This window comes from Rattus norvegicus, chromosome 15 (assembly GCF_036323735.1).
Source record: "Rattus norvegicus strain BN/NHsdMcwi chromosome 15, GRCr8, whole genome shotgun sequence".
Taxonomy (NCBI): domain Eukaryota; kingdom Metazoa; phylum Chordata; class Mammalia; order Rodentia; family Muridae; genus Rattus; species Rattus norvegicus.
In genome coordinates, this window is record NC_086033.1 from 101,550,718 (window position 1) to 101,662,876 (window position 112,159).

Here is a 112,159-nt window from a genome sequence, read left to right on the forward strand (position 1 = left end):
GCACATGGAACGCCCCTCGGGCTGTGGCACCTTAGAATGGCTGAATTACACAGGTTACGCAGCGCAAAGCATAGCAAGGATCTTAGGGAGCTGGCTGTGTCCAGTGCCTGCGCTGCAGAGACCACACAGCTACGGGGTCAGCTTTATCCCTTAAGACGGGTGTCCCCACTCTCATCTATGTGGAAGCAGGCCAGTTTCTCCTCAGTCAGGATGTCTTTTTTTTATACAAGTAGGTCAGAGTGTGGAGCAGAGCCCAGGTCAACTACCGGTTGTTTTGTGACTCCTTTAGTGGAGAACGAGATGACTGGATAAGACACTGATCTATGAGCGTAGTAAAACATCACTAGGTGTCACTTTATTTTACCTTTTCTGGCTAGTCATGTTTGGTTTTACCATAGATCATTGGGCTATCTTGGTTGGCCTAGCAGTAGCGGATAGGGGTTCCTTCGCGTACACTGAGTCTTGTGCCAAATCAGATGTTAAGTGGCCACTCCCACGAATTCTATGCCTCCATTGTCCTAGCAAATTCTACAGACAGGACAGATTGTAGGTCAAAGGTTTTGTTTCTGGGTTGGTGTCCACATTTCTCTTTTGGTAGCCTGCAGATTACTTTCCTGCACCAGAGACTAGAGCAGATGGGCGAGGGCGCATGCAGGCACCAGCTTGACTTCTCTGTGACCAAAGAGTTGTGTAGGTGCTGTCCTCAGCCATGGGGCCCTTCTGTCAGTTTGCAGAGAGTAACCTTTTGTCTTAGCATCAGCCTGTTTGGGGATTTCCATGGGACACTCCCCACCCTCACTTCATACCTGCCCTGGCCAGCAGTTCAACTGCAGGCAATTCAGACCTTCCATTGGAAACCTTGCCTGACCGCAAGACGTAGCCAGTTGTTACTCCATATTCCCAATTACTAAGAGTCCACCTTTGGATCACCTTCATAGATTCTGAGGAAGTTTCCACTGCACTAGGCTTCCATATGACCACCCTTTTTATTAATCATTTTGTTCGTTTACATTTCAAATGATATCCCTCTTCCCAGTTACCCCTCCACAAACCTCCCCATCCCATCCCTCCACTCCCTCCTCCCCTTTGCCTCTATGAGGGTACTCCTTCACCCACTCACCCATGCCTGCCTCACCTCTCTAGCATCCCCCTATTCTGGAGCATCAAACCTCCCTCCCCTCCCATTGATGTCCCACAAGGCCATCCTCTGCTACATATGTATCCAGAGTCCTGTTCCCTCCATGTAGACTCTTTGGTTGGTAGTTTAGTCCCTGGGAGATCTGGGTGGTCCAGTTAGTTGATATCGTTCTTCTTATGGGGTAACAATCCCCTTCAGGTCCTTCAGTCCTTCCCCTAGCTCTTCCATAGGGGCCTCCTGGCTCAGTCCGATGGTTGGCTGTGAGTATCTGCATCTGTATTGGTCAGGTGCTGGTAGAACCTCTCAGGAAACAGCTATACCAGGCTCCTGTCAATAAACACTTCTTGACATCAAGAATAGTGTCTGGGTTTGATGTCTGCTGATGGGATGGATCCCTAGGTGGGGAGGTCTCTGGATGGCCTTTCCTTCAGTCTCTGTCTTTCCTTTGGACAGGAACATTTCTGGAATAAAAATTTTGAGATGCATGGGTGGCCCCATCCCCCAACTTGGGACTGAAAGTGGTCTCTACAGGTTCTCCCTCCCTTTTGTTATAACCCCCTTAATTCCCCCGACTTCCAGTTCTCTCTCCACCCATCCCATCTCCCCCCAATGAACTTTCCTGATCCTGTCCCCATATGTCCCCAGTCCACCCACAAAATCTATTTCATCTTCCCAGGAAGATCGACCTTCCCTTCTAAATCCCTCCTGATTACCTAACATCTCTAGGTCTACAGATTGTAGCTTGGTTATCATTAACTTAATGGCTAATATCCACTTACAATGAATATATACCATATTTGTCCTGGATCTGGGTTGCCTCTCTAAAGATAATTTTTTTCTAGTTCCATCCATTTGCCTGTGAGTTTCATGATGTCATTTTTTTAACAGCTGAGTAATACTTCAGTGTGTAAATGAACCACACTTTCTTTATCCATTCTCCTGTTGAAGGGCATCCAGATCACTTCCAGTTTCTGGCTATAATAAATAAAACTGCAGTGAACATAGCTGAGTGTCCTTGTGGTAGAATGGAAGTCCTTTGAGCATATGTCCAAGCGTGCTATAGCTGGGTCTTGAGGTAGAACTATTCCCCATTTCTGATGAACCGCCCTATTGGTTTCTAGAGTGGTTGTACAGGTTTGCACTCCCACCAGCAATGGAGGAGCGTTCCCCTGCTCCATCTCCTTGCCAGCATGAGCTATCACTTGTGTTATTGATCTAAGCCATTCTGACTGGTTTAAGACAGACTCTTGAAAGTCGTTTTGATTTGCATTTGCCTGATGGCTAGGGATGTTGAACATTTATTTAAATGTTTCTCAGTCATTTGAGATTCCTCTGTTGAGAATTCAGAAAGAGAATATTGTAAGCCCACACTTGTGCCCCTCCCTCCTATTGGCTGTCAGGTTATTAAAACAATGGTTCCCAAGATAGGAAATCTCACGCTGAATGAAGCCTGGTGGAAGCCAGAGGCAGAATTTGTTTCCTCAGAAAGGCATTTCACAGTCTGACAGTTCATCAGACCATCTTGCAGGACAGACAAGAACTGAGACAACAGAGGGTCGGTGACAGACAGGACCACACAATGACTGGGGCCGCTTAGATACACATTCCTCTACTTAAACATAAGCCTCAAGTCAGAACCCAAAAGATAAACTTGGGCGGTGCGTGTGAAAGAGTGTGTGTGTGAGAATGTGTGTGTGAGAGTGTGAGAGAGTGTGTGTGTGTGTGAGAGAGAGAGAGAAAGAGTGTGTGTGTGAGAATGTGTGTGTGAGAGTGTGAGAGAGTGTGTGTGTGTGTGAAAGAGAGAGAGACTGTGTGTGAAAGAGAGAGTGCGTGTGTGTGAGAGAGAGAGTGTGTGTGTGTGTGAGAGAGAGAGAGAAAGAGAAAGTGTGTGTGTGTGTGTGTGTGTGTGTGTGTGTGTGTGTGTGTCTGTCCCTCTCTCCAATGTGAGCACAACTGCTTTTCAACATTATTCATTTGCTTAATTGGCTTACTGAGGATAGATGGCTGAACTCAGTTTGTTAGGGGGATATGAGGGCTTGGTCTCTGGCCCGGGTCCCTGTGACAACAGGAACAGTGTAATAGCAGGACTGACAGGGCCAACCCTAAGCATGCCATATGACAGAGGTCAGGATGTGAGGGCACAGCAATGGCAGGAAGCCAAATATGAGATTGTTCCAGGAGCTGTCGGGACCTGTGATGGCCAACAGCTGCTCTTCAAAGGGGACTCCCCACCCCAGCACACCTGCAGCAGGGCACCACCTGTGCCAATGAATACCGCACAGGAATAACTGAGTTATAATAATTGAGGAATTAGATACAATGTTGCCATGTAGCCGTGTTTCTATTTGTGTTGGACTGATTGGTTTCTAATTCCATGAACCCAAAACTTTTATTTAGTTCTTTATCTCTGTTACAACTGAAAGCTTTTCTAAACCCCGTTTATCTAGAAAGTTCTTTGAACTTTACATTTAAAAATAGCAATCAAAACATAGTAAGTAGCTTGCAAGATGGAGATAATTCTCCTGTTGCTAGGATATTTATCATCATGTCATGTGTAGCTACTAGGATATTTATTGACTAGACACCATGTCATGTGTAGCTACTATGCTGGTTCACAGGTCCAGGTTCATGATTTAAATTAACCTGGGTCAGTGTCCTGACAGGTCAAGATCCCCCAAATGCCACTCCTTGTCTGTTAGACCAAGACAAGCACATGACTGCTACTGTTGTTTCTCAGCACTAGTACAGAGGTTGCCATGACTTTTTGCCTCCACCTATATTGAATAAAATACAGAACAAGGGAGCTGGAAAGATGGCTCAGTGGTTAAGAGCACTTGACTGCTCTTCCAGTGGTCCTGAGTTCAATTCTCAGCAACCACATGGTAGCTCACAACCATCTGTAATGAGTGAGATCCTATGCCCTCTTCTGGTGTCTAAAGACAGCATGTACTCACATACATAAAATAAATAAATCTTTAAAAAAATACAGAACAGTATTTCCTCCTCTCTTTTTTATTATTCAATGGAAAAAGTAATGCAGATATAAACAAAAAGGAAAATGCTAAAGATCTTTCATGACATTAAACATAAAAGCAGCTTTGTTGTAAAAGTAACTTCTGTTCTGCTGATGTAATTGTTGTCTTGGAGGCTTACTGGTAAATTAGCTCACTGTTTCTAGTTCTTCTGAACTCTGGCTGGCTGGTTCAACTCAGCTGCTCTGGTCCAAAGTCCTCTCCAAGCTGATTGATTCAAACTGACTTCTCTCAGCTTCTCACTGAATTGCCCTGATTGACCTTAAACTAACTCTGGCAATCTGTTCTAATCTGAGGCTCATTCTCATTCTCTGGGTCACCTATACTTAAGTTTGTTCTCTCTGCCACCTGTTTGTAAAACTGTCCCTATAAAAACTGCCTCTGCTCCCTTGCCAGAGTACCTATGTTGCTGGATTAAAAGTCCTCTACACCAGTTCTGAAAAGACCCGCTTATCAACAGACATCAACATGCAACCCTTGATAGTGTGTTTGTGATACAAAGCTAGGTGACATAGACATGGGAATGGCTGCAACCCTCAACTTAGATTCTGAGAAAATTTCATTCTCTTCTTGGGTATACAATAAATAAACACAACCACAGCACAATAAAATAACCACAGCAAAGGAATGGCACCCTGAGATGAGCCACTATTTGAGCATGCTGTTCTCATGACTAATGGAAAGTTACTGGGCCTGAACAAAGACAGCAGCAGGTGAGAATATGAACCCTTCCTCCGATCTGGGCTGACTAATCCCTCTCTGTTACCATGCAGTCTCCTGGGTTAACACCTCCCCTATCTTCTTGAGAAATAGCCTCCTTTAAAGCATTTGCCTGGGTGTCCTTTTCTCTGACCCGGTTTTTAATTCTCTCATTACTGGAAGTTCCCACGTATCACCAACCTTAGAAAGACTAGTTTAAACACAAAATATAAGCAAACAGAAATCACTGAAATAAACAAAAACAAAATGGAACACAAAGGCATCTACACACATGAGGGAAATTTACCAAGTCACGGTCTGCCTCGTAATGAGAAAATGGTAAAACACTGACCACATTAAATATGGATGTGGATGTGTTTGTTTGGCTTACAGGTTCATCCTGGAGGGAAGCTAGTGCAGGAACTTAAGGCAGGAACCTGGAGGTGGGAACTGAAGCAAAGACCACACGTAGGAACACCGGCTATCTGTTAGTTGATCTGCCAATGGATGGCACTGCCCACGATAGGCTGGGCTTTTCCACATCGATCAGCAAGCAAATGCCCTATAGACATAATCGCACACCAGGGTGATAGAGGCAATTGCCCCAGTATCAATGGTCACCTATCTTCAGATATCAACAATGAACATAGATAAATTGTCTGGCTTCCTCTATTATAGAGAATAACCACACGGAGTGGCCCCATGGAGAGTCCTTTTAATTAACTCAGGATACAATATGTGCCTGTATGCATGTGTTTGGTTTTTTTGTACACTACTGGAGTATAATTGTGTTGCCCACAATAACCCATCTTAATGGCAGCATGCAGTAAAAGATGCTTGGAAGTGCTCCATCGTGCATGGCTTAACATCAGGGACAGATTCTGAGAAATATAGATGATTTCATCGCTGTGAAAACATCAGAGAATGTGCAAGCTAGCTCGACATCCCTAAGTGATACAATGTTGTAGGACCACTAGCTCAACATCCCTAAGTGATACAATGTTATAGGACCACTAGTGCAGGACCAGCCATGTCCAGCTGCAATGCCAGATAGCTATGTCTGTTGTCTTTTGTCATCGTGACACAAACTAAAGTGGAAGGAGGGAATCCCTGTTGAGGAATTGCCTCTATCAACCTGGTGCATGAAAATGTCTAGAGGACATTTGTTTGATGACGGATGTGGAAAAGCCCAACCTATTGTGGGCAGTGCCATCCATTGGCAGATCAACTAACAGATAGCCGGTATTCCTACGTGTGGTCTTTGCTTCGGTTCCCACCTCCAGGTTCCTGCCTTAAGTTCCTGCACTGGCTTCCCTCCAGGATGAACCTGTAAGCCAAACAAACACATCCACCTCCGTGTTTAATGTGGTCAGTGTTTTACCAAATTAGGACAGAGGCACATGGTGGTAGTTAGCATTAAGATGCACCAAGATAACAAGAGTCATCTCAGCTAGCTCATACTATTTCTGTCTCCACAGTCTTTATATATCCTGCTACCCCAGCCCAGAACCATCAGCACCAATTGTAACAGAGCCCCAAAACCTTGGCACAACGGCCTCCATGGTGGAAGTACTATTCAGGCTGTAAAATTCAGCATGTAGACAGCATTGTACCAGGAAGCATTCATGAGCCTCAAAAGACCAACCAGGAGCAGACTCTGATGTAATCACATTAGGGTCTCTTTATTTCCAAGCTGGAGATTGGACTAACTCACCACCCACCCACAGGATGGTTTGGTGAAGCAGCCCTGAACTCTCATCCTGTCAAGGTTTTATAGGAAATGGTAAGCAGGAAGTGGAGTGTCTAGCCTGGAAAACATCTAATTGGAGGGCTATTGTGGCCTTTAACATAATTGCCTGGTGCTAGGTGTCAAACCATAAACATAGCTTCTTCTTTTCTCCCAATTGATGGTTGTTAGGAAGTGTCAGGGGCAGGCTTGAAACCCTAAAGGTGTAGATTTGTTGGGGAATAACCTAGAAACTGGTGCTGGATGCAGGTTTTGTTGGGGTAGGGGAGGTCTGAACTGAGAAGATCTGGTCTCTTAACAGCACCACCCAACACAAGTAAAACTAAAACTCATCCATCTGAAACCGTAGATCTGGAAAAGTCCCTAGATGCAGGAACCTTGCTGTTTGGCTTCTACAGTTCTGCTTCTAGCTAACCGTTCCTGTTAACTAAAGTGTAATCTGTAAGTTAAGTGCCTCTGGCCAAGCCTGCCAACATTCCTGAATGGAGTGGGGGAGGGGCTTATGAGCTGCCACCCCAGCTGAGGAGCTACCAACAGCTGATGGCAGGTAAGGGAGAGAGAGTCCATTGTCTCCATGGATGTGGTCTCTGGAAGGTCACCCATGCTCCAGTGCCTATTTGATTGCTGTGAAAAGACACCATGACCATGGCAACTCTGATAAAAGAAAGCATTTAAGTGGAGGTTTGCTTCAGAGGTCAGGTGTCAAACATGACACTGGAGTAGCTGAGAGCTACATCCTGATCCAAAAGCAGAAGGGGAAGGGGGTGCTGCAGGGGCTTTTGAAACTAGAAAGCCCACCCTATGCCACACCTCCTCCAAGGCCACGCCTCCTCCAACAAGGCCACACCTCCTCATCCTTCTAATCCTTGTCAAGACAATCCCTTATGACTAAGTATTCAAGTATATGAGCCTGTGGGGGCCATTCTTATTCAAACCACCACATAGGGTGAATGTGTTGTTTGTCTATATGAAATTCCTCAAGAATAAAAAGAATTTTTTTTAAATTCTCTATGGAGAGGAGAGAGGGAAGGTTGAGAATCACATTAATACAGTCCTTATGTATGAAATTCTTGAAATTTTTAAATTAAAAGATATTCTCTCTATAGAGCTGTGGTGCATGAAAAAAAAAAAAAAAGCACTGTTTGACTCTTATACCTCAGGCTTCACTTAACTATGTCTCAGGATTGTGTTGGCTTTTCCCAGAAGCAGGCATGCGTAATAAGCATTTACTTATGTCTATTGTAATATGCATTTGTTCATGTATAGTCACCTGTGTTTCCAGCTTTGAAGGACTGTTGACAAGCACAATGGGATTGTTAACAAAGAGTGCTTAGCAGCAGGCTTGGTGACTAGAGAGGCCCCTATAACTGGTGACTGCGGTTTTCCTGGGAGCTACGTCCCTGGGGTCTGTCAGGGATTCCCTGCTCACGGTGCTATGGCACGTGGATCTGGCCTGTGTGCCGTGCTTAGCCTACTCACATGAACAATGAAATACATGGCACTGATTTGAATGTGTCCCCAGACCTTACTGAGATGTCGATGGGTCACCAACAAACCCCTTAAAAGCCTTCAGTGACAGCTCCGAAAAAAAAAAAGCCTTCAGTGAGGAACTCGCAACAAGGTAATCAATCCACCATCACACCGTGCACTAAGGATGGGAAATCCACATATTCTTAGAATTTGAGGCAAACTCAGGCAATTGTATTTCTGGTCAAGTTTTCAACAGCCAACAAGTTGAGATATGATGATTTTTACAGCATGATCCAGTGGAAAGGGTGACAGTATAATGGAAGCTAATAAAAGGGGTTGGACGCGTGTGCGTACTCATTACGCGAAGGTCCTGATTAAATGCACAATGCTCATCTTGTTTTACTGTGTGTAATGGTTATAATAGCGTCTGTGTGTCATAGTTCTGGCCTCAAGCGGGTAGCATATACACAACGATTAGGAAGGAAACGTTTACTCCGGGGTTTATTTATTTATACGTCTCCTTGGGCCTTTATGAGGAACTGGAATAGTAGGCACAGTCTCGCCGCTGTTGACAAAAGGACTGGACTGGGCACTTCTTCTCGTGAATATTTAATGAATGCGGTGTGCATCCCTCTGAAAGCGTGTCCTTTCTAAAGTAAGGGCCACCTTGGACCGCCTTCCCTTTACACCCTCTATGGCCTCCTTAGTTAGAGAACGCTGGGTAGAGCTACCTGGAGTCAGCAGGACAGCTCAGGAAATACCGGACTCCTAAGAACTGGTAATGTGTGGCATCTGAGAGAAGCTGGCACTCAGGAGAAGGCAATAAAAGTTAATCAGGTTACAGTTATAGACTTCAGTTTTTAGGGTAAAAAAAAAAAAAACATACGGAGAAACTAAAAATAAGAGGTCGGCGATGTGCAGGTCAGATATAACAACAGAACTCCGAAGAGAGTGTCCCGACCAGTAGAGCTCAAATTTGAGTTGCGGAGAGACCCACCCGGGAGGGAGGGTGTTTGTTCACCTTGTCCGGGGCTGCATTCAGTAGCCTGGTGTGGGCCATTTCGGACTAGCTCCAAAACGATGCTGACAGCCAGGCTCTGGTCCACAGACCACACTGAGAAACACGTGTCTAAACTAACTACCCTCGCTTACTTAAACGTTAGGAGCTGTAAAGCTACTACTACTCCTTTAGCATTAAGCAAGTGACCCTGCCTGGGAACACCCCATGCCGCCCTTTTGCATCTCTAGCAAAATCCTGAAGCAAGCACCTGAGCGCGCAGGAGGATCGGCATTAAAAATTGGGAGCCGAAGGACATTTGTACGCGATCTTCTCGCCTCCAGGGAAGACCCGGCCTGTTCCACAACAAGATAGGACCCTCCTTTCTCACGCCGGAGACTCCCGACGGCCGGCGCGTACCCCGAATCCTGCAGGGGCGCGCGCAGCGGACCGCCTTCCCTGCCAAGGCGGCCTGGAAGCATTGCGCACGCGCAGCAGCGCCTCCGACGACACCCGGAAGTGCCAGTGCCTGTTGCCTGCCGCCACCGGTGGTCGAGAAAAGCTGCTTGTGTTTCTTCGACCCCAGGTCAGCGACTTTGAGGTGAATTCAAGAGAGGTTGTTGGATGGAAGGAATTAAGGAAGGAACTTAGAAGGACCCCTGTTCAGGGTTAAAATTAAAAACCAGCTGCCGAAACCCGGGATCGAACCAGGGACCTTTAGATCTTCAGTCTAACGCTCTCCCAACTGAGCTATTTCGGCGCTGCGCCTCTCCCCTTCTACAATGTGCTATCTCTGAGTACTTCAGGTCCAGTCGTCCTGCGGTGTTTTATTAATAATTAATCTGTTCTGTATTTTTGTTTGTTCTGTTTGAATCATGTTTCTTCGGTCTCACTTCTCGTAACCAGAAATTCACGGTCCTGGTCCCTTCCCGAGACCAGCTCGGGGTTTCCTAGGCGAACATGTCACACTTTTGGACTGTACGGGAATGTCCCAGATCTGGCTGGCTGGCAGTGTTTGCCCAGAGCTGTTGGTTGACTGAGTGGTTGGGTCCCTGGAGGCCAGAGTCCTCTGGCCAGTCCCAGACGCGGCATTCGTAGTCTCTCAGACCCGCGTCCTGCAAAGGGCGCAGCTCGGTTACAAGCTCTGAGGGGAACCTGTTTGGCAAACACTTGGGCAGTTCATGAAAGAAGACTTAATGTCAGCGCTCCTTCACGTCACGCGGGTTCCTGGAGCACCCACTACCTGCCCCCTGGATCTTACTGAAGTTCTGTTTTCTTCTCCTCTCCGATTAAATAGTACTAATCTCAATAGCACTTTCTCTCGACGCCCTTTCAGCCCAGGTACGAGACTTTTCTTTACCTAGAAGCGTCGCTATCAATTTGGGTTGATGGGAGGATGTGAAAGGAAAAGAGAAAAAGAAAGAGTGCTTGCGACCTTCACTGGGTCCCCTTCATTCAGTCTGCATTCTACAAACGGGTCTCTGGGCGCCCGGTTTGAACCAATAACAGAGTCAACCAAATCCACATAACAAAAGAGCTCGAAAATTAAGAGGTCGGTGGATAAGGAGAGTGTCCTCTTCTGTCACTGCCTGCCTGGACTCAAGTGTGCCGTGAGTCAATCTCAGGCTCTTGGGGTCTTTCCATCTCTTCCTGGAGACTGGGAGGTGTGGTGGTCTGACTGAGAAATGTCCCCTACAGTCTTGAACATTTGAACAGCAGTTTAGGGGGGGTTAGAAAGTGCAGACTTTTGGAGGAAGTATGTCATCGGTCCTTAGAAGGTCACAAGTGCACTTTAGGTCCCCCCAGCCTCCCGGGATAAAAATTCACATTCCCGATTCTGAGTCTCGTTTCATGGACTGAACTCTGCTATCTTCAACTTGAGGTTCTATGAACAAAGTAAGCTGATCCCAAGGACACATTGTCTCTGGGTTTGAGAGAAAACTTCTGCTTCATCTGCAAGACTGCAGAGGAGAGGAGCCATCACAGCAACCATGGAGGGCAGGCTCAGAATAAGGATAAGGATGTGGGAGGAGATCCTAACCCAAACAGAAACTTTTTGTAGGCCACACTCCAGTTTTCCCAGTTAACCCAAGGATGCTTGCTAACCCCGATGCAACCGCTTATGATATCTATGAAAACTGAACTAGCCAGCAGAAGGAAGACATCAAAATTAAAAAAAAAAAAAGAAAGCTTGTTGTATATATGTCTGAAATTCTTTTTGAACTGTTGTCAATTGATTATCTGTTCTTAACGTTGTTCCTGGAACCCCTACAGCACAGACAAAACCCTGACGACCACTTTACTTTCCTCTCATTTTAGTATTCGTCCTAGGGAAGTTTAAGAAAAATTGACGGGAATATATAAAAAGGATATAGGAGCAGTTTGAAAGGGCTGCTCTTGGCCCAAACTGGGACAGCATAAACATCACGGATGCGTAAAACACAAAGTCATGACTACAGTACCTAAAAGCCTTGTGGCGGGCAGTGAAGACTGGCACGGAACTGAAGGAATTGTGCCGTGGGTTAAATGCAGAAGAAGTGGTGGCCCTGAAAATTGCCGTTTTCTAAGCATCGTAGTGAAGAGTCGTTCTGTGAGGAATTATCAGTGGCTGCTAATGTAGCTCAGTTAAGAGTGCTTGCCTGCCACGCACAAAACCCTGTTTCTGAGCCTCAGGCTTTCTAAGGCCATGTGTGGTGCAACGAGCTTATAACCCCAATACTCAGGCGTCAGAGGCAGGAGGTCAGGAGTTCAAGATTATCCCAAGTGAAATTTCAAGTTCAAGACCAGCCTGGGACAGGAGAAACTCTGCTTCAGAAAAAGAAAGGAGGAAGAAAAGGATGGTGACAGGAAGCGGGGAAGTCCCCTGAGATGGCAAGTCTAGGTGGGTAATGCTATGCAAGGCCAATATAAGGCTTCGAAGGTTCCCACTATATTTAATAGTTACCACGGGGGGAAATAAATCGGCAGCCAAGAACATTTGGGCGTCGTGTTCCCTGAGACACCACACACTTTGCATAGAATCCAGTCAGCCATAAATAGGTTGGAATTTAGCCTGAAGCAGCGTCATTTCTTAAGCAAAAGCCATCCTAAAAGCTGGAAACACACACACACATTTGCACACACGTGTTCAATGCACTGCCACCATCATGTAAGGATGTTAAAGAAAGATGACATCCCAATGTAACTTGGCATCAAGAACTAGCCCTCACACTGGAGGAAAAGAAAGTTTCGGGGACATTTGATGACACCGAGGCTGTTGTTTTTTCCCCCAAGCTCAGCAGCCAAAGTTATGTGACAAATCACCCTTGTTTTTAGATAAAACAAATAAAAAATAATACTGTAAATTCACAATATTTTATATGTGAACATACATGTGTAGTTATGAAGAATTTCGAAACAGCTAAGAGTTGTTGAATCTGGGGATAGTGTATACAGTTTCTTTGTGCTGATTTGCAATTTTCCTGAGAACTTGAAACTCAGATTACATTTTTCTTTGGGTTATTTTCTTTAGGACAATAGTTTCAGTTAGAGTCATTAATGCTAGAATTGAAAGACAACTTGAGTTTATTTTATCCCAATCCATAAATTGTGTGTTCCCTCAAGATGCGCTGGAATCGCTGTGCATACAACGTGCTCAACCTCTCTGTATCAGTCTGCTTGAGCAGTCACAATGAAACACCAAAGATTGTGTAGTTTACACAGGTTTGGCTGCCTTGCCCTCCCAACACATACACATACACACACGCACACACATGCACACACATTGCTCAATGCACGTGCATACAGAAAGTTACCTGCTCAGAAAAGGTCACACATACTGTGGGTTATGACCCCATGCTTAGAACATCTTTCAGCTTTACACAACCACAGTAAGGGCTAGCCTTGGGTATAAGAACTGAGAAAAGCCTGTAATTCAGTCCACACTAGACAGACAGTTTGGTACAAACCGACAGCTCATCCACAAAGCAGGTTCTGCACCCTGCATCAAACACTTGTAATTTGTAAGGTTTGAATCCAGGCCAAAAGTGTGCTAGGTGAGTGTCCTGCTGTTGAGATGTAACCCCACTCCTTGTTTTTTGTTTGTTTTTTTTTTGTTTTGTTTTGTTTTGTTTTTTTGAGACAGATTCTTGCAAGTTAGCTCATGCAGGCCTTGAGCATGCCTTGCGGTCTGGTTTGTCCTTACCCCACGCCCATGCCTCAGCTTTTCGTGTGTTGACGTTATACACAGATACATGCCGCCACACCCAGATACTTTCAATCTTCAAAAAGACCCTCTTTTCACTAAAAAATTGATATCAGATTCTAAGTTCAAAACCAGAATCCAGGACTAGGCCTGACGCTTGCTGTTGGGCATTTTTTGTGAGTGCGTGACTATGCACCTGATGTTTTTCTGTGTGTAGAACATTACACCCTCACTTGACGGATGCAAAATGATTCTTCCAAATCAGCTGAAGTTGCAACCGAGGGGAGAAGCGTTAAAAAGTTAATACATTGCAAATATCATCAGTGTGCTGAATCGATCCGAAAGAACTTAATTTATTTAAAGCCATTAAACCTCGGGTCGATGAAGACCTTATTGTGTTTTTTGTTTTTGTTCAATCGCATACATCAATATAAAGCCCCTGGGTGTACTCACCAGGCCAGAAACAATTAAATAAATGGTACTCGAGAACTACCTACCAAGCTGTTTGTATGTTCTAACCCAACCCTCCCACACCCAGCCAACAAGAGTCTAACTCACCTTTGTGGATTTTGCACGATGCCCTACAGGTCAGAAAACTTGGACTCCAGAAGTTGAATGTTGTAGGCTTGGGCACTCTTAAGTCCTTCTTATCTTAATTGCTTGTGGCTTGCAATTAATGGCGCCGTGGACCAGCCCTCCAGCTGTTTTCATTTCCCCATCTGCATGCCTCTGCCTCCTACCAGGTAAGGATAAAGCCTAATTATTTCCTAAATCCCTTGTTAATAAAAATAGGGGTGGGGGAGGGACCAGGGCTGGAGAGATGGCTCAGTGGTTAAGAGCTATACTAGAGTACTCTTGCAGAAGACAGGAGTTCTGTCCCCAGCGACCACAAGTATCTGTTTCCTTTTCAACTTTTTAGGGGCTTCAGGTGGCTGGGATTCCAGGCTGTGACACCGGGCTTAGAAATCAGCATTTCTTGAGATCCTCCTACCTGACTAGAGATAGGGACTTCTAAGGAAAGACTGCCTGAGTCTCCTCCAGCAAGAAGACAGTTGGTACCTAGACAAGGCACTGCACAGACATGATCCCAAACTGTCACACCTCCCAGCTGCTCTCTAATGTAATTCCTCTCACTCCCTGTCCGTCCCTCAAGTCAGCCTGTCATTCTTCGTCCCTAGCCGTGCAGGCCACCCCCATCTTAGAATGACCCCGAGTGCATGGGAGTTAAAATAGTTCCCGGTACCCACCGGCCACGGGCTGAGTCTGAAAGCACATTCGCCCGGTTTGCAGGACTGTCCATGTAAGTGAGGAGAAAGCAACATTTCACTCTGAGAATGATTGATATCCGCTTGTTCGCCTCAGGACTGCAATGGTCTTTAAGATATACTCACTGATCAGTTCCCGGGGCCACTGGGGAATTGCAATTGCCCACACTCCAATAAACGATCCTGTATGCACGTTCATGCAAGCAACCCAATTAAACCTAGTAGGGCTTGGTGAGGCATGCACGCACAGAGACAGAGACAAAGAGATAGGGACACAGAGACAGAGAGACAGACATGGAAATAGAGACAGAGGTAGAGACAGAGACCAAAGAGAGAGACAGAGACACAGAGACAGAGAAAGATAGAAACCTGGAGATAGAGACACAGAGACAAACACAGAGACAGAGAGACAGACATGGAAATAGAGACAGAGGTAGAGACAGAGACCAAAGAGAGAGACAGAGACACAGAGACAGAGAAAGATAGAAACCTGGAGATAGAGACACAGAGACAAACACAGAGACAGAGGAGACAGGCAGGGAACTAGAGGCAGAGATAGAAACAGAGACACAGAGACAGAGACAGAGATAGAAACAGATAGAGAGACAGAGACAGAGAAAGATAGAGACATGGAGACAGAGACACAGAAACAGAAAGATAAAAACAGGTGAGTCACCTGAGAGAGCGTTTGGGGTTCAACCTGACTGAAAGGGAAATGAGAAAGGGTAATAAGGGGAAACACAACCCCAAAATTTTATATATGGTGCCGTTTTTGCTTTGCTTTGCTTTGTTTTGTCAACAGGACACAAGCTAGGGTCATCTGGCGTGAGGGAGCTTCCGTTGAGGAATGGCCTCCATCAGACAGGCCTGTTGGTGAGTCTGCGAAGCATTCTCTTGACTAAAGATTGACGTGGGAGGACCCAGCCCACAGTAGGCAGTGCCATCACTGAGCAAATGGTCCTGGGGTAAGCAAGCCGTGGGAGAGCAACTCAACAAACACGATTGTTCCATGGGCTCTCCTCACTTCCTGCTCTGGCTTCCCTTCACGAAGGACTACAGCCGTGAGCTGGAATGTAGACCCCTCCTCCCTCGGTTTCTTTGGTCATCGCGGCGGAGAACTAACTACGGCGCGCATGTTATGGAACTGTCAGACATGAAATAATAAATACACGCTCACCTTCGATCCTGTCGGTGTGCGACACTGACAAGCTTTAAGGCACTGTAGGGGACCCGGGGCAAGGCCTTGCTATCACATGTGGGTCCGTGAAAGCCCAAACCAGCTACTGAGTCCCAGTGACACACATTCGGTGACAGAAGTAGGACTAGAATTTGGTTTTAGGTCCCCCAGTCAGAGCTGTCACACTGCATCATGCTTGTCCCTAAATTAGATTGGCTCTCTGGACAAACAAGCATGCTATAACTTATGATCATAAACTTTTAGAGATCAGCTCTGCATCAGAGGGTTCTGTAGCCATGGATTGAAAATATTTCAAAAAACAAAAAACAAAATCCTAACTCGTATCCCTACTGGACATGGCTAAGCTGTTTTGTCATTATTCCCTGGACAATACAGTTTAATACAGAATTTACAGTATAAATTTCTTTTCTATCATATAGGTGTGATGTTTACATATGCTTGGCCCAGGGAGTGGCACTATTAGAAGGTGTGGCCTCATTAGAGGAAGTGTGTCACTGTGGGGGTAGCTGCCTAAGGATGCTCAGTGTGTTCCGGGCTTCCTTTTGGTGAAGATGTAGAACTGAGCTCCTCCTGCACCATGACTGCCTGGATGCTGCCATGCTCCCACCTTGATGATAATGGATTGAACCTCTGAACCTGTAAGCCAGCCCCAATCAAATCCTGTCCTTTATAAAACTTGCATTGATCATGGTGTCTGTACACAGAAATAAAACCTTAACTAAGACAATAAGGTATCCTCAAGTAAGCTGGGGAAGCCCTAAAGTATAGGAAGGGATAGATATAGGTTACATGTAAAAACTTTGTAACTTTATAACATGGATTCAGGCATTCTCAATATGTAACATGGTAGCTTTTAGGAGACCAGTGCTGAAATATTTATAATAATAAATAATTGTCAAATTATTTATCTTTTCTTTTGACACAGGGTCTGATTTTGCAGCTCAGGCTGACTGACAGGAGATATATATATCTCTTACCTCAGACTTACAGATCTGCCTCTGCCTCTCTGCCTCTGCCTCTGCCTCTGCCTCTGCCTCTGCCTCTGCCTCTCTGCCTCTGCCTCTGCCTCTGCCTCTGCCTCTGCCTCTGCCTCTGCCTCTGCCTCTGCCTCTGCCTCTGCCTCTGCCTCTGCCTCTGCCTCTGCCTCTGCCTCTGCCTCTGCCTCTGCCTCTGCCTCTGCTGGAATTAAAGGCATGCATTAAAGGCTTCAGTAAATATCTCAAACACGTAATACACAGAGATAGAGCAAAATGTTAACATTGTTGAACACAGATGGAGAAATGTGTCTTAAATGTTGTTTGCTTTTAATTTTGCATAATAAAAACTTGAGAGAGAATAAATACCAGTGTCACTTTACTGGTGTAGAAATCTCTGTGTTAGAGACCTGTGTTCTACTGACTGCTGAAGAACTCTGCTCACTGTTGGTCTCCACAGCCAGTGAGCAAAAGCTATGTCTTGCCATGCATAAGCCGGCATCATATTTCTGGCATCCTCAAATCAGAAATGTATGGTTTGACAGAGAATCTTTATCCTGCTCCTTTTTTTCCATTGAGCTCCCAAACCAAAGTGTCTAACCTATTTTTTTAAACAAAATAAAAAGAAAAGTCTAACTGAATTTTTATTTTATAAGGAATCATGTTTATTGAAAAAAAAATGACACACCTAAGTGAAATTTCCCTGTTTCAAAAATTCAAAAGTCAGGCCCAATGTAATACACAGCGAAGCCTTTCCTTAACTTCGCAAGGTCAACCCGAGATTCTATCATGACACAGGATGGGGATAGAAATGTCTTCTTTGCTTTTTATTCTTAAATTTTAATTTCCTTTTGGAATCAAGCTTTCTGTTTTGACCTTCCCGTCCTAGGGAAACCCGACTGTGGAGGTTAGGACACTGCAGCAGCCCAGGCCCTTTGATGAGAGCCTTGGCTTAAGCAACCACAATCGCAGCTCCTGAGAATTCAAAACTAATTTAATTTCAGTATGTGGTGCATTATCCTTTTCTATGATAACCGGAATATTTGCAGAGCAAGTCAGAGGTTGTGTAAGTATTTAGAATTCGAGGAGGGTGAAAGAAACATCTAGAAACGGCAGATCTATTTAAGAGGAGTATGCATTTTTTTTAAAAAAAAATACTAAAAGCTTAGACCTTCCACTTAGTAGGTAATACTCAAATAGCTGAAATGGGCATTTTTCTTCTGTAAGATTTTTTTATTGGTTTTTGGCAGAGAAAAAATGCTTTATATATTCAAGTCTGTTTATTTGGTTCTTCTGTATGTCTGTCTTAGTCAGGGTTTCTATTCCTGCACAAAAAGTCATGACCAAGAAGCAAGTTGGGGAGGAAAGGGTTTATTCAGCTCACACTTCCACATGGCTGTTCATCACCAAAGGAAGTCAGGACTGGAACTGAAGCAGGTCAGGAGGCAGGAGCTGATGCAGAGGCCATGGAGGGATGTTACTTACTGGCTTGCTTCCCCTGGCTTGCTCAGCTTGCTCTCTTATAGAACCCAAGACCACCAGCCCAGGGACAGCACCACCCACAATGGGCTGGGTCCTCTCACCCTTGATCACTAGTTGAGAAAATGCCTTACAGCTGGGTCTCATGAAGGCATTTCCTCAACTGAGACTCCTTTCCCTGTGATAACTCCAGCCTGTGTCAAGTTGACACACAAAACCAGCCAGTACAGTGTCCTTCTGGGGATCAGTTGATTGATGACCCTTCATAACTGCAGTCCTGATCATCTGTTCCATTTCAGCATCAGGGTTTTTGCACTCTGTCAGTGCAATGAATGATCTGCCCTTCTTCAGCTGGTTTGAGCTGTCCTCATGCCGTGGGAATCAGCTTTCTGGGCCATCTGTGTTGCTGTCTTTCTGGACCTCTTCCTCCTTGAATCGGGCCTTTCATGTGGAAGCTTCTCTTACTCGGATCAGCTCTTTCGCAATCTTGATGGAACCCCTAATCTTTCATCACCTGTGGAAGTACAGACAAAACCTCTTCCCTAACGAAATGCATTCCCCGACTTGCATTCTGATGTTAAAGCATTGTTAGAGCATCCGGGTTAATCTAACTCTGCAAGGTTTTTTTTTTTTCTACAATAAAGTGTCTTTGAGCTAATCTTACTCCCCCTTTCTCTACCAAGGTACAATTAGGTTTTGATGAATCCACACATAAACCTCACACGTAGGCATTCTCATCCCATGCCCAGCTTTACACAAATGAGCTGGGCTTCCCACCCATTTCCACACACAAACAATCAAGCCATACTGCATAAGATGTCAATATACAGCGTCTCTAATACCTAGTTAGTTTTCTCTTGCTCTGTGGATTGCTTACAGAAAATGGCTGGCTCATGTTCCCAAGGAACAAGTTAACCCCCTGAGTGAGTTTCTGGTCAGTAAGAGATTACCTCACATGTCTCTCGATGGTCTGCACTCATTAGTCCAAAGCCAACCCTTCCTGCACCCCAGAAAGTTGACATATCCCAGAAGGCTGAGGTCTTCTAGAGAAGTCTCTAGGAACATCTTGTCTACAATCCCTTTTCAAATGACCTCACTCCCCAAAATGAAAACAATGTCTATTTTGACACATATGTCATTGCTTGTCCAATTACATAGTCATCAACAGAAGTTCTAATCCACTCATCTATGGGTGCTGATCAAACTTTTATAGATCCAGGGGCTGGAGAGATGGCTCAGTAGTTAAGAGCACTGACCGCTCTTCCAGAGGTCCTTGATTCCCAGCAACCACATGGTGGCTCACAACCATCTGTAATGGGATCTGATGCCCTCTTCTGGTGTGTCTGAAGACAGGTACAGTGGACTTATATATAATACATAAACAAATCTTTAAAAATTAAAAGTCTAAGGACATGTTTATACTATGTATTTGCGTTGTCAAAAGCTAAAGTTTCAGCTAGTACATGTTTTGCATCTGGAACTGATATTGCCCTGCTGCTTACAGACAATGTTAACCAATGTAATAAGTAAAAGCCTCTCTGGGGCTTTGCATAATCTTTGTGAACAAAAGACCTTCTTCCTTGTTCCTCAACCTTATCTAGGCTCTCAAAGCTACTAAAGTACATTAGGTAATAATAGGGTCATCAAATTTCATCTGCATACTTCCAGTTTCTGCCTGCACCTAGAGCTGAACTGCTCCCACAGCTCTCTCTACCCAAATCGAGAGAGAGAGAGAGACAGAGAGAGACAGAGAGACAGAGACAGAGAGACAGAGAGAGAGAGAGAGAGAGAGAGAGAGAGAGAGAGAGAGAACTGGACTCTCAGGAGTCCAATGGCTTATGCTCTAAGTTCAAGAATTGAAAAATGGGACCTCATAAAACTGCAAAGCTTCTATAAGGCAAGGACACTGACACTGTCATTAGGAAAAAACAGCAACCAACATATTGGGAAAAGATCTTTACCAATCCTACATCTGATAGAGTGCTAATATCCAATATATATACAAAGAACTCAAGAAGTTAGACTCCAAAGAGCCATATAACCCTATTAAAAATGGGGGTACAGAGCTAAACAAAGAATTCTCAGCTGAGGAATACTGAATGGCTGAGAAGCACCTAAAGAAATGTTCGACATTTTTAGTCAACAGGGAAATGCAAACCAAAACAACCCTGAGATTCTCACGCCAGTCAGAATGGCTAAGATCAAAAACTCATGTGACAACAAATGCTGGTGAGGATGTGGAGAGAGAGGAACACTCCTCCATTGTTGGTGAGATTGCAAGCTGGTACAGCCACTCCAGAAATCAGTCTTGAGGTTCCTCAGAAAATTGGACATTCCACTACCTGAGGATCAGCTATTCCACTCCTGGGCATATACCCAAAAGATGCTCCAACATATAACAAAGACACATGCTCCACTATGTTCATAGCAGCCTTATTTATAATAGCCAGAAGCTGGAAAGAACCCAGATGCCCCTCAACAGAGGAATGGATGCAGAAAATGTGGTACATCTACACAATGGAGTACTACTCAGCTATCAAAAACAATGACTTTATGAAATTCTTAGGCAAATGGATGGAACTAGAAAATAGCATCCTGAGTCAGGTAACCCAAACACAAAAAAACACACAGGGTATGTATTCACTGATAAGTGGATATTAGCCCAAAAGCTTGAATTACCCAAGATACAATCCACAGATCACATGAAGCTCAAGAAGGACGACCAAACTGCAGATGCTTCACTCCTTCTTAAAAGGGTGAACAAAAATATTCATAGGAGGAGATATGGAGACAAAGTTTGGAGCAGAGACTGAAGGAATGGCCATTCAGGGCCTGCCCCACCTGGGGATCCAGCACAAATATATACAGCCACCAAAACTAGACAATGTTGATGAAGCCAAGAAGTGCATGCTGACAGGAGCATCACATCGCTGTCTCCTGAGAGGCTCAGCCAGAGCGTGACAAATTCAGAGGCAAATGCTCGCAGCAAATCATTGAACTAAGAATGTGGTCCCTGTTGGAGGAGTAAGAAAAAGGATTAAAGGAGCTGAAGGGTTGCAACCCCATAAGAACAACAATATCTCCCAGGGACTAAACCACTACCCAAAGAGTGCACATGGACAGACCCATGGCTCCAGCTGCATATGTAGCAGAGGATGGCCTTGTTGGGCACCAACGGGAGAAGAGGTCCTTGGTCCTGCTAAGGCTGGACTCCCTAGTTTAAGGGAATGTCAGGCTGGGGAGGTGAGAAGGGGGATGGTAGGGGAGGGGGGAACACTCTTATAGAATAAGGGGGAGGGGGATGGGATAGGGGGGTTTATGGACAGGAAATCAGGAAAGGGAATAATAACATTTGAAATGTAAATAAAAATATCCAATAAAAATTTTAAAAGAAAAACTTCATCTGCACATCTGCTGTCTTAAATCAGCAGATTGACCTTCACTTAACAATCGGTTTTTCGAAACGTTAACACCTTTAAACCTGTTACACACTTCCACAATTGTATCTTCTTGTTGCCATTGGGCACTGTAATTGAGGACCAGCTTCCAGAGCAGATGCTGCTAAATCTTTCCATCCCATTTTGGGTAGCCCAGGTCTTTAACATCTGTCTCATTCACAGTGAGTGCATTTCATGCTACTACTGGTTCTATATGGATACTACAGGTTCACAATTAAGCACTTCCTGATCCCTTCCTTCCTCTGTCTTTTGTCCCTCACGTCTCTGTAGTATCATAGCTGATTTTTTTTTCTTGGCAAACAGCTATTATTTCAACCTTTTATGAGAGGAAATATATAAGGGCTGCAATGGAGAGTAGGGAGGGGGCTGCTCCAGTGGTCACAGTTACAATAAATATTGCTAATTCCCACAACTCCTACCCTTGCTCTCAATGAATCTGAAATGGAGTTTTCTATTTTCTTTCTTTCTTTTTTTTTCTTCCGGAGCTGGGGACCGAACCCAGGGTCTTGTGCTTGCTAGGCAAGCACTCTACCACTGAGCTAAATCCCCAACCCCTTTTCTTTTTAAACATTTATTTATTTATTATGTATACATCATACAACTTTCTGCCTTCATGTATGCACCTGCAGGCCAGAAGAGGGAACCAGACCTGATTATAGATGGTTGTGAGCCACCATGTGGTTTCTGGGAATTGAACTCAGGACCTCTGGAAGAGCAGACAGTGCTCTTAACCTCTGAGCCATCTTTCCAGCCCCAAGTTTTTTCCATTTTCTAATGCAAGGAAATTTGGCCTATATAACGACAACTGTCTTTTGGAGTGGCTGTCTATGATTCATTGCCTCAGAGGCTCCTGCATCGATGCTTGCTCTGAGCTTGAGGCTCCAGCTACTCCGGAGTCTCCTGAGTCTCTCTGTTGTCCAACCAAACTTGAAGAACTAATGCTTCTTCTGGAGATGTTCCCAGGCCAATTTCTCCTCTGCGACATTTCTATCAGATGTCCACCTTTCTCTCAGACGCCCTCTGTTTTCTGCAAAGTTGGTGGGCTTCCTTCTTCTCTAATCACATTGAGCATTAGGTGTAAATATAACCTCTGCTGCCTGAAGGTCAAGATGTAGACGTCTCAGCTGCTCCTGCACTGCATGTGCCTGTCTGCTGCCAGGCTTCCCGCCATGATGATGATGGACTAAATCTCTGAACCTGTAAGCCAGCCCCAATGAAACGCTGTCCTTTGTAAGATTCGTCTTAATCATGGTGTCTCTTCACAACCATGGAAGCCCTAAGACATAAGTTAGTATCGGGGACTGAGAAATTGTTGTAATAGGCCTGACCATGCTTTTGTTTGAAGAAATGTAGATTTGAGGACTTCGGATTAGAAACAGCAGTGGGATGCTTTAAGTGGGGCTCAGTGGGCCATACAGGTAGGAACATGAAAGACCGTGTTTCTGAAGATGATTTGAACTTTGGGGGCCTGTTATCGAAAGGTTTCAGAGGAGAAGAATTTTAGTTTGCTGCCTGGAGATCACTCTTGTGATATCTTTGTGAAGAATTTAGTTGCTTCTTGCCCTTTACTAAAGTGTCTGTCTGAGACTAAGGGGAAGAGATTTACATTAATTGCATTAACAAAGGAAATCTGAAAGCAGCCTAGCATAGACTCTATCCTGTGGTTCGCTCTTATGAAGAACATTCTGATCGAATATAGCAAGCCTATAAAGGAAAACTACAAATGTATGGTTCAAGGATTTTAGGGGCTAGAGAGATGACTCGGTGGTTAAGAGTATTGGCTGCTCTTCCAGAGGACTGGGGTTCAATTCCCAGCACACACACACATGGCATCTCACAACTGTCTGTAATTCTAGTTCCAGGGGATTAAAGATGTGTAGTGTGTCTGCATTCCCGCTGGATCACACAGACCTAGGTCTTTGGATGTGATCCCTTGCCAGAGCAGCCATGATGCTAGATTATAATTCCCCTACATTATCTCTTGGAAGGCAGGAGTTGAAGGGACTCTGGCCAGCCTGGCAAATGTGTCTCTGGCAGGCTTTGGCCCTCTTTTCCATTGCTTTTGCCTTGCTAAAAACAGTGGGATTACATCCCTACAGCTAGACACCCCAGCCTACTCCTTATTTGGACACTTCTTCCTCCTGAGGTGGGCTACTAAGGTGTTTAGTCCACCTAAGTAACATGTCCAGTAAAAATATACCACCACGACCTAACCTATTCTAACACAGACCTCTCCCTTTTTTAATCCTTAGAAAATTGCACCTGCAAAGTTATTTGCTTCTGTTTTGCTGCCCGAGTCAGAAGGCAGCCACTGTAACTTTTCTTCCAAATTAATAAAGGATCTCTCTGTAACAACAGGTGTTTGGGTGTGGCTTGTGTCTAATCCGGGGTCGAGAAGGGCACCCCCCAACTGTGTGGTGGTCTCCTTTAGGAATGATTTTCAGGGAAAGATACTGTGACATACAGGTCGAGAAATGCAGACATGATTCTGCTTCCAGAAGCTACAAGTCTAGCAGAAAAAGCAAACTCATTAAGCGCATAAATTTGTTGGTATGTAAAAAGATAGAACTTCCATATATGCAAATAAGGCCATTTTAGTCTCTTTTGTCATTATAACATAGAATATCGGCGTCTGGGTAGCGTAAATAAAGATCGAAGAGTCCAACAGTGGACAACCTCATCATTTGGGCCTTTGGTGAGACTCTCATGAGAGATGTCATCAAAATAGAAGGATGGAGCTGGTAAAGTAGTTCAGCAGGTGACAGACCTTGCCACCAAGCCTGAGTCCCTGGAAATCACCAAGTAGAAGGAGAGAACTGATACCACACACATGATGTGGCCAGCACACACACACATACACCCATGCACACACATGCACATGGGCACATGGGCGCACACACACAATCTGAAAAGGAATGGTCAAGAGTGTGTGCAACAGGTCTCATAGGGCAGACGGGGATACTTAGAAGAGCTCAGGGGGGTTGTTGTTATTTTGTAACAATTCACTCTCCTGGAAAGTTTCATTAAGTCCACCAAAGGTCATATCAATTGATCTGATTACCTCCTACTGGTCTCCGCTCTTTTTTTTTTTTTTTTTTTTTTTTTTGTTCTTTTTTTCGGAGCTGGGGACCGAACCCAGGGCCTTGCGCTTCCTAGGCAAGCGCTCTACCACTGAGCTAAATCCCCAACCCCGACTGGTCTCCGCTCTTAAAGGTCCCATCACCACCAGGTCTCTTTCTCAGGTACATATTTAGCCCCAAATGTGTGTCTCTAGATCTTGAGCTCACTAACCTGATCTTCAGATTTATGTATGTGACTGTTTCTGAGTTAAAGACCCAGCTCCTAAATGTATCATTCCGGTCCCACATTCAAAGTCTTCAAATACCACCCAAGTCAAGCGACAGCACTTCCCCAAATCATCAGTCAGTGTGTTATTTAATCTAAAAGTTCTCCAGTCTGTCATCGGCTCTGCCCACATTTGCAGGTGTGTGCTTCAGGCCTCGGCATCAGCAGCCTGATTTACTGCAGTCACTTCCTAAACTGGATGCCTTCAGGAGTTCAATCTTGCCATCCTTAAACCTATCTTCCATACCGTTTCTGGAATAAGCTATCAGAAACATAATTCTATAGTCAATAAAGACGGTAAAAGATCCCTCACCATGTAAAAGTGTCCATGATATATTGTCAGTGGAAAAAAGCCATCTCTATAAAGAGTAAATTCATGATAACCCCATACTTGGTTTTAAAAAAAAATTAAGCGTATGTACAGCAAAAAAGAGCATACACCAGAATATTAATGTCATCTTTCAATGGTAGGATGACTTTCTGGTTTTTACTTAAGTGTTCGACTTCTGCAACACATGCATGTGACCTTTGAAATAAAAAAAAATAATAAAACCAATCTACAAATCTGGTTAAGATTTGTTTAAAGCTGTATAAAAATTTTTCTTGGCAGGGTGAGGTGCTAGCATCTGGCTATGGCAAAGAAAGCCCTTCAGGAGCCTGCACACATATTTGCTGAGGCCAGAAAATATCGGCTGTCTTCCTCTGTTGTTTTCTTAAGAAAAACTCTAAAAGGAGATTTGAGCAGATATAAGAAGGCAGGGACCATGGAGGGACACAGAGAAGACAGGAGTCCACAAACCTAAGGAGAGAGGCCTCCTATACTAACTTTGACCTTAGGTTTCCTGCCTCGAAATTGTGAGGAAATAAATTTGTTGTAGAAGATGCCGCAGCGGTGTGTGGGATAGAAGCCCCTGACCACCAATGTGCCCGTTCACGTTGTCAGGGGCAGTCTACCAAGGCAGGGTGGAAATGGAACATCCGAAGGGGAGCCTGGGTACCATCAGGCTTAAGTAGGCTGCAAAGGGAGGTCAGCCGGACTCCCAGTCACTATCAGTTATCCAGTGCACACACCTTGCAGCCAGATAGACAAATGGAAGGGGAGGGGAAAGTCCATCTTGGTTTATCAATGGGTGTCTTAGGGTTTTAGTGCTGTGAACAGACACCATGACCAAGGCAAGTCTTATAAAGGACATTTAATTGGGTTTGATTACAGATTCAGAAATTCAGTCCATTATTATCAAGGCTGGAACATGGCAGCATCCAGGCAGGCATGGTGCAGGAGGAGCTGAGAGTTCTACATCTTCATCTGAAGGCTGCTAGCAGAATAGTGACTTCCAAGCAGCTAGGATGAGGGTCTTATAGCCCACACCCATAGTACCATGCCTATCCCAACAGGGCCACACCTTCTGACAGTGCCACTCCCTGGGCAGAGCATATACAAAGCATCACAGTGGGTAAGTTACACACAGGGCAAGTGAGAAGTAGACAGTAGTTGTATTTAAGCCATGCCAAAGTGGCCTTAAAGCAAACATGAAAACCTGGGCGGGTGAGAGGGATCACCAGGTTGAGGTTCTTCCCACTAAACCTGACATCCATACTGCATTCAGTCCCGGGACCCACATGGCAGGAAGAATGGATTCCCTGAAGCTGTCTTCCGGCATTCACACATGCACCCTGGCATAGGATTCCCTAATCCACAAGATGAAGACGTGTAATTAAAAATATACAAAGGGAAATCAAAGGACAGTGGTTTAAGCAGTGTGTCTTGCCTGGCATCTAGAAGTGGCCTGCATTGGAATAACATACTCAGTTATGGACAGAAAGCTACTGTGGCCTAGAAAGAGAAGCTATGGGAGTAGAGGTAAGAAAGACAGGGTTGGAGTGGATGGATGGATGGATGGATGGATGGATGGATGGATGGGAGAGGGTGGAAGAGTACAGGCCTGTGTATCTACAGAAGAGGTGCTGAACCCAGAAAACAAAAGGACATGCTTTTAACTTTGCCCAACTTTGCCACCAGTGACCATGGCATAACCACACTGGGTATCTGCATGTAACAGGTATAAATTAGAGAAGGAACCTACTCCTGGGACCCACAACACACACTTTTACTTCCCATGTAGTTAACTCACCTGTGAACATCCAGTCTTTAGGCATCAGAGGCAAATGGTGAACTCCCAGTATGACACTATTCAAGCAGATCTTTTACTTGGTGACATGCCAGTGGCTTATCCTGGCACCCATTTCACCAAGGAAGGCAGCAAAAGAGTATGAAGTCAGTGGTTGCAGCCAAAGGCTTTACCTTTAGCAATTATGTCGGTGTTTGGCAATTTCTACCTTCTTTAACTCAGCTATTCCGTGGCCAAAGGCCACTGGCTTCTGGCAATTTGACTCCTACTGATACCAGCAGAGGATTAAGAAAAAAGGCTTAGTTACCAGCCCTCTCTGGCTCAAAGGCCCCTTGCTGGCCAGAAAATTCTTCCTGAACAATAGAGAAAAGAAAAGGAAGAAAGGGAGAAAGTCTAGCACATACACAGACAGACACATTCTCTCTCTCTCTCTCTCACACACACACACACACACACACACACACACACTCCTTGGCCTGGCTCTACTACCTGTCTCATCAATTCCACAAGTATTCATGCACACACACACACACACACACACACACACACACACACACACACACACATATATATACATACATACATATACCTACTCATGTATGTATACACACACACACACACACACATTTGGTGGATCAGGCTGAGCCCCAACAGCCACACTTTATTTCTTCTCTCTGGCCTTCTTACACCTTCTTAGACAAAAAGTTCTTTATAAAATTACCTCTTAGATAAAATGTTACACAAAAGGTGAATTACAGACAGATGTTGATAGTTAAGTTTAAAGCAGTGTTTCATTCTGTAAGCTCATTATAAGTTCAAGTCAACAATTTCACATGGTCTTGCTTTATCATAGAGCACACCAATGGTGTTGGACCTGATGTAGAATGAGTGTTTTCTCCTTTATCACAAATCTGTCCCAAGCTTGTTTCTCTACTCAGTGCAATTTATGAAAGCTCACTGTAGTCCTTATCATCTAGTCTTTACTTACTATTTTATGAGGAGAGAGAGCACATTCTATTCTTGATTCTAACTTATTACATCAGGGATGTAATAAACTTATTATTCAGGGATAACAATTAAAACCATCTCCTTGCACTTTCTTCCCAACATTATTTGAAACAGATCAGGAATTCTATAAAGTCATTAATTCATCTAAACACCATTAACTCACGAAAGTTCATCTTCATGTTGATCTTCAGGGAATTTGCTCATTAGGCTAGGTAATAGTGGCAGAAAAGACATATCAGCAGTGAGAAGCGATCCTGGGATGAACTCTGGGGCTTGGCCTCTCCAGAGTGCACCCATCACAGCCATGCAAAATGGTGGGCCATCTCTAGGAAACTCACTTGCTGACCAGAGCCTTTCTTAGATGGCTGAGCCACACAGTGGGTGTTTTTCCCTCAGTGATGCTTTCCTGCCTACGGAGCCTGAGCCAGTGTGACTATCTGCCCACTTTCACATCCCCCGTCATCTGCATTGGCATTGCTCTAGCCCACATCTGCCTCCCTCAGGACTTGAGCTCCCTTTGCAGACAGGTCCAACATAGGAGCTGAAGGGAAGAGACATACATGGGAACCTCCTGGCTTGGGTGTCTACTGCATGTATTAATACTTAATTGGCAGTCCAATAAACCATGTGTTTGTTATAGTTTTATTACAAAGCAAGTCTCACTACATTGTCCAAGCTGCCTCAAACTCATGATCCTCCTGCCTCAGTTCTTAAGGCGTGGGATAGTAGGTGTGAACCCCAGACTCTTTCTTTTGCCTACATAGTTTTGGGGCTGGTGTGTGTAGGCTATGGTGCACTTTTGGAGTCAGAAGACAGCTCATGAGAATCAGATTGTCAGGTGAAGTGGCCCAGTGGCTTTAGGCTGAGCCATCTCTGATCCCTCTCCCAGTGTGGTGGCTTGAATATGTATGGCCATTGTGATGGCTGTGTGTTGTCAACTTGACTGTATCTGGAATGAACTACAACCAGAACTCATAAAGATCTCAAGAAAATAAACTAAAGAAAAGCTTAGGTCCAGGTAGAGTTCAAGGTCAGTCTGTAGAGTAGGCAGTGAAAAGAAGTTATCCAAAACAGAAAACTAGTGAAGAGATCATTGAAAGAGGGGACCACGTTCCACCCTGGCAAGTGGAGCTCAGCAGCTTAGACCACACGTCTCTACCACAGGTCAAGAATAGAAGGGGACCGTTACTAGGACAACTGACGATTGTTAGCTGGAACTAAGAGATTAGCAGTGATTAAGAAGAGAGCAGCATCACTGAGGTGACATCTTCCGGGAAGTGTTTTTTGAGAGCACAAAAAAAAAAAAAAAAAAAAAAAAGCTATGTTCTAGAAATAACCAAGGTTGTGCCTTGTGCTGGCAGCTGGTGTTGGCCATTTGTAAGAATCACCCAGCTGGTATGGGTTTTGAAGGCAAGAAGGGGTTGAGATCTATTGAGGCTGGACACTGTGAGAGGCTAGGGAAGGCCATTGGTGAAGGTGCAACTTCAGCAGCAGTTGAAGGCCCAGGACTGAAGAGGTCACGCAAAGACGTTGAGGTTTGGCACCATGAAGAGAGCCTATGAGAGGCTATTGGTGAAGCCTAGATGTAGAAGACTCCAGTGTATTGGAGATGTCACTCAAATGGGATGATGACCAAGAACAGCATCAGCAGTGGAGTCAACTAGAGCCTAGAGTGCTACAGAGGGCAGAGCTGGAAAAGTTACCCAAACCCTTTGGAGGAGCCCAGAAGATCATGTGTGGATCCCAGACATTGGAACAAGAAGTGGTAGAGTTGAAGTTGCCTTGCAGACCCCAAGTGTTAGAGATACCAGAGCCATGGGATACCTGCTAAGGAAAGCTACTAACAGGGAGTGGAAACAGATAAAAAAAAAAAATGTGTTGTAGTCAACAAAGCTGGAAGGAGCTGGACATCAGACATGGAGATGCAGAGTGTGGAGTTGGCCCAGCTGGTTTGGGTCTTGCTTTGGTTCAGCATTTCCTCACTGTTTTGGAATGGCAATGTATACCTTGTAACGTCTGAAGTGTCTGCCTGAGGCTAAAGTGAAGAGATTTAGATTAATTGCATTGACAAAGGAAGTCTCAAAAAAAGTCTAGCATAGACTTTGTCTTGTAGTTCACTCTTATGAAGGGCATTTCAATCAGGTGAAACAAGTTGAGAAAGGAAAAGTACAAAATTTATGGTTTAAGGATTGAAGTGGCACTGGGAAGTGGAATAGACCTAAATTCTGTGTTTAAGGATATTACATGGAATTAAGGAAGTGGTGACCCTGGGGCAAGATCCCACCCAGTTAAGTTTATTGTTTATGCATTTGCAGTTGTAAAAAGAATAGTTATATCATGTTGGGTGTTATGATGTCCTGGTTAGTGTTTTCATTTAGACATAAGGAGATATGATTGTGTATCAAATCAACAAGGGATGGATATCACCAGTCTCCATGGATTCATGTGTTTGTATGACTGACCCATAGAGAGTGGCACAATTAGGAGGCATGGCCTTCTTGGAGTAGGTGTGGGCTTATAAAGGAAGTGTGTCACTGTGGAGGAGGGCTTTGAGATCTATGCTCAAGCTACGCCTAGTATGAGTCTCCTGGCTGGCTTTGGATCAAGATGTAGAAGTCTTGGGTCCTCTAGCACCATGTCTGCCTGCACACCACACAATGATAATGGACTGAACCTCTGACACTAAGTCAGCCACAATGAAATGTTTTCCTTTCTAAGAGGTGCTGTGGCCATGGCGTCTCCTTACAGCAATGGAAACCCTAAGCCGGGTTCTCACCAAGTTGGTGGGTATGAAATCAACTTTCACAACAGAGCAGCCTTTACTTTTGTCCACCCAGTATCAATCGGCTCAGTTACTTTTCAAAGTTGCACTGAAGTCTTTAGGGCAAAGAGACTGTAAATGTATGATAAACAAAATAAAAATACTTCACTAAAAAAGCCACAATCAGCATTTAATATATTAAAATATATTGACACTTTTATAAATAAAACTATTGTAAATAGTAAATACATGATAAAATCTCTGATACAGGTTATATAAAATCAACTACTGATTTAAAAAATGTAAGAAATTAACATCTTACCTTTAAAATCTATTTAACTTAATTTTACAAAATTATCAAAAGTCTAAAAGTGCTAGTCTTCCATTTTGCTCAGTTTTCACATCATCGGACCTTAGAAAATACAGTCAAGACAGAAAATCCTGGTATTGCAGAAGGCTGGGAGCCAGCAGATGTCTAAAGCCAGGTTGCCATGCACGGTACCACTTCCTGCCTTTGCTCAGAGCCAGGGCCCCGCCCTGCTCGTGTCTAAGCTTCTGCTGAGCAGAACGTTCTGCTGGACCAGTGCCTGGGTCCCTGGAGAAGTCTGCCGAGAGCATCTCCACAGTGAGCTCTCGACCAATGGTGAATGCTGATGCCCATGCCGATGACTGCACGCGATCTATGCTGAGGGCATCGCCCAGCCCAGGAAAGAAGACTTCATTCAGGCACTTGACTGTGTCACTGGCTGAGGTGCGCTGGTGTCCTCTTCTCTGCAACTGGCAGTTATATAAATGGTGGCTGGACTGGAAAGGGTTCTAATGCCTTTTCTGCATTCTTCCAGTTGTGAAAATTCTCTCGGTACCACTCAACTGGCAAGAAAATCAAGACAATGAAAATTTTAAAAATAGACATCAATTAGCCAGCATTTCCTGGCTATGTCAGCAAAGTCCCTTCTTCAAGCTGAGGTGAAGATCAGCAGGTGACGCATCTCAGGGAGTCTGGAAAGCAGTAATGGGTGTGTGTACCGGCCAGGGTAATGTGGAGGACACTTGGACGTTAGTAATTTCCAGTGAAAGTCCTAAGTCATTTATTCTGGCTTTAAGGTTATTGTATATAAAAAATACCCTTGCTCATCCAACGTGATGACAGGGGATCAGGAAACATGAGACAACAGCTCTCCACCAACAGGTGAAGTCAATGCATGCTGTGCACTGTTGGGTGACACAGGGTTACAGTGTGCAGCCATTAGGCGACGTCAGCTTACAGTGTGCACTGCTAGCCTCTCCAGTGAGTACTCCACATTTAGTTACAAATGGAAGCTGCTCTGCCTTTGCTTTTCAGTACCTGACCCACGTATTCTGTGTTAAAGTTTTGAATCAAGACTTTTTTTGTACATTTGGGTGGATCCTTCCCTACAAATACAAGTCCAAATTATTTTTTTCTTCTGTTTTGTTCTTTTGTCTTCTGAGACAGGATTTCACTAGTGCAGCTCCAGTGTTTTTTATATATATATATATAAAACTCAGAGATCCTCCTCCCTCCACCTCCTGAAGGCTGGGACTAAAGGCATATCAGGGTCCAAAGAGTGGGCATCTGTCGTCTGTCTGTCTGTCTGTCTCTCACCTTACGAGGCTTTCTTGTACATATTGAATTTACAGAGATTTTCTTCAAACCTAAGACCCCACTGACCTTATCATGGACCATTATTTTATACATTATCAAGGGAGAAGCAAGCTGCATGAGGTGACCTGGGGCCAGGAAGCAAACGCAGAGCCAAGCACCCAGCCAGGAAAGCAGTCTCTGACGTCACGAGACCCAGAGCAGGGGAAGCAGCCTCTGCCGTCACGAGACTCGGGAGGAGCATGAGCGTAAGCCCAGGGAACTCTGCCCAGAGACAGCTGTTAGACTGGAGCAGAGCAGCTGGAGTGCACAGTCCCTCAGCGCGCTGCTCATCTCCAGGGCTCTGACGCCAGCGCCCTTCCCCCACTGCTCCCCGGAGGCCGTTACTACACACCTGTCTTCTTGATTCCTTCTTCCCACGGCACTTTGGGCTTCCATCCTAAGCTGTGAATCTTTTCAGACTTCATTGGGTATCTCATGTCATTATGAGGTCTTGGAAAGCAAGATTTAAGATGACACTGTGAATACACGTGCGCACATCTGAGACACAGAACGCACACTCACATGTCTTCATTGTGAATACACGTGTGCACAACTTAGACACACTTAAGAATGCACTTTCACACACCTTCTTAGTTCACATTAGAACAAAGTCACCCTGGTGACATGCTTATTGTAGAAACATTTTATAAACATGTAAACCCCATAATTACCAATGCCTGACATTCTTTAGAGCCTATCCTTTCTATAATTTATTTAAGCCCTAACTTAGGTGCAAATGCAGTGCCTAACATATAGAAGAAAAACAAGAAGTGTCTGATGAGTGAAAAAAGGAATCACACAATGAAAGTACTCCAGATTCTTGAGAGCCAAGCTGAGAGCAAGACACTTTGTCTATATTTAACTATAGTTCAGAACAGTTTTCTAAGGACATAGTCTCTGGACTGCACAAGGGACAAAACCCCAGACTGAGAAAGAGTCCCTAAAACTTGAAGCCCACAGGCAATAACAGTGCTATCCTTAACCTCTATAACACTTATACTAAGAAGAAAAATCACAGGTTAAACTGGTGTTTTGGCCAGTTCATATAGTTTATCAATGTATAAGCACCTATGACTGTACCATCTTCTCTGTATGTTCCAACTTGACATTCATGTAGTCCACTTGCCTGTCACTCATAGAGTCCACCCACCTGTCACCACATAATTCACCCACCTGACACTCAGAGTCCACTCACCTGTCACTCACAGGGTCCACCCACCTGTCATTCACAGAGTCCACCAACCTGTCACTCATAGAGTCCACCCACCTGTCATTCACATAGTACACCCACATGTCACTCACATGGCCCACCTACCTGTCACTCACATAGTCTACCCATCTGTCACTCACATAGTCCACTCGCCTGTCACTCACAGAGTCTGCCCACATGTCACTCACATGACCCACCCACCTGTCACAAAGTCCACTCATCTGTCACTCATGTAGTCCACTTACCTGTCACTTACGTAGTCCACCCACCTCTCTGTTTCAGAGTCTGAATTGGTCTCTTTGATCTGTCAAATAAAGCAGACTTTGAGTTACAATATGAGAGCACAGAGCAACAACTGTACTTAACAGCTGACAGAAGCAGAGAAAATAGACAACTGCCTCCCAGCTTGAGGGAGGAGGAGGAGAGCAATGGTTCTTTCTATCCTTAGAGCCTGCACTCACTCCACAGACCCCATAAAGAACAGGGACTACATAAGCATGGAAGCCAGGCAAAAGCCTAGGATGAGAATCCATGCTGTAGCCTCACAGTTGTCTATGTGTCCCTCACTGGCCTGTGACTGACATTAGTGTTTCCCATTTCTGAAGCCGAGGTACAAACACCTTAGAGCTAGAGGACGTAGGAGTACTCTTCCCCAAGAACTCGTGCCGTTTCACAGAACGGGCATGTACACATAATATGAACTATTTTCCCATCAGCTCATTGTTAGTAACGTGAATGGTATACTAGTGATTCAGTTGTAGTTTGCATGAAAAATGTCCCCTCTTCACTCGTGTATTTGAATCCTTGGTCCCCCACTGGTGGTACTGCTTGGTTATAGATGTTACATTTCTGTAGCAGTGAGGTTCTGCCTACCAGAGTTAAGTATATCACTGGGAGCAGGCTTGCAGGTTTCACAGTCTCACCCTACTTCCTACTCCGTCTTCTTCTGCTTCCTGTTTGTGGATGAAAATGTATCTATCTAGCCAGCTTCCTACTCTTGCCTTCAAGACATGCCACCCCCGCTACACACACACACATCATTATCCCCCGCCTCCCGACACACACACACACACACACACACAGCCCGTTAAGGATTCTAGCTAGACCTGGAGAATTCTAAGCCAGGATCAAGTCTTCTTCCTTAAGTTGCTAACTTGAGAAGATACTAACTAAATTCTTCACCCCTGCCGTGACCTGCAGGGCGGCACCCTGCAAACACCCTCTCATGGCAGACATACCAGCTGTATCAACTCTTTCGCAAGCTGGACCACTGACATCTCAAAGTTGGTCCCGATGTTGTAGATTTCGCCTGGCTCTCCCTTTGTGAGGACAGTGAGAAAGGCCTCCACCACATCGGCGGCGTAAAGGAAGTTCCTTCTCTGAAGCCCTGACCCGTGAATACAGCTAAATGGATTAAAGAAGGCAGAATTATAAAGTGCAGAAAGGAAGCTCGCAAGCAGGAGTGAGCCACGGCCAGCTCCACTCTGAGGAAGCCATTCCCAGAGGCCCTGGAAGTCTCTGAATGAACAAATCAACTCCCTTAACATTTCTTCCCCATCCCTTATATGATACCCAAACTCTAGAAGGATTCTTAGTTTAAAACGTGGAAAACATGGATCCTAAGAAACGTTTGTTAATTTCATACCATAGATTCGTTTTGAGGGAACACCTAAGCTGGACGGGGTTACGGGACAGTAACTCCAGCCACTGGGGACTGAGGCGAGGGTTCCATGCTCAAGGCCAGCCTAAGCGAGTTCAAAGTTAAAACGGAAAGCACAGGCCTGGGAAAGGAGCTGGAGAGGGAGCGAGGGCTACAGCTTGTCAGCAGAGTGCTTGCCTAGGACATACACGCCTGCTGCTTTCAAGCTCCAGAACCTAGAAATAATGGGTAAAGGGAAAATCTTTTATATTAATCATTTTATATTAATCATTTGGAAATAGGAAATTATACACAGATAGGAAAATTTTATTTTGAAACTCAAAATTCTACAGCAGATAACTTCAGAATTTACCTTAGTAACTTCTGAGACATAGTTTAGTTACTGAAAACACCATATGAAGTGGAGAAAGCACTCCTGAGCTGGCAGAACGCTGAGCCCATGGCATTACTATTACTACTGAGCACTACTGGCAGAGCGACTGACAGTGCATGGACGCAAAGGGAAAGCAACGTACCATTTCCTGTCGTGCTGTAGCAAAGATATGAATTTTGGAATAACCTAGAAGAACATTTGAATGACGTTTCAGACTTTGAAAATGACATTAATATGAATTTAAACTCATAAGATTAATACATTCCAATTCTTTTAACCTAAATTCATGAAAAAAATATAATGTTTGCTGAGTAAAGTGTTATAACCAAATGACAGGTGTCACAGGGGTCAGAGGAAGTCTTCTGGACGGTTTGCAGCCAGCATTCATCACCACTCTGGGGACTTCTCACATAAGGCAGTCATCAGACCTCATCTCACCCCTGACGTCTAAGCAACGTATAATCACCCAAACCGTGAGTCCAAGCTCTCCACACCACTGCCAACTAGCTTTTGACTTCTGTTTGCCCTGACACAACTGCAGACAGTGCAGGCATGGCTGCAGGGTGCTTTAGAGTCCAGTGAAGACAACAGGTCCACACACATCCTCACACCGGACCCCTAAAGTCCTGGGTTTCATTACTCCCCACTTTAAAGACAGCAGCCTAAGGACCTAAAGGCACGGCAGCTGCAGTGTGCCAAGCCGATGCTGTCTGCAGACGAGATGCACATGCAGCCTACAGTCACGCAACTGTGCAGTCACAAGACCAGTCCCTGCAGAGGAACAACTACTCAGATTATTTTCAGTAATGCATAACCAGTAAGCACCACTAAGAATTTAGAAATAATTTTACCTTTTCTGGATACTGATGTGGTCCATACACGTTGCTGCTTCTAGTGATGACAACTGGGAACTTAGAGTAAATATTCAATATCAGTGCAAGGAAGGGTCCACAAGCAGGGTTGTTTTAAAATATACAGAGTTTCAAAACACTGGTGCCTAAATGACACATTATCAGCACATAGTGAAGGGCCTGTCTGAGGTAGGTAGGTAAGTAGGGGTGTGTGTGTGTGTGTGTGTGTGTGTGTGTGTGTGAGTGATATAGTATATAAAAAGTTTATTTGTTGTAACATATTATCTTACATAATGTTTCTATTGATCATTTGGGACTTTCACGACATGAGTCCCAATAACTTCCCAGTCCTCCCAGAACCCCTCCCCCCAAATCCCCCAGAGAAAAGGAAGAAGAAAAGGATCCATACTCCGGCTGACTGTAAGGGTAAGAAGGCTACTTTTGCGGTTGCATTGATGGCTGCAGACCTACAGTAGAGAAGAGGCTCATAGAAGCTTCCATGACAACCTCCACCCCTACTCTTCAACAAAGTAAGTCTCACGAAGAAGGCTCACACTTGTACTCCTGACACTCATGAACTAAGGCATGGGGATTCCTAGTTACAGCCAGCCTGAGCTATGTAATGAGACCCCATTTTTGTCTTTTAAAAGTCAGGCCTGGGGCTGGAGAGATGGCTCAGTGGTTAAGAGCACCGACTGCTCTTCCCAAGGTCCTGAGTTCAAATCCCAGCAACCACATGGTGGCTCACAACCATCTGAAACGAGTCTGATGCCCTCTTCTGGTGTGTCTGAAGATAGCGACAGTGTAATCATAATATATAATAAATAAATAAAATATTTAAAAAAAAAAAAAAAGTCAGGCCTGGTGGTGCATGCTTTTAATACTAGGATTCAAGAGACAGAGACTGGTGGGTCTCTGAGGTGGAGGCCAGCATGTTCTACACACTAAATTTCAGGCCAGCCAGGGCCACATAAAAAGATCACAGTTTAAAAAAAAGAGACAGGAGAGCATGGGCTCAGATACAGGCAGAGGGTCTAACAGGAAGAACAGACGAGAGGAAGATAGATAGAGATGGAGGCACAGAGAGGCAGGTTAAACTCCAAGGCCTTCCTTCCACATGATCATTCCCAAAATGGCTTCCAGCAGTTACATTTAGTTACACAGCAGATACCTAGTTGGCTCTCTCCACTGAATCAACTCTCACAAGTAAGAAGGCCCATCACACAGAGCAAGGGAACATGAGGAACCTCTTGCTTGTCTTTCTGAATCAACCCCTAACAACCAACAATGGCTGGTGGCTGGTGGGGAGGCGACTGTATGGCACTGGGGCTGCTCACACTTGTTTTGCTGCAAACCCAGTATGGCACTGTCAGAGCCACTAAGATAAGTCTACACGTCTCCTCCATACAGAGCCAAGACTTCTGAGTCCTACAGAGAAAAGCAAGTGCAGGAAGGAATCTTCGCCCTCGCCTTGTAGGATTTCCACGAGGCTTCTCACTAGACCTGTAATGTTCTATCACTGAAGCAGGGTGAAGTATGTTCCAGGTCAGTGCTTTCCTGAGGAACTGAACAAGACCTTGTCCAGGCCATGTAAGATTTCGATACTCTGAGCCCTTGCTACCTACACTCAAGCCAGGCCTTCATGCCAAAGCCAGCTTAGACCTTAACACTTATACCCACAGTGAATGGTTTAAGGGCTTCAGAATGCAGGCCTGGTGAGCTGCTCAAAGTGCTTGCTGCCAAGCCCGATGACCTGAATGCAGGGTACATGGAAAGAACTGGCTTCCATCCTTCCTTACGCTGCCCTCTGACTTCCACATTCACACTACAGAACACACGTGCACACATTTACTCACACGACAGATGAGAGATGGAGAGATAGACAGATGAGACATAGATAGGTGATCCATAGATAAATAGATGATCTATAGATGGATGACGGATGGATGGATGGGTGGGTGGGTGGATGGATGGATAGATATAGATGAATAGCACCTTTAATCCCAGCACTCAGGAGGCAAAGGCAAGTGGCTCTCTGAGTTTGAGGCCAGCCTGGTCTATAACTAAATCCCAGGACAGCCAGGGACACACGCTGAGACCTTCTCTTGAAAAGCAAAAGAAGTTTCGGGACCAGCTTTTACCTTGTATCGTTCCCAGTAGGACTGCACAAAGCACTCAGCGGCTGCTTTGGATGAGGCATAGGGGTTTGTAGGTTGTTTGGGTGACGACTCGTCAAACTCCTAGGTTTAAAAGGAGACACTGGGTCACACATACTGCCTACGTGTGTGGCTCAACAGCAGTTGGGTCACATTTAAGAGAACCTGGGTTCAACCTGAACACACAAAACAAAATGGAAAACCAACCATGGCACTAGTGTGAAACGTCAATCACTGTGTCTAAAAAGCCATTTCCTGCTCTGCTGGTCACATCCGTAATCCCAGCACGTAGGAGGTGGAGGAATGAAGCCCAGAGTTGAAACCCTACCCCAAAAGGCAAACGAAACCCAAACCAGCACGGGGATATCTTGAATCCTAATCATGAAAGAACAAGTGCAGAGATCCTAAAGGCTCGTGTGTGGAAAAAGAAATGGAAAAGGAAGTTACTGGGTGGAGGCCATTTAAATCAAACCTATATTTCAACCATTTAAAAATAGTTACTTATTACTAATACATGTGTGTGTGTGTGCATGAGTTTATGTGCACTACATATACCCAGGGACCCACGGAACCCACACAAGGCATTTGCTCTCCTGAAACGGGAGTTACAGTGATTGTAAGCAACCACATGGGTATCAGGAGCCAAGCCAGGGCCTTCTGTAGGAGAAGAAGGTGCTCTTAATAAGTGAGCCACTGTTCCAGTCTTTTATTTATTATTTTGGAGACAGAGTGTTACCAAGTAACACTGGCTAGCTTTTAACTTGGGATCCTCCTGCTTCAGCCTCCTAAACTCAGATCATTGACCTGGTCCCCAGGTCGGTCTATGCCTCCAAGCCTGGCTACAACGTCAGCATAGCCTCTGCGATATGGCTGAGCTATAGTGCTGTACCAGGCACAATGAGAGCGGGGAGAAAGCTTCTACATCAGCCCTTTGTTTTGTGCAAACAATAAATAACTCAACTTTCCTGAAGGGAAGGGCAGCTGCACAGACTTGGGACTGGAACATTAGGACCGTCTCTAAGTTCCTGATATTACTGAATGCTTCCTATCCGAGACAAGTCTGGAGATCTTCCAGAGAGTGGAAACCAACTGCTGGCCAATACCAAGCCAAATATCCACAAATTAGAAATATTTAGGAGGGGTTGGAGAGATGGCTCAGCGGTTAAGAACACTGACTGCTCTTCCAGAGGTCCTGAGTTAAATTCCTAGTACCCACATGGTGGCTCACAACCATCTGTAATGGGATCTGATGCCCTCTTTCAGTGTGTCTGAAGACAGCGCAGGTGTACTCATATACACAAAATAAATAAATAAATCTTTTAAAAAAGAAATGTTTGGGAGCCCTTTTAAAAGTAACATACATCAATATATGTTTTAATTATACAAAAATATACCTATATAAGGAAATCCGCAGTTTTACTGGGTTACAGTTGGGTGCTAATCACGGTAGTGATTTGAAGATTAAAACTTCAGAAATCTCGAGGAACCATACTCTTTTTTACCTAATTAAACTTGTGACTGCCATTACTCCTTTCAATCTGTACAAGATCACATGACTACAGTAAGGTGCTAACTGCATAGATCTTAACCTTTGAACATTTACAAGTAAACACACGAGAACTGCTGCCTGCACACAGATGCTTAGGGTGAAACCAGGGCATCACACACACTGACCAAGGACTCAACACTGTTAGACCCTAGCCTGCTTCTGACTTCCCAACAGAGCACATGTTTAGCAGAAAGGACTAGTGGTGCTGTTATCTCCGTCTAAAACAGACAATGATCAGGAATGACTTCCTATGAACAGACCCAGGCATGGAGGTACATATACACCCTTTAATCAGCACTCAGGAGTCAGGCAGGAAATCAGGTTAAGACCAGAGTGAGCAACACAGGGGATCTCAGGCAAGCCTGGGCTACTCAGTGAGAGTCTGTCTCCAAAACAACAATGAAGGAATGGATTCCAGCTTCAACAACTTTCTCATCCTCCATGTTCTAGTGTTTCCTGCCCAGAGGAGACGATGAGCAGGGGCAGGCTACAGCCCAGGAGATGACATCATTGCGTTTTAAGACTGGGATGTACGTGAGGTCTCCTGCTGTGCTGCAGAGCAGTCAGACCATGAGGAAGTCTGCACTGGTGCTAACGTTCTTCGGGTGACCCTCCTCACTTGAGAAGAACAAAGCGACATTTTGGAGGGCAACACAATGCATGCAATGAGAGCACAGGAAAAGCCCAGTGAACTTTAGCCACACAGACATCCATGCTGGCACCCAGTAAGCAGAACAGACTTTCTCAGCTTACCTGATCAAGACTGCCTCCATATACTTCATCTGTGCTGACGTAAATGAATTTCTCCACTCTGGCTTCATAAGCAGTATTTACCAGAACATGAGTACCATAAACATTGACATACGTAAACTCAAAGGCACGGACGAATGAAAGATCTAAAAGGGACGAGAGAAAAGGTACCATAATTCTGCTCATGGGGAAAAACAAACGCCAACCAACTGACTTCAGAGCACTCCCTATCGCTCACCACAGCCACAGTGGGTTAGGAAACAGCACAAGAAAGGGCGGTCCCGAACCTGGTGCCTTACTTAATTGTGGTCATGAGTCCACTCTTGCTTTAATACTGCATTTGGCATGAGCAACCTAAATCCCACCAAACCCCTCCTGCATTGGGCTACACGGCTTCTGACTATTATGTACACCCCTCTCTGATCAATAGTACAAGTTTCTCTACCCTTAAAAATAACCACATTTAGATAGTTTCTTCTCAAATACATTCCTGATATATCTGGCTACACGACTTAGAAGGCCACCTAGCATGGACTGGGGTGTGTGTGCAGGAAGGCCAACAGTGTCCACTCTTACAGTCAATTGCCCACTCACTGTCTTATACCTCTGCATAACGGCCACCTATGACTGAAGTCACATGCATCACGGGGAGAGACATGGAAATGAGAAATGATGATCTGACCTGATGGATCAATCAGGACATTGTCTGTCTACCAAGACTATGCTATGCACCTCTGTAACCAGCTCCTTTCTTTACACTCGGTCAGAACGCACCATAACCGGGCCCTGGAGCACCCTTGCTCACACGGCCCCTGCCATGTGTCACACAGGCATGTGGGCACAGGGGATAATCGGTGGTGCAAGAGCACCCACGAGCACATGTGATGCTAGTCCCCAGTGCACACGAGCACATGTGATGCTAGTCCCCAGTGCAACCAGGACAGGGATGGGAAGAGCCTGAGAACAAAACAAAAGCCTAAAGTAGAACAAAATAAAAAATACACGACACAGTAAATAAAAAATATTTGAACTTACTGGGGATAAACAGGCCATATCAACAAGCTACAAATAATTTATAAAAACAAGAATAGCCCCACAGAACATGGCTACAAGACACAAACACTCTAAACAGATACATGGTCCTGGAGCTAACAATGCTCAACTTCACTTACAAAAGGGAAACTGCAATGTAAACCTCTTATTTATCAGAGCAGTGAAGAACAAATACCTGAAGAGAGGCTCCGTGGAAGACCCAGGTTCAATTCCTAGCACCCACATGGTACAGGCTAATGACCACCTGTAACCCTGTTCTAGGGAATAGAATGCCTGTTCTGACTGCCAGACTCCTGCATGCATGCAGTGCACATGCATACACTCAGGAACATACACAAAATAAAACAGTACTCAAAAATAAGAAAAGGTATTTTGTAGGTGGGGCTAAGCATGGTGGAAGAACACACTTCTGCATACTGGGCTGCATACTGGGCTCTCCACCTTCCCAATGCTGTGACCCTTCAATACAGTTCCTCCTGTTTGGGATGACCCCAGCCTCAAAATTATTTCACTGCTACCTCATAACTCTAACTTTGCTACTGTTATGAATCATAATGCAAGTGTCTGATATGCACACTATCTGATATGTGACCACTATGAAAGAGCCATTCTCAGAGGAACGCAATCTGGTGATATGTAGCCAAAGTGATACACATTTACCCCTTAATCCAAACCTATGAACTAAACTTCTTCCCCAAAAAGTCATGCTGGTGCCCACTCCCATAGCACATCAGGATGTGAATGTGCCTGGTTTTCCAGAGGTGATTCAGTCAAAATGAACACCTTAATCCAGACGTGTGTCCTTACGCGAGTAAAATTTGGACCCAAATCTGATGCTGGGGGACATACCAGAAGAAAAGTGGAAGTAGGAATGTCTGGTCTCTTTGGGAAGTCAATGATGTCACACAGGTGAGAGGACAATGCCACAGCAGACACGTGAAAGCACGCGTGACGTTTAGGAGGGATAGGCATGACCACGGACAGTGGAGCTCCAGCATTGGGCCACCTTGCTCTGCCTCACGAGTCTTCGCTGACGGACGGCACCATGTACTGCAGTTGAGCTCCACTTGTGGTGATGTCAGAGAGAGAACCGCACCACAGAACTTCTCTCGAGGTTTCTGTGGCTTCCGGCAGTTTCTGAAGTAGACTTGGGCCAGTTGGTGAGCCTCTCGGTTTCTTCTGGATTGGACTGCCCTTGCTGCCCTGGGTGGACTGTCAAGTGGACTGGATTGCTGACTTGTATTTGGTTTGTTACTGGGCTGAACTGCTGATATCCTGACAATGAAAATCGCCCCCAAAGAACTATCTGTAAACAGGTCTACTTCACCCGGTGTCCTAATAACTTTTCTTTTCCATTATCTCTGGTGGGTGGTGGATTAGAGGAGAGGTTGAGAAAAATTTATACCTACAAAAAATCATGCTAGGACATGGAAAAGGCAGAGCACGCTGGGAAACCATGACGATAAGCACAGAACATCCTGCTTCACCAGAGATTAGGACGTTGTCAAAGCTACTGAGGTTACACCAGAGAGGACGCAAAAGGCGACCAGAAGCTAACCGAAGGAGTGAGTGCTGATAACACAACACCACAACTGACTAAAGCAAGCAAGAAATGAAAGTGGCACACGCCTTTAATTCCAGCACTCGGGAGGCAGAGGCTAGTGGATCTCTGTGAGTTTGAGGCTAGCCTGTAATAAACAAAAAACAAACAAACAAATAAAAGAAAAGAAAAAGAAAAGTTTCCCGTGTGTTAAAACCTATGAATTCCTAATGATATTTTAAAGAAAGAGAAGAGACCAAGTAAGAACAACAGACCCCAGCCCACAGGTTTGTTACCTAGCACCCAGGTGACTGCCAGCATCAACTGAAGCTCAAGGCACCCTAAGAACTGATAAGAAGAACCTGCTTAAAATTCTGACTAAACATATGACTGGAATAAAATACAACAAGAAAATCATCATTTCCAAAGCTCGAATACACACGAGTACTGACAACACAAAATAGCTCTGTAGAAGACACTAAAACTGACTTACAGTGGAACTGGAAACAAAACAAAACCAGCACAGCAGATTTAAAACCTTAGCTCAAAGCAAGGCTAAGCATAGACAAAGCCGAGGTGCATGACCGGGGAAGAGGCCAAAGGTTTCCAGTTTACACTGAAAGGCTGACTGCACTGGGTAAGGTGCCTGCAGACACTGCCTTCCAAAGCAGCAGTGGGGAGAAGGAAACAGACCAGCTCCTAGCTACATCTCTGAAGGATACAGGGGTAAACACCGTGGATGAGCACACAGAGAGCACATGTAGAGTCAATTCTAAGGACTTCAAGGCCACGTCATCAAGAACGATCCAAGCTGGGGAGGTGGTTCAGTGGGTATGAGGGCTCTTGCGAGCAAGAGAAGGAGGACCTGAGTTCAAGTGCCAGCACCACAAGCTCCACATGTTTGGAATCCCAGCACGGGGAGTGGAGACAGGCAGATCTCAGGAGCTCTTTGGCTACCAAGCCTAGACCAGATTGTGAGTTTCAGGTCCAGTAAGAGACTCTGTCTCAAAGGTGCAAGGCAGAGCACAAGAGTAAGACATGTGACGTCCTCCTCTGACTCCTGCATGTGCCAGCACAGGAACATGTGCCTATGCAAATATATATACACACAAATTCCTTCTTTCTCTCTCTTTCTCCCTCTCTCTCTCTCTCCTTTCTCTCAAATTCTCACGCACTCACACACTCACAGTCACTCGCACACACACATACACAAACATGTATGCATAGTGCATATATACACAATAAATATGATATCATAAAGATAAAGGCTCAGGAAGCTAGGAATACACAAGACTTCTCAGTTTGCTTACTAAAATATCTCTCATTAAGATATTTCAATATGAAAAATGTAAACAGGATTTTTAAAAAACTAGACAAATAATTTCAACAGAATTTTATAAAGGAAATGTAAATGATCAAAAAATATAAAAACAACACAATCTCACTACAAATTTGGGAAATTGTAAATTAAACATAATGAGAGTTGGCCCCACAGAAACGATCTGATAAGAGCTGCAAGTCAGCATGGCTTCTTTGCAAAACAGTTTGCAACATCCTCACTATTGAAGAAAGCAAGCCTGGTGGCCCTGGACAGACGTCACACAGAAGGTGTGCTGACGGACACGATCCAGGATGAGAGGGTTCACAGCAATGCTGTTTAAAGGTGCACAGAAGAGCAGCCCAACACCTAACAAACGTCAAACACAACCATGGGCCAGCGCAGAGGATGCACGATCTACACCCACAACCAACTACCAACTACCTATGCGTACAGAAAAGTCAAGAATGTAAGCCCCTGTGCGCATGTGTACCAGGGAGTGTGCGCACGCACACTTACAGCCCAGACAGGAACATACCAATCTGGACAGGATGCTAGACAGCGGGTCCACAGAGAGGAGCGGAGGAAAGCCCAGGATTGAGTGTGTAGGAGCAGGAGCAGCTCCCGCCAGCTGCCTCTGCAGCCCGGTTGCCTGTGCTTGGGTGAGGCAACACTGCAACCATGTTGCCCTGACTTCTCTAACCAACATCTCCAAATCTATGTCAGAATTCCCAGGGGAAAGGCTAGCTGAGTTATTAAAACAACATCAAATGCACACAGTGGCTCAGATAATGTCCCTCGGGATACCTGCCACCCAAGAGGAGTGACATAAAACTGTAATTAAAGGCTCATCCCATTCCTTCCTTTCAGAATTAACCATTAGTCTGAATTTGAGTCAACTCAAAGTTTTTAAAGCTCCTTCCATGTTCCAGCTCAGCACACAGGGATAAAACAGGACCTAGAGGAAGTGCCAGCTATCAGGGCTCAGGAGGTGGCCCAGTCAACAACCCGAGTGCCAGGCAACTCGAGCGTGAGAAGCTAAGTTTGATTCCCAGAACCCACTTAAAAAAACAAACGAAAACAAAGCGGGATTCTTTCTGGTCAGCGTGTGCAATGTGGGGCTGTTTTTCCTGGCCACAGGTGTGTCCCTTTCAAAGACTCTGAAGTTCCTGCTTAGTCGACCTATTACTGGACTTGGAATTTATTCACTAGAGAAGAAAACTGTCAGCCACATCTACAGTGTAAAACAGGGCTTACCTACATGAGTCTGTGCAGCAAAGTGTAGGACTATGTCTATTTTCTCCGATTCAAACAGCCGCTTCACAAAGTGAGAATCACAGATGTCACCCTGCACAGAAGGCAGAGAAAGGTGGGGGTTCCTGAGCGGTCAACTTTTGTAGAAACCAGTTTACTCAGCACCCTCCAGTTCTCACCCTAAATTCAACAGAGAATGTCTCCACTCATGCACGCAGCCATGCAAGTGTAACATCGATATACTTCTTCAGGATCTTAGAACATAAGGATTTAATTCAAAATATTCTGAAAACATGTTTCAAGTAATATTCTATTGTGCTGGCTTCTAATCACATATTTGTAAAGGTAAAACCACTAGGAAATCTTTTAGCATTAAGAAAAATAAACCTTTTAGAAAGCAATACTAAAATAAATTTAAAACAAACACAAAAGCTGGAGTGATCTTGGGAAGTGTGCTCATCACCACTAACTAACTAGCCCTAGGAAGTGTGCTCATCACCACTAACTAACCAACCCTAGGAAGTGTGCTCATCACCACTAACTAACCAACCCTAGGAAGTGCGCTCATCACCACTAACTAACCAACCCTAGGAAGTGCGCTCATCACCACTAACTAACCAACCCTAGGAAGTGCGCTCATCACCACTAACTAACCAACCCTAGGAAGTGCGCTCATCACCACTAACTAACCAACCCTAGGAAGTGCGCTCATCACCACTAACTAACTAACCCTAGGAAGTGTGCTCATCACCACTAACTAACTAGCCCTAGGAAGTGTGCTCATCACCATTAACTAACTAACCTGGGAAGTGCGCTCATCACCACTAACTAACCGGGGAATGTGCTCATCACCACTAACTAACCCTGCAGCACCCATGCTTACATGCATGTGTAAGTCATGCTATCTGTCAGCCACCCATAGGTCTGCTGAGGTCTCCAAACGCCAGCTGTCTTTCCCTCTACAAGGGGAACTCTACATCTGAACTACTTCTGGAAATTACCTGATCTTTAACATGTTTGTAACACAAAGATATTATGATTTCTGCATGACTAAGAGGCACTGTCAAATAACTGTAGCAAAACGTCCATACCTGTATGAACTTGTAGTTTTGCTTGTTAGAAACAGGCTCCAGATTCTTCAAGCTTGCACAGTAATCCAGCTTAAAGAGAGAGAATACAGGTGAGGAAACAGGACAAAACAAGTCAGCTCTTTCTACAATGTGTCAGTTTAGTTTCAAAGGTCATAAATGTTCAACATTATGACACAAAGACAAGTCTTCCTAGGAGGTTTCCTGCAGTTCTACACCTTCAAAGTTCCTGATATCCTAGAAGTAAAAGCAGGTCATTGTTACTTTTCAGAAGAGCAAACTCCAAGAGAAACACTGTTAAAGTTTCTCTTTAAAAATGTTCCAGCTCGGGGTTGGGGATTTAGCTCAGTGGTAGAGCATTTGCCTAGCAAGCGCATGGCCCTGGGTTCGGTCCCCAGCTCTGAAAAAAAGAAAAGAAAAAAAAAAAAATGTTCCAGCTCTAACTGTCCTCTGAGAGGCTAACCTAACAGCAGACAGAAACACATGCAGAGACCCACAGACAGGAACTCGGGGAATCCTGTGGAGGAGTCAGGGGAAGGACTGAGGGACTGGAAGAGGACAGGGACTCCACAGGAAGAACAAGAGTCAACTAACCTGGACCCTTGGGGGCCCAGAGACTGAGTCACCAACCGGAGAACACCCATGGGCTAGACCGAGGGGCCACCACGCTCACGTACCAGAGTGTAGCCTGATCTTCATGTGGCTCCCCGACAACTGGAGAGGTGGCTGTCCCTGAATCTGCTGCCCGCCTCTGGATCCTATTCCCCAACAAGGCTGCCTTGTCTGGTCTCAGTGAGAGAGGATGTGCCTACTCCTGCAGTGACTGATGTGCAGAGGGGTAAGGGAAACCCCCTTCTCAGAGAAGGAGAGGAGGAATGGGGTGAATGGGAGGAGGAGAGCTGTGACAGGAGAGGACTAGGAGGAGGGGGCTGATATTGGGGTGTTCCGTGAATAAATAGATTAATTTTGTTTTTAAAAAGTTCCTGCTTAAGCTCCCCTTCAGCAGATGGTAGCTAGAGAAGTTTAGTTCTTAACAGAAAAGGAACAAGCAATTGAAGACAAACACACCTGCTTTATACTTATTATAACTTATAATAGTAAAGCTAAGGAAATACACATATCTTCTTTAGCTACCATGGTAAATAGTGAGTGCGTTTTAAAAAGAGCTGGTTGAGGCTGGAGAGATGACTTGGAGGTTACAAGCACTGGCTGCTTGCTAGTCCAGAGGACCAAGCACTCGTGCTATTCGAGAACACCTGAGTTTGGGTCACAACCACCTGTGACCGCACTTCTGGAGTTCCAGATTCACGGCCTCTGGCTTTCCAGGGCAACTGCACTCGTAAGCACACAACCCACATGCAGAACACGCACACCTACCCATAACTTATTATGTTTTTATTTTTATTTATATATTTTGAGACAGGGTTTCAGTGTGTACCGTTGGCTGCTGTGGAATTCCCCATGGAGAGCAGGCTGGCCTTGAACCCACATGGATCCGCCTGCCTCTGCTGGTTGTGGCCTTGCACACTATAAGGATTTGCTAGGAGGCAGATATGCAGGAATCAGAAGTATGGGGGCAGCCTGAGCAGCACCTTTAGAGCAGGCCAGTGACTCAGTGGGTAAAGGTACTTCCCAAGCCTGAACCTAGGAGTCATATAGGGAAGGAAAGAACTAATACCACAAATGGTCTCCCTACATGCAAGCTACAGCTCAGGGATGCCTCTACCCCCAAAGAAATAAATGATATGAAAAAAAGTTCTGTTCACCTCTTTCTGACATTAAGACAGGGAAAAAAAAGTACTGAAAGTTAATGGTTATTCCTTGTCTGTACAGGTTTACCATTGTGTTTCATAAAAATAAGAAAACCATTTGCATCTTCTGTTTAAGCTAAAGAATCATATTCTTCAGGGAGACTTCAACCATGACTAAGACTGCCAAGAATAAGTTAATTTTGCTGTGTTTGTTTGTTTGTTTGTAGACAGGATCTCGTGTGTTCCCAGGCTGGCCCTGAACTTGCTATATAGTTCAAGGATGACCCTAAAGTTCTGATCCTCCTGCCTCTACCTCCCTAGTGCTCAGATTATAGGCAAGTGCCACTGCAACTGGTTTTAATTATGTTCCGCTGCTATAAAGAACTACGCATATGGATGTTTCTGGGCAGTAGCAATTATAAAGTCAAAGTTAATTTTAAAAAGTCAACACCCTCTAAAAATAGTAATCACAAAAGTATAGTATATATGGAATTTTCAAAAGGTAAAAAAGCTTTTCTTCGGCTAAAAATACTGCACTTGAAATCACTGAGTTCATAGTCTAGCAAAATAAAAGTTTCAAAGGCTTTGGCCTGAGATTAAATACAGCAAGAACACATGACCGTGCATATCCTGGGAGGCTGGGGTGACTACGGAGGAAGCAGGGCAAGAACATCTTGCCAAGTGCCACTCTTCAGTTCTCTGGCGCGGCTGCTTAAAGCTTCCTGGCTAGGAGGTAAGTGGAGGTCAGATTTTAGTACACGAAGCTCGCTTCATACTTACCTTGTCTAGGTTTATGATCATATAGTTGGGATAATCTTCTACTAAGGAGACAATCACATGGGATGCACTACAGGGAGACAAGATCTCTGTGAGTGACAAACATTAAGCTCCCTCGATTCTTAACATTCCCTAAGCTGCGGAATGGTAGGGAGACAGTCAGAAGTTAACTACACTTTTCCACAATAGAAATGATGTCACACACCATACACGTGCACTTTTAATCCTACAACAAACTCTCATATCTTCCTTGTACCACATAAAACTGGCTGACCCTGAGAATGAAGAACCAAAGGATGGTTTCCACACGTGCCGTGAGTGTGAGCGTGAGAAATGTAAAATCTGATCAGAGCCACTGCACAAGTCCAGTATACCTCTGCAAGGACTGTGAGGGCGTTAGACAGATATCACTACAGCATACTATGCTTGCATTGACTTCTGCAATTGCTCTCTTTGTACTAGAAGTTGGCTTGAGTAAGCCTAAAATTTCAGGAGGATGCTGAACTAAACCCAGGTTTCCTAGGCTAATAATAGTTGAGTTTAAGCTTGGTACTCGCAGTGGTTCCTGGATACCAGAGAACCCTGAAATGAAGCTATCTCTGTAAAAGGAATCTCCAGAGACTTTAAAAAAAAAATACATTTTGGGCTCTTGGAAGCACCAACAAATTGTGAAGGTGAAGTTTATGCCTGGTGATCCTTTCCCTCCTTTTCAAGGACATTCTTTGCGGACCAGGCCTTCCATGCAAGTACAAGCATTTTCCCATATACACACCTGTTATTAAGTGAATCTCGGCTTCCTGCTTCCTACCCTCAACAAAGGGTCTGCTGGATTGAAAAGGACCACTGCACGTTCATGGGCAGTAACCAAGAAACTCTGTATCCTCCCCATGTAGGAGAAACTGAGTTTTACAAGAGCAGAAGACTTCTTGGGTATCACTCAACTATTACTGAATACCTGCACGATATGGTCCAGACCTTTCTTTCTGTGGGTGCCATACAGTTTACACTCTAGAAGGAGGGCAGGGCCATAAGCAAGTAAACACAAATACTCCATGTAATTTCAGGTAGTGTTGAATGGGGTCAGTAGCCTAGAGTGGGCCCATAAGCACTCTGAAGGTGACATGTGGGTGAATTAACAGCCTATGCAAGAAAGAAGTGCAAATGTCTAAAGTCAGGAAGCAGCACTAACCTATCATGTTCCAAGAAGCCTGAGAGAGTTGTGGGCCAGTACAGAAAAGCAAGAGATTAGGTTGGAAAGCAGGGCTTGAGCACATGAGTCTTCTAAATCTGATAAAAGATTTTATTACAAGTCTCACAGAAACCATGACTGTAAAATTCTATGCAGAGGCATCTCACTTCCTTAAAAACGACTTCTGTAATAGGAACACACTTTTAAAAAGTGTAAGAAAGTGAGTGAGATCAATCAGGCGAGGTATAGTAGCAGTGTTCTAAGGAAAAGAAGGCAGTATCAGGCCTAAAGCAGTCGGGGACAGTGGTGAGAAGTCAAATTAAGGATAACCTTTGACACAAATAGAAAGGACAGGCTCATGGTACACGGGTATGAGCCTTGAACAAATGAGGAATAATAAAGGATTTGTAAACGGTTCCTAAAACAAGAGAAAGCGTCCCATTACGATCCTCACGTCGTGTCGAGTCAAGCTTTTAGAAAGGCCCATATCTGCTGATGGGAGCTTTGTCAAGAGCAGGAAAAAAAATGTAATGAAACTGACATGTGCTCCTCAAAAAGTGACAGGTGAGGAACACCTCTGGGCAGGTAGGAATGGGACAGCACGCTACTCCTGCGTTCCCCCTTTTGTAGGGGAGCTGTTAAAGAAGCCTCAAGTTAGAGGCTTTGTTGGCCAAAAAGTGAGGAAACTGGACGGACATCCAGACAGTGCATTAGGACCCTCCCCATATCGGATCTTCAAAGCGGTGGACCCTAAGTGCCAAAGACCAGGAGAGCCGCGGGGAAAAGTTAGGGTTTGTGGGGAGAAACTTCTCAGCCACCAGCACCGTTACCTACATGAAACCAGCACCCCCGGTCACCAGGACCCGCTTCGCAAAGCTGCCGGGAGGACCAGAGCGCTCCTCCCGGCTCGCAGCCGACATCTTCAGCTCCGTGGCGCCAGCGCCGCCGTAAAGCGCGTCTGAAGACCCGAGGGAAGCACCTTCACGACGTTTTACGACACGACTCGCCCCCCGACACGTTCAAAGGAAGTCGCAGAGACTTCCGGGTTCTCCCAGAGCACAGCTGGAGGGGCGGGGCCGGCAGTGGCACTGCGCAGGCGCAGAGTACTTCTGTGCCACCAGCTAGGAGAAATTAGGGTCATTGCTAACTAGGGTCAGGAACGTTTTTTCTAAGCAAGTGCCACTAACATGAATTACTACTAGAGGTGCCTAGAAATTCGGAGTTATGAACTTCATCTGTGTTCTTAGATTAACCCCCAGCTGAGCAGACTCCAGAACGTGTGCAGTACGGAAATGAGACGTTGAATGGCAAAATTATGTTTTGTGAATTACGTTTGTGAAAATTATGTTATGTGAATATTATCCCAGAAGGGGCAAAGGCTGCTTGCAGTCATGATAAGTTTGTTTCGTGGAATTCCCCTGTTAGGTCTTACTCTATTCTCTTTTGGGTCACTCTGCCCCCATTCTGTTCCTTCTTGCTTTTATTTTTATTACTAGTTGTTCTTCCCCGGCCTACCTGGCCTTTCCTCGGATGTCTGACTAGTTTGAGTCTACTGGAGTCGTTCCTTGACTCAGTTTAAACAGCAATCTCACCTTGCAGAACTCTTTTCTAATCTTTCTTCTTAGCATTCGTCAATATATTGGCAAATGATGCGATTGCTCTCCGTCTCTGCTCCATGGAGGTAAGGCCTTTCGCTTCTCTGGGACCAGACCTATCACATCAGATCTGGGATCACATCAACAGGTGGGTTTATCACTGCTCTTTGTATTAAAATGGTTCTAGTATAGTCTGCTTGCTCTTCAAGAATTCCGAGGCTCTACCAATTGGGAATGGTTGGTAGTCATATTCTTTATTACATACCGAGGCATCAGAAAAAGCCTGAACTCAGGGAAAGAGAACAACATTACTGAACAAGAAGAAAGGCATGAAGCCAGCAGGTGGTGGCACATACACACCTTTAGTCCCAGCTCTTGGGAGGCAGAGGCAGGTGGATCTCCAGGTTCAAGGCCAGCCTGGCCAACAGAGTGAGTTTCAGGATAGCCAGATGCACAGAGAAACCCTGTCTCAAAAAGACATAAGACAAAAGGAAAGTGCCTGCAGTAACCAGAGCCCATGTTCTGCTTTTCCTTCAGGGACAACCTCACCCCTATTCTTGGTATATCATTAATACTACTAAAATTTTAGACAAATTAAACTCATTAGGGTTTTATTTTAGTAAACAATGAAAAACCAAGCAATGCTCTGAAAAAAGGTTCAGAGAGCACCACCAAGCAACTCAGGCAATCAGTCTGTATAAACAAAGGCTGGAGGAAGGTATGGCCGAGTGGTTTAGAGCACTGACTGCTCTTCCAGAGGTCCTGAGTTCAATTCCCAGCACCCACATGGTGGCTCACAACTTTCCGTAACTCCAGTTCCAGGGAATTGGAAGTCCCATTCTGACTTCTGTGAACACTGTGCTCAGACACTGCATAAACATACATGTAAACAAGGTTCCCATACACAAGATTATAAAAAGACTTAACAGCTTGTGGATCCAATTGTGCCTTCTCAAAGGGACCCCTGATACAATATCTCTCCCGTATAAAGACCTAGTTGGTCAGTTGGGAGCATGCTGATTGGCTAAAGCTCACTAAGTTAGGTTGCAGTTCTGATGTCACATTTCAAAATACCAGCGACAGTCTCCGGGCAAATTTGCTTTAATACCACATAAATTTGCAGAGGCTAATCTGAAAATATCCACTGGAAAATATTAGCAAAGGCTACCTTTCATCATTGAGTGTTGGCAAGGAAAGTGGGAAGTCACAGCTTAAAATTGTCGCTCTATATACTTTTGACTGTGGGCTTTTTTCTTTTCTTTTCTTTTCTTTTCTTTTTTTTTTTTTTTTTTTTTTGGTTCTTTTTTTCGGAGCTGGGGACCGAACCCAGGGCCTTGCGGTTGCTAGGCAAGCGCTCGACCACTGAGCCAAATCCCCAACCCCTGTGGGAGTTTTTCTAAGCTGCATGTGTGAATGTCAGTTCTGTCTCCTCAGATGGAGGAATGAGATGAGAGCCGTGCACAAGCTGTGCACGTGCATGGCTTTGGTTGAGCCCAGCATTTCTTTCTCTCTTCTAACTAACTTCATACAGTCTAATCTTTCAAGCTGACTGATTCAATCCAGTTTTTCTTGGCTTCTAACTAAATTGCTCTGCTTGGCCTCACGCTAACTTTGGCAGTCTGTTCTAATCTTTGGTTCCTTCTCATTCGCTGGCTCATTCTCTCTTCACCCATGTGTCTAATTGTTCTCTGCAACCTGTCTCTGAAAAATTTGTCCTGGTAAAATGACCATTCTCTCTCTCTCTCTCTCTCTCTCTCTCTCTCTCTCTCTCTCTCTCGCTCTCAGCCTCCCTTTCCTGTGCTGTTCTCGAGTTTGTTTGGTATATTCTATCTCTGACTCATTCTGTCAAATCTTTCTCTGATTTGCCACTTTGTCTGCCCATCAGTTGGAGGTCACTTTCAAACATGGCTGTTTCCTCCTACGAGCTAACCTTACCTACACTGTTAGGGATTAGAGGTGTGCACTAAGGAGTCTGTATTCCAGCCAAAGACGCTGTAACCAGAGCATGTCTGCATTCCAGCCAGAATGTCTTTAGACGTGACCCCTTGCTAGAGCAGCCATGTTGTTGGATTAAAATTTCTTTACATGCATGAATTACTCTTATATTTAAAAAAGAATAGAATTTTAAAGTCTCAAAATACTAATACCCTTATTCTCCTGGGAAGCCAGGGGTGCTGAAACTGATGTTAAGAGATGGGGTTTCTTTATTTAAATGATGAGGTATGTGGTGAGCTCATGCTTTTATGTTATTAAAAAAAAAATCTTTGCGGGGTTGGGGATTTAGCTCAGTGGTAGAGCGCTTGCCTAGGAAGCACAAGGCCCTAGGTTCGGTCCCCAACTCCGAAAAAAAGAACCAAAAAAAAAAAGAAAAAAAATCTTTGGCTGAAGATAATTTGTAAGAACTTATTCATGTCACAATTTTGAGTTCTTATTCTTGGTTTCATCAAGATGCTCACAGCCTCTAACCATCTGCACCTTACAATAGAATGAGAAATTCAGATGAACTAGAGGTCATTTTCAGTATTTTGTGGTCATTGACCTGACAGGGAGTAAGATATTCTGGTTGCACTGAAATTTGACACAGTCTGATGGTGTCCGAAAGGGCTTCTTAAAGTGTGCTGGGAAAGGAGTATCTACTAGAAAAAGCAAAAGAGAGGAAAGTAGAGGAACGGCAGGAAGTACTCCAGCCAGCTGCATTTACAATTGTCAGGGACACAGGGGCCTGGGTTGTACATGGAATTGATAGTGTTAAGGATGAGCATTAGTTGAGAGATTGGCATTTGAAATATATGAACCATATTCCAAAGAGCATGGGTTGTGTACTAAAGAAATGAAGAAAAGGGACGCCGGGAAATGGTGTTTTCTCCAGTGTTCTGTAACTCAGAAGTCAGAGTTGGGCTGTAGCTAAGTAGAACCAACCCCGGAAGGTGGTCGGTTGCCAAGGGTCAAAGTGATGGCTAGATAGTGTGGTGGCTGCCGCTTCACACCATCACCAGAAGAAAGGCCAATAGATGTTGTGACTACACTTGAATGAAGGTGGTCGTTGTAATTCTCAGCTGTCTAGCCAACTGGATAATGAGTTAATTCAACCAGACTGGGAACCCCATTCAAGGAAGGAACAATCGGTTTGGTGCCAAGAGAAGCCAGGCTTTTCAGTTTGGACATGTGACGTATCCTCGCAACTTTACGAAGAACGCGTTCCAACTCTTGAGGGTGTTTTCCTGCCAGCTATACACTTCGGCCACGTATTTCTCAGCTCTTTTCCTGGAAAGCCTCAGACGTCAATGACAGGCGCGCGCACCGGTGCGCAATGGCGTAATCCGCAAAGGCTACTAGGGCGATTGTTTCCAGCATCCGTAAACAGCATCCCCCGAGGGCTCCATTTAAAACAGGCGGGAACTAGCAGCGTGGCTGGGGAGCGCCGGGACCCGCAGAGCTGCAGGTCCCGCCCACTGCAGATGATGATTGGCTGCTGTCCCCGGCTCCGGGCAGCGATCCCGCACCTCATTGGCCGTCAATTTCTGGCTCCGCGCCCCCTCGGCCCCGCCCCGCCCTCCGCTGCCGACGTGGGCTGCAGGCCGCAGGCGGTTGCCGGGCGAGCGGGCTAGGGAGCGAGCGGTGTGCGCAGCGGGTATGGGCGGCCTGCGGCTGCTGGCGGTAGCCCTCACGTGCAGCTGCTGGTGGCCGCAGGGAGGCCAGGCCAAGACCCTGCGGGGCAGCTTCAGTAGCGCCGCGGCCCGCGACGCCCAGGGCCAGAGCATCGGCCATTTCGAGTTCCACGGTAGGTCCCGGAGGGCCGAGGGGTGGAGGCGCGCGGCCTCCCGCGGGCCCCGGGTCGGTAGGCGGCGGCCGTGGCGCCTCCCTCCCTCCACGTCGCCCGGGCCTCACCTGGATCCCCGCGGTGCCACGACCCCCTGCACCTTCACAGGCCCCAGCCTGATGCACCTGAAAGCCGTTTCCATATCCCCCGACGCTCCCAGTGAAACCGGACCGCCCCACTGCATCTCTCCAGGGCTCTCCCCCAACTCTGCACTTGGCCCGATTGTGTGTAAGCATTCGGGCCCTGTGGTTATGAGTGGATGTCAGCCCAGGAATTTAGCTTCCCTGTTGTTTGCAAGACCGGTTGCACAAAACCTACTTGGAGCGGACTTGGGTTCTGTCATTGCCTCAGCAGTTTAGTTATTACGGTGTGCCTAGAGTTCATTTGGTGAATACGCGTGTTTAGAAAGTTTCGTGATTGATACACTCTGGCATGTGGGAACGAGGTACATTTCATATGTACTTCCGGGTATCCTCCAGGGAAATCTATTTTTAACTGGTGAATTTGCAATACAGTCCATTTTGTCCCGTATTTGTTCTCTCCTGTTTTCTTGGTGCATTTCGAGTGATAATTTCCTTACTGAAGCTGAGACCTTCAGCGTTGCGTTTGAGATGTCACTGTACCCACTTACGAGTGGGTCTTAGAAGATAATAGAAATCAGAAGCTACTTGGCGCGGGAAGGAATGTCAAGTCCTGGGAACTTGTAGAATTGATGGCATAAAAGGAGGCTGTTAAAAACACAGTCTCTCTGAAGGTTTTTATAATCCTGAGGAGAAAAAGGTGTCAGTTTTTAAAAATCTGAATAAACCTGGGTGAATGGAGACCCCCCCCCCAGGTAAACATCTTTGTTGTGTATTTTTGTCATATTTCCTGTCTCTTGACCACCTCCTTGTAGCAGGTCCTTTGAGAACTGACAGCACAGTCACTGTGATCTGGATAGAGCTGGTAAATCAAGGCTCTGTGGAAGCTGTGATTTGTGCTGTTCATGCCCCATCAATAACCCTTGATTGTAATTACCTTGTGCGCATGAAGGGGAAATGAAGTAAATCCAGGTTTTCAAACACTGGGGATGTTCAGGAGATGTTATCGAGTATCAGCTGAATTAAAAAGACAGGGTTCGTGTTAAGTCGCATAAGCCTCATAGCAGATTGGGGAAGGGGTAAGCCAGGTAGTTTCTCTCACACATTACGCAGATGCAGTTCTCTCGTGCCTAGTTGTCACCAGGTTTTGGTCGACTCCAGTTACATACGTTAAAGCTATGGTGCGGCAGAACTGTCACTCGCTACAGTTTAAAGTGTTAACGGTACTTTAGAATATTGGAAAACCTGATATGTAGCATACTAGCCACGTAAGAGATTTATTCTTTATGAACACTGTGCATTTTTTTTACTTGTTTAAAAAGTTAATCAAAGCAGTCATTCTAGTTACAAAAGAATAGAAGACTGTAAACTGAGTCTCCCCTGTTTCTCCTTCCTTCACCCAGCTTCCCTTCCCTTACGGGCACCCGCTAAAATTTTTTTAAATTACTACTTTCGTCCATGTGTGCGTTCCTGCACAGATAGCACATCATGTGTGTCCCTGTCATGTGGGTGTCCTCAGGAGCTGGAGGGAGTCAGATCCCCTAGTCATATCCCTTAGAACCGGAAATTTCCAGGGGGCGTGAGCTGCCACGTGGGTGCTGAGAACCAAACCACAGTCCTCTTCTGGAGCGGCAAATGCCCTTTACTGAGTCATCCCCTCAGCCTCTAGGGCGGGTCTTACTAGATCTCACTGCAGCCAGGTTCACTCTCCATTACTCACCCCACATGCCATTCTAACAGTTGTTCTGTAAAAAGTCGTAGGTATAAAAATGTGTGATGGGCGTAAAACAGGAATCCAAACACCTGTTACCTGTGCTTATTTTCACATTAAAACATAACGAGGTACTAATGGCGTTGTCATGTTAAAAAAAAAGAAAAAGATACTTCAGCAAAAGTCTCCATAGATTGTGAACAAATGCCTAACGCACAGATGGATTATAAAGTGAAGCAGAAGTTCCATGATGACGGATGTCCGTGTGCCGCACGTGAAGCTCTTTATTCAGTTGAAACGCTACCGTACCACCGCAGCCGATACAGTCCACATTTGGTAAACTCTGACAGAGATTGATTTGCGTCATGAGATTTAAGAGCAGTTCGACAGACCCCCCCTATTTAGCATGGAGTGCGGACTTGTCCTGTTGTCTCAGTGCTTTCTAAGAACAAACTAGTTGATAATTTCTGTTTTAATGTCAAGGTGACCATGCTCTTCTGTGTGTCAGAATCAACAACATAGCAGTGGCTGTTGGAAAAGAAGCTAAACTCTACCTGTTCCGAGCCCAGGAATGGCTAACGCTGCAGGAGAGCAGCCCCGGTTACAGCTGCAGTGAACGGTTAGCCAGAGCCCAGCTGACAAGTGAGTATATGGCTTTTCTCCTTTGGCCATCGCTGTGGGATTTTCCCTTTTAATGTTGAAGTGCAGTACAGCATGGTACATACATGTATATGCCAAGACGTTTGCGACCACATATGTGTAACTGTGGTGATACTTTGGTTATTCTGTTTATAACTGCTTTTTTCAAAAGCTAAGGTTTTCTTTGTTCAAAGGATAGAGTGCTTCTCCTTTATCATTCAGCAGGCTTCTGGACACCCAGATAATGTCCAGGAGTCTTCGTTTACACTGCTTTATGTGTCTCGTGCTAATGTATATCATTTGCAGCTGGTTGTAGTGTACAGTGAATGGCATGGGTTGACTGTGCTAAGCACTGAAGATGGTGTTTCATTACAGCTTAGCCCAAGTGATGCTGTTTTCACACTGTCGAGACTTAGTTTTACCACATTCTTATAAATCTTAGGGGTTCGTCCATTTTTTCCTTGACTTAGCAGTGTCTCGTGATGCTAGCCACTGAGAGAGATCGGGGGCTTTTATAACTTAGGGATGCAGTTCATCTGGCATTCTGCCTGTTCCACCCCTGAAACTAACTGCTCATAGGAGACAAAGTTAAACCATTAGTATTTGGTTTTTTTCCGACTGCTGTGGTAAGACACAATGACCAAGGCAGCTTATAAAAGCTGGGGCTTTGGTTCCCGATGGTTAGAGCCTGGCAGCCGGCAACTAGAGTTTAGCCAGATGCTCACATCCTGATCCCCAGGCTGGAGGCAGAGCATGCTGGGGTGACACAAGTCTTATAAAACCTCAACGATTTCATAATCCTTCCCAAACAGTTCCATCAACTGGGGACCAAGCCTTCAAGCCTGTGAGGGACATTCTCGTTCAAACCACGGTGACATCCATGGGGAAAGTCAGCAATCACCCTCTTCCCTTTTTCCCCTGTATTCATGAACATCATCCACACAGGATTGTGCTACCTTTGTCTCTTGTCCCAGTCAAGTACAGCGTTCCCATTTCCAAATATCAGTCTTACCACCTGGCTGGGCACCTGAACGACAGCAACCCACAACAGGGAGAAATGGAAGTTCCGTGTCACCATTGTCCTATGAGCTGTCTCACCATTCCAAGCATATATGATCGATCTGTGTGTGTGTCTGTCTGTCTAGAAACTACTTTGTCCATTTTAGTTCAAAACAAACACACAAGACATTCAAAGACACTGAAAATTTCTCTTAAAAGCTATGTGATGCCAAATTTGTTGTCAGATGAGGTGGTTAAATATGATATCACATAGAGAATCGTTTGCTGTCCTTCCTGTCACACATGGGATTCCTTCTGTGTGTACGTATACTTTAGAAGTCATTTTAGGCATTAGCATTATACCCTGAGCATTCTGGGTAACAGCATTCATTTCTTTTTATACTGATTGGAGAATTAGCCATTCAACCTTGCTTTGGTGATTCATGTTTTGTTAATATTTGTGATACTAATTACACTCTCCTAGAACATGCACGCTGTGCTGTAGTCTTTTGTCTCAAAAACAATAACACGGTATTGTCAAGAGGCTCGCTGCAAAAAGACAGGGAGACGGAAACCAAACCCAGTGTCGCTTTAGGAAGCACTGCTCTGTTTCTATCTGATGTCATCCATAATTTAAACAGAAGCTGCAGCACAGTAAATAACAGGCATGCTTGCTCTTTGTATTGTGGCATCGTGGGAAAAGTCTAAATGCTAAAGCAGCATCACAGCAGGACTTTATGCCTGAGGTCCAGAGTCATGTAACAAGAAACCTTAAGTTTGGGCAGCCTTGTTTGAGCCGTTTTATGGATGTAAACTGCTTACTAAGAGTCACCAGGTGCTTAACATGAGCTAAGATTCTAGCCAGTTGTTTTTGGAATTGATATATATTTTGAAATACGTATATATACTGAATATTCGATATATTATATATTCACAGCACACACATTATATGCTGTATATTTGGGACAGGAGAGAGACAGGTTTTTCTGTATAGCCCTGACCTGGAATTACTTGGGTAGACCAGGCTAGCCTCAAATCTGATATATGCCTACCTCTGCCTCCAAAGTGCTGGGATTAAAGGTGTGCACCAGGACACCCAACTCAGAATCTGTGTATTTTAAAAAGTAGTTAAAGTCAGATATATTAACTTTGACAAAAAAGAGAAAAGAAAACAACAAATGATGTAAATTCACTTGTTCAGTTTAAGCAACAATGAGTGACATGTTCACTTGTAAATTGCACGTCCTCCATTTTGAATAGCAACCAGATCTCCCTGCATTTCATTCGTAACATAGAAGCATTGCTAGTCCAGACATCTGTGCATCCTCCACTTGGACATTTTTGCTGCCTAACATTGGCTTTATGTCTGTGGGTTTTGTTTTGAGTGGAACCATATGAAACCATATGAACCATATGTGGCATCATCGAGAGCTTGCTTTCTGTACATACATGGAATATATTTATTTTTAAAGAGTAAGGGCGTACATACACTCCCTATAATGACATTATTATACCTGAAGAAATGAATTATTTTATAAAATCCTCTGAGGTTTAGTCTATAGATGCAAATTTCCCAGTACCTCAAGAAATGTCTTATTTATTGAATACTTTTTTATATAGTTAGAAAAAGTCCAAGCCTTTTGTTGTAGTTGTCTGAGACAGGGTCTCTCTCTCTCTCTGTGTGTAACACTGGTTGTCCTAGAACTTGCTCTACAAACCAGGCTAGCCTTGAGCTCCAAGATCCACCTGCTTCTGAGTCCTTAAAGGCATGCACCGTCACACCCAGCTACAACTATCTCTTCTGAAACGCGCTGTGGGAGTGATCCAGAGTCTGAGATTGGACTTATCCTCCTGTTTCAAAACCTTTGCCTCCTGCTCCCAGGACTGGCCCTAGAGCCCTGCACATCCTCACTGAACACTAAGCTCTGTTCTCTTTTTCTCGGAGCTGGGGACCGAACCCAGGGCCTTGCGGTTGCTAGGCAAGCACTCTACCACTGAGCTAACTCCCCAACCCCTACTAAGCTCTGTTCTTAAGGGTGTGTGCGTGCGTGTGCGTGTGGGTGTGCGTGTGCGTGTGTGTGTGCGCGCGCGCGCGCGCGCGTGTGTTGGTGTGGGTTTGAGACTAGATAAGGACGGCAGGTATGCTGCAGTCAGTTTCCTCTTGAATGACTTGAGACAGGTCTCACTAGGACTGGAGTGAGGGTGGCAGCCAGCAGGCCCTAAAGACCCACCTCTCACAGTACTAGATTTCCAAATGCACACAGCTGTGTCCAGGCTGCACAGATTAGAACTTAGGTCGTCAGGCACCCTTAACTACTGAGACTGGGCCTCAGTTTTACTTTTCTTGTCAGGCTGGGTCTCACTAAGTCGCTGAGGAGGGGGGTCCATCAGATGTGCTGAACTGACTCTAGCTGAGGCTTTAAGCTTGTGGTCCTTCTCCATCAGACCCCTCAGCGGGTGAGATAAAGGCCTGACTTGTTCTATGAACAATTGATGAAGAAGCGCATAACATACAAGGAATGTCCTACTTCAGTTCTAAGAACTCAGAGTTAGTCACATCAGGTGTCTCGATGTTTTCATTGAAGAGACAGAAAGATGATTTACTTACTGGTTTGCACAGCTAAGTGTTGTTCTGTCTTTATTATATAAGGAAACATTATTTTGTTTCCTAAGAGCATGCCACTGCATTTTAGGGGTAATGTTCATCAGTTACTTGCTGTGGGTTCTTTATTTGGTAACACAAAGATGCAGGCGTCATTCTTGCCTTAGGACTGTTGCTGGAAGGAACCACCATAACCAAAGCAACGTGGGGAGGAAAGGGCAGGAACCTGGAGGGAGGCAGGAGCTGACGCAGAGGCCATGGAGGAGTGTAGCTTTCTCAGCCTGCTTTCCCGTGGGCTCAGGCCAGGGATAGTGCCACCCACCATGGATTGAACCTGCCCCATCCAGCATTAATTTTAAAAATGCCCTACAGCCAGATCATAGCAAGGCATTTTCTCAATTGAGATTCCCTCCTTTCAGGTAACTCTAGCTGTCAAGTTGACATAAAACTGTCCAGCATAGTACTGAACCAGGTTTCAGCGCAGAGCTCTATGTACCAACCTTCCTGGGTTTTTTCCCCTACTACGTCACATACGGCCATTTATGGATCTGAGCCAGTATGGCTGTCAGTTCGTTTTTACTACTAACAGTTGCTTTTAAAAAGAAAGACAATTAGAAGAAATCCTTTTATAAATGATCAGGCATAATTTTGAATGTAAATATTTTCTTAAGTGAAGATTTTATCTTATATTTAAATTAAGGACGTTATTTCTAAAACTGATTGCAGCTGCTGCAGGGCATGAGAGGTTAAAATTATTGTTGCTGTGTATTTTGCTACATAAAATAATTTTCAAATGTTATTAATCTACTGGAAACTTTGTTAAAAGTTTTAATAAAAAATAAAGTTTTAATAAAACTTTGAGTTTTATTAGAAACTCAGTTTCAACAAAACCATTTTTCTCACAGTTATGTTACTGATACTTTTATAGTGATCTTACTGCTTAAAATGATCATTTTAGTCTGCCTTATAATCTATGCTTTATCCTGAAATTACACCAGGACCTGAATTTTTGAGGCAAAAGAAGAAGAGAGACAGACTCGAGTGGATTTATGGGTAAAACCCTGCTCTTCCCTTTCTCTCCCAGTGACAGTGAACCAGACTGAACACAACCTCACAGTGTCCCAGCTCCCCGCGCCCCAGACGTGGCGAGTGTTCTATGCAGACAAGTACACCTGCAAGGATGACACGGAGAGTCCCCAGGAGGAGGACATCCCCTTTGAAATGGTGCTCCTCAACCCGGATGCCGAAGGGAATCCACTGGACCATTTTAGCGCCAGAGAATCTGGTAAGAAGTGTTCTTAGACATACGTTAGGTACAGAGCGAGGCTTGTGCTCAGGTGTCCCCACGTTATCTTTTTAGGATGTTAGAAACAAAACAAAAAGCGGCTGAAACTTCAAAAGCAAATGTTAGATAGCCTGACAAGTGTATTAAAGACAGAAAATAGCAAATTGTAAGATATTAGCAGGAAGTTGTATATACTGGTAATAAAAGGGTATGGTTTTTACTTTCCATTATACAGTTTCAGTCTTGTTTTTAGGATATTTCGGCATCATTTTTATAAACAAAACGTTAATGAATTGAACGATCGAGGTACAAACTGCTTGGTAGGACTTTTCCTCACACTCGTTCCGAACAGGTTCATACCTTGCTTGGTTCTTACGTAGTAATGATCAAGTCTGTAGTGTTTTCCGGAATCAGATTTACTCCCACAAGACTGCATTAGAGTTTTAGGATATTAGGTCCCTGGGCCTTGCCTTACTGAGGTACACTCTAGCCACACAGAAGTGATTGACATGAATGTGATACATGTGTGTGAGACGGATTCGTTACGTGCTGGGGCAAGTGTCTGTGTGGGCCATCTGCCTGGGAAGGGTTAGAGTTCACTCCTTCAGGAGTCACTGGCTGCTTGAAAAAGTCAGGGAAGGCGATGCGGTTGGCTCTTGTTAGTCTCTTTTTAGTCGTAGCAGGTGAGCCAAGCAAGAGTGAGGCCGATTAGACTAGATGGCCACCGTCAGTGTCTGCCGCAGCAGGGACATGGAGTGACTCGTCGTAGACGTGGGAAGGAAGGACAGCCACTGGGGATGTTTGCGAGCTCTGCTTGCCTCAGGTTATGACACTTCAGGCTGGACTTCAGATAGTCTGCCAGGTTTACCTCTGCAAATGGCGCCTGTGTTCCAGTGCTGGGAGGTGGGCAGCATCCGGGGAGTGGCCGTGGTGGGGTGGGGTGGGGTGGGGAGTAGTTGATAGCCCTTGTATTTCCGAAAGTAATGCCCTGCTGGGCCCCAGGCTTCTCTCCTGCCTGGCAGGCGGCTCAGCCTGCTGCTCTGAGTCCTGATAGATGTTTCCTTGTCCTGACTCCTAGCTCAGTTCTTTTCTTCCTCATCCCTCATTTGCCATCTGAACTTGGATGCCACAGCATGAAGTAATCCCACTTGCTGACCTCTAAGTGCGCCTCATCTTGCCCTGGCTTTTCCTGGACTGTGCCCACCCCTCTGGTGGCTCCTAGCATCCTGAGTCACTGCTTAGGTTTTCCTCAGCATTTCCACAAGTGGGAGTCCACCTGTCAGCCCTGGGCGTTCTGGCTACTTCGTCTGGCTTCTGTTACTGATTTGGAATCTGAAAGCTTATCATAAAAATGGAAATTCTACACAGGTCATGCCACTGACAACAGTCAAGACCTTGGTCAGTTGTAAGATTCTCTGCAAAGCCACCCTGCAAGGACCCTTGAATCAAAACAGCCCGGAAGCACCTTAAGGATTATTGAAAATCAGCCTGTGGTTGGCTTTCTGAAAGTTACGCTGTCCTATTGATTAAAAGGCTTAAGCCCTTGTCAGTAGGTTTGGGTTGAAGTCCAAGTTGGTGATTCGTAGCCCATCACTATACATCCAGAGAATAGGCTTTTTCTTTTTAAACTATTGTTGCTTATATTTAAAAAAAAAAAAAGGGTGGGGGAGGCAGAAACAGGCAGATGTCTGTGTGTTGAAGGCCAGCCTGGTCTACATAGTGACCTCCAGTCCTGCTAAAGCTGTATAGTGAGACTATGTCTTGAAAAAACAAATAAATAAATAAATAAATAAATAAAGAAATAAATAAAGAAATGAAATGAAATGAAATGAAATGAAATGAAATGAAAAATAAATTCACATTTCCCTGCTACGACTCAGGCTTCTTTGGGGGTATAAGCCAGGCACTGGATCAGAGTTCTGACATTGCGTCTGGTGTTGAAAGGCTGTATTTTACATTCTGTGAGTGATATGCTGGTTTTATTGAACAAACCTTAAGGGGTCCTTCCTATTGTATAGCATTTGTTTCCGGGGAGAGGCTCCAGTTCTTTTAGAAACCTATTAGTTTGTTTGATTTTATACTCAGGATAAGAATTTTTTCCCTGTGTTTTTTCTTTTTTTATTGAGAATTGACTCCATCTGAAAAATTTAAATTAAGTAACTACAACCTACAAACAACATACAATTACATTGTACGCCATTCTCTTTACATTTTAAAACTTTGGTCCAGTTAGTACATTCTGAATTTAGACTGGTTAATCCCTAGTTTGCAGTGCAAATTCATTTTACAAACTGTCTGAGCATTACGGCCATACTCACAAGTAGGGGTATGAGGCTTTCAGGCAGGACAAGTGGGATCACTTCTTTAAAAGGAGGGAGTGAGGGGCAACCTGGAAGTAAGGGAGGGTGAAAATGATAGATTATGCATATGAAATTCTCAAAAAGAAATGTAAAAATTAGAAGATCAAAAATCTTAATAACTATTTTCTGTTCTTATTTGGAGTTCTAGAATCTTCAGAGCTTGTTGCCTAAAACAAACAACTGACTTTTATTGAAATAACATTTAGGCTTTGCTACATTGTCTCACCCTCAGCCCACCATATTTATGCCTTTACACTTTCCCCTTCCCCTCCATGTTCCAAGTATGCATGTCCAACTTAGTGCTGGTGAAATGTGGGCGCATGGGATGAGACAGTCAGGAAGTAGTTAAGAGAAAGGTCCAAGGCCGGTTCTCCCGAAGAGATGAGATGAAGCCCCCACTGGGTGTTGTTGGCCTGACCACACTCTGTTAGCACCATCATTCTCAAGGTTGGTAAACCTGAGGGTAGACAGATCGTAAAATGGTTGAGGTCGCCATTGGCGTTGAGATGCATGAGAGTGGGAAGACTGCTCTGAGACAGGAGTCGGCCTGCACAGGAGGGTGCTGTGTCCAGCGTCTCTTGCTCAGGTGAGGAGGCTGTGGCCACTGCAGCCGTTCTGTAAGCATATTCCCTACTCAGTCTCATCAGAGCGTCTTTAAGGCTTGCTTTATAATCCACGCATTTTCTTATAATCTACACATTTCACCATCTGCTACACAGTCATCTAAGAGCCTTCTTTAATGTGACTGACATTACCCACCTGCTGTAAAATTAAATTTTAATTCCAGTGTGAACAGCACAAATGGCATTCTGTGACTACTAGAGGCAGAACAGAAGTCAAAGTCACAGCTAAAGAGAAACAGACGTGGCTTAGAGGGGGTCATTTAAAAGGAAAGATAATCGCCAAGCCAGCATTGCTTCTCTAGAGTGGATAGTGGACAGGCTCAAGGTAGGACTTACTCATCAGAGTCAGTTAAGTTTGAGTCCTAGGTTTGCCATAGATTGATCCAGTCATATTTCTCTCTCTTTTCTTGTAATCTTAGCTTTCTCTAGGAGATATACTTACCACTGAGTAGTGTCCCTTTGTCCTTAAGTTATTCTGATTCCTTAGTAAACAGTTTCTTTTCACAGTTGATCTGTTATATAATGAGTCTAAACCCTGATCCTGTAATGGGCACTTTACAAAGGTTACAAATAAATAGAATTTTCAACCGAAGCTTTGTGTAATTATTTAATATGAAGAAGGAAAAATTAGAAACAAGGATAAAGACGGGGTCTCACCCACAATTGCTAACACGTTGGAAGTCCGCACTTCTGCCTTGTCCCAGGACTGTAGTTAACTCTGGTCACGGTGCCACTGTTCTACACGCAGCCTCTGTGAGCGGAACACACACACACCCTTTCCCTCCTAGCAGTGGATGGTTTTTCTGCCAGCTACCCCAGCTAATCCAGCTACCCCAGCTAATCCCAGCTACCCAATTACCACAGCTAACCCAACTAACCCACCTATGCCAGCTACCCCAGCTAATCCAACTGCCCCAACAAACTCAGCCACCCCAGCTACCCCAGCTAATCCAGCTACCCCAGCTAATCCAGCTACCCCAGCTAATCCAGCTACCCCAGCTTCTTCACTGCACTGGAACCGGGAGTTCATCCCTTGTGTGGTAGAGCAGGAGAGACACCCAGTGGTAGAACTTCTTGTGCTGGTTTTGGTTCTCTTGCTGGTGGCCCTAACCTGAGGAGTTTGATCTATTTGTTTTCCGTTTTTCCTGGTATATCTGTCTCCTGATTTGCTTTTCCAAAATGACTTACTGGATAATGAAAGTATTTCTTTTGTCTTTGTTAATTGGCATTTACCCCAAATGGAAGCTAGAGCGGCCTCAGGATTCTCGTTGGAATGGGAGCAAATGCATCTCAGTCCACAGACTCAGTGGAGAGCTCTGTGTACTCCCCATATCACACCCTGGTGTTTGGTAGAGTGTAACAGCCTCTTCTTAGGGACGACTGTGGACTCAGCCTAATACAGCTCCATGTCAGCAGAGTGCATGGCCACAGGTACAGCCAGCCACAGATGAGTGGTATCATGTGACCTGGTCAGTAGTCTGAACCGTACAGCACAGTGCCTGTTCATACAGCACTTGCGTTGTGTGGGTAGTGAAGATAATCTACAGATGATTTGTGTAACAGGATATGCATTGGGTTTTATACACTTACATTATACACTTTATACACTTGTGTTGTGTTGGTAGTGAAGATAATCTACAGATGATTTTATATAGCACTTGCGTTGTGTTGGGTATTGATAATCTACAGATGATTTGTGTAACAGGGTATGCATTGGGTTTATACATAATACCATGCATTTCATTTAAAGGAGTTGAGCATCCGTGGGTTCTGGTGTCTGAGGGATTCCTGGGAGCAGTCTCCCTTGGATTGAAAAGAAATACTGTTATCCCTTAAACTCTAAACTATGAAATTCCCAGGCTTCTAACTTGAAGTTTATTAGAATTATTTTTTTTAAATTTCTCAGATGAAACTCAAGTCCCAGTCTGCTTATCGTGAGGTCACGTTGGTACTTCAGGGGCAGAAGGTGCACCATGGCATCTTCTGTAGCGTAGCGCCTGCTTTCTTACTCGGTTCTTAACCGGTCTCCTTTGCTCATGGTCTCTGCTCACTCGGAGCTGACGTCATCACTGTGTGTGACTCCCTGCAGAGCCAGTCCAACCCTGTGGGCTTCAGCCTTCCTTCGGAGCCCACTTTTCCATGTTGCATCATTTGAGTTCTGAGGAGACAGTGACTCATCTGACTTTGTTCTTGGCCACTTGGACTGGTAGCCAGTTGTTTGTTGTCATGGTTCTTTGCCAAAATGAAATTCAAGGTAACAGAACGTGCCAAAACTGATCCCCATGGTTAAGTGAAGAGAGTCACCTCAGGGCTTTGTGAAGTAAACTGACTTCGTCCTCCAGTCCCTGAGTCCATGGTCAGAATTGGGCTCAGGAGTTGCATCCCAAGTTGTCTGGTGTGCCGTTGGTCAGGGACCACACTTGGAGAAGCATGGTGCAGATCAAGCTACTGGTGACAGTAAGTGTTGCTGACGTTCTCGGGACCGACATGCATCCTGAGCTTATCAAGGTGCCTTCCTGAGCACTGAAGCCACAGCCGGCGGCCTTCACATGAAACACTTCTGACTGTACAGCGCATCTTCGTCCTGCCTGTGGGGCTTTGTTGTTTCACAGATGGACTTTACCTAGGTTGTTTCAAGTGCCTTCTTATGGGTAAACCTTGGAGCCGAGGCGTTTGCGCGGGGGATGGGGTGGGGTGTTAGTGGTTCCCATCTCTCTTCCCTACAAGAGCAAGCACTAGAGGTGAATAAGCAGCAGACAGGAAGGCCGCCCGCCACTTTCGCGCTTACTGAAGCCAGCCCCTCTCTTCTCTTCCAGGGCTCCACGAGTTCTTTTTCCTCCTAGTCCTAGTGTACTTTGTGACTGCGTGCATCTATGCGCAGTCCCTGTGGCAGGCTATGAGGAAAGGAGGACCCATGCACACCATCTTAAAGGTCCTCACCACCGCACTGCTGCTGCAAGCTGCTTCAGCCTTAGCTAATTACATTCACTTCTCCAGGTAACCCAACCCTGTGTTCATCACTGCGGTAATTAATCCTAATCAGTCCACAGAATTACGCTTGCCTTGCTTGTGAGCATTCTCGCACATTTGTAGTTTATACTGCTGCTCTCTCTTCCATTCCTCAGGTACTCCAGGGATGGAATAGGGCTGCCTCTCATGGGAAGCTTGGCAGAAGGTGAGTGTGTTTCTCAGTGTTCTTTCAAAGATACATTTGCCATCTTGTTTTTCTTCTAAAAAAAAAACCAATCAAACAAACAAACAAAACCCTTTATTTTCAGCTAGTGTTGTAGCTCAGTAGTGGAGAACTTGCCTAGCATTGACTGAGGAGCATTGAATGCGAAGCGGGGGGTGGTGGTGGTGCTGGTGGTGGTGCTGGTGCTGGTGGTGCTGGTGCTGGTGCTGGTGCTGGTGTTGCTGGTGCTGGTGCTGGTGCTGGTGCTGGTGGTGGTAAAATTATAGTTTTTGCTGTGGTGTAGATTTCTTACTTGAGTTTATCCAGAACTAAGCTTAACTGAAGTACGAGTGTGGAATTAGTTCTCAGATCTGTTTGATCTTACCAATAGCTGATGTGTACGGCAGCTCTCTTCCTGGTTGTTATCCACATGCACTTCCTCACTCTGTCCTCAATAGAGAGTAGGTATGCTTTGCTAATCCCCATTATTGAATTGGTGTGGGTATTCAGTGGATCTTCTGTAAAGCAGGAGAGCTGCAGAAATGGCTTAGGCAGCTGGGGAAGTTGAGTCTGAAGAGACGCGGCACAGACCTTAGCAGACACCACTCTGAACCCAAGGGTCAGGGAATATTTATCGAGATTTGTGGACATGGAAGTGTTGGCTGCCTGGCTGACTTCTGTGTGGAGCAAGGCCTCTACCTACACTGGGCCGCATCTCTTGGCACTAGGGGGAGGGGTCCACTCTGACTGCCCTTGAGCATGTGTAGCCTGGGATGCCCTCAAACTCACTCCCAGTCGTGCCCGAGTCCTCGGGGTGAGCGTGAGACTGGCATGTGCCCCACCTTGCTCTCTGAAGTAACCGTCATCACTGTGGTGAGCAGAGGCTGCTAAGGACTGGTGAGTCTCCAACCAGAGCTGCCTGGTTAAGTAGCGGCTACAGTCAGGAAAGCAGAGCTGTGTGATCTGTGTGCTTTGTCTATGTATCTACATTTACGTAAAAATACAGCTATAAGATATAAGTGTATTTATAGGTAAAGTAGCAGGTAGCTATTGTGAGCCACAGTGAGCACAGGTTTCATACCCAGTCATGGCATACTATGGGTCTAACCTGGAGTATAAGGAATGGGCTGGAACAGTAAGGGGATTTCCCCAGGTGTCTGTGTTTGCCCCCTCACACGGGATTCCTTCACCAGTGGCTGTGTTGTTCACGGACTGTATTTGTGAAATGTTTAATGGAATTAGTTGGCAGCACACTTTAACATTTGTGGTGAAAGAAATGATCTGACAGTCGTAACTCAGGTGTAGTAACAACTCATTATGTGAGTTCACCATCGTACATACATAAGCGTACATTCGTAAACTTTCCCTGTGGAGACAGCAGACATCTGTTCGCCCCGGACAGACAGAACACCAACAGCACAGGAGAACAATTCCACCCACATACGGGCGGGGGACCAGCGAGTTTAGTTAGGATAGCCTGGGGTAGCTTAGAAGCAGCCATACCACTGAGGAAAACTCTGACTCCCAGCAGCTGCTAGCTGTGTATTATCAGGAAGGAGTGGGCAGTGTAAGCCCAGCTCAGCTGCCATGATGGGAAGTTAATGGGCTTCATCTTGTACAGGTCTCCTGTGGATGACCATAGCCCTGAGAGCGCAGGGCCTGTGTCGTGCCCAGAAGGGAGTAAATGTGCATGTGCAGTGAGTTGCCTGTTCCATGTAGACGACAGAGCAGGAGGATAGATAGATGTGACTGGTGCAGATTTTGGGTGTGCAGCTCAAAACCATAAACATAGAACCGAAGCACTTACAGACTTTTGTGGTACGCTTCTCTCTGTGGTGTGCTTCTCTATGGTGTGCTTCTCTCTCTGTGGTGCGCTTCTCTCTCTGTGGTGCGCTTCTCTCTCTGTGGTGCGCTTCTCTCTCTGTGGTGCGCTTCTCTCTCTGTGGTGAGCTTCTCTCTCTGTGGTGAGCTTCTCTCTCTGTGGTGCGCTTCTCTCTCTCTGTGGTGCGCTTCTCTCTCTGTGGTGATCTTCTCTCTCTGTGGTGCGCTTCTCTCTCTCTGTGGTGCGCTTCTCTCTCTGTGGTGTGCTTCTCTCTCTGTGGTGAGCTTCTCTCTCTGTGGTGCGCTTCTCTCTCTCTGTGGTGCGCTTCTCTGTGGTGCGCTTCTCTCTCTGTGGTGAGCTTCTCTCTCTGTGGTGCGCTTCTCTCTCTGTGGTGCGCTTCTCTCTCTGTGGTGCGCTTCTCTCTCTGTGGTGAGCTTCTCTCTCTGTGGTGATCTTCTCTCTCTGAGGTGAGCTTCTCTCTCTGTGGTGAGCTTCTCTCTCTGTGGTGCGCTTCTCTCTGTGGTGCGCTTCTCTCTCTGTGGTGCACTTCCACATGCAGGTGGTGTGTTGGACTCTTTTACAGTCGAGTTCTCCTGCAGTGCAAGTGCCGGCCACCTGGTGGCACATGGCACTAGTTCATGGAGCCCTTCTGTTGTCAGTAGGCCTGTCCTATCAGATGTCATGAGAACTGTGACGTTTCCTGTCTCCTACTAACTCCCTTAGAGCTTATCCAGCAAACCCCATTAGCACCCCAGAAAGGATACTGATATTTCTACATTGCAGAAATTATATTTAAAGTTTATTTTTGTCAAAGTTGTACATAACAATTTGAGTTTTAAAGAAAAGGTAAAAATAGCTTTAAGGTTGGATTAATTAGTGTGTGTGTGTGTGTGTGTGTGTGTGTGTGTGTGTGTGTGTTATAGCTATGTGTCTACATTTTTAAATGATAGCACTGATCTTATTTTAGTTACTTTTATAACCATTACAAATTTTATGCCAAGTAGGTAATGTTTTAGAATTATTATCCATTAATCTTATTTAACTAACTTATTTTGTGGTTTAAAAAATGCCTTTCTTTTGCTTAAAAAGTGGTGTTCACATCTCAATATTAAATGCCCCAGATTCTGTGAATTGTGAAGTTTTATTGACTTTGATTTTCATTTCCCTTTAGTTTTTGACATTGCCTCCCAAATTCAGATGCTGTACCTACTTCTGAGCCTGTGCATGGGCTGGACAATTGTCCGCATGAAGAAGTCTCAGAGCAGACCGCTGCAGTGGGACTCCACCCCCGCGTCCACGGGCATGGCCGCCTTCATTGTGATCACACAGGTGAGCTGATGGCCAGCGCACACAGCTGCTGAGAGCACACACACGCACACACACACACACGCGCACGCACACACATGCACGCGCACACGCGCACACATGCACACACATGCATGCAGGCATACACACACACACACGCGCGCGCACACACACACACACACACACACACACACACACACACACACACACACACACACACCCCTGAGGGTGTCACCTGGACCCAGGAGGAGCTTGGCATTTAAGCTGCAGGTGGAGTAATCTTATTGATCGGACACTGGCTGTGTAGACAGCACGGTTTAGAATGCACTTCCTACTGGCTTCCTAAAGTTCATTCTCTACTTTTTCTGTTTTCTTAAATGTCTTTACAAAGACATTTCTTAGTGTGGAGAGATAGCTTAACAGTAAAGAGCACTGACTGTTCCTTCGGAGGACCCATGTTTAATTTCCAGCACCCACATGCTGGCTTAGAGCCACCCGTAACTCCAGTCCAGAGTACCAGACACATTTTTCTGACCTGCGCAGGCAAAAAACAATACACATAAAATTAAAATAGACATAAATGTTATAAAAATCATGTGCATTCTCATTTCCCCAATCATAGCTCTCCTAAAAGTCGTAAGCAAGCAACTTACATTTTAAGAAAAATATGCAAAGAATCCTAAAAATGTGTCATCATTTCATTGTACGTTTACTTCTTCGTCACAAATAACCAACTGGTAGTTACCCTGAAGGCGCTGAAGCTGGCGGTGGTCGACATACCTGCGCTCTTCAGTGACAGCAGGCAAATGGTGCTAATGACACAAGCCATCCATGAGTACACAGCACATACGTGTCTGCTCACATGCAGTCACATTAGCACATGCATGTGTAAGACAGTACACGTACAGGAGCTGAGTAGCAGGAAATGGTAGCTCTGTAACCATATTTCTTTGCTAAAATACTCAAGGTCAGAAGTGTAGTTAAAAAAACAGACAGGGGGCTGGAGGGATGGCTCAGTGGTTAAGAGCACAGACTGCTCTTCCAGAGGTCCTGAGTTCAGATCACAACCATCTATAATGAGATCTGATGCCCTCTTCGTGTGTCTGAAGACAGCTACTGTGTATATAATCAAAAAAAAAATAAGTATAATTTAATCTAAGAGAGGAATAGTGCTTTTAATAATAACTCTGTGTGTCTGTGTGTGTCAGTGTGTGTCTGTGTGCTGTGTGTTTGTGGGAGAGGCATGAGTAAGGGTATTTGAGTGTGTGTATTTGTGTGTGTGTATTTGTGTGTGTGTATTTGTGTGTGTGTATGGGCTTGTTTGTGTATATAAGATCACAGGCACATGCTTATACACCCAGCTTTTTTATTGTGAGTTGTGGGCATAGAACTTTCTCCTTACTGATACAGTTAATGGTTGCTGGCGGAAGGGTTGTCGCTTGAGCCGGTGGTGGAGCCATTGACAAGCTGTCCATGTAAGCAGTGATTAATGCTTACCCACCCTCCCCGACAGAGAAGATCTAACATGGAGTGGGGAGTACTGGGAAGAAGGGCTTCCGTGTGAGAGGCTGGGGTGAGGAGAAAGTGGAAAGGGAATAAAGACTCAAATTGTTGTGTCCATGTATGAAACTACCAGAGAACAAAGAGGAAAAGCGTTATTTAACACGCATCTGTGCCAGATGTCAGTGTGGTTACATTCCACACTGCCTTTCCAGTCACCCCAGTGACTTCATACTCTTGACTGAACATAGCTGTACATCTGTTGTAGGAGCTCATGTCCTCTCACTGTAAGATAAGCAGTTTGCTTAAGACTGCGGGATTTCCCTAACCCCAAGAATTACAAGTTCTGTGTCCCCAAAGAAAGTTTTCTTTGCGGGGTAACAAGGGTAGCTCATCTACTAAAAACGTGGTGGTGAGAGACTGTGTGTGCGGTGCGAGTTAGTGTGTGTGCGGTGCGAGTTAGTGTGTGTGCGGTGAGTTAGTGTGTGTGCGGTGAGAGTTAGTGTGTGTGCGGTGAGAGTTAGTGTGTGTGCGGTGAGAGTTAGTGTGTGTGTGGTGAGAGTGTGTGTGTGTGCGGTGAGTTAGTGTGTGTGTGCAGTGAGAGTTAGTGTGTGTGCGGTGAGAGTGTGTGTGCGGTGAGTTAGTGTGTGTGTGCGGTGAAAGTGTGTGTGCGGTGAGAGTTAGTGTGTGTGTGAGAGTGTGTGTGCGGTGAGAGTTAGTGTGTGTGCAGTGAGAGTTAGTGTGTGTGCAGTGAGAGTTAGTTAGTGTGTGTGCACGGGCACGTGGATGAGGAGTTTGAGAGATTACTGGCAACCCCAAGGCCAAAGAATTGGATTCTTGTTGTTCTGAGAGGAGGCTCATGCAGACCAGGTTGGTCTAAAATTCAGAGATCTGCCTGCACCTCCCTAGTGCTGGGGTTAAATGCATGAGCCACCATACCCAGCCAAAGAATTAGATCTATTGAATTTTATTTACCAAAGGTTTTGGAAGTGCATAAAGACTCAGTTTTGGAAGCCCTACAGCATATTTGATGGTAAAAAGATTAAGTGATTTAAGCAGTTGGTGCTTAGTAGGGACAGGGGAACATAGACAGAAAACGTGCTACACTTTTTACTGTCCCAGTAAAGAGATGGGGTATGTGAGAGTGCCTGCGGAGCTTAGATCAAATGTGAAATGTGGTTTTAGGCTGACAAGATGGCTGGCTGTGCAAGTGTGACTTGCTGAGTTCCCCAGCACCCACCCAGTTGTCATAATGTGGCACATTCTTACATGTGCACACACACTGTCACTAATGGTCACGCAAAATCTACATAGACAAAAATGTGTTTACCCAGAGAGTTACCAGGAAAAACGAAGTTTAGCATCAACAACTCTGACTCGGTACATTCATTAAAGGAGAGTCTGAGCCATCTGCAGGTGTCTGAAATTGGGCACGATGAGGCCTGCCTGTTTGCCAGACCTCAGGAGGCAGACGAGAGGTTGCTGGACATTTGAGGCCAGCGTGGTCTTCACAGTAAGGCCCAGGCTATGCAGGGATACGTATCAAGGCTCTTGAGAACCAAGCAAGTTGGCCTTGAGACAGTGAGGTGGGGTTGGGACGGAATGAGGTGGACTTAGAGGAAAGTTCCCCTTCTCCCTTTTCAGTCTGTTTGTTCTTACAGAAGATGGAGTTGGCCGTGACACAGTGGCTATCGTCTCATCTCGTTGTCTCACTGTGTGTCACATGGTAGAAGTCAGTCCCTCCTAGGATTATAGGAGAAAGCTACATTGTTGATGGACAGCCAGTCAATCTGATTACAGGCAGATTCATGTTTGCATCCCTCGGAAATGTTCGTCTGTCATAAAGAGATGCCTACCAAAGAGTTGAAAACATACTTTTTCTTGTAAGTGGGTTTGGTGTTTCCTCTGATTACTGTGATTATTTACAGAGCGTTTTGCTGCTGTGGGAGCAGTTTGAAGACACCAGTCACCACAGCTCGCACTCACACCTCAGCCTAGCCGGCGTCTTGCTGATCATCTTACGGATTTGCCTAGCGCTGTCGCTGGGCTGTGGACTCTATCAGATCATCACGATGGAGAGGAGCACACTCAAGAGAGAGTTCTACATCACGTTTGCCAAAGTATGAGCTGGCAGGAAGTGGCTTCCGACGGGCAGTCTGCCCTGCTCCCCACTCTGGGGGAAGTCACTAATAGTTGCAAGCTTTCTGTGTGCTGAGCACTGCCTAACCCCTTGTTTCCTCAGCTAATCTTGGTGACCTGTGGGATGTGGCTGTGAAGCCACTTTACAGAGCCCGTGGAGCTCTATTTTCCATATGGTGTTTGAGGGCTGCTTCACCCACACCCCACACCCCACCGTGGTTTTTCCTCATCAGTGGTGACTTTCACTTTTTACTGTGGGATTTTTTAAAAAATGTTTGTTAGCAGCCATTAACTGTGAACTGTGACTCCTGGAGTTCCCATGTGTGATGGAGCGCATGTGCGGCCCGGAGTCGGCACACGGGCTGGGTGGGCATCCGTCTGCATTGCACTGTCAGTGCGCATCCCTGTGCCTGGGCCGTCTAAGGGTGGATTGGGTTCTTGCATACCGATCTAATCGAGTGCTTTAGAGTCATGCAGAGTGCGGGCTTCTCTTCTAGTTCACTTCCTCACAGAGCCAGTGCCACCAGCCCTGATGCCTCTCTGCCAGGGAACTAAATACACGCATTCCTACCTGCATTTCCTTCTTTCTACGAGTAGTAGCATCCTGAACACTTGTCCTCAATCTTGCTCCTCAATCTTAAAGTGCGGCAAGCAGTATAAACTTGTTTCACATTTCATTTTGAAAAAGAGATGCATTGCCACATCCCATGGGAACATAGAGAAGGGATTTGAAAGCATAATGTACAACCTCCCTTCTGTCCTGCCCACTTCTCCTCTGCAACGCCCTGCAAACAAGTGACCACGCGCACCAGGGTTGGGCAGCTTTCTAGGTTTATTTCAGGATGGACATGTGGACAGACATGTGGACTTGTCTTTGTGGCTTTATTTCCCTTCCCACAATAGTATCCATTTGTAACGGATTTGCAAATGTAGTGTTGTAGATACTCTCCACATTAACAGTTTGCTTAGGGAAAAGAAGTGTTAATATCAGGGCAAAATTAAATTTCTACATTCTGTTTCCCATTTACTCTGAGGTGCAATTGAAGCTATTTAGGACCTAAGAAAGAGACAGAGAGAGAGCATTAAGATTTTTCTTTTATGCATATGTGTGTTTTGCCTTTGTGTACACACACACACACACACACACATACACACACCATGTCAGATCCCCTGGAACTAGAATTAGATTCATGAGCAAATCCTCATAACCACTGATCCCTGTCTCCTCTCTTGGCCCTAAGTATGTTAGTAACATTGTTTGATAGCCCAGGCTACCCTCAAATTCGCAGTGCTCCTGCTTTAAGGGTTCCTGATGCTTAGAAGACTGCAGTGTGTGCCGCCGTGACCTGCTGTGTCTTGAGGATGTTTTAATCTGCGCACTGTAAAGGCACAGTTCTGACTCTGTTTGTTCCTTCCAGGGCTGCATCCTGTGGTTCCTGTGCCAGCCAGCACTTGCGTGCATCGCTGTCTTTTTCAATGACTACCAAAGAGATAAGGTCAGTATTAGTCTTCGGGAAAGAGTCTGAGTATTTAAACCTCATGTAAGTAGGAAATAGCGACCTCAGAAGTTTCTGGAGTTCTTTAAATTTCTTAAGATATTGACATTGTTGAATAATAAATTAGAAGTTACAAACATTGAAAAAGAGCTTAAGAATTAGTTTATAAGTAAAATGTTAGAAGTAAGTTTTTTGTGTTCTCTTTGAAACAGGATCAGACTACATAGCCCTGGGCCTCAATTGTCCTACAGATGATCCTCCTGCCTCTGCCCTCCAAGTGTTGGGTTACAAGCACATGCTGCCACACCCAGCCTAGAAATAGCTTTTATGAGTCAGAGCCATTTCAGAATCGTGTTTTATGAATTAAATTAGAGGACATGTAATGGGTTTTTTTTAAAAGAAATGATTGCAGCTGTTTACTGTACTATAACAGCCAAGAGAGGCAGAGGTCAGGTTGCCTTAGCAGACTGCAGAGTAGAGTAGGCCGGTGTTGATGGTGACGATGCCTGCCTGCCTCCCTTCAGCAGCAAATGGCTGTGGCATTTCAGCGGGGGTGGGGATGGGGGGAGGGTGTCTGCCGTTGGTGCTTGTAGATGTGACTTAAGTGTCTTCAGGGTTAATGTAGGACCATGATTTGCTGCTATTCTAAACTAGCCAGACCCTGCTTTCCTTGTTATCAATGCTCCTGTCTGTAACATGCACACCCACACCCATGGGAGAGAAGGTGCTTTTCTGCCCTACTCCGGCATCTGAAAAGGAATCATCGACGGGCTTCTACCCATGGAAAGCCACAGTCCTGACGATGAGTCCGACTCTCTGTGGAACATGCTTCATGAATTGGCTCGTGGTGGAAGGGAGAGGCGGGCAAACAGGGTGCAGAGCCCAGAAGTGGAATCAGGGAAAGCTGGGTGCACTTGCTGCTTCTGCATGAGTGAAACATTCCTTTGCTTTCTTTCAGGTTATCACAGTAGGTGTCATCCTTTGCCAGGCTGTGGCCATGGTCATTCTGTACAGACTTTTCCTGTCCCACAGTCTGTACTGGGAGGTCTCCTCACTCTCCTCAGTAACACTACCCCTCACCATCTCGTCTGCACACAAAGGGCGCCCCCACTTCTGATGCTTGAACTTTGTTGAAGAACAAGTGGATGGGGATGTGCAATAGGATGCAGTGCGGCGGGTGCCGCTGTCTCGTGCCCTTGCTGTGGAGGCAGAGAGCCTTATTTATAAATGGAATGTCAGCGTGTCAGCAGAAAGTAATCAGTGTTCTGGAGGGACTCAGTGAACGTCCAAGGTGACTGAAGCTTTCCATGCAGAGATAATGTGAAGGAGACTGCTCAGATTACATGTGGGCCAGGTGGCCACACTCCCATGCCTCGTCAGTAGCAGCCTCAGGCCTGATCGTCTTACAGTATTCGCCGAAACGATACTTGCCCTGTGTGTCCAGCTAGCCCAGTCAGGAGATCAGTGTGATGCACTGATTCTAAAACTACTACTTCTTATGCTTTAAAGAACATGCATTTCAAGTTACAATTTAAAGGACTTGAAAGTGAAATTACTTGAGGAAATAAATAGAAAATATGTTAACAGTTACATGAATTAGCTTTTGTTCATTCATGGATGGAGTTATTCTGCAATTTCTTCTTGTATTGTTGGCCCTGCTTCAGGTTTATCTTGATTGGGAAAGGATTTTGGATAATGTGTGGGAAATCATGGATACGTTACATTGATTTGTAAGAACAGAGGGTTTTAAGTCTGAGGACGTGGGTAAGGGACAAGCAGGGTTTTGTGTTTAAAAAGAAAGAAGGAAAACATAGTATGTGGTATGGCACTGAAATTTTAATCCCGAGATAATTCATTTCTCTTACACTGAATCCCCAATCATAATTAAGCTGTAGACATAGATTAAATTAACAGAAGCATTTCACATGAATGTTGGCTTCAGTCATCAACTACCCATGAATTCCTGCCCAAGGATACTTAATCAGGATTAAATTTTCTATGAATAATTGAAAAACAAAATACTCACTGGATCTGTTATAATCCATGTTGGCACTGGATTGTAAGTAGTTGCCATCTTGAATCCTTTGTAATAAAACCGTGTGTGTGCGTGTGTGTGTGTGTGTGTGTGTGTGTGTGTGTGTGTGTGTGTGTGTGTATGTGCGTGCGTGCGTGTGTGAGACCCCCAAACTAAGGATGCTAGTTCTCTGAAAACATTCCTGGTTAAAGAGCCTCTGTGTAGTAATCAGTACTCGCTGCGCATTGGTATTTGTGAAGTTGTTTGAACCTTTTGTTTACTTTTGGCGAATTTTAAATATTTCTGCCTGCCTACCATAGTTTTAGGCAGCAGGAAATGGTGCAGTTACCTGTAGTTTTGGTGAAAGCACTCAGGGAATGGAGCACAATGGAGAAGGCGTGGCTTTGCCTTCGTTTTTTCCTTGCTGTAGTTTTAGTGAAAATGAAAACACTCTGCTACATTTTAAGACAAAATGTGTTTCAGTTGGCAAAATGGCAAAGTAATGCAGTCTAGCCGTGATGAAAACATTTCTACAAGTTACGTTTTGTTCAAGTACAGGTCGGTTAAGCTAAAAACTACACAAACCCTGTCTTGAAAAACAAAACAAACAAATGAAGGAACCCAGGAGTGAAGCCTTCGGTAAAGCCTGTTGCCTGGGAGCAGTGAGAAGGGAGTGGAGAGCAGAGAACAGACAGCAGGACCTGGGCCTCCACTCTCGCCGCTGTGCACAGCATGTTAACAGGGAGTGTGTTTGTTTCTAATATATTTAATGTTTGCTAATCATTTCTTTGTTACTGTCAGAGATTACTAAGTCAAGAAAAATAGCTGCTAAGGAATGATCAGAACTGTCCTCACCTAACAGGCCCAAGGAGAAAAGGATTTCATGCCATAATGGTATCTGTTTTCTTTTCTTACTCAATACTCTAAATTACATCCCCTCAGATAATGCCTTTGAAATTTTTATGTTCTTTTTCCTTTAAAGATCGTATGTGGAGCCCCCCCTCCTATAAAGAAGCACTTGTTTTTTATTTAAGAAAACAGGAATATGTTTGATTTTATTGGCATGTATACTAATGTGAATGCCCACTGTACATCAGACATTTTAACCTCAGTGTGACTAAACCAGCCACTCATTGAACTGAGTGGGGATAAATAAATGTTTCTCTGAAGCTCACTGACCTCCTTTTAATTTTAACTTTACTTTGATGAGTTTTGGACATTTCATTGGGTGCATATGTTTTAATGTGTGTGCATGTGCATGTGTGCGGGAGTCCGTGGAGGCCAGAAGAGGGCGTCTCATTGCCCAGAGCTGGAGTCACAGGCAATCGAGAGGCCTGTGCTAAGATACCAGCCCTCTAACAGCAGCAAGCGTCCCTAACAGTGGAGCCAACCCGAGCTGTGTGTGCTTTTAATGAGAACGAACGAATGTTTGTAGTTAGATTTGGCCGATGATTTCATTATTGAACCTGCAGTTGTGCTAAAATGGGAAATGAGTGTCCACTTCAGTACTCAAACCTACTTCCAGCCAGCCAGGGTTAGTCCAGGCCGAAGAGCTTGCTTTCAGAACTGTTCATGATCTTAATGAAGACATATCTGATGGAATTGGAATATACATACATCACAAGACCAGACCATGGGCCCCTCTGACATGTTTCCCTTAGGAGACATTCTTCCGACTGCAGTTGTCTGTCAAGCATTCTTACACGTAGCATCTGTGCTGTCAAACCTTAGAGGGCTTTGGTTTTGATTTGAGGTGATAAGACTGTTACAAGCAGCAAACAGTTGGAGACTATGAAAAGAGATTCTGCCTCCTTTAAAACCAACACAGGTGCATGAAATGAGGCCAAACTGACTTTTCCTGTGAAGTCGGGAGACCAGTGGGTGTCCTGTAGCTTCCATCCTGCTGTCCTCTGAACGTCCTTCCTGCTTCTCACCTCCACACCTGCAGCTGTCTGCATGACACCGTGGGCATGCTGCATGGCTACTCTGGAGTTCCAGGAGACCTGGAGGTATGGGAAGAAGCTGGCCAGGCCCTGACGCCATTTACAGCACAGCCAAAACAGTCCCTGGGGAGAAATGGGGTGGCGTACCTACAGGAACCCTGTATGTTAGTCATACTGCAAGACGGGTTTGGGTTTGGCTTTTATAAGTTTAGAAGTATTTCAAAATTGTGTGTGTGTGTGTGTGTGTGTGTGTGTGTGTGTGTGTGTGTGTGTGTGTGTGTGTATTTAATCCGTCCTTACTGGAATAAAGTTCACCCATACTTTTCACCAGCATGCATGAAGCTCTAGGTTCAACCTCAGTATCATACAGAGATGGCTTTCCCACTGCGTACTGACACATGGTTTCATCTAACATAGCTGTCGGCTTCAGTTGTCCTTTCTTCCCCAGGCCAATGGCTCTGTCTTGTGTTGTTTCTACTCCAGAGTATGAATTGTAAGAGTTTCTCCATTGTGCCTGGAACATTCCCTCCTGTACACTAGACACTCAGATGCATATTTGTGTGTGTGTGTGTGTGTGTGTGTGTGTGTGTGTGTGTTGTTTTCATGCTTTTGAGACAGAACCTTGTCCTGTAACTCAGGCTGGGTTCATTGTGTACCCTACAGTGGCCTGGAAATCATGGCAGTTCTGCTTCAGCCCCATACCTGGCTGTCAAGTACAGTTTTGGGGCTAGTGAGACGGCTCAGTAGGTGAAAGTGGGCACACGAGACTGACAATCTGAGTTTGACCCCAAGAACCCACCTAAAAGTGGATCTGACAAGTTGTCCTGTGACCTCCACACGTATGCCATGGCAACTGCATCTACACACGTGCGCAAACACAAAACAATAATGTAGATATATTTTGTGTGTGAGCGAATAAAAGAAATTCTGAAGAAAAAAAGTACACAGTGGAGGTGTGGCGTTAACTAACGCGCACTGCTCACTTGGCTTCAGGAGTGCCTGCTCGCCCTTTGCTCACTTCCATGGAACGTGCAGGTATAGACTCTTTAGTCAGCTGTGAAGAGGAGACTCTTCCAGTGTTACAGCATCTCCCCTTTCGTGTAACATCATGTGGACCAAATGACAGCAGTTAGAAGTAGCTGGTAGGAAAAGGAAACGAAAAACAATGACACATCTTAGCTTGGGGTCATTTAGGGTTGTGAAAACATTCCCCTGCCTCCTGATACACTCAGCTTCATTCAGTGTAACACATAACATGCCCTTCCTGTAGCCAGGAGCTGGTTAAAGTTATAATTGTCTTTAGTAGTCTCAGACATGTGAAACACCATTTCTTTAGCAAGTAGCATATGCATTTTGCACAGAAATCCGAAAGAGCTCTAAAGGGGATTGAGATTTAACATGGGAGAGATCAACCCTTCATTTCCGTTTCCAAGTACTGCTTTACTACCTGGAATTGTTCTTGTTTGTCTTTCTAGAAGTGGACCCATGCGTGGATAAACACACATATGTATTACAAGCAGGTTGTAACATATCACACGCCTCGGTGTACCTAGTCACGTGTTCTGTAGCCTCCCATGTAATGCACTCTGCTGTGTGTGTTGGCTTTTATTGGTGTGAACATTGTTGGTTTCCAGTCTTTTGCTAATGTAGATGAGACTAAAGTTAAGGCTGTGGAATCGAGCATTTGCTTTCTCCTCCCTCCTTCCAGAACACGCCCTCCAGCCTCACTGCTTTCTAAGTTCTTAGAACGTTCTAAGCGATTAAGTAGTGTCTGATTTATGATGAACCCTGATAGTCATACTAACAAGGTGACTCACAGCAGGCATTGTCTCCACCGGAAAGGGCAAGCATCGGATCAGAGGTGGAAGGTCAGACATGAGCAAACGAGGGAGAAAGCTTTTTATTTGCTTAGGTTTTAGTGGGTTTTTATTAGTGAATTTTGTTCTCCCATAATTTCAGACATATCCACGGTGTATTTTGGTCCCTCCGCTCTATTCCATTTTCTTATCACCTTAATCACCACCACCACCGCCTTCCTCCCGGTTACCCCTGTTTATTTGTTTTGTTTCTGTTAAGTATCCTGTAGGTTAATCGGAGCTATCTATATGATCCTGGGTTTTGAAATAACTGTCATTGCCCAATGGGCCCACAAGTAGACACACGGTTGAATGGGTGGGTACACCACGGGGAAATCTGCCGTGTGCTTGTGGTTTTTATGTCAGTGACCTGCTTGAAAATAGTCTTTCACAGCACCCATCTTCCTCCTGCAGATTCCTCCAATCTCTTCTGCAATATTTCTGTCCTGAACCTAATGTCTTTCTTTGTCTTAGGGTTTTACGGCTGTGAACAGACACCGTGACCAAGGCAACTCTTACAAGAACAAGGCAGTGACACACCTACTCTGTTATGGTTTGTATATGCTCGGCCCAGGGAGTAGCACTATTAAAAGGTGTGGCTCTGTTGAGTAGGTGTGTCACTGTGGGTGTGGGCTTTAATACCCTAATCCTAGCTGCCTGGAAGCCAGTATTTGCTAGCAGCCTTCAGGTGAAGATGTAGAACTCTCAGCTCCTCCTGCACCATGCCTGCCTGGATGCTGCCATGTTCCTGCCTTGATGATAATGGACTGAACCTCTGAATATGTAAGCCAGCTCCAATTAAATGTCCTTTATAAGACTTGCCTTGGTCAAGGTGTCTGTTTACAGCAGTAAAACCCTAACTAAGACAGACTCCAACAGGGCCACCCCTTCTAACAGGGCCACCCTTTGGCCAAGCATATACAAACCATCACAGCCTTGTATGTGGCTTGCCTTGTCTGGGCTCTGCTGCCCTATAATCCCAGCATCGTGTGCAGACATTGCTCTGCGTTTATCTCTGTTCACTATAAGGAGAAAAAGTCTCTCTTTTTAATTAATTTAACTTTTTAAAATCACTTTACATCCTGCTCTCTGCCCCACTCCTAGTCACCACCTCCCACAATCCTTTCCCTCTCCCCATTCCCCTTCTCCTCTGCAACCCCCCCAACCCCCGCCAAAACCTGCACTTAAAATCTTTGCCAGGCTAGGAGCTTCCTGTCCCACTGAGGCCAGACAGGGAGCCCAGCCATCTCCCATAGACAGGCAGCAGTTTTTGGGACAGCCCCTGCTCCAGTTGTTCGGGACCCACAAGAAGACCAAGCTGCACACCTGCCACATATGTGCAGGGAGGCCTAGGTCCAGCCCGTGTGTGTTCTTTGGTTGGTGGTTCAGCCTCTGATAGCCGGAGGGTCCAGGTTAGTTGACGCTGTTGGTCTTCCTGTAGAGTTCCTGTCCTCTTCAGGACCCACAATCCTTCCTCCTATTCAAGAAGGGTCTCTTAAGGATTACAGTGGTCTGTGGATGTATAGATATTTAGGGGTGTGCTTTCATGCTACGTTGGTCAGCTAAGCAGCCATCTTAGATTTCATCTCTGGTCCCCCAAAGCTTTCATGAAGCCAGTATCACCCTAGTACCAGGATAGACAACAACAACAAAAATATAGACCAATCTCCTTTATAAACACAGATGCGAAAATTCTCAGTAAAGTTCTTGCAAACAGAATTAAAGCTCACATCACCCTGATCATTCGCCCTGATCAAGTTGGTTGTTTTTTTTTCTAGACCCATGGGGATGGGTCAATGTATACATTTTTTTAACTTGTATTCCATATAGTAACATTTTAGCTAGTGCAGTCAAACATGAGAAGGAACTAGAAAAGGATACAAAGAAGAAGAAATTCTTTTTTGACAGATTAGATATTCAAAACCACAAGAGACCCTAAAGCCCTAAAGACACACACACACACACACACACACACACACACACACACACACACACGGGTTCTAGCTCTGTTAAATACTTTCAGCAGCAAAGTGAGATACAAAGGTACCTTGAAATAAACTTAACCAAGGATATTAAACTTGAATGTCAGAGAAGGAAATTGAAGAAAGACATTGGATAAAAAGTCCTCTGATGGGGGCTGGGGATTTAGCTCAGTGGTAGAGCGCTTGCCTAGGAAGCGCAAGGCCCTGGGTTCGGTCCCCAGCTCCGGAAAAAAAAAAAAAAAAAAAGAACCAAAAAAAAAAAAAAAAAAAAAAGTCCTCTGATGCTCATGTATTAAAAAAGGTAATAATGTGAAAACAGATACACTAACAAAAACAACTGTAGAGTAGAAGTGTATAAAAATCTGTGGAATTCCTATTAAATTCCAGCAGCGCCTTTCTTCACAGAATTTTTTTAAGTCTAAAATTCTCATGGAAGAGTACAAGACCCAGATGGCCAAAGAAATCCTTAGCAAGAAGAGTGATACTGGAAGGATCGCCATCCCAATCTGAAGTCCCAGTGACAACAGCATGGTGTGACAGAGCAGACACGTAGGTCGGATGGGTCAATGGTCTAGAGTAGAGAACCCAGAAAAAACGTATGCAGCTACAGCCCCATCTTTTTATGAGATGACCAAAAATAAACATTAAGGAAAAGACAGCATCTTCAACAAGCGGTAGAAAAAGTAAATATCTACCTATAAAGCGGAACCGAGTTCTTATTACCCTGTACAGAAAGTCAGTGTCGAATTGATGGGAGGCCTTGAGGGCCTGCAACTGAAACGGCTGGGGGGGTGGGGCGGAAGGAAGAGCAAACACATCAAGGCAGAGGCACAAGCAAGGCCCTTCCCAGGAGGGAAATCCCAGTGTGACTCCAGAAGGCAGAACAAACAACAAGCAGTACCTCATGAAAGGCAAGGCTGCAGCACCACAGAAGGAAATGGTTAATCTAATGAAGGCACCTTCAGGTGGATGAAGACCTTTGCCACCTGTATGTGTGGTAGATCGATACCCACAGTCCATGAAGAGCTCAAGCTAAAGAAAACAACAGTGGAATAGAGAACTGCACAGTTCCCAAGAACTAGAAATGGCCCATAAATATTGTTAAGGTATTCAGTACCTTCAGCCACCAGGAAAAGGGAATATTTCATAACCATTGAGATTTTATCTCAGCTTTGTCAGAATGATAGTCATTAAGAAGACATCAGGCAGGGGAGGTGGCTCTCAGCTGCCTGTGACTCCACCCCAGAGCATTTAACGCCTTGACTTGGGCACTGACACGCATGTACACGTACACATAATTTTAAACCCTAAGAAAACAAGTACCGAGGAGGATGTGGACCAAAGACAACCCTGACACATCAGTAGTGGCGATGTAAATTATTCCACCACGGTCCGAGTCCAGTCCGTATGCAGGTCCCTCAAACAGCTGTAAATAGATCTACCGTGTGACTCATGCCCCCGAGGGACTGCAGTGAGCAAGTCACAGAAGTTCTTGACTGTCTACCAGAGTAGCTCCATTTCCAACAGTTACAGAGCTGAACTACACGCTCAGCAAAGGTGATGATAAATACAGTTTATATACACAGCAGACTCCTCATCCGTACACAGAAGAAAGTTACTTGCTTTAAAAAAGCGTAGGTACAACTGGAGGTAATCATATTTCATGTTTTCTCTCCTTCGTGGACCCTAGAAAAGTCTCATGGGTACTAATGACCTGAAGAAGTGAGACTGCTTAGGGACTAACAGTGAGGTGAGGAAAGGGTGGCCGTGTGGGTGGGAGGCAGGATGCTCACAGCACTTGGATGAAAATGGACATGAATTGGCACAGTGCCATTTATAATGAGAAATGTTAACCTGTTAAAACATCAAGTTGAGAAATAACAGTATATTTCTTTTTCAAAATCCCCAACGGAGCAGAGAGAAAAACAATAAAGATTAGAATATGTGTCAGTGACCTTGGTCACAACAAACAAACAACCCTACTGGGTCCAAAGTCGGGTTCTTTGAAAAGAACAATAAAATGTATAAACTTGTATGGAGATTCTCGGATGCCGTTAAAACAGGAAATACAAAATACTGACAGCAAGCACAAAAGCTATGGAGTCGCACAAAATCTGTGGTGGGTTGAGGGGTAAGGAGAGACATGGATGAGCAAAGTAAGTATAACTAAGAGAGTGACGAGCGTCTAGGTGAAGCATCTGATGCTCTGTGAACTGGATGTCAATTAGTATCGGCCCAAAGGGTAAAAGTGTTTGCCATACAGCAGGACGTCTGAGTTTAATCTTCAGTAGTCAAGGGGGGGGGGGGGGGTGAGGGAGTGGAGAGAGTGGGAAGGTGAGGGGAGTGGGGGGGGGGGTGGGACGGTAGCTCACATGGGACACCTTCACACTCTACGGTAAGGTAGGATGCAGAGACAGGACAATTACCTGGAATTCACTTCCAGGAGAAAGCAGCTCTCTGTTCACTTCCACACACACGCTGTTGCACACACGTGCTCACGCTGATGCACACACTAATTAATTAAAAAGCGGATATGAAGAGCCCGAGGGTTTACCCTGCTTTTAAATGGAAAGTTTGCTGTGACTTGCTAGTGTCCTACAAACTGTCAGAAGCTTGGTCTCCAGCGCAGAAATGTTGACTGAGGCCTAATAAGAAGTGGTTAGTAGAACCTTCCTGAATGGACACCAATTCACTTTTACAATGTCTTCAGATCGGGAACAGTTAATCCATCCTTTCTGGGGCTGTTGTTGTTGTTGTTGTTGTTATTGTTTTTCCTGTGTTCATTTGTCCTTTGAACCCCTGCCACGCTCTTACGTAACACCGAGGCCCTTGCCAGATGCTATCATCGTGCACTTGACTTTTCAGACCGTAGAACCATTTGGTAAACTTTTTTCCTCATAAATTACCCAAGCCACGGTATTCCGTTCCAGCAGAAGAGGACCGCGTCCGGTATCTGCCAAGGGAAGAGCAGTGCCTTGTGGGATTGCGTTGCGGATGGCTGCAGTCCGGACTTTGTGCTGCATCCCCGGAATGCTAACCTGCAACACTTTTTCTCCTCTATAACTAGTTTCTTGATGAAGACGAGAAATTGCCTCATCTTGCTCAAAGGATTCAAAACCGTGAAAATGGCCCAGGTTGAAGAGTCAGAGCTCAGAGCCTGGGCACCTCTGTCAAGAGCGCCGGGTTCACAGTGAGCTGCCTCTTCTAACATCGCAGACGGCCACTGAAGAGTGAAAAAAAATACCTCAAGAAGGCCTGTAACTATTTAAGAAAGTGAATTCCGCTTAAAATACTAAAGAGATAGGAATCTAGTCTAGATGGTTTCACTACAAATTGCATCAAATATCTAAGAAGAAACAGTGAGTCTACAAAAATATATCCCAGAAGAATAAAAGAGATAGAGCAAGGTACAAAGGCAATTCAGTAGGAAAGGGAAATGAGGCAATGCTTTTTCAGTGTATCTTTTCAGAATCATTGGACATACACGCCGCATGGAAGTGAGCCTCTGCCCGGTCTCACACCCAAAAAAAAAGTTGCGGACCTCAATATAAAACAGACCTTCAGAACATAGAAATGAAATCTTTACGGTTTGTCCTTACACACCAAATGTACAGTCTACAGAAACAAAGGAACACTCACGAGTCTCTTTGTCAAAATTAAAAACTTTTAATGTGCAAAAGGTGTCACCAACAGAGTGACTAGACAAGGCATTGTCTAGGAATAAGCGTTTGTAAATCATCCAAACAAAGACTCTAATGAATGCTTCATAGAGGACTCTTAAAATCCTATAGGGAGAACTCAACCCAATTGAAAAGCAAGCCAAAACCTTGAGCAAGCATTTCACCAAGGAGAATATAAGACAGCAAATCAGCACACGCAAAGATGCTCGATGTAATTAGCTGTTGGGGAAATGCAAATTAAAACCGTGGTGAAATACCACTGCACATCTTAGAGTGACCTAGATGAAACACAGATTACCAAGTCCTGGAAAGGGTGTGGAGCAGCCAGGGTTCTCCCAAGCTATGGGCAATGTTGAAAAATACTTCAGTTTGTTTAGAGATACAATGCAACAGTGTTGAAGTATCTCACACAGTCAAGTTACCTTGTGACTCAGGAGTCTGATCACCCACATCATCTAAGACAAAGGAAAGTTTCCGTTCACACTAAAAGCAGGGCACAGAACCCAAAGCTCTCTTCCCGTGCTCAGAACATTCTGGAAAGAGACACATGCCCTTTATTGATCAAAGTCTAATCCATCCAGGCAAAGGAATAGAATACCACTAGTAATACGAAGCAAACACCGATGGATCCTGAAGGCCTCTGCGGGTTGAAAGAAGGTGGGTTTCACACTCTGCCTTGTGGAATTCCACGTAAGTGGCATTCTCACAGGCAAGGCTGTAGGATGGAGGAAAGCTGCAAGCAGAGAGAGGTTAGTTAAAGGAGACTAAAGGAACACCACCAAGGTACTATTGGAATCCGATGTACCCATGGGGTCCATAGCCCAATTGTAATCAATGTTACATGTATATATGTCTAAATTAAAAGAGTGATAGGCCAAGCAGTTTTACTATACTCTGGATTTTATTTTAAAATCTAATCTTAAGAAAAAGGAATGTTGGGGTTGGGGATTTAGCTCAGTGGTAGAGCGCTTGCCTAGCAAGCACAAGGCCCTGGGTTCGGTCCCCAGCTCCGAAAAAAAGAAAAAAGAAAAAAAAAAGAAAAAGGAATATTTAACGCTGTCAGATCTTCCAACATCCAAGAATATAATGATAGGACTCTTACCCTTTGTTATATCAATAAGACTGTAGTCTTTTCTGTCACTCTATAAGACACCTTTACTAAGGTAAGTCCTAGAACTTTATTTGGGCTAATGGTTTCAGAGGCGTGAGTCCATCATGGCGGGGAGTCATAGCAACAAGCAGCAGGCATGGTGGCTGGAGCAGGAACTGAGAGCTTCCAACCATAATGGTAAAGCACACTAGAAGTAGGCAAGGCTTTAAGCTCATATCCTGCTGGCACTGACAGCCCTCCCCCAGGAAGGCCATCACTTCCTATTTCTCCCCAAACAGAGCCACCAACTAGGGGCCAAGTGTTCAGATGGGAGCCTGTCGGGGAACATGTCTCCTTTAAACCACCACGATGTTGAAACAGTATCAGCAGATTTCTTCAGCTTGTTTCTTTTTTTTTTTTCCTACTTCGAAATTTCCTAGTATAGTGGTTTTTAAAGTCTGGCATTCTTCGAGAACTCCCATACACAACGTTACAGCTCAGAGTGTTTCTTCATAACATCACAGGTGAGTTATACACTGGAACCAGTAAGTCTGACATGCAGAAGAAGTGGTGCGCCTGGCACACAGTGAAGGGAAAAAAGGAAGGGGAAACCACACGGGTTAGAACTTAAAGTGCTTACTGAGTACGTTAAGACGCTTGTTTTAGTTCAATCAGAAATCAGAACTGTACTATAAATTGTGAAGTAGTGCAATCAAACCCCAAAACTTAATTTTTAAAAATCAGACGTGTTCTGTTACATGAACAAATGATTTAGCAGGAACAAAGTTTCAAAGCGTTTTTCTTTTTTGGGGGGGGTGTTTTGTTTTTGAGACAGGATCTTACTATGTAGCTCTGGCTGGCCTAGAAACTCACTTCTCAGAGTGACCACCATCTCAGAGGGGCAGGTTGGTCTAACAAGAGCTACTCTGGCTTAAGTAGTAACAATTGGAAGAGGAAACTATTCTAGTTCATTCATTCCCGGAGGAAGTCTTTTGAAACTTGTGTGCTCTTTCTTAAAAGAATCTCTCAAGCCAGTCAAAGTGCTAAGGCATAGCTTTGTAGTTAGGAGTTCCTGCTCTTTCAGAGGCTTTAAGTTCAACCCTCAACGTCCATGCTAAGAAGCTAACAACTGCTCCAGCTCCAACTTCAGGAGGTCTGACACCCTCAACCCGCCTCTGGTGGGTTACTCATACATGTAGCACACATTCACACAGATCCATAGGAGTCAGACCTTCCAGAAGTCGTATCTTTAAGTTTTTGTCTCCTGTATCACTTAAAAGTTTTGATTCACTGCCACTGAATTGCTTCAGCCTATGTCTGACTAGCAATAAATGAAACTGAAGTCCTCCCTGGTTAAAGACATTGAGATATACTAGAAGGAGTGTGGCCTTTGCTGCAAAGTAAACCTGATTTCAAAATCTGGTTCTGCTAGTTTCTCTTGCCCTTCCCCTCTGTAATCTGTAGCAAACGAGGGAGAGGGGTCTCACAGTGAGAGATGGGCTCTAGGGTTACTAACTCCAGGGATGGTTGTGGTGATTATGGGTGGTGTTGACTGCTTGGCTCTGTGCGCATATATATAGGCCTAAAGGGTGTACAGAATTTTCAGTGAACCCAAGGTTATTACTAATCTACCATTCGAGGAGATAAAATTTAAATGGCCTGAGATGAAATGTTTGTTTTAGGTGATCATACATATGTGATTAAAACAGAAGGTGGGTGTGACTGGAAGGCATTCAAGATTCTGTCTAACTCACACACGACTGAATTCCAACTTACTCCCACACAACGCAAACTTTTACATCTCTTGCCTAGCCTGTGAGCTTTATAGATCTCTGAAAAGATTAGTGTTTAAGACTTACTCAGAAGCCAGTTTTGTAAAAAGTCCCCCCAGGGGCAAGGTTGAGGGAATAAAGTTTTGTGTTTTTTTTTTTTTTAACATGGAAACTGTCTTCTTCTTGGGCACACCATGCATGCTATTAATCCCCATGTGTCATCAGAGTTGTGCACGGTAATCATTCTATTTTATTTTGTAAAGGAGTGGGGGTTTCGTGGACATAAAAGACATTCAATGGTTGTGAAAATTTCCTCTTGCCAAGATTACAATCCTTTTGTACATGTGTGAACTCTGCCTTTGACAGTTTCTCAGAAGTGTGTATTGTAGAGTCGGTCATGAAGCTAGCCTGAAAATTGGAGATGGACCACGTTCCTGCTAGAAAGAATTCAGGTTTCATGCAGAGTAAGCATGGCAGATTGTGACCTCCGTCTAGATTTTGTTACTTTTTGATTATAAATTCCCTTCACCAAGGGGGCTGGGGATTTAGCTCAGTGGTAGAGTGCTTACCTAGGAAGCGCAAGGCCCTGGGTTCGGTCCCCAGCTCCGGAAAAAAAAGAACCAAAAAAAAAAAAAAATTCCCTTCCCCAAAGCAACATCCCTCTGTCTGCTCTTCAGCCTCTCAGAAGCCTTCTCTCAAATCTGCCATATTTGACCCAGTGAGCCCTTCCTGGGTCAAAAAAGTCACTGCTTGCACCCAACCAGATGTTTTCCCCCAGGGTTCTGCATTAAGCCAGTCAGGCATTATTTTCCCGCCCTTTGTCTTCTCAGTGCTCATCCTGGACTCTGTAACATACTGGTGTTTTAGTGTTCCTGGTTCTTGATCGGGCTCCACCACCGGCTAAAGCTTCCACCGAGTTTCAACAGCTGTGACATGTCTAAACTGCATTATCTTGAAACTGTTGGTTCTGGTGAGAACGAGACAGGAGCCAAGTGACTAAAGCAAAACATTTCAACTGGTTCCTATGGATACGCCCTGCCATCAGGAAGCGCACGCTGGGCGGGGCTGACTCCTTCAGCCTCTTCTGCGTGTTCCAGCCTTCTGTAATGAGAACCAGGGAGTCTGATGACTGCAATCAGGGCACTAAAGGTGTGCCTTTTCGCCTATAAACCCATTCTTAAATAGGTTATTGTGTTTGAAGTGATTTATTACAGTCTTTAGAGATAAAATATGAATATTGAACAAGGGCTATGCAAACCAAAGTGGGAAATGGTTATGTAGCAGAGCAATCAGGAAATGACGAGTGTGCGTTCCAGTCAGGGTGAAGTCGCAGGGTAGTAGATTGAAAAGACGTCCTTTATTGCAGGTTGAACCTGCACAGTGCCGGGCTCCCGTGATAATGAGGTGGTGCTGCGTTTCCTTTGCATCTGATTTTAGGGCCGTCCATGTGTCACGGTGACTTTCCTTTATGCGTTCAGGTTTTAGTTTCAATATATTTGCTCTGAGTTTAAAAGCCGCAGGACACACGTGTAAGCCTGCTGGATGCCCGAGTTACGGTGGCTGGGGAGGAGCCAGTCAGGGAGTAGGATATTCTGGAGGGAAGATCAGCTTCTGCTTCTACGTCATTTTAAAGGGAAGAGCTTTTAAGTCTTCACACACATGGTGGCTTTTTTTTCCTGGGTGGTTTCTGTAATTGGCCTTTTCGATGAGCTGTCCCCGTACAATGTCTTTAATGGATTTTTGCCTATAAAACATCTGGAAAATGTTCGTCTTACTTTGTCATTAGCTGTTCAGTTTTGCATATAAAGGAGATGAGTAAGGTTTTAGTGTTGTCACCTATACAAATGTTTTTAATGTTCTTCAGTACTGTAAAGATTTATTTATTTATTTATTTATTTATTTATTTATTTATTTATTATAACTACACTGTAGCTGTCTTCAAATACACCAGAAGAGGGCATCAGATCCTATTACAGATGGTTGTGAGCCACCATGTGGTTGCTGGGAATTGAACTCAGGACCTCTAGGAAGAGCAGTCAGTGTTCTGAACTGCTAAGCCATCTCTCCAGCCCCTTTTGTACTGTAACATTTCAATTATATGTATATTTTTACTCACTAATCCCATGGTTTTGTGTTTTCTTTTTACAATCCATTCCCAATCTAATTGTAATTTACTTTGGCATGAAACTATAGTTCTTGTCTTAGGATCACATGAAGTAAAGAATTGGTGTCTAGAATAACTGAGACTCTCTTGGGTAGGCTAGGACCTTGGTAGTTCTTAGAATGTTTGACAAGCGACTCCTCATGTAAAGCCAGAGGGAAGGACTGCTGTGTGGTCAGGAGGAGTCAGACCTTGTCCCAAATTGTCCCGAGTTACCTGCAGTCATGCCTTTGAAGAGCACACTGCATGAAAACATAATTAAATGAGAAGAATGGATGTGTGTGTGTGTGTGTGTGTGTGTATCTGTATCTGTGTGTCTGTGTCTGTGTGTGTGTGTCTGTGTGTGTGATAGAAACCTTATATATGCCAGCACTCTAATTCCAATTTTATGTGATCATATACAGCACTACTCAAAAAATGGGAAAATGCTCTCAAATCTTAATAATACCTTAAATAAATAAAAGTTTAAAACTTTAAGTAAAACCTTAATAACACCTCCGGGTGATAGAGTATTTCAAGTGTGTTGGTTTTGGGGTTTTCTTGTTATTGTTGTTTTGTTTTGTTTTTTAAATATATTTGTGTGTCCCTGTGTGGAGGGGGCCCAAGAGGGTGCTGAAGTCCTGGATGTAGAGTTACAGGCAGTCGTGAGCCACCTGTCAGAGGTGGTGAGAATGGGACTCCTGGGTCCCACGAGAGCAGTTTATCTTCTTGATCTGTCCCTCTTCCTGTTCGAGGAAAGTAAATTTCAAATGTCCTTTTATCCTTCCATATAGATTCCAAATCCTTTGACAAGAACCATCTGTTACTCTTTAAGGGAAACAACTGCAGAAAATGTTAACTTTGAAGCCCGAAGATTAACTTCTAGTCAGAACTACGGGGACATGTGAATAGTGGAAGTGTTTGTTCTGTACTAATATGCCCAGACCATGTGCTCACGGCCAGTGCTGGCCTCGGTGAGAACACACACACTCACCTGTGCAGCTAGATTTCTGGGCTTTTTCACTTGTGTTTTATAAGTTTATTTATTTTTCAAAGACTAGCGCCATATACATTGATTTACATTATAGTTGATTTTCAGTTTACTAGAGTTCTCTCTTCACTGTAACATCTCTGAGGATAAAAAAAACAATTTTGACAGGGCCTATGGGGGAAAAAATGTACCCCTATATATCAGCTCGGTATTCCTTTGGTAAGATTTTTTTTTTTTTCCGGAGCTGGGGACCGAACCCAGGGCCTTGCGCTTGCTAGGCAAGCGCTCTACCACTGAGCTAAACCCCAACCCTGGTAAGGTTTTATCTTAGCCTCCTGCCTCATACTTCCTACTCGCCGAGGAATCAGGTCTTGAAGGCAGCCGGACTTCCAAAGAGAATCCTTAAGCTTGAGATGGCCCTGTTCTTAACATCTGTGCCTGCTCCGTGCTTAGTGGGCGGGGCTTCACCGTGATAGAAAAGGTATTGCCAGTCAGATTATAGCAAAACGCTTCCCAAACACAATGGGCAATAAACGCACCCAACTGCAGAGATTTCAAACTTTGAAAAATGTATGCATCTTGGAGTCAGAAAAATGTGGGTTCTGAGGAGCTGTGAATTCAGAATAAGATGTTATGCTTGTCCAGTATTATCCAGGGGTGAAAACTTTAACATCTAGATTGTTCACCACCGTGCTGTTATGGATGTTATGGTGAATTAGGTGGGGAAAGAGTCCGTGTACTAATTTGCTTAGACCTCACTTGGACCCTGGGATTGAAGAGGCTGGACCTTAGGAGGCAGGGGACTCTGGAGTGGCGTTTCTGCTGAAGCCAGTGTACCTTCCTTAAGCAGGTTCCTTCGCCAAAGATTTGACTACACAGGGCTTCCCAGACTAGCACGCAGTGAGGGCGATGTCTCTTTGTCTTAAACATTTGTCTGTACCAGAGCAGACCAACACTAATGCTCCTCAGTCAAATCTGAGATCAGGATCAGAACCTTAGAGATTACTGGAAACAACACCCCGCCCCGGCTGCTAAGGCATCAGAGGTAAATAACTTGCTGGCTATCCCAGTCAGTCCAAAATCGCTCTCTACTTCTCTGTATTCCTGGCATTCAGAGTCAAAGGTGCTGATGAGGTCATTGTGATGAGGGTACCGAATTTCGTTCTGTTCCTGTTTGTGCTTTTTTTTTTTTTATGTTTATCCATTGTGGGGAAATAAAAAAAAAATCAGCAGTGACAACTTCCTCATGTACAGAATTCCAAGAAGTCTAGTACATATTACTAACCTGACTCTCTCAGAAACCTCAAAAGAAAACAAATTAAATAGTTGAAGCAATTTACCGGACGCCACACGGTTATGGCGGACCCAGGAGCGGGTCTCATCCTGAAGTTTACTCCTTGTTTCCTTCTGTTCCCTTCTTTTGAGTGAATCAAACTTCAGCTGTGGCATTTTGGGCTGCCCAGGAGACAGCCACTCTCAGACAGGACCCCTCTTAGAACATCCCGGGAGGTGATCAGGAGGTCGGCCGCCATGCAGGGGGGGGGGGTGTGAGGATGAGGAGGTGGGGAGTGCGGGGTGGGGGAGGGCTGGGGGGTGGGGATAGTGCATGGTGACCTCTCTGTTGCGGTGACTACTCTGCTGGGTGTTTGTGGAGAAGGAAGGTGGGCGGTGAGTTTCTTGGTCTCTATGTGGCTAATATTGGCAGTACATCCTCTTAGCAACTCAACTACCATTCGTTCATATCAGACACACTTTTATCGAAGCGTCATTTATTAGAAAGAAAATTCTCTTTGCATTTTATTACGTCTGTCAGTTGCACATCTATCTGTCATTCTTAGCAAGTTCGCCGAGTCTGAGTTGTTTAGCCCTTCGCCAATCTATGACCCCGGCGAAAAAATGAGACATTGAAAAGATCAAAGTTGGGAAAGGGGAGAAGGAAACAGGGGACACAAGGGTAAAAATGCTTGTATACATTACAAAATTTTCAAGCAAATAAAAACACTTAAAGCTTTTTTTTTTTAAAAGAAGCTGAGAGATAGCACTTTTCAAATGGCAAAAATACAGAGCAACTGAAACTCCCATAGGTTGTTGTTCAGAACATAAAATGACTCCGACACTTTAGGAGTCATTGGCCCTTTTTGATTTGATTTGATTTAATTTATTAGTGTTTTATTTATTTACATTCCAATCGTTCCCCCCCCCAGATCCCCCCCCAGCTCCCCCCCCAATTCCTCATCCCATTCCTCCTCCCTCTTGCCTCTGAGAGTTTCAGTTGCTCCTCTTCCCTGGGGCCTCAAGTCTCTCAGAATTAAGTGCATCTCCCCCCACCTCCCCTAAGGCCTGACCAGGCAGGCAGACCTCTGCTATATACGTGACTGGGCTGTGTATGCTCCTCCTTGGTGGCTCAGTCTCTGGGAGCTCCCAGAGGTCCTGGGTTAGTTGAGACTGCTAGTCTTCCTGTGGGGTCGCCCTCCCCTTCAGCTTCTTCAATCCTTCCCCTAATTCAACCTTAAGGTCCCTGACTTCAATCCATTGGTTGGGTGTAAGTATCTGTATCTGTCTTAGTCAGCCGCTGGTAGGGCCTCTCAGAGGACAGCCATGCTAGGCTCCTGTCTGTAAGCACATCATAGCATCAGTACCAGTGTCAGGCCTTGGTGCACCACCCAGCCCCCATGAGGTGGATCCCAAACCGGGCCAGTCATTGGACCACCTTTCCCTCAGTCTCTTCTCCACTTTTGTTTCTCCAGTCCTATTCCCCGAGGCTGCTTATTTCCATTCATTCTCTTGGCTGTCTGTGCTTTTCCCCTGCCCCACCATGTTTGGTTTGTCCCCCCTTTTTTCCTGTCAATTTTCCCTGGCGCTTTCTTTTGGGTTGAACATGCATTGATCCAAAGACCCAGCAATTCCTCTCCTATGTCCTCACATGAGTGAGACTTGAAAAAAGCAGACATCCATGAAAACATTTGGCGAAACAAACGTTCATAGCTGTTTTATTCTCAATACTCAAAGCTTGGGAACAACCCAAGTCCCATACAGAGGAGAATGAGTAAGCAAGCTGTAGCACATGACAAACACGATAGATACCCAGCACCAAGGAGGAGCGAGCGGAACAGCAGCGTAGAGGAGTCAAAGGTTCTCGTGGTCACGTGAAGCCACAGACCCAGCAAAGCTAAGCTAGCACACTAGAAACGTGGGCAGTCACACATGCTTAGCAAGAGACACAGGGGGACTCTTTGGGCTGCTGGAAACAGTCCTGACTGGGAGTCAGTTACGAGGATTTACACACTCATCCAAATCCGTCAAGTCGTATACTGAGCATAAGTGTATTTCTTAAAAATGGAAATGTGAGAGAGGACAAATGTGGGGGGAAACATTCTATGTCGCACCAGCGGGGGTGAGGCGTGGGGGACGACATTTCTTGTTGCACCAGTGGCAGAAGGATGCAGTTCAGCTCCAAGCAATAGGAATGGTTTAGGCTAGACTTTCTTTTTAAAAAATTATTTATTTTATGTATATAAGTACATCGTCGCTGTCTTCAGGCACACCAGAAGAAGGCATTGGATCCCATTACAGATGGTTGTGAGCCACCATGTAGTTGCTAGGAATTGAACTTGGGACCTCTACGAAGAGTAGTCAGTGCTCTAAACTGCTGGGCCATCTCTTTAGCCTTATACTATGCTTTTAGAAAGATGTTAGTGATTGGAAATGCTCTTAACAGCTGAAGGTCCAGTAACAACAACAGCCTTGTGCCCCTGAAGTACCCGAAAGGTCTCTTGCTAGTGATGCTCGCTCTTCACTCGCTGTGTCTTTTAAACTTGACATAGCACATGGCACATCCCTGAACATGGCTGGAACCTCACAGGTAACATTCTGTTATCGTGGTATTTTGCTGTGTCTTCCGTCGTTGGAGACACTTGTCTCCTGTGTGCCAAGCAGTGTCAAAGGCGGAGACTAGAGGGAAGGACAAAGGACATGGAGGATCTGCAAATGCCGAGATGTAAAGGAGCAACGTGGAGTTAAATATTGGTTAGGTAAGCGCCGAAGGAGGTCTGACCCAAGGTGCCTCAAAGGCAGCAGGACGACTGCAGGCTTTGGGCACACGGTTGGGGCTTATAGGGGGCGGGAGGAAAGTTATCTGAATCATGTAGGGTGGGTGAGGAAGTTTATGAGGCCAACCCTGGAAAGACTAGCATTCTGGGAAAAGCCAAAGGCCTGTGTGTAGCATAAAGGTCTGAGTAACGTCCCCCTCCCCCGCGCAAGTCTTCTGCGGGACCAGAGAAGGGTGGCTTTGGACAGTGCCGGAAGACTTGGTTAACAAGATGGACAGCGGAAGATCATGAAATGCTGGTCATGGGGAATAATTTCACCCACAAGTGAGTTGGGAAGAAGGGAACGTAAGCATTTCTGTACTCAGATGACCTTCCTCTGGTTTGGGTTTTAGTTGCTGAGGTTAAGTCCGGAGTCAAAGACCCTAGGTAGGACCCCACGCAGTAAGCAACCCAGCAGGCACAACAGCGCCCTCTGGCAGTGAAACCAACCGTGCATGTTTGAGGACCAGGGACGGGCAAAGATGACTCCCAAGATTTCTGCTTAGTTTTGAATCATGGGGATGAGGTGGATATATATTTCGTTTCAGTTGTTGATGTTGCACCAGATGGTGATGGCTTAAAACAACTCACGTTTCTCTGTTACAGTGTGGGTGGGTGGAGGGTCCAAATCCACAGTAAAGTTGTAAGCACGGCCGTGTTTTCAGGGGAGCAGAAGTCCTCCACTGTGTGGAGATGCTGGTGGCGTTGAGTTGTTTGCAATTCTAGGACTGAGGACTCTGTTTTCTTGTTGGAGTCCCTGGCTATCAGCCATGAGATCGCAGATCCTTGCCATGGGACCCTCTCTCAGGCTCTCCCTGAACACCATACGGAACTTCCAAGCCAGCAGGGGAGTATCTCTGATCTCTGCACCCTCTTTAAACGCCTTGCCTGACCATATCAACCCCACCCAGATCCGTCTTCCCTTTTGATTAACTCAAGATAATTTCTCTGGGGTTAATACTGGATTTGATCTTTGAGGTACTGAATTTGAAGGACCGTTGTGCCACCTGAGTGGTTCACTGTATTTGACGACTTCCTTCACATGTGCGATTTGTCACGTAGTCCGTGGCACCCCAGACAACGAAGAACCATTTTCCTGGGCTGACGACCTCCTCAGTGGGTGGAACTCTTACCTAGCATGTGCAAAGCCCTGGGTTCAGTCTCAAGTACTTCAAACACGGAGCAATCCTTCCTGTTAGGCAGGCCTGCCTATTGGCGCTAAAGCTGCAGATGCAAGCAGGAGCTCCTCGCAGCTGTGTCTGCAGAACTGCAGGCTTGACGCAAACACTTCCATTTCATGTTCACTCGTATATGCTGTTTGTGTTTATGTGTAAACAAAATGCCTTGAAATAATATCAATTGGTTCCCATTATGTGTTTGCTTCTCTTTGGAAAGCGATGTCTGGGTGGTGGGAGGGGAGGGAGACTATGGGCAAGACTACTTTATTTTCTCTTGTTTTTGATGAGCAATATGTATTTATTTTCCAATGTTTTCTGGGCTTCCTGGCTTCCAAAGACTAAAATACATTCTTTCTTATGCTTGGGACTCCGAGGCATCTTCAGAGTGCCACTCTCCAGAGTGTGGCCCCATAAAACTAAATAGCGGTCAGTGGACGTCCGTGGACATTATCCCTCTGTTTTGACAGCGTGTAGGTTGGTGTTTTTACAGGAAGTCTGCGTTACAGCTACACAATCGCCCCACAAAGGTTACTTCGGTTGCCAGCAGAGCGTAGGCACTGCCTGAGGCCTGCCAGAACTTCCTTCAGCTGCAAGAACAACATGGTGGATGGCTTCATTAACAGCCTGTTTGAACAGCGTTTTCACACTTAGAGATAAAAATGCTCTCAAGAGTTTGTTTAGGTCTCCTGATGAATATTCCATCCCCGCTGGGAAAGCCCACAGGGACACAGTATAAACAACCCTCCCCTAAACTGTCTGGACCTCTGTGTTCAGTGGGATGTGTGTCTGCAGAAGACAGGCTATGCTCCCAGCACCTGCGTCTCCTGCACGTTTTTTTTGGTGTTGCAGTTGGGTCCCTTTGCCATGGGGGATGGGGGGGATAACTGAGTTCTCTCACAATCTCAGATTATAACACACACAGGTTATTAAATTAGATCAATATTTACTTATGAAACATCTGCCTTTAGGACTTAAAAAAAGGACCAACTTCCTTCTTAAAGACCCAAACTTTACACGAGTGTAAAATTAAAAGGTTTACAAGAAGTGTGTTTTGCTGTGTTGCGTGATGAGCTTACGTTGTGATTTAAAACAATCTTTGAAGTGTATCGGCCCTTACATGTTCTCGAGATCTAGAGGATCAGGTCCTTCATTTGCATTTCTGTATTTTCTTTGGCTCAAAATAGATTTGATTAAAAAACAAAATTTGGCAGAAGATTAATCCACAATGGGATTTTATTGCTTCTGTTATTTGAAAAACAACAGCGTCGTGCTTTGAGGTGTGCTTAACTCACGGCGCAGCAGCCACTTTTTAGATCCGCCTCATTTTACTCGCCTTTGTGTCCGTGCACGGGCTCCCATGTTTGTGCTGCGTGCGTTGAAAGTCTGAGCTTTCATTTACTCTCTTGGCGTTTACCAGGACGCACAGTTTAGCACCATTTTCCTTGGCCAGCCTGTGACAAACCACTCTTTGTAGTTACTGTGTATGTGGTACAATGTATCGCCCAAAACAAACAAACAAACGAACCCAGTCTGTTTGCCTGAAAGTGCACACAACAGACAGGGGACTTTGGGAAATGAACATTAGGGTTGAAATACCAGACTGGAATCAGCCATCCTATTTCTGGGATGTCTGCTAGGGGAGCTGGACCTTGCTGTATTTGACTTGGATTGTTCAGTTTTGTTTCCTATGACACGTTGACCTATATTTTCTGAGCACAAGCTGAGAGTCGAACAGGGCTCAAGACTGGAAGGTAAGTTTGGCTCTTAGACTTATGGTCTGAATTAGTTATGTACTTGAAACACACGTAAAATGGGTCTGAGGAAGAATGGATCTTTCTTCTCTGTGAGAACCGTATGACAGTACTACATAACTCACACGAAGGGCTCCCATCATGGCCCTTCATCCTTTATCTATGTTACATGTGTGTGCATGAGTATATCTAGGTTTCTGCACATCCACGTAGTAGATTTCTGTATACATGTCTAAACACAATGAAAGATGACCTCAGAATATCTAAGCCCGTGTCTAATTCAGACATCTTTAAGTCAATTCGCTTATTCTCATGGAAAGACCTTTTGGATTTCAAGAGTTAATGTAACTCTCAAGCGTCCGGTTTTTGCCACTGCGTGAGTGAACTCGGAGTCTTTTAATCAGTCTTCCGTCAGTGAACACTGGCCATTCTCTAGTGCCTGTACAAGCAACCTTCTTAGGTACAGAGGGCAACCCTAACCGACCTATATGCCATAGAGTCAGGGCTGGTCACAGGCAGTGGACGTCTTCCACTTGGCGAACGGATGCCAGTTCTTTTTTGAGATGGTTCTACTGCAGTCACAAGGCAAACGGTACTTCATGAAGATTTCCGTTGCTTTGAAATCATCCTCATATTTCTCCATAGAAACTGGAAGTGCCAGGGAGGACAACGACTTTCCACAGAGATGTTCTTGTATCTGCCTCACTTGTTTTCAGGGCTCTCTGGGATCATCACTCACACTCATGAGTGCGTGATGCTGGCCTGGAACGTTGTTCACCTAGTGTGCTCTCCATCTCCATCGCCATCTCCCTCTCCCTCCCCCTCCCTCCCCACTCCCTATTCCCCTCCCCCTTCTTGCTCTCCCCTCGTCCTTTCCCAGGAGATTAAAGACTGTGAGGACAAGGAGGTAGGTGTAGCTGTTTGACTGACCCAATGCCCACTTCTGCTTCACGTCTAGCAACGCTACCTTTGTTTCTCTTTCACTGCGTCTCCTACCACTTCTTCATTCATTCAGTTGTCTACTCCCTTCCCCAGAAGTGTCACACATCCCAGCCTTGACTCTATGGCCATATAGGTTGGTTAGGAGGGATGCATGCTGAGTCCCGAGTATCACATTGAGACAGTTTTGCAGCTTCTGTAAAAAAGGTCCTCAGGCAACTACACGGACCCAAGTGGACTGGCATGAGACCTAACACAAAAAAGGACAGAGAGAGAGAGAGAGAGAGAGAGAGAGAGAGAGAGAGAGAGAGAGAGAGAGAGACCTATTCTGGATTCAGCTGTCCAGGCACAGTTAAATCTCCATAGCTTCTCACCCAGGTAAACTAATGAGAAACTCCCTGTCCCAACTTCCTGTCCTGACTTACTCAAGAAGTATCTATTGTTCGCACGTACCAGGATTAAGAGTAGAGTAGTAGGGCTGGAGAGATGGCTCAGTGGTTAAGAGAACTGACTGCTCTTCCTAGAGGTCCTGTGTTCAATTCCCAGCAACCACATGGTGGCTCACAACCATCTGTAATGGTATCCGATCCCCTCTCCTGGTGTGTCTGAAGACAGCGACAGTGTACCCACATACTTGAAATAAATAAATCTTTAAAAAAAAAGAGTAGAGTAGTAAGCGTTTTCCGTGAAAGCTTCAATTTCTATGTGAATGATCCTGATGGTAGAAAATTTCAGTGTTAGCCTCTAGTCACCCTTAATATATGATGGATAAATAAACAAGCAATCTTCAAACTTCCTCAGAACCCACACTTTAACTCTGGTACTCAGTACTGTTAAAGGATATATCTAAAACATTGTGGCTATTTTAGATGGCTTGCTGCATTATCTAATAGAAAATACATCACGGTCACACTTGGGAAAAACCTTCAAGCCCCTAAAATAAGCAGCACACTCTAATGCAATGTATAGTTCATAAGGAGTTTACATGTAGGCACCTATGCAGGTGCATGTGTGTGTGTGTACACGTGTGTGTGTGTGTCCTAAGAAGATTCTACACTGAGATGTCAATATGTTGGTTAAATAACAACAAAAATAAAAATAAAGGAAGGTTGGAGTGAGCCCTAGGTTTTAGGACTAAAATCTTATACATTTTGGACCACCCCTTTGGAAAGGGTCAGGTGTGAGGAACTAGAAACAGGGAGCTCAGATCTGGAGCTTCAGAGCCGTGAGCATCACAGTGCATGGGACCTGTGGGTGTCATATATACACCCACTTCGTTCAAAAGGAGCAGTGGGCTTCATCTGCAGTGCTGGGCAGTGAAAGCTAGTCTAGAGGAGGAAATCAACTGCTTCCTAAGTGGTTTCTGGGGAAGACCAGTCCTTGTGTGGGACCTATGAACTGTGGACCTGTGAGCTATGGACCTGTGAGCTGAGGACCTGTGAGCTATGGACCTGTGAGCTGTGGACCTGTGAGCTGTGGACCTGTGAGCTATGGACCTGTGAATTGTGGACCTGTGAGTTGTGGACCTGTGAGCTGTGGACCTGTGAGCTGTGGACCTGTGAGCTGTGGACCTGTGAGCTGTGGACCTGTGAGCTGTGGACCTGTGAGCTGTGGACCTGTGAGCTGAGGACCTGTGAACTGTGGACCTGTGAGCTGTGGACCTGTGAGCTGTGGACCTGTGAGCTGTGGACCTGTGAGCTATGGACCTGTGAGCTATGGACCTGTGAGCTGTGGACCTGTGAGCTATGGACCTGTGAGCTGTGGACCTGTGAGCTATGGACCTGTGAGCTGTGGACCTGTGAACTGAGGACCTGTGAGCTGTGGACCTGTGAGCTATGGACCTGTGAGCTGTGGACCTGTGAGCTGTGGACCTGTGAGCTGTGGACCTGTGAGCTGAGGACCTGTGAGCTGTGGACCTGTGAGCTATGGACCTGTGAGCTGTGGACCTGTGAGCTGTGGACCTGTGAGCTGTGGACCTGTGAGCTGTGGACCTGTGAGCTGTGGACCTGTGGGCTGTGGACCTGTGGGCTGAGGACCTGTGAGCTGTGGACCTGTGGGCTGTGGACCTGTGAGCTATGGACCTGTGAGCTATGGACCTGTGAGCTATGGACCTGTGGGCTGCTGAAGTTAGCTTTCAAGGTAAAGCCTAAGTCAAACAGAGCCAATTTCTGAGAAGGAATGCATTCTGATCAGGCACCTGTTCCTTGCCATTCATTTAAGATGAGTCAATAAATCAATAGAGGAACAGGAGCTCCAAAATATAGTTCTTTAGACCCAGATGAAGCCTGAAGAATACGGAAAGAAAATGCAGCCAAGTTTAACTGACGTTGCAGAGTCTCAGTACTAGGGCTGAAAACCTGAAAAAAAAAAATCTGCATGCTTTCTAGGCAGAAGTGTTAAAATGTTGTCATGGATGCGTTTTACTACTCTTATTGTCACGCCCTGACATAACTCCCCTGTGGCCAGGTTTAGGGTGTCAGTGTTGGTTTTGACACTGTGCTTCTCTCTTGTTTTCTACACGTGCACACATCCTATTAATACCAGACTTCTTGACTCACCTGGACAGCACCTAGAAGAGGGCTGGGGTCTACAGGTCTCTCCTTGTCTCCGTGTTCTGAGCTTGAAGCAGGCAGATGGCTCAACACTCTGCACTACCTGGCATGCAGGCCACAGCCCAGAAGGATGCAGGCACACTGGCCAGTCCAACTCACCTGTGAGTCCCCAGCGAAATGGCATTTCTCACTCTTTGTGTGTCGAAGAAAGGATTACACACCGGAATGGCGACGGCGGGCAGACATTTTCTCGGCGGTCACACTTGAGAAACATAGAGAGTTTTTCAATCATTTAGAGGTAATTCTATCTGAAAGGATTGAAATAATCCAGTTTGGGCCAAACCTTCCTGAAAGGCAGAGACCATTACGACAATTGACTTTTCCCCCTTACGAACCCAAATCCACTGCCAGAAATATTGAAAAGATGGTGCGATGTCCAAGAGGAAGACGGGCCTGTCGCAAACCCTCAGTTTATTGTTCAGTCTGGAGAAACACCCATAGAGGCAGAGCAAGCTGCCTGTCAGGCCCTGGACTCTTCACTTCCCAACAGTGGCTCCCGCCTGGGAGCGAGTGGGACTCAGGGATTCCCTGAAAACTCAACTCTATGGTTGGGCTTTGATTTTTATCTTGCAGCAAGGAACCAACGTGTCAGCTCGAACCAAGCAGTCAGTTCCAGAAAGGAACATTCATAACGCACAGTGACTGGGAGTCAGACCACTAGGGGGAATTGTTAAGCCATTTTGTGCTAAAAGAATGACTGTTCACTTTAAAAAAAAAATGACTGTAGTTACACAATTTAAAATCGTCATTACTCAACTTTAAGGAAGAATTCAGAATTCAGTTCTTTTAAAAGCAAACTCCTATCTCCACCAGGAGCCACCAAATGCCTGTAAACATAACTTTCTTGTTTTAATTGCAAAGGGATTAATGTGCCCTTTGAAGTAAACGCAGCTCCCACTACCTGCTTCTAGAGCTTCTAGGCAGGCGCAGCCCGGGAGCCAGGCCGTGCCCTGACCATGTAGCTGATGGCGAATTTACAGAGTCCTCTGGTTGTTCCGTCCTGAACCTGCCAACGTGGTTATCTAAATTCTCCTCAACTCAGAACCCAACAAGAAAGCGGCAAAGAGCGAGTGTGCTCTGATGATTCCAAAGGGACGGAGATCACAGGGGGTTTAGGAGACTGGACAGAAAGGAACAGTTCTTTTTCCAGACAAAGAGGCAAACTAGACTTAAAATGGTGCGGTGGGTGTGAAGTGTATGTGTGAGGGTTGTTTGGACAAAATGCCAGTAGTTTTTAGTTCTCCAGTAGATAAGAGATCTCGCTTGCTCTGTGTTCCTAATCAGTTTCAAATCCCGGGCCTGGTGTCTTCAAGGCAGCTCCTTGGAGGACACGGAAGGATAATGTATTTGGAAAGGAGAAGAGAGGGATTGGGTAGGCATCCAAGAGGCTCACGATTGTTTCAGCCATCAAACACTGATATTTAATTTAGGCTTAGTCATCCGGGATACTCTTATTTAGGTCCAGAGCAAAGATAAATAAATAAAAAGGAGGGAGAAAGAAAGAAAAAGAAAATTAAATAAATACAATAAAGGAATAAGGTGGGGCCTGCTGCTCTGGGCAATAAAGAAGGGCAATAAAGAGTCTTTCTATCTGCGGATGTAGAATAAGCTTCCCCCTCCCTGCCAGGCAGAATGTCAAATTCTGTCCCCCTTTTTTCCCTCTTAAAGCATGCTAAAAGGAAAATTCTTCACAGAATCTTAAAGAACTTTTTTTTTACACAACAGCTGCAAAAATCTATTTTCTAAACAAAGATTTATACATATTTATATGAGCTTAATCCAGATTTTTTTTTTAATAAATCACCCTCAGAACTGCAGAGGTAAACTATATGTAAATACCTCAAGTAATAGGCTTGTAGTGCAAATCACATCATTTTATCTTCAATTTTGCATTCGTTTTTCTGGCTTAAAGGTGCATCAGAGATATGCATTTTAGCATATTCAGAACACGGGGCGTGAAATTAAATGTTTGACAGAGTGAGAAAAATATACAGACTTCGGAGATGCCTTAAAAATAGTAATTTATGCAGATCTAGAGGAGTGAAATCATTTGCAATGGAGTGACCCTCTCTCCAGGAATTTTGTGCTCAGTGTTCTTCCCTAATCTCCCGCTGTATCTTCATTTTTCATTGAACTAGCCAGTTTTCTGCGGAGCCGTCTTGTAGATAAGGAGGGTGCTAAAGAAGAAGAAAGGACGCTCAGTGGGTCCGTTTCCACTGCACTTTTACCCAAGGCAATGGGCAGAATTTAACGGATTCCTTCCAACATATGTTTTTGCCAGATAAGTAAACAGTGTGTGTCGGAAATGAAAAAGCATTTGCAATTTAATGACATTACAGCTCTCAGCTTAGGCTGGCGTGCTGCGAGGCGAAAAGCAGAAAAAGAGAAGAGAGCGGAAAGAGAAAAAGAACAAAGTTCATCTTTGCTTTTGTGCATTTTTATCAAGGAGAATATGACTTCTCTCCCCTCTTGTTCTCTCTTTCTTTTCCCGTCCTTTTGGCTCCTTTGTCTTACTCATTTACATTTTCTTTCCTTTTCTCCCCCCTCCCCACTCTCTCCTCTGTTCGCACTCACCCTTTTCTTGTATCACCACCGACTCATTTCCGGGTTCTTTCCATTGTGTCTCGGTATTCATCTACTTGGGCCATTCAGTTTTGCCTTATGAGAAGCTGTTTATCCACAATGTATCTTTTCTCTGTGTTGTGCTGCGGCTGCTATAGCTCACAGTCAACGGGATTGTCGGAGGGATTAGAACGTTTCATTTCAAAGCGCTACAAATCTGCTCTCCTGCCTTCCGTCCTGGCTCCTGGCTGCCCTGCGCTTGTCATATCACTCAGCCCCCAGACACTGTGGCGCCCTGATGTCTAACCACTGATCTTCACTGTCTTTGCCTTGTACACTGACACCTCAAAGCTCTGGACTTTCACCTCAAAACCAGACAGCCTTTCTCTAACTCCTAGTGGGGTTCAGACTGGTTCAGTGAATCGACCGATGAGTCAGAATTGTTTTTTCCTTGACCGGGTTAGGTGAACTGGAGTTAATGCTTGGAGTGGACCAAACATGAGCCCCAAGTACAACAGTTCTTCATCTACCTTCTGGGTCAAACATCGGGTCAGATTGACTGCGGCAATGTGTTTGTGCTTGAGTTTTTGATGATGCCCTTGAATGTGTGTTTGTGGGAGTGTATGATGAGGACAGTGTGTACACTTGGACTTGGGGCTGGAGAAGCCTACACAGACAGATACACAGAAAGATTGTTGTCCAGCCTTGATGTGACTGATCTTAAATTCCAGAAGTAAGAGTTGACTAGAAAACCAGTATTCTTTCTTCATTATCATCCATAGAATTTTTGTTCTAGGGTTATCTTGACTGCCCTTTTAACTGGTAGAAATATAATTCCCCTTTAGTGGCAGACTTCCTAGACTCCCAGGCAGCCCCATTAGGAAGGAGGAACATCTCCAAGTCTTGCTGCCCAGAGTTGGTCTGTCAAGCTGAGCGGTTCCCAAAGAAACAACTTTTAACATGAAGATTAGGACGTAACATTGTCTCTTTATTTTCACAAAGCAAGTTAATGCGTTTCTAGTATTGTTACCATAAACGTTTGCCTCTCCCAGCTCCAGATTTTTTTTTCTAACATAAATCTCATTCCAAGAATACACTTGAAAGTTCCTTGCTCAGTCCTAAGGTTAACCTGCAGGTTACACATAATTGAAAGCCATAATCACATTGCAACCCAGCACAGAAGGACTTTTAAAAGATGCTTAAATAACACACTCTTCTCTAAAGACATGCACATGTTTTTACCATAAAATTACATCTTCTGCATCTTCCAGATCCGGCCCTTGGTAAGTAAAAAGAAAATCTATTTGGATATAGGATGTAAAGCAGCCGGAGGTGGTAATTTAATCAAGCAAGGATATATTTCAATGTTTTCTGGTCTTCTAGGCATTAGCACTTTAAATTCATTATGTCGGCTTGACAGATATTTGCAGCCTTAAGGATCGAAAAATGAAATCCTAGAAGTACAGCCTGCTAGAGGATATATATTGAACTTAAGAGATTAAAATGGTATAGCCGTTGCAACAAAATGGAACATAGCACATTTCTCACTTTCCCCTCACTAAGCACGAGGGTTTTGCAGATGTAAAATACAGTCTTCTCTAATTATAAAACCTGGCTTGAGAGCCAGGGATTTCTAACATTTATTACTGATGAAGTGGATATTAGAATGAAAATGTTGGCTTCATATACAGGCTGAAGATGAAGAAGTCTTCCATTTGGGACTCTGTATCAATTGCTTATTAAGGGGAATGGACCAGTAGTTACATGCAGGCTACGTGTGCATCTTGTGAAAGTCAAATAACCAAATGGCCAAATTATGAAGCAGGTCTTAACATAGCTGGGACGTTAAATCTACTATATCATTATGCCAATTTAGCCATGTTAATGATCTGTAATATTAATTCATCATCCCAAAAAAATAGGGAAGAGTCGCCATAATTAACTGTATTAAGCCACAATTAAGAAGCCATCTTAGCCGTTGTAAAGATTATAGTGATGATAAGGGTGTTTGTTATATCACACACCTCTGACCATGTACACTTGGTATAGAATCCTGTTACAAACAGCTCCTCGCTCCGGATTCAGATCCGTCGAAAGAGCAGCCACCCACGGAGGCAGCGGCACCAGCTACACACCTTATCATCCCTTCCCATCGCTCACGGCGGGTTAGCACTTTCTTACAGCAAGAACCAGCTTTGAAAAAAGGTACAACCTTTTAGCATATCTACTCTAATTCCTCGCAGGAGAGCAAAACCAGCTGTCTAGTGAAATTCCTATGTGTCGGACAGAGTATCTACTCCCCTGAGATTAGGGTCATCTTTGAAAGCCACACATCAAACTGCACAAAAATGAACGTCTGAGGCTGTAAAATGGCGATCCTGCACCGTCTAAGCCTAAGCCCAAGCTGCCAATCACCAGATGTCCGATAAGTTCCTTATTCCCCTCCCTCCCTATTTGAAGTCTCTATTGTGGAGGGGAGTCCTTTAGGTTACTGACAATGTCAGGAGAGATAAACGAGGCCGTATAATGGCTGGGACACAGCCAAGAGGATAACCCCTTCAACTTTCCATGCCAAAGTGCCCCCTTTGCCTTTGACGGGATAGACCTGCTGGTTATAAAGGGCAATATCTGGGCTGTGAGGGATGGCTCAATGCATAAAGCGCTTGCTGTCCCAGCACAGGCTGGACAAACACCGTAGCTGAAAGAGCAAGCCCCATCTTCAGTGGGAGACCCTGTTTTGAAACGAAAGGCAGAGAAGTGGCTAAGGGAGATGCCCACCTGTCAGCCTCTGGCTTCCACGGGGGCTAGGGTGCCGGGACACACCTGTGTGTGCATGTGCCAAACACAGATACACATGAAGGAAAATTTCCTCTCTCACTCAAGGAGGCAATAAGCCCCCAACATTTTCTTCACATCCTTGCCACCAAGGACCCCGTGTTCTTACTCCTGACGCATTTTATATGCAGCTGTTAGGATCTGAAAACACCCCTGGAGTGTATCTGTAGTCAGTGCCACTGTGAGGAGCGTAGTGATGCAGGAGGCTGAGGCGCACACAGGTGACGTTCGTGTGACAGCTCAAAAGTCACATCACCAGTGACCTTATCCTGAATGTGGCCTCAGAGACCAGCATTTGCAGAGATTCATAATGGACTCTACCATATATACTCATGTGGTCTCGGTCTCTCTCTCTCTCTCTCTCTCTCTCTCTCTCTCTCTCTCTCTCTCTCTCTCCTTTTCTATTAAGCCTAAAGGCCATTGCAACTGTGTCTGATAACAGTGATGCCCAGCATTAGATCACAGATGTGAGTAAGGAAGAAACAGCAGTGAATCCCTTCCTCCTACATGGCC

The 112,159-nt window shown here is 45.0% G+C and overlaps 2 protein-coding genes, 1 long non-coding RNA gene and 1 other non-coding gene across 17 annotated transcripts; 2 read left to right on the forward strand and 2 right to left on the reverse strand.

Moving 5' to 3' along the window:
• Window positions 1-8,543: 8,543 nt before the first annotated feature.
• Window positions 8,544-18,840, forward strand: LOC102548945 (uncharacterized). 3 transcript variants are annotated; one of them, XR_010058049.1, is made up of 5 exons: window positions 9,567-11,964; window positions 13,854-14,009; window positions 15,334-15,404; window positions 16,149-16,367; window positions 18,482-18,840. It is a non-coding gene; the product is annotated as an uncharacterized LOC102548945 (long non-coding RNA). The 3 variants fall into 3 exon arrangements; XR_010058048.1 differs by lacking the exon at window positions 18,482-18,840 and having other exon boundaries at window positions 8,544-9,669; window positions 16,149-17,069; XR_596298.4 differs by lacking the exon at window positions 18,482-18,840 and having other exon boundaries at window positions 9,569-11,964; window positions 16,149-17,069.
• Trnaf-gaa5 (transfer RNA phenylalanine (anticodon GAA) 5) lies at window positions 9,771-9,843 on the reverse strand. Its single transcript has one exon. It is a non-coding gene; the product is annotated as a tRNA-Phe (tRNA).
• A 12,207-nt stretch (window positions 18,841-31,047) lies between the features above and the next one.
• On the reverse strand, window positions 31,048-52,062 carry Tgds (TDP-glucose 4,6-dehydratase). Of its 5 annotated transcripts, NM_001394729.1 has the most exons (12): window positions 51,900-52,001; window positions 49,880-49,946; window positions 47,352-47,420; window positions 46,264-46,354; window positions 41,099-41,241; window positions 38,782-38,880; window positions 36,641-36,700; window positions 35,932-35,975; window positions 34,995-35,160; window positions 34,002-34,060; window positions 32,899-32,996; window positions 31,510-31,753 (listed from the first exon to the last, which is right to left on the reverse strand). In NM_001394729.1, exons 1-12 carry the CDS (start codon window positions 51,983-51,985, stop codon window positions 31,668-31,670), a joined length of 1,068 nt encoding a protein of 355 aa, NP_001381658.1. In that variant the 5' UTR covers window positions 51,986-52,001; the 3' UTR covers window positions 31,510-31,667. The 5 variants fall into 5 exon arrangements, 3 of the variants coding, with proteins under 3 accessions (XP_063130418.1, NP_001381658.1, XP_063130417.1); XM_063274347.1 differs by lacking the exon at window positions 31,510-31,753 and having other exon boundaries at window positions 32,918-33,022; window positions 51,900-52,062; XR_010057832.1 differs by lacking the exons at window positions 31,510-31,753; window positions 35,932-35,975 and having other exon boundaries at window positions 32,889-33,022; window positions 51,900-52,061.
• Window positions 52,063-52,152: 90 nt separating this feature from the next.
• On the forward strand, window positions 52,153-84,839 carry Gpr180 (G protein-coupled receptor 180). 8 transcript variants are annotated; one of them, XM_017599719.3, is made up of 9 exons: window positions 52,153-52,808; window positions 58,780-58,913; window positions 63,596-63,796; window positions 69,596-69,776; window positions 69,905-69,954; window positions 72,945-73,102; window positions 76,507-76,698; window positions 78,136-78,213; window positions 79,172-81,401. In XM_017599719.3, the coding sequence occupies exons 1-9, from the start codon at window positions 52,741-52,743 to the stop codon at window positions 79,328-79,330; spliced, it is 1,221 nt and encodes a 406-aa protein (XP_017455208.1). In that variant the 5' UTR covers window positions 52,153-52,740; the 3' UTR covers window positions 79,331-81,401. The 8 variants fall into 8 exon arrangements, with proteins under 8 accessions (XP_017455208.1, XP_063130419.1, XP_063130421.1 ...); XM_063274349.1 differs by lacking the exons at window positions 52,153-52,808; window positions 79,172-81,401 and adding exons at window positions 56,094-56,441; window positions 84,501-84,839 and having other exon boundaries at window positions 58,755-58,913; NM_001415002.1 differs by lacking the exon at window positions 52,153-52,808 and adding an exon at window positions 56,214-56,441 and having other exon boundaries at window positions 58,755-58,913.
• The last annotated feature ends 27,320 nt before the right edge of the window (window positions 84,840-112,159 follow it).

Coding starts and splice junctions, on each gene's coding strand:
- Gpr180 (NM_001415002.1), top strand. CDS start 56,294: ATGGGCGGCCTGCGGCTGCTGGCGGTAGCCCTCACGTGCAGCTGCTGG. Junction 58,914..63,595: donor AGCCAGAGCCCAGCTGACAA/GTGAGTATATGG, acceptor TTTCTCTCCCAG/TGACAGTGAACCAGACTGAA. Junction 73,103..76,506: donor CCTTCATTGTGATCACACAG/GTGAGCTGATGG, acceptor GATTATTTACAG/AGCGTTTTGCTGCTGTGGGA.
- Tgds (NM_001394729.1), bottom strand. CDS start 51,985: ATGTCGGCTGCGAGCCGGGAGGAGCGCTCTGGTCCTCCCGGCAGCTTT. Junction 47,421..49,879: donor TGATCATAAACCTAGACAAG/GTAAGTATGAAG, acceptor TCTCTCTTTAAG/CTGGATTACTGTGCAAGCTT. Junction 41,242..46,263: donor TGCTGCACAGACTCATGTAG/GTAAGCCCTGTT, acceptor CGTCCCTTTTAG/ATCTTTCATTCGTCCGTGCC.